The sequence below is a fragment of the Pan paniscus genome, chromosome 3 (genome assembly GCF_029289425.2).
Source record: "Pan paniscus chromosome 3, NHGRI_mPanPan1-v2.0_pri, whole genome shotgun sequence".
Classification (NCBI taxonomy): domain Eukaryota; kingdom Metazoa; phylum Chordata; class Mammalia; order Primates; family Hominidae; genus Pan; species Pan paniscus.
Genome location: NC_073252.2, coordinates 53,959,796 through 54,080,235, shown reverse-complemented (window position 1 = coordinate 54,080,235; position 120,440 = coordinate 53,959,796). Strand labels below are relative to the sequence as shown.

Sequence of the window (120,440 nt, the reverse complement as noted above, 5' to 3'; positions counted from 1 at the left end):
AGTTTGGTGTGACTAAAGGCTGGGAAGGCAGGGTGCAGCAGGGAAAGAGCCGAGAAGGTTATATTGTCCTGATATGAAAGGCTTTAATTGCTATTCTAAGGAGGGCATATAGGTCAGTTCATTTTACCTCCAGCAGCATGGAAGGCAGGATTTGTTTTTGATAAATGAGAACTCTAAGACTAAGAGTGGCTAACTGAATATATATTTTTCAGATGTTAAATAATTTGGGTATCTAAGGCCAACATCTCTGCTTTCATGTGAAATTCCATCCTTTATTTTTAAAGTTATAATGTATTTATTTTATAGCTTTATTAAGATATAATTGAGGTACAGCAAACTACCCAGTGAACAATTTGATGAGTTTTGACATATGTATGTACCCATAAAACCATCATCACAATCAAAATAGTGACTATATCCATCATCCCCAAAGGTTCCTTGTGCCTCACCATCCCCAGACAAACACACATCTGCTTTCTGTCACCAAAGATATGTCTGTGTTTGCTGGAATTGTATACAAATGGAATCATACGGTACCTATTATTTGAGGTCAAGGTTCTTTCACTTAGCATAATTATTTTGAAATGTATCCATGGTGTTGTATGTATCAATAGTTCACTCCTTTTATTCCTGAGTAGTATTCCATCATATAGACATATTGCAATTTGTTTGTCCATTCACTAGTTGCTGGATATTTGGGTTGTTTCCAGTTTTGGCTGTGAACATTCATGTTCAAGTCTCTTTTTAAGAGATAGGGTGTTGCTCTGTCACCAAGGTTGGAGTGCAGTGGCATGATCATAGCTCACTGCAGCCTTGAACTCCTAAACTCAGCCTCCCTAGTAGCTGGGACTACAGGTGGTGTGCCACCATGCCCAGCTAATTTAAAAAAATATATTTTTGGCTGGGCTCAGTGGCTCACGCCTGTAATCCCAGCACTTTGGGAGGCCGAGGCAGGCGGGTCACGAGGTCAGGAGATCGAGATCATCCTGGCCAACATGGTGAAACTCCGTCTCTGCTAAAAAATACAAAAAATTAGCCGGGCGTGGTGGCGCACACCTGTAGTCCCAGCTACTCAGGAGGCTGAGGCAGGGGAGTCGCTTGAACCCAGGAGGTGGAGGTTGCAGTGAGCCGAGATCGCGCCACTGCACTCCAACCTTGGTGACAGAGTAAGACTCCGTCTCAAAAAAAAAAAAATATATATATATGTATAAAAGACAGGGTCTCACTATGTTGTCCAGGCTGGTCTTGAATTCCTGGCCTCAAGTGATCCTCCCCCCTTGGCCTCTCAAAGTGTTGGGATTACAGGCTTAAGCCACCATGTCGTGCCATCAAGTCTCTATGTGGACATAAATATCTTGGTAAATGTCTAGGAATAGAATGACTGGACCAATATGGTAGGTTTACGTGTAACTTTTAAGAAACTGCCGGTCAATCTTTTGCTTCTACCATTCCACTGAAACTGTTTTTTATCAAGATCACCAATCACATCAATTTTCATTATTTAACTTAACCTGCAGCATTGGACACAGTTGGTCTCTCCCTTCTCCTGGAAACACACTTGGTAATTGACCTTTAACTGGTCTCTCTGCATTTTCCCCTACCCTCTTACACTGTATTTCCGTGTAGTGGTCAGAGAGAGCCTTAAATGGATCAGGTTATTCTTCCAACTTCCCTTCTCACTCAGAGTAAAAGCTGAAGTTCTTCAATGGCATAGAAGGCTGTTATGAACTGCATGATTGTGTCCTGCCAAATTCATATGTTGAAACCCTAACCCCCAATGGGATGGTATTAGGAGGTAATTAGTTCATGAAGGTGGGGTCCTCATGATGAGATTATCATCCTTATAAGAAGAGACACAAGAAAGCGTACCTCCTTTCTCTCTGATCTCTGCCATGTGAGGATACGAGAAAACATCTGTTTGCAAATCAAGAAGAGTGCCTCATCAAATACAAAGATACTAGATCTGCTGGCACCTAGATTTTGGACTTGCCAGCCTCCAGAACTGTGAGGAATAAATGTTTGTTGTTGAAGTCATCGAGTCTGTGGTAATTTGTTATAGCAGCCCATAACCTTATATGATCTGACCTCACACTATCTCACTGGGCTCCTCTCCCATCACTCTCCCCTTTGCTTACTCTGCACCCCTTCAACCCTGCAATGATCCCCTAGCTGCCTTAAATGCGTCAAGCTTCAGGCCTTCACACTTGCTGTTTCCTCTGATTCAAGTGCCACAAGCCTTGCTCTCTCATTGTCTTCAAGTCTCTGCTCAAATGACAACTTATTAGAGATGTCTTCCCTGACCTCACAGCCCTCTGCTCACCCCACACTCCCTTCCCCTGCTTCATTTTCTCCATAACCCTTATCCGTCTCTGATATATCGTATACTTACTAGTTTAGTTGTTTATTGCCTGTCTTTATGCACTAGAATATGAGCTTAATGATGACTGTTTTGTTCATTGTCTATCCTGTACACTTGGAGCAATGCATGCATATAATAGGTAATCAGTTAATATTTGTTGAATGAATGAATGAATGAATGCATGGATAATCTCTAATGACTCTTCCAATTCTTCAACTGTGTGATTTATTAAAGCAGGAACTTAAAATATGTTGGACACACGCAGATAAAATTTACCTGAAAATCAGTAAGTGACTAACGTGTGAATCCTTGTTATTACCTTTCTCATTAGAAACCAGTGATATTGACTGTGTTCGGAAAAGCCAGTCATGTCTTCATCCTTTTCTGATTAAAATATATTGTTTTATTATTATTATTATTTGAGACAGGGTCTTGCTGTGTCACTCAGGCTGGAAGTTCAGTGGCACAATCATGGCTTACTGTAACCTCAACCTCCGGGTTCAAACTATCCTCCTGCTTCAGCCTCCCAAGTGGCTGGGACTATAGGTGTGCACCACCATGCCTGGTTAATTTTTAAATTTTTTTGTAGAAATGAGGGACCGGGTGGGTGGGTCTGGCTATGTTGCCCGGGCTGGTCTCAAACTTCTGGGCTCAAGTGATCCTCCCGCCTCAGCCTCTCAAAATGTTGGGATTACAGGTGTGAGCTGCGATGTTTGGCCTATTGTTTAAAAAAACTGTTAGATTAGCCACTAGAGGGAGCTCATGCTTTTCTTGTTAACGGGAAAGTTACATGATTTGACATGCCCACAAACTCAACAGAAATCTCATAGAGAATTATAGTCCTTAAAGCTAATTTAATTTTTGATTGCATTTTCTTTCTTTCTTTCTTTCTTTTTTTAGACGGAGTCTCACTCTGTTGCCACGCTGGAGTGCAGTGGCACGATCTCGGCTCACTGCAACCTCCGACTCTCTGGTTCAAGCAGTTCTCCTGCCTCAGCCTCCTGAATAGCTAGGATTACAGGCATGCGCCACCACGCCCAGCTAATTTTTCTAGTTTTAGTAAAGACGGGGTTTCACCATGTTGGCCAGGATGGTCTCGATCTCCTGACCTCGTGATCCGTCCGCCTTGGCCTCCCCAAGTGCTGAGATTACAGGCGTGAGCCACCGCACCCGGCCTTTTATTGTACTTTGTTCCTCCTCTCTCTCTTTTACAGCTTTGTTATGAGTTTTCCCCACAAGCCCATGTATTTCTTTGCTCCTGTGGGCAGTGAAAACTTTTGGCCTTGCCTCTGGACAAATCTATCAGGGCTGATAGATTTTGTCATTGGTACAGGCCCTCGCTTCTCATCCACCTCCACTGCCTCTCTTTTTGCAGATCCAAGGTCCCCAACATTCTCCCTAGCTGCCAGAGATCATTCCTGTTTCCCCATTATTCAGAGAAATTTAGCTTAGTTTTGCTTTAACTTCCATACCATCAAAAGTCCTAGGCCCATCTCTCCCTAATCAAAGGCTCCATACAAAAGAGACATCTGCCCTGAGGTAAATTCTGAGGCTTTCGGTATTGCAGAAGTGATTGCTGGCATTTCTTTTTCTAAGCAACACATTTTTTCCCTCTCTGTTATATAGTTTATTTTGACATGTATCCTCTTACCTAATAGATTGTGATTTTTAGTTCTTCATTCCAGAGGAAATGCAGGTTGTCTACTCCAATGGTTAAAGAAAGCTGGTGGTAGATGGCTGTACCTACTTGGTCCTATACTCTACCAGAAGGCAGAGGCCAAGATTTAGTTTTCTGGAGATGGAGATACCAGCAAGTCCTTCCTTCTTTTTTTCTTTGAGCAAAACAAATTCTTTATTAAAACAGTTGACTTGAAACAGTATATTATATCTAAAGGAAGAGTTTTTTTTTAAATCTGTATAGCAGACTTTTAAAGAAAGCAACTAGTTATGTATAACTTGATACCTTTCCCTCTAATCTTTTGTCAGTTTGCCCCAGTTCATAATCTTATTAATGGACTTAGATTAGACTGTTCCTTTGTGATTTATTCATCTCCTTAAAATGTAGGGTCCAAAGTTGAAAGTTCCCTCCTGAGAACTTTAAACCAATGTGGGTATCAAAATGCCTCAAGTGACTTCTTGGCTTCTGATGACTTGGGAGCTAATTCCACTCCCTATTAAGAAGTGTTGCCTGTTTTTCTTTCTCATTTAATTTCATCTCCTCTCTATATAGGCCAAAAACGAGACAGTACCTAAAGTATCTGTGATTGTAGTCTCTCTTTATCTTCCTTTCCAATAAGAAGGCAACTTTCCAGTTTCCCAGTAAGGATAAAACAACTACAGATAGCTTCCTCCCAGTTAACTGACCTAGAGATCGCTAGCATTTATTTATTTATTTATTTAATTTATTTTGAGACAGAGTCTCACTCTGTTGCCCAGGCTGGAGAGCAGTGGCATGATCTCAGCTCACTGCAACCTCCGCCTCCTGGGTTCAAACGATTCTTGTGCCTCAGCCTCTCAAGTAGTGGAGATTACTGGCGTGTGCCACCACGCCCAGCTAATTTTTGTATTTTGAGTAGAGACAGGGTTTCACCATGTTGGCCGGGCTGGTCTCAAACTCCTGACCCCAAGTGATCCAGCCACCTTGGCTGGGATTACAGGCGTGAGCCATGGTACCTGGCCACTAGCATTTAAATTCATAAGAATAGTTTACAGATTAAATACGTCTGAGTCTTTTATCCATTGCTCTAATGTATAAAATTTGTTCAGGCACAGACTGCTTTCTAGTATAGCAAAATAACTGAAGATTTTAATCATAGAACAATCCTTACTAGTTAAAGTCATTTTATGACAGGGCATGGAGGTGGATATCAGTGTGGCCAGGAGGATTCTGGGATGGAGTCATGGGAAAAGTGGGACTTGAATCATGTGTAGGTGGGAGTCAGATGAGTTGGAAAGTAGGACAGGGCGAATAAAAGAATGAGCAATGCTGAGGGGCAGAAATGAGCATGAGATGAACATGACAAGAGTAGTTGAAATTGATTTGGAAAAGGCCTAAAATGAAAATTTAGGGTGAAGTATATGTCAATCAACTAAAAAATACATATTAGGAGCTTCCTAAGTGCCAGGCACTGCTCTAGGCATGCAGTAGTGGGGAAGACAAAGTTTCCATGGTCGAGGAACCTAAATTTGTACATGTGGTAGGGTAGGAGGGAAGATATAAGTACACACATTATTTTAAAAGGTAATTTTAGATTGTGATGGTTTGATCATTATATCTAATCATGATAAAAGAAAATGAAACAGACTCTAGCCACCGGATTTTTAAAATTGTGTACCCTTCTAGTTAAAATTAGAACAGCCATCCCATCTATGTATGTTTTGTTCTCTTGTTAGTTTATATTAGCATTATTAATATGATCTTCCACAGGAATTTCTTAGCAGGAGTCTTTTAGAGCCACTTGCCCATTTTGTGAAGGCTGGCTTAGTGAGCACTCTGTCTTGTAATCCTTAAATCCCCTTAACTACATGCACATAAATGGAAACTCATGTTGCAATCTGCAGAAGGTGAATGACTGAGTGAGGGCACATGCCAGCCCCTCAGTTGTGGCGATCTCACCTTTTCCTCAGGAAATTAGCACATGACAAATGATTTACAGTCAATTTTCAGTTTTTTCTTGTTTTTTAGACAAAAATGTAAGTTCTAAATATTTTCATCAACTCCATAAGGTACACACACTGGAACCACTACCACTACCAGAGAGAGAGTCTGGGGAAAGAGTGGTTATTTTACTAAGGGTCATAAGAGAAGGGGACTCTGTGAAGTGACATTTAAACTGAGACTTAAGTGATGAGGCAAGAACCGCCATGCAAAGAAGTGTGTGTAGGCCCAGGTGTTTCAGGGAAGCAGAGCCACTATGAGTATTATGAGGATAAAAATTTACTATAGGATTCAGATCTCACAGATGAGGAAGGATCTCAGGGAGTGAACATCTAGAAGGGAGAGTCAGGGGATCAGAGGAAGAATCAGTGACTGGTCAGAAGCACTGGGACAGTTGGACAAATAGAGCTTGTGTGAAAAATCCAAGAAGTTAAGCCTGTTCAGCACCAAATTGGGGCTGCTAGGGTCTATGGGAGCTGTTGCTTCTGTGTAACTACCGCCTCTGTGGGTCCACTGCCAAATATCTGGGTGGGGGGCCTGGGACCATCACTGATCATGAGGCCAGCAGTCCTGAGCATAAGCTGAACGTGGAGGAAAAGAGCAAGGACAAGCTGGGATCCACTGGCTACCAGTGTGTCTGTCAATATGTCTAATCAAGATTAAGGGTCACTCCTTCACTTTTGATTCCCAAATCTCACATGAGTTCTTCTTTGGCTAACTATAACCTAGAACCACACAGGGAAGGAGATTCTGGGAAATGTAGTTGTAAGACTAACCAAGTTGATATAGTACAACCCAGAACCACAGGGAACAAAAACCCCAGAAGGCAATGAATTCAGTATGCTCAAGAGACATACAGAAAAAAGGTGATGCTGAGGCTCAACAAAGGAGGAGAGGGTAGAGGGAGCATGATCAGAGAAGCAGGCAGATCCCAGCTTATGTTAGGCCAGCTCATGGTATGTTTTGACTTAATGCTAAGCTGCAGGATTTTAAGCAAGGTGGCAGCATTCTGTAAGTTATTTTTTAAAAAGATTATTCTGGTTGTCATAGAAGTTAGGGAAGCAAGAGAAATGTTGAGAAGAAGAGCCAACAGGGAAAACAGCAGGCTACTGAGGTAGCTCAGGAAAGAGACGATGGCCTGGACTAGGATTATAAAATACAGATATTGAGAACTGGTCAGGAAGCCTTTTAGTCTCATTTCTCCAACATGTTTTTTCAGTGCTGGAAACATTTCTCTCTCTATGAGATGTAGGATCCATCTGCTGCAAGGAAGATGCAGCAGAGGTAAGTGGTTAGGGAGGATCTGGGACAAACATTGAGGACTTTCTCTGCACCAAGACCTATGCTGAACCTGCTCCTCACAACAATCTGGAATGAGGAAAATGATGCACTGGGAGGTTAAATATTATACTTTAACCAGGGTCACACAGTTAATAAGTAGTGGGCCCCTGATTCTAACCAGGATATCTCAGAATCCAGGATCTTAGCTCCTTCCAGAGTCCTGTTGCCTCTCAGGTGAAGGCCCTTGTGAGGATTCATGTCTACCATTAGCAGCTGTTATCTGCCCGAATATTACACCCGTCTGGCCTCTAAAGTGTACATCAAGTGTACAGGCTGATGCTCTTCGTCTCACTCTCAACCTTCTTAGAGACTCCACGCTGCGTAATGCCTCCAGCCCAAGTTTCCTGGACCCTTAAATAATTCCTTCAGTGTTTAGGTCTCCATCATAACTACTTGAGGCTTTACAATATTTAAACATATACAATTTTAGGGATAGAAAAGACGACGTGTTGGCTTCCTGGGTACACACCTCATTGGAATAGTGTTACTCTTGAGGATTAGGAAATACATTGAATTCTACATAATGCTTTTTTTTTTTTTTTTTTTTTTTGACAAGAGTCTCACTCTGTCACCCAGGCTGGAGTGCAGTGGCATGATCTTGCCTCACTGCAACCTCCACCTCCCGAGTTCAAGTGATTCTCCTGCCTCAGCCTCCCAAGTAACTGGGACTATAGGCGCATGCCACCATGCCCAGCTAATTTTTGTAATTTTAGTAGAGATGGGCTCTCACCATATTGGCCAGGCTGGTCTCGAATTCCTGACCTCAAGTGATCCGCCCACTTCGGCCTCCCAAAGTGCTGGGATTATAGGCGTGAGCCACTGCGCCCAGCCTCACATAACTCTTAAATCAATGTTGTTGTAAGGCAGTGTTGTCATATCTTCCATAGGTTGTTTTTTTCTCCTGTTCCCAATCGACCCTTTAAAGAGCTTTCATGTGTTATCTCAACTAGTGTTACACTTTATTTGAGAGAAAGCTGAAAAGTAAATAAGGACATATGAGATTTACTATTAAACATTCAATAGTTGAAGGGTACATTCAAGACAAAAAAAATCAAGATCTGTTTTCTGATTAATGGTCTATTTATTGATACCATTCTATTTTAACAAAGATAATATTTCGAATTACAAGGTATACAAGTCAATACTGTTTTGAAGTGAAAAATCATTTGCTTTGAGAATGTGTGTATGTATATATATGATAAATGATTATAACGTGTGTGTCAGTGACAATAGTCTTTGGTTGTTAGTTATATACTGTCTACCTGTGAGATGCAAGGTAAGTGGGTCACAGACTCTCAAATTTATGAAACACTTAGATTTTTCAGGGAAGTTACATGAAGGAACTAGGGAGTTTCATGATTAGATAAGACGTTCGGGTGGGATCTCCACCGGACAGCACTCTAAATCATCAGCAGTGTGAGCGGTGATTCAATTTGGGAAAGTGAGTATAGGTTTAAATTCTGGCCACAGACAACCTCTCCTACACAATTCACTGAACCTCCCCTGGAAGGAGGTTTCCACGTCCTGCAGAGGCTAACTGGGCACCAATCATGCTTCCACTAACCGACTTGACTGCTTCCTCTAGCGCTTAGTACTTCACCGCTCCCTTTCTTCATGGGAGATGGTGTGGTAACTGATAATCACAATACAAACTCTGAAACAAGTAAACGGACAATAAAACTCATATTTGCCTAAAATAAGTTTTGATAAGGATCTCGGTGGCTATCTTGTTAGATCTTAGAAAGCTGAGGCTTATTGAGAAAGCCCTTTTCCTTCGGGAAAAGGAATTTTTGTGTGGTTGGGAAAAGGTTGGTCACTGGCTGATCTATAAAGTCCTTTTCATTGTAAGATTATATGATTTTTGGTAAACTGTATATTTTTTAAAAACAGTCCAGAATATCCACAAGTGTTTTACCACATGCTTCTTATTGTTGGAGAAGCTGAGCAAACATCCTGTCATAAAAAGACAAGGATGTTGCATCATCCCTGGTCCCTGTAGTGAGTGTCCTGAAGATAATAAGTAAGAGGTTACCAGAGGCTAGCCAACATGGAGTAGCCAGGAAAGAGCCAGCACCTGCTCTGAGACAACGGTCTGGTTGCCATCCTGCCCATAACAACATCAATTAAAAAATTATTAAAACCTAGTTCCACAGTATTATTAGGCACTGTGGAAGAAACAGGGAAATATACTGTGGCTCTTGCCCTCAAGGAGCTGACAATCTGGTTGGAGAGATAGGATAAACACCCAAGAATTAGTTAACCATTGAGTGTTCACCCATGTGGTACTGAACCAAGTGAAACAGGAGTTTTAAGATAATTTGTGTGTCCAAAAAGGTTTATTTAAGAGGCAGGACTTGAACTAAGCTGGACTGAGTGAGGATGAATTGGGAGAAGAAAGCATTTCTGTGGGGTGTTGGGGACAAGATGAGAAAGGAGTTGACTCAGATAAATCAGAGCATATGACAGGTGCACTGGAGAGGAGAAAGGCACTGAATTGTGGTAGGATGGAGAAGAGCTGACTTGAATGAAGCAAAGGGGAACAAAAAGAAATAAAGTGGTCAGCCTGAGCGGGCAAGATGGAATCACATGGCTTCCAAAGCCAGAAAGGAGGCTCTGAAAGCCACACACTGGTGATCTCCAGTGGTGATACCCAATAACAATCAGCATGAATCTCTCAGACACATTGTGTGTGAGGCCTGTAGGCTGATTCAAATACAGAGGTTGATGGCCACAGCAGCTTGGTGAGGTCCAGCTCAATTTCAAACTGCTTGGCTCACCAGCATGCTAACAGGCTTAGGACTTGCTGACATGTGCCTCAGATACTCTCTGGAGGCTGCAGTACGTGGAAGCCTAGGGCTGCTCTTCCAGGCAGCTGTTGTGAGTGGGATGTGGTTGGGTGAACATCTGTGTAGACATGGGTATTACTAAAATCACGGCCTTAAGCATGATGAAATTCAACTGGTGGGTGGTAGAAGAACAAAGACAATCATAGCCTTTAACAATTCTTAACGTTTGGATTCTTAAAATCAACTTTCTAACTTTAGTTACAATTTCAGAGTAATGTTTTAAATTTTCTAGTCAAATTAATAAGCCTTTGTATTATATGCCATCCTCCTTTGGAATGATAGCGGTATAATTAAAATAGAACATTTTTAACACAGAATACTTATTGGTGAAGTGGTCTCTTATGTAGTCTTCTTTTGACGAGAACGTTGAGATTTTCGAACTTTCAGAACTTTCTTTTTTTGATGTTTTTTCCCATTCTTTTGCTTTTTCTTTTGGCTGACCTGTGAGAAGAAGGGGAAAAAGGGCAATGTTTCTGAATCTTACCATTTTTACTTCCTTTTATTTGGACTCTCCTGATCATCGTCTCATACCCACATAGTCTCAAAACCACATTAAAGTCACTTCACTCTCAGAGGGGCTCCCTTAGATTCTCTCTACTTTGCTCACTTTGAGGAGGAGGCAACAGCCTTCAAACTGGCTGTCTTTTGTCTATTCTTCTGGCTTATTACATTCTCCTGGCAACCTTGCTTACCACTCACCTGCCCCAGCTACAACCCTCTGAAGTTGGCACTATTATCATCCACGTTTTACATAGGAGGAGGCTGAGTTCTGGAGAGGGTGACTTTCCCAAATCTAGACAGCTAGTATGTGGCAGAACCTCCAGTCTGTGAGACTCCAGAACCCAATCTCCCACCCACATATTCTGTGGCTCTCTTCAAATCCAACTCCTTAGTATGCCATGCAGGATTCCTCCCGCTTTGTCCTGATCTACTTTTCTGCCTCAGTCCCTTCACTCTCTTCACACAAACTCCAGCCACATTAATGGAGGCTCCCTGAACACAGCAGGTTCTCTCATGATTCTACTCTTCTGCTCATGCCGTCCTTACCTTCCTGGCAAATTATTTATCCTTCAAGACCCAAATCAAATATCACCTGACATGAGAAATCTTCCTTAACACTTTCTCCTGCCCCATTCCCCCAGCAAAGTTAAGTACTCCCTCCTCTATGTCATCAAGATTCTTGTGCATACTTTTATATTTCTCACATTGTACCATAATTATTAGCATATGCGCTACAACAGGAAGGGACTATACCTTATTATCTTTGTATCCTGTGTCTACCATTCAATTCATTACATATTTATTGTATTAAATAAGGACAAGCTCTGTACCCCCAAGGAACACACATTCTTCCAGTGGGAGACAGAGAGGGGATACTATATGTAGGAACCTAATTTTGTCCTAGGAACAAAGTAGAAGCACCATAATATGAATGAAAAATGTATTCTTAAAAGTTATGTATTCTTATAGTGTTAATGAAAAAGCAGATTCTTTGTCTTCTAAAGTTAATTTCTAAAAGAAAGAAAATTTTGATCTTCCTTTTCACCAACCTGTTTCTCCCACTTTTTAATCAGTTCCTTCACATCTGCTGAATCTGGGTTTAGACATGTTTGAACTCCATTCTTCAGTGTAGCACTGCCAAAGAAATAGCAATGAGATAGTTTTTTCTCAATAATTTAAATGCTTCTTCTCAGAAATAATGAAAATCGGTATGAATTGTGCTGAATTTTCTAATGAAACTACTTAAAATTATTTCCTAGGACAAGATGAGTCACTGGTTGAATTTTTTTTTTTTTTTTCTTTTTTTGAGACAGAATTTCGCTCTGTTGCCAGGCTGGAGTACAGTGGTGCGATCTCAGCTTGCTGCAACTTCCAACTCCTGGATTCAAGCGATTCTCCTGCCTCAGCCTCCCGAATAGCTGGGACTACAGGCATGCGCCACCACGCGCAGCTAATTTTTGTATTTTTAGTAGAGACGGGGTTTTACCACATTGGCCAGGATGGTCTCAATCTCTTGACCTCATGATCTGCCCACCTCAGCCTCCCAAAGTGCTGGGATTACAGGTATGAGCCACTGCACCCAGCCCTGGTTAAATTTTAAAAATTACTTACAGTAGACTGTCTGGAAATAATTTAAATATTCCTTTAATTTTTCTGTATAGTCTGAGAATAAGAGTAGTCAAGGATGACTTATAAAGACAAAATATGCACACATCCTTCAACCTAGCAATCCTAATCTCCAGAAAGGAAAGAATTACAGGCACAATACTGCCACAGTAAGTTTTATTTCAGCAGTAAAAATTTGGAAATAATCTATATTTCCAACAATAATCCTGGTCATATAAATTATGGTTTATCCATATGATGAAATACACTTTGGCCATTAAAAATGACATTAAGTAAAAATGACATTATTAGAGATTTACTGACACGAGAAAATGTTCATGATATAGTGTTAATGAAAAAGTAGATTACAAAACAGTGTATAGTATATGATTTAATTTTTGCGCTTATATATGTGTATGTAAAAACATATCTATGTTATGTGCACACGAAGCAAGTAAGGAAGATTTAGAAAACTGTATACTAAGGGGTTAACAGTATTTGTCACTCAAGGGTAGAATTATGAGTGATTTTTATTTTCTTCTATTGTGTTACCTGCATTAAACATTTTGTACAATAAACATGTGTCATTCTTGGGGCCTAATCTACCAGAAATTCCTTGCATTTTTAAGGAGAAGAAAAGAAAGGAGCTGCCCAAATTTATGAAGGGGGTAACCATCTGATTTTTAAGTGTTTGTATGGGCAAGCACTCCAAGGGTAAAACTCATGCTAAATTTAATGTTCTTGCCAATATGGTGCATGCATGTTAGCTGGGTTGTTACTTACATGATTTCAATTTTCTCGCAGGAAGGGCTTGGGGCAAATTGTTTAAGGTCTTTCAAGGATTGTAGGTGGATAGTCCCTTGGTTGGTGCTGATGCAGGAACAGCGACCCTTTCTCACTACTGGGGTTCCTGAGGGAAAGAAAAAGATAGAACACATCAGTATAGGCCAATGTTTCAGTTTAGATGATCTATCAAAATGATACACTTGACTGAGTCATGATTATTGCTATCATTTACCGAGTGCCTAAAAATAATCACCACAAACCTTTGAAGGAGGTATCATCTCTATTTTATACATAAGGAAACTAAGGTTCAGAAAGATTAAGAACAAAGTCATACAGCTTTTAGGGAGCAGGGGCAGGGTTTTAGCCCAGATCTCTCTGAGTCCAAAGGCGTTGCTCTTAACTACCACACCGTAAGTCCGTGGGAGAAAAAGAGACTTTCACAATATTTAATAAATGCCTATCACAAGACAAACAGATAACTAATTCATGTATGCTATGCTGATCACAGTTTCTTAAGCAACTCCTAAACCATCTATTATTTATTATCTGACCTTAAGGAATGGAACTGGTGTTGGTGTTGAATAGAAAGCACTCCTTTGTAACCAATCACCACTTTCATCCTCATCCTCTCTCCTCCCCACTGCCTTGCTTTTCAATAGTGTTTTAAATTTTTGAAAACCCCTTAAAATACATTATCTTAATTCTTAAATTCATATATTTACTTGGTACTTATTGTACTATATGCCATACATTGTGTAGCAGTCAGAAAAGGTATAACTACAAAGTTCTGTTTTACAGATGATGAGGAAACTGAGGTCTAGAAAGATTAAGTAATTTGTCCAAGGTAACAAAGATAGTAAATAGATTAGGGACAAATTCTCTGATTATTGGTTGGATCCTTAATTGGTTAGCCACAGATATACTTAGCAAAAAACAGTATCAGGGAGAAGAAAATAATTTAGGAGGTAGAGTTCTCATTATTACCCAGTTCAATGAACATTTATTGAACACTTACTAGGAATTCATACACCTAGACTACAAAGGCTTGTGTTTGACTTGGCAGATCGAAGTTATGAACTTTGGATAACTGGTCATGTCACTGAGAAGCTTTTATGACTGACCAAATATTACTCTTCAATGCAGGCAGAACATTCACCTTTATCTGGCTAATCAAGATTCTTTTACAGTGAATCACTTCTCTTACTTTACAACCTAACTCAGAACCCCTTACCTTGCACTCCAATCAGAACCAGCAAGATGATGCCCAAGAGGAAAAGAACACCACTTTTCTTCATAGTGATAGAATGGAGTTCCAAGTCACTCCTGTATTGGATTTTGAGCCTGAGAAATTCTTTAGAGAACACATTTTGGGGATCATATTTATTTAGGATATTCATTTCTCTCCTAAACTCTGATTGGCTAGTATCTTTAGCTGAGCTAACTAAATTAACCACAAACTTGATTGTGCTGGGGGAAACCCTAGTCTCAGATCCAAGGGAATTTCTGCATGTTTTTATTTCCATTTCACATAAATGGGTGGTTTATAGTAAGGGATGTGAAACTAGCAACACTGATAGCCTTTGGCACATTCACAGCTGCTCACCTGTGTGAAGAATAGGTTATATAATGAATATACTAATGTTATACAACAAAGGTTGGAGATGTGGTTTCCAGATGGGAAATATTAAAGTCCAGATAAATAATATACTTTTCAAATTCCCTTACTATTTATGGCATATCCTTCTGTATAATAGATGGCTACATTGATATTTTCTTATATTGCCCACTTAACTTAAAGCACCTTAATTTCCTCTGGGACCAGGTCATTTTCTACTAGTGGTAAGCTCATTCTGTATCATTCCTGCTACAGTATTATTTTTTAAATTAATAGATTGGTTAGAATAAGGGGTCAGTTGCATGTAAGAGACCCGAATTAACAGTGGCTAAGAAATGCAATAAAAATGAAGATAAATAGCTGGGACCTAATTAAATTAAAGAGCTTTTGCACAGCAAAAGGAACAGTCAGCGAGTAAACAGACAACCCACAGAGTAGGAGAAAATCTTCACAATCTATATACCTGACAAAGGACTAATATCCAGAATCTAGAATGAATTCAAACAAATCATTAAGTAAAAAACAAACAATCCCATTAAAAAGTGGGCTAAGGACATCAATATACAATTCTCAAAAGAAGATACATGAATAGCCAACAAACATATGAAAAAATGCTCATCACTAATGATCAGGGAAATGCAAATCAAAACCATGGCGTGATACCACCTTACACCTGCAAGAATGGCCATAATCAAAAAATCAAAAAACAGCAGATGTTGGTGTGGACTTGGTGATCAAGGAACACTTCTACACTGCTGGTGGGAATGTAAACTAGCACAGCCGCTATGGAAAACAGTGTGGAGATTCCTTAAAGAACTAAAAAGCAGAACTACCATTTGATCCAGCAATCCCACTACTGGGTATCTACCCAGAGGAAAAGAAGTCATTATTTGAAAAATGTACTTGCACATGCATGTTTATAGCAGCACAATTCACAATTGCAAAATCATGGAACCAACCCAAATGCCCATCAATCAATGAGTGAATAAAGAAACTGTGGTTTATATATACACGATCGAATACTACTTAGCCACAAAAAGGAATGAATTAACGGCATTAGCAGTGACCTGGATGAGATTGGAGACTATTATTCTAAGTGAAGTAACTCAGGAATGGAAAACCAATCATCATCTGTTCTCACTGGTATGTGGGAGTTAAGCTATGAGGACACAAAGGCATAAGAATGATACAATGGAGTTTGGGGACTTGTGGAGAAGAGTGGGAGCGGGGTGAGGGATAAAAGACTACAAATAGGGTGCAGTGTATACTGCTTGGGTGATGGGTGAACCGAAATCTCACAAATCACCACTAAGGAACTTATTCGTGTAACCAAATACCACCTGTACCCCAATAACTTATGGAAAAATAAAAAAAAAAACCAGAAAACAGTGGCTAAGATAGAAGCTTATTTCTCCCTGAGAGATGTAGGTGGATTAGCACTTGGATAGTGGCTCTTTCCCATGAGGTCTTCCAGGCTTCTCCTTTCTTGTGTTGTCACCATCTCTAGATTGCTGCCCTCATGCACATGGCCAAAGGTGGCTTGCCACCATGTCCAATTTCCAGGTATAGGATGATGAGAAGGCAGAAAAAGGGCATGTCCCTCCTTTTTAGACATCCTAGAAGTTGCACCCATCATTTTCTATCACCTCCCATGGAGGCAGGCCTTAATCACATGGCTACACCTAGTTGTAGGGGAAGTTAAGAAACATGATCTTTATTTTGGTTGACTAGCTAAAGATTGGAGATTTCCTTATTGTAAAACAATGTTTCTCAACGTTTTTTTTCATTATGGACTCAGCACTGCATGCGTGTGTGCGCGCATGTGCACCCACACACACACACACATTTCACCTTGCTCTGAGAAAAAATAAAATGAACTGAAAACTAAATTTAATTTCTTCCTAAAGAGAGAAATCAAATGCTAAGAAATAAGATTTTGTTGGGTAGGGTTGAACCTTGGTAGGCCACTAGTCATTGCAATATCTAAAACTTTTTAGCTCTCCAAGAACCAATTTTTGTCCCCCTTGGGAGCAATTTACCCCTCTTCCCATTGACAATGCATGCTGTAGAATTGGAAGAAAATGGATATTAGCATTTCATGTCACATGGTGCACATTTTTTGACTGACTTCTATACAGATTATTAATACTTAAATGGAATTACAGAATTCTTTTTGAAGAAAACACGTGGTGACCATTGATACAGCTTATCCATTTGCTCATGCTTAATTTTGGTACTGACTGTGGCAATGCATAGAGTGTAAATAGGTTCACGTTCCTGCTTTACCACTTAATGACTGTGTGCAAAATACTTAATTTTTGTGAGCTTCATCTCCCTCATTTAAGAAAATTATTAGACCTCACAGGGTGTTAAGATTAATGCCAAGGACGGATTGTCAACTGCAAAGCATCACAGGGCTAGTGGCTGTTCTTTCCAGCAAAGAAAGGAGGATGGAAATTTCTTAGGATAAGAACTAAGGCCCAGCACTGTTGGTGCTACCCACCTTTCTAGCCTCTTCTTGCACAGCTCTCTGCTCCCATCACTTTGTCTTCTTTCAGTTTTCTTTTCTTTTCTCCTTCTCCTTCCCCTCCCCTCTTCTTTTCTTTTCTTTTCTTTCTTTTTGAGACCGAGTTTTGTTTTTTTTTTTTTGCCCAGGCTAGAGTGCAATGGTGCAATCTCAGCTCACGGCAACTTTCGTCTCCCAGGCTCAAGCGATTCTCCCGCCTCAGCCTCCCAAGTAGCTGGGATTACAGGCATCCACCACCATGCTGGGCTAATTTCTGTACTTTTAGTAGAGACCAGGTTTCACCACGTTGCCCAGGCCGGTCTCGAACTCCTGACCTCAAGTGATCTGCCCGCCCTCCCAAAGTGCTGCAATTGCAGGCGTGAGCCACTGCACCCGGCCCTTCTCTCAGTTTTCAAAGGGGACAATGCTCCTTCCCATGGCACTGTTTTTGCTCATGCCATTCTTCTGCCTGGAGTGACTGTGCATGCTCCTCATTCCTGCCCTCCTGCATAGTAGTTACTCACCATAGTTACCCAGGCCAGCATCATTTCCCTGGGAAGACTTCCCTGAACCCCAGAGGGGCTCTCACCGCACACTTGCAGAGGCCTTGCTGAGCCCGTGTCCGCGGCAACGCTACGTTTCCCTGCAACCCTATGATTAACATTTCCTTCCACCACTAGGCAAGGAAGGCCTGCGACGCTCCCCGTCTGAGCATGGTGCTGAACACAGTGCCTAGCACCCAGTAAGCGCACACGCATGAGGGAAGGAGCTGGGAGCTGGCTCGGCAGGTCTGGAAGTTGGACAGGGTCTGCAAAGGGCTGCCTGGCTCCAGGGGCCTCCCACGCAGCGACCTCAGCCGGGCCCAAGGTGCGTGTACTGCGCATGCCCAGCCAACTGGTCTTCCAGAACCTTCTTCAGTGAGGAGGTTATACCCGGAGGTCTCAACGCTCGCTCGTGCTGCTTGTGTTGCCGCTGGGTACCTTTGCTGCCAGTGCTGATCCAGCCGGAGGCGAAGAGAAGCACTTTGGGGGCAAAAGGTAGTGGTTGTGCCTTCAGGATCTCTCCTCTCTTGTCCCCTGAGCGGCCCGCAGCCTCCCCAGCCGAGATGGCCGTGCTTTTGGGGATGGGTGGGAAGGTTCTCAGCGGCGGTGGCCATGAGCGAAGAGGCCCGTTTTGCAGGTTTCACACGAGGCTTGGGTGAGGCCAGCAGGGAACGACGGCCCCAGAAGGGCCAGGGTACTGGGCTTAGGGGTAACCCTGGGCCGTGGGCTTCAGTGACTGGGAAAGAGGCCCTTCGGATAAGAGAAAGGCGGTATTGGGGTCAGTTGGGAGTCACTGAGGCCAGATCGTATTTGTTACCCAAAAAGGGGCTAATTTTCTGAGATAGCAAGCGGAATGGGAGGGCTTCTCTCGCCTGACCCTGCTTCGCGGTGAAACTGTTCTGCCATGGTAGGGTAGGGCCCCGCCCCTCTGAGCAGGCTGGGGCCGCTGCGCCCAGCTCAGGCCTGTCCAGACACTGGTTTCCTGGGCTTCGTTTAGGAACTTGTCATGCAAAGTCTGAGAGCAACCACATTCTCTCAGGAAGCAGGCAGCGGGAAGGAGAAAATCCCATTGATCGTTGCATTTATGGCTAGACAAGGCTTTTAGGAGAAACAGAAACCTGATGAGAGGATGTTGCAGGCGTTTCTCACAGCCCTGGGAATGGAGCCAAGGATGATCTAGAGTTGAAATCAACAGTTACCAATTCCTTTTTGGACAAGAATTTTAACTTCCTGTGCCTTGAAAAATTCCAGTTCTGTGTCCGTAGGGGATCCAAATGCTAATGTAACCCCAAAGAACTTTACAAAGCGGAATTCTTAGTTTTCACAAGTGTGGCCCAGCCTCCCTCTTGAATCTTTTTGGTTGTGGAATCGAGGTGTTCTGTTTAATTATCCAGTGTGACTGACTCTGTGGCAGGGACGGTAAGAGCCTTCCCTTTTTACTTGTGAGAGGAGAAGTTTCTCTCATAAAGAAACCTCCAGGCCTGTTTGAATTTCTCACAGTGTGGACTTCCCCTCCTCTCGGCAGCTGTTGTTACTATTAAACTGACTAGAAAGGGGTTTATTTCTTGAAAGTCTTAGAAGCCCCAAGAGAATATTCTGATTTTTCTTTTTCCCTCTCCTCTCCCCACGCAGGGAGTCATTCCTTCCTTCCTAAATACAACATGGTGAGTTACATGCAGGCAAATCCTAGCTGTGGGAGGTTTTATATCCTGTCTGCATCTAAGTCACTAAGAGAAAGGATCAAGTTCTTCCTTTGCTAATCTTATTATCTGGCTTCTTGGTTTATATTTCTCATGTAAAAGTTAAGGACTGGGTTAGGTTTGTGAATAAACAGTTTTGAGAGAGCATGTTAAGGACATGATGTAAAGGACAACTTTTGCAAAATGTTGACAATAGCAACATTTTTGTTTGGTGACTTTAGGCAAGTCAGCTTGTAGTCTGATGATATGTAACAATAGCTATTAAGAAGCTGCTGACTAACCTGAAGAAAAATTATCCTGAAAAGAAAACATGTTTATACTTAAAATATCCATATTTATTTAAAATGTCACTTTAAAATTGCCTATGTAAGTAATTTTACAAGAAAAAAATCCACATTCTTAAAAATCTTCATTTACTGTTTATCATTCATTTCATCCACCAAACTTTTATTCTTATGGTTCTAGACTCTGAGGTCACATATGTGAACAATGATTTCCTCAGAGAGTTCACAGTTCAGTGGGGGAAAACAGCATGTACATTAACACTTATTATAGAAGAAGTGGTATGATAAAGGATTGTACAGAATAATTGGAGGTACAGAGAAGTGCACAACCCTGGCTGATGGGTTCAGACGCAGCTGTCTGAGTTAGGTCTGAAAAGGAGAATTGGCTGGAATTTGTTACAAGAAGAAGTTGGGGGAATATTCTAAGCAAGAGGCGGGAGAAGGTATGCCAAATTTGAGAAGCTGCAAGTACTTTAGCAAGGGTGGACGGTAGAGTGAATAATGGAGTGGTGAGAAATTGGTCTAGAAATGTGGCAGGAACAAGACGATGAAGTGCCTTGTGAATCTCTATGTGGGGAGGAGACACTGCAGAATTTTAACTAAGGGAATAACATGAGATTTATACACACACACACACACACACACACCTTTATATACATCTGCCCCTTGTCACCAGTCTTTAATCTTATTTTACTTGAACATTTCCTTGTGTCTACATAGTTCATATATTTGTAAAATGTTCTCATATTTCTAGCCTCTTCATTCTCAGTTCTGCGTATTTGAGTTGTTTCCAATAATGTCTCAGTAATACAACAGTGATCTTACTATTTTAAAAAAGATTTTACTCTCTTGGGGTATTTCCCATCTTTGGAACTGTAGGGACAAAGGTTAAAAAACGTTTCTGTATCTTCTGTAACATTTTGACAGATTGCTTGCCAGAAAGATTGGGCTATCAGTATGTAGATGTATCTGTTTCACAATCCTCTTGTCGTTTTATTTACTTTTGTTCATTTAGCATGCGAAAATTGGCACTAGAGACTAGTGTTAATTCCATTTTCTTTACAAATTGATATTTTACTTTGTATTGGTTTAACATCTGCATTTCCTACCTTTTTAAGACCACTTGTCAAGTAGAGTCAGAGTTTTGACCTTGTAAATATCTATCAATTCTTTACATATTTTGATTAGGAAGCTCTAATGCATTTTTAGTGAAAATATTTGCTTCTTCCATTTTGTTAAATTCATTTCCTTCATAATTAAAAAAAAGAAAACACAAGTTAGGGGCTGAATTGTGTTCCCCCACCAAATGCTTATGTTGAAAACCTAATTGCCAGTACCTCAGAAGGTGACTGTATTTAGAGATAGGGTTTTCACAGAGGTAATTAAGTTAAGGTGAGGTCCCTGAGGAAGCACAGTCTTTGGACTTACTAGACCAAGATATTAAATCAGCTGTCTTAAATATACTCAAAGAACTAAAGGAAATCATGTACAAAAAAACAAAAGGAAACCAGACAAAATGAGAATATTAATAAAGGGATAGAAATTATAAAAAAGGAAACAAATAGAAATGATGGAGTGGAAAAGTGCAAAACTGAAGTGAAAAAATTTAGTAGATGGGTTCAACAGCAGTTTTGAGCCAGCAGAAGAAAGAATCTGCAAATCTGAAGACAGGACAATTGAAATTTTCAAGGCTGAGAAGTAGAAAGAAAAAAGAATGAAGAAAAGTGAACAAAGCCTAAGAGACCTATGAGACACCATCAAGTGGACCAATATATGCTTAATATGAGTTTCGGAAGGAGAAGAGAGAGAAAGGGACAGAAGACTATTCGCAGAAATAATGACTGAAAACTAACGAAATCCAATGAAACGTATGAATCTGCGTGAATCCAAGAAGCTCAGTGAACTCCAAGCAAGTTAAACTCAAAAAGATCCACACTGAGATACATAATAGTCAAACTGCTAAAACTCAAGAGATAGAGAATCTTGAAAGCAACAAGTGAAGTGATTCATCATATACATCCAAGGGATCCTAGATAACATTAACAGCTGATTTCTTATCAGAAACCAAGGAAGCAAGAGAACAGTGAAACAACATGTTTAAAGTGCTGAAAGAAAAAAAAAAATCTGTCAATGAAGAATTCCATATCTGGCAAAACTACCCTTCAAGAATGAAAAAGAAATGAAGACATTTTTAAATAGACTGAAGCTAGGGAGAGTTTATTACTAGTAGACTTGCTCTACACAACATATTGAAGGCAGTCCTGCAGGCTGAAATGAAAGGATACTAACTCCAAGCCATATAAAGGAATAATACTGGTAAAGGTAACTATGTAGGTAATATAAAAACCAGTATTATTGCACTTTTGGTTTGTACCTTCTCATTTTTCCTATGTGAATTAAAAAATGCATAAAACCATAATTATAAATATGTATTAATGAGCACACAGTGCTGTAATCTGTGACAATAACAATTGTCAAAGGGGAGGGATGCAGATGTATAGGAGCAGAGTGTGTTTGTTTACTGTTGAAACTAAGGTGGTATTCAAACTAGGATGTTACAAGTTTAGGATGTTAATTATAATCCCCAAAGTAACCAGTAAGAGAATAACTAAAAATATACAGAAAAGAAAAGAGGGGACTCAAAATAGTACACTCTAAAAATTCAACTACTTACCAAAAAAGGAAGTAATGGAGAAATTGAGGAACCAAAAGATAAGACACTTAAAAAATTCGATAGCTGAAAGGCAAAGTAAAACCTTCCTTATCAGTAATAACTTTTAATGTAAATGAATTAAGCTCTGGCCTAATGAGCTTATATGTATAAAAGGTTTGATTTGCTTTGGTTTGTTGAGACAGGGCCTCACTCTGTTGCCTAGGCTTGAGTGCAATGGCATGATTGTGGTTCACTACAGCCTCAACCTGGCTCAAACAATCCTCCCACCTCAGCCTCTCGAGTAGCTGGGACCATAGGCATGCGCCACCATGCCCAGCTAATTTTTGTATTTTTTGTAGAGATGGGTTTTTGCCATGTTGGTCAGTCTAGTCTGGAACTCCTGGGCTCAAGCGATCCTCTGGCCTTGGCCCCGTAGAGTGCTGGGACTATAGGCACAAGCCTGGCCTGGGATTATAGGCACAATGCCTGGCCTAGGTTTGTTAGTATTTTATTGAGGATTTTTGCATCAATATTCATGAGAGATATTGGCCTGTTGTTTTCTTTTTTGATGTGTCTTTGATTTTGGTATCAGGGTAATACTGGCCTTATAGAATGAGTTTGGAAAGTCTTTATTTCTCCTTCATGTTTAAAGGATATTTTCACTGGATATTCTATTCTAGGTTAAACATGTTTTTTCTTCAGCACTTTAAATGTGTTATGCCATTCTATCCTGGCCTGTAAGGTTTCCACTGAAAAGTTTGCTGCTAGACATATTTCCAGGTATTTGAAGATATTTGAGTGTTGCTATCTAAGCCATATTTGCGTTAGGAATACCCCAAGCCCAGTAATACTGTAGTTTTTGCAGACTCAAAGAGATACCGCCTTGGTGGTCTTAGATAAGATTTGGAAGAATTCTCTGGATTACCAGGCTGACTCTTGTTCTCTTCCCTTAGTTTCTCATAAACAAATGAAGTCTCTCTCTCTGTGCTGAGCTGCTTGGGGTTGGGGGTGGGGTGACACCAAGCACACCTGTGGCCACCACCACTGACGTTGTGCTGAGTCAGACCTGAAGCCAGCACAGCACTGGGTCTCACCCAAGGCATGTCACTGTAACCACTACCTGGCTACCATCTGTGTTTGCTCAAGGCCCTACAGCTCTACCATCAGCATGTGGAAAAGTCAGCCAGGCTTATATCCTTCCCTGCAAGCAGCAAGTTTTCCCAGGTACCAGATGGGCCCAGAGATGCTGTCTGGGAGCCAGGGACTGGAGTCAAAAACCTTAGATATCTCCCTGGTGCTCTGTTCTGTTGCGGCTAAGCTGGCACTCAAACTATGAGACAAAGTCTTTCCCATTCCTCCCTCCCCTTTCCAGAGGCAGAGGAGCCTTTTACTCATGCCCATCACCACAGACCCATGGGATGCACAGACAGGCTACCTAACACCAATGTTCACTTAAGGCCCAAGGGCTCTTCAGTCTGCTTATGGTGAATGCTGCCCAGCCTGGGACTCACGTTTCAGGGCAGTGGGCTCCCCTCTGGGCCAGGGCAGGTCCAGAAATGCCATCTAAGCCCAGGCTGGAATTGGGGACCCAAGAGCCCACTTGGTGCTCTACCTCACTGTGGCCGAGCTGATACCTGTGGTTCAAGAAAAAGTCTCCTTTACTTTTCCTTCTGCTTTTCTCAAGCCGAAGGAATCTCTCACTATGACCACCACAGTAGGGAATGTGCTGGGTCTCACCTAAAGCCAGCATATCTGAGTCTCACCCAAGGCCCACTGTGTACTACCTGGGTATTGGCTGCTGGTTATTCAGTGCCCAAGGGCTCTTCAGTCAGCAGGTGCTGAATCCTACGAGCAGTGGGTCCTTCCCTTCAAGGCAGCAGGTTCCCTTCTGGCCCAGGGCATGTCTAGAAATGTCATCCAGGATCTAGGGCCTGGAATAGGGGCCTCATGACTCTCTGCCCAGCACTCTATCCTACTGTGGCTGAACTGGTATCCAAGTTGCAAGACAAAGTCCTCTTTATTCTTCCCTCTCCTCAAGCAGAAGGAAGGAGTTGCTTTTATTGCTGTGAACTGTGTTGCCTGGGGTTGAGAAGAGTGGTGCAAGCACTCTCTTTGCTGCCCTGGTTGGTGTCTCATTAGGTCATGTTCCCCCAACTAGGTTGTGCACTCCCCAAGTCCACTGGCTCTTCAGCACAGCACTAAGACTGCCTAGGACTTGCAATCCTTGTGGCCTAGACTGCCTTTCAGATTTATTTAGGACCCCAGAGCACTTTAGCCAGCAGAGGCAAGACTTGCCAAAACTCAACTTCTAACCACTAGGATGGGTGATTCCCCTTTGCCTGGGGATGGTCTAAATGCTCCCTCCGTGGGCATCCACTGAGTTCAGCCCAATTTTGCTTTCCACTGTGACAGAGCATTACTGGGTTCCCCCAAGTGCACAGATTATCTTTCTATGCCACAAGGCCACTGCCAGGGGAAGGGAGAGGGGTGGCATTGGCCATTCAAGACCATCTTTCCTACCTGGTTTTAACTTTGTATCACTGAAAGAGGTACTGATTAGTTCAGCCACTGTGAGAAGCAGCTTGGAGATTTCTCAAAGAACTTCAAATAGAACTGCCATTCAACCCAGCAATCCCATAACTGGGTATATACCCAAACAAGTGTAAATCATTCTACCATAAAGACACGTGCACATGTATGTCATCACAGCCCTATTCACTATAGCAAAGACATGGAACCAACCTAGATGCCCATCAACGGTGGACTTCATAAAGAAAATGTGGTACATATACACCATGGAATACTAAAAAAGAACAAAATCATGTCCTTTGCAGCAACACAGATGAAGCTGGAGGCCATTATCCTAAACAAATTAACACAGGAACAGAAAACCAAATACTGCATGTTCTCACTTATAAGTGGGAACTAAACATTGAGTACCCATGGACACAAAGAAGGCAACAATAGATACTGGGACCTACTCGGCAGTGGGGGTAGGGAGGAAGATGAAGATTCAAAAACTACCTATCTGGTACTATGCTCATTACCTGGGTGATGAAATAATCTATACACCATACCCCCACAACACACGATTTACCCATGTAACAAACCTGCATGTGTACTCCCTAAACCTAAAATAAAAGTTGGAAAGAAAAAAAATTCAAGAAATATTAAATACAAAGTAATATGCCCTGAAAAGTCTCCCTGTGCTATGAATGGAATACCAAGTTTACTGTATTTTACATTGCCATATAAAAGTGAATCTAAACAAAGCAAATGAAGAACATATGCCAGAGCTGAGCATGGTGGCTCATGCCTATAACCCCAGCATTTTGAGAGGCCGAGGTGGGTGGATAGCCTGAGCTCAGAAGTTTGAGACCAGCCTGGGCAACATGGTGAAGCCTCATATTTGTATTATCTACCAAAAATACCCAAAAAAATTTAGCTGGCATGGTGGCACATGCCTGTGGTCCTAGCTACATGGGAGGCAGAGGTGGGAGGATTGCTTGAGCCTGGGAGGTGGGGGTTGGAGTGAGCCGAGATCACACCATTTGCACTCCAGCCTGGGTGACAGAGTGAGACCCCATCTCAAGGAAAAAAAAAAAAAAAAAGAACATATGCCAGAAAGGAAGTAATCCAATGAAGTCATGGGAATTGGGAATTTGAACATAATAAGATTCTTTGTGAAAAAAATGGCCCCACCAAAAGATGAAAAATATCAAAAAGATTAGAACTAAGTGTGTTTTTGCAATACTCAGGAAAGGAGTAAAAAAGAAAAGTAGAATAATTACAGAGAATAAAAGCAGTACTATTCTGGTGATGGCTTGTATTGGCTAGGGAGAGCTAATGGTTAGATTTTCATGAATTATGTGAGTTTTAAAATACAGTCATTATTAAAAAATAAACTGCGTATTTGCAATTGAATGAACTATGTTAAAATTATACTACAACAGATTTTATTGTTTCTTTCTAGGAAGATCAGTGTACTGCACACTGAAGCTTGTTAAATAAAAAAAATTCAATCTGATAAAAAAGCAATTCTTGGCTGGGCACCCTGTAATCCCAGTTGAGATCGCGCCACTCCACTCCAGCATGGGCAACAGAGCGAGACCCTGTCTCAAAAAAAAAAAAAAAAAGCAATGCTGCTATCACTTTATTATTATTATTATTATTATTATTATTATTATTATTATTTTTGAGACGGAGTCTTGCTGTGTCGCTCAGGCAGGAGTGCAGTGACGCAATCGCAGCTCACTGCAAGCTCTGCCTCCTGGGTTCACCCCATTCTCCTGCTTCAGCCTCCCGAGTAGCTGGGACTACAGGCGCCCGCCACTACGCCTGGCTAATTTTTTTGTATTTTTAGTAGAGACGGGGTTTCACCGTGTTAGCCAGGATGGTCTCAATCTCCTGACCTCGTGATCCACCCGTCTCGGCCTCCCAAAGTGCTGGGATTACAGGTGTGAGCCACCGCACCCGGCCATATCACATTCTGATGTATGTCCTATGCAAGAATATCTGTGGTATATACATAGTAGTAGAATTGCTGGAACATGGGGTATGCCAGTGTTTAGCTTTGTGAGATAATGCCAAACTGTTTTCCAGAGTAGTCATAGCTATTTTTTCTTTCATCAGCAGTGGAAGAGCGTTCCTCATTGCCTTGCATCCTTGGCAATGGTTGATGTTATCAAACTTTAAAAGTTTTGCCAGTTTAGTGGTGTGAAATGTTATTTCACAATGATTTGAATGTACATTTCCTTGATTACAAATGAGGTTGAACATCTTTGTATGTTAGGGGCTTATGCTTCTTCTGTGAAATTCTTACTTCTGTTTCCTTTTTTTTTTTTCTTCTTTTTTTTTCTTTTAGAGATGAGGTCTCACTCTGTTGCCCAAGCTGGAGTGCAGTGGTGCAGTCATAGCTCACTGTAACCCCAGACTCCTGGGCTCAGGTGATCCTCCTGCCTCAGCCTCCTGAGTAGCTAAAAAAAATTTTTTTTTTTGGTAGAGACAGGGTCTCACTGTGTTTCCAGGCTGGTCTCAAACTCCTGAGCTGAAGAAATCCTCCTGCCTTGGCTTCCCAAAGTGCTGAGATTACAGGCATGAACCACCACACCCAGCCTTGTCTTTTCCTTTTTGATCTATGGGAATTCTTTACATATTCTAGATGCTAATAATTTGCCAACTAAACGTATTGTGAAGATCTTCTTAGTAAGTAATTGGATGTGGGAGGAAAGGAAGAAGTAGTATAGAATTACTCCCAGGTTTCTGGTTTGGGAAACTGATTGGATGATGGTGCAATTAAACGTCCTCAGATCTCAGGGTGAGGAGAATTAGTTTATTTTGGAGTTTAAACTAAAGTTCCTATGGGATATTCAAGTGGATATGTCTTAGAGAAATTTGGCCATAGGGCTGGATGTGGTGGCTTGCACCTGTAATCCCAGCTTCTCTGGAGGCTGAGGTCAAAGGATTACTTGAGCCCAGGAGTTTGAGGCTGCAGTGAGCTATGATTGCACCACTGCACTCCGGCTTGGGTGACAGAGGAAGACCCTGTGTCTAAAAAAATAAGAGATTAAAAAAAAAAAAGAAATTTGGCTATAGGGATTTGGAGATTAGGCCAAGCTCTGTTATGCTACATTAGTTCTGTAGGATCTTATATGATGGGCCTTTCAGGAGATTACAGTTGGAAGGAGAGAGAGTGGTAATTCTCTAACTCATTTGTCTTCTGCCCGTGCCACCTTCTTCTCCAGGCCATAGATTCTCCAATCTAAGTTTCTTATGAAATAAATATCCCAACCAAGTGACACACAAGACATTTCATCTTAGTTATAATTACTTTATTAACATTTTTGTCTTTCAACATTTAGATAGTCTTTCTTAATATTTCCAGGAGAGTACCTCATTTTTATTTTGAAAACCATTCAGCACATTTATCTTATGTAACATGCAGAGCATATATCTATCTGTATTTTTAAAATTTTCCTGTTACTCGTTGATGCATAGTACTTAATTACATGTTATTCCATGTACACTGAAAACAATATAGGAAATATGTACATCTAAGACTTCTACTTTGTACAGTCTTTCATTAAATAAGAATACTTTCACATACATTTTCAGATATTTCTACCTTCCTGTATGTGTTTGGAATTGTATGTAGGTAGCCACTGAAAGAATTTGGGCCCCTTGGGAGGATGGCAGTGGAAGTCCATGAAGTAAAGAGCATTCTTTAAAAAGCAGATTTGATTGCATACCTTTTAGTTATTTGAGATTCTGAGAATTCTGATAAACCCCAAAGCAGAAAGATTCCTTAGTACCCTTGGAAGATGGGAAAGGTGAGGGAAATACTGGAAGCAGGGTCAGAACATCCACTAAGAACATAGCACCTCAGTAGAGCTTACATTATAGTGCCAGGGTAGAGTTATTACTGAATAGCTTAGGATGATGAACATTAACCTTCCTACAGGAGTAGTAGCAGCTGATTTGGTGACCATGATTGGTCACCTTTTAGTGTAACTGCAAACTAAGAACAATTATGGCTTGACATATACTCCATGTAGGGAAGTGATGGGAGAGGCAGCCTCTGTGTGGTCCATCCTTGGAAGCACTGCATCGATTTTGCTCCCCTCTGGTTTTAAGGAGATCTTTTAGACCTGTAAGAAGAGAAAGGGGATATAAAAGTGTGATACTCTGACTCTGGCTTCAGATTGGGTTCTGTTTGGAAAGTACTGAGTTCATAGATAACTGAGCTTTCCTGCTGCTATGCATTCATTATGGATTACAGGGGTTGCTTTTTTCAACCATGGAAGACTTGGGGAAAATGTTGTCAGTTTTGCTTAGATAGTTATAGCTGTACTTCAAGGTTGACAGGTAATCAGGGTAACTTCTGATACTTATCACACAAGATGGTGCCTCAGCATTTAAATAAATGGAGGTAGGGGAGGGCGTGGTGGTAACATATTTTTAAACCAGTGATTGCACAGCAAACCACAATGCAAGTATTTCTGACTCCCAAGATTGCCGTTTCCTAAAGAGCAATTCTGCAAGCAACGGCAAACCTACCTTTCCTTGCTAACTGCTTTCAGTAAATTCTTGATGGCCTTCGATTCTGGATTCAGACATCTCTTCTCACCCTTCTTTTTCATTGTAGCACTGTAGAAATAAATAGGGATGAAAATATTTAAAACTGTGTTGGGTCAATAAAACAGATGGCATATGCAGTTCTGAAGTCAGACATTTAAGTTTCACTCTGCATGTTTTTGTTTGCTGTACATTAGTTTTAGAATCATCACAAACCCTTTACTGATCCTTTTTTATTATCATTACATATTTAATACAGTATATAATTACAACCAGGGAAGTGATAATCAGATGGGATTTCACTCACATGATCTCAACACGTGGACAAAATTGACTTGCAGGAATAATTTCAAGTTTTTCTAAAGACCTTGGATTAACAGGTTGATTACTAATGCTGATGCAGGTACAGCGTACAGTTCTAGAGAGAGGTACTCCTGTAGGAAAAGAGGAACAGCAGAGAAGGTTAGCACAGTGTTCATTTTAGGCATTTAATGTAGACTGGTGGTATTTAGCAGAACCTATATCCCCATATCAGCAAATAGTCACTTAATCTGAGGAGGAATGGATCACATCATAACACAACTGTAAATGATTAAATAGTTGATTATCTGGAAGAAAAGAATTGCAGCTTGTTGATTATAAAGTCAAACCCTTAAGCACAGTTCATGTGGTTCATTGAGCTTAGTTAGGTAAGAAAGTATCTGTATCTCATCTCTGTCCGCATTCCCTCACATTTTCTCTCTCTATCCTCCCTCTTCCCCATCTCTTCTGTCCTCCTTTCCTTTTTCCTTCTCTTTCTCTTACTCTATTTGTTTCTCTCACTTCAATTCATATAAGTTTTATGATCTGAGGGAATCTCTATTTCCCTCTTATTTATAAGCATGCAGTGAAACTTTTACAAATACATTATTTCTGTATTTTTAGAATTTATACCTATTCCTATTTCTCGTTTTACAAATTAAGTATCCTTTGATGTTCCTTACCTTGAATGCCACTTAGAAAGATAAGGCAGCAAATCAGAATGGCAGTTTGATTCATGGTGCTGAGACTGGAGGTTCCTCTGCTGTAGGCTCAGAATATGTCTAAGCAATTGAGGAATGTCTCAGAAAACGTGGGGCTAGTGTGCCATATTTATCTGCAAAGCCATTTTCCCTCCCTAATTCTGATTGGATAAGGGCATTACAGTTGACTTAGCAAAACCTGCTGGCTGTTCCTGGGGAAGTCCCATGTTGCAGACTCGAAGGTATTATTTATTGTAGCCTCCAAGTTACGGAATTTCCCTCTGCTCCTCTTTTTTTGGTAATAGTGAATTAGGTTTCACTTTCCAAAACATGAACTGTTTCTTGAAAAAAAGAACTTCATTGCATATAGAAAAAAACAAAGGTTGCAATCCATTCTAACTATAATGCTTTTTCTCAACACAAACTTTTACAGTTACTTTCAGAGGTTATTTTTCAAAATATCCCCAGTAATAGAAATTTTTCATCCTTTATAGGTAAACCTAATTTTTTGGTAACAGCAAGTTGTGCCTGATTATTAGAACAGTGATTTACCTGGACAGTGCTCCTTGATCAAATACTATAAAGTAATAGGACTGGCCTGCTTTGACAGGGTCAAAGATCTGGAACTGGCAAGTTTTAAATAATTCAATAAATGCTTTGATCATTCATAACACCATTAGATTAAGTAAATAGCCTCCAACATAACTATTTTGAGGGAAAACACTGCTCATTTGGGTATCTGATTTGTGGTGTGTTAAAACAAGTTTCACGTCTTATAGCAGTCCCTGAATGAAAACATCATAAGATGGTATCTAGAATGGTGTGAGAAAAGGATTCATAGCTATCCTAGGGTTATTGTAAAAAACAAAGGGTGCTTTTTGAGGAAATGAATTTAAAAGCGGGGGGGGCATGCATAGAGACAGACCTTGGGAAAGTAGCTTGAGACAGAAGGGAAACAGGTTGATTTACGATGGGGTTCAGCTCCAAGACACTGTTAAATGCAAAGAAAAAGAAAAAAAAAGTGTCGGCCATTGAGCTAGTAACAGTGATTACTGAAATTGGCACAATTTTAACTGGATGATGAATCGTGGCAAAACTTAATTTCACAGCATTCAATAGTACTTGACTGATCATTCATAGTAGCTAGCAGTAGAAAGCACATGATACTCACATAATGGAACACATGTTGAACCTGAGAGTGGAAATTTAGCAGTATCCATGGATATAGTGGTCCTTGGTTGTGTTCTTTGCAAATGATTAGTAACAGGGAATCCAAGATGAAATACTGTTTCAAAAGCAGGCACCACCCTGCAATGAGAGATCTGAGGCAAGTGATATTTAGAACCTAGGAAAATATATGGGAGTTCTTTTCATAGTCAGCTGGGCTGCAACAATGCAGGGATTGGTCAGGGAATGGAAAAGCTTCCATCCTAGGATCAGGCTACTGTACCAGGCAGATACTGTCTCAGAACCTGGTATCAGGGGCCAAGAATAAAGCCTGTATCTGCAAACTGGGTGCACATAAAACTTGGATCCTCAAATGTAGGAACTCCATCATTAAAGCAGAGAGTGAGTTGCTTGGGGTAAATGGAATTTGCTAGAGAGCTGAATCCCATGTTAATCTGTTCTAGGAACTGGAATAGAGCTAAGCTTTCAAGTGAATAAGTCAGTGGAATTAGCTGTGGGAAACCGGGAAGGCAAAAGAGAGGGAGGTGAGGTAGAGACTGACAGAACCCAAAAGACTTTCACCTAACAAAGAGGCGTTCGTTCTGATGAGGGAAAGTCTTATGAGAAATAGTGACATGGAGGGATCCTTCCATACCTATTTGTGCAGAACAAACATTTTACTGTGAATAGAATGCCAACAAATTTCAGAGAAATGTCTGACATCATGAATGGAAGAGGCCTAGAAAAGTTCAACATTAAACAATCAAAATGAGAGATGGTGACAGTTTTATTTTAGTTGGTATCTAAGTTGTCAGCTAAAATGTCTCTATATAGAAGACAATGTAAAAAGGAGATACTTGATAAATGGACTAAAAATCTGTTATTAGGGATAAAATATTTGATTTTTACTAAACATTGTATTACATTAACTGTGTGCCAGGCATTGTTTGAACTGCTTTGTGAATATTGACCATATTGACTCATTTTATTCTTATAATAACTTCTACCTCTGACCCAGCCACTCTTCTATTTTTTTCACCATAGATTATTTTTGCCTGTTCTAGAACTTCATATAAATGGAACCACTTGAGTATATACTCTTTTGTGCAAGACATCTTTTGCTCAGTATAATGTTTCTTAGATTCATCGATGTAGTTGCATGAATTAGTAATTTGTTTCTCTTTATTGATGGGTAGTAATCCATTGCACAAACATATCAGTTTGTTTCTTGTTGATGGACACCTTGACTGTGTTCAGATTTTAGTTATTACATATAAAGCTGCTACGAAGATTTTTTTATAATTTTTTTTCTGGGCATATGCTTTCATTTTGTGGGGTACATATGTAGCAGTGGAACATGATCGCTTACTTTTTTTATTTTAAAAATGTAAGTGATCATGTCACTCTTCTGCTTAAGACCTCAAACAACTTCCAGTTAGAATAAAATCCAAATTTCTAATTAAGCTGCTTTACTAAATCCTCTATGATCTGGCTGCTACCTATTTGTCCAACCTCATATCATTCCTTCTCAACCACTACAATCCAGTCAGTGGCCCATACACTGGCAGTTTTCTCCATCTGGTATGCTTTTTCTCCTGTTCGTCACATAGAGTTCCTTCTGGACATTTAAATTTTAGCTGGCTTGTACCTTCTCTTGTCACACAATCTGAAGCAGACATGACTTTAATTCTCTACATGGCATTTCATACTATCTGATATTCAGTTCATTCATTTTTTTAAATTAGTGTAATGTCTGTTTCTCCATGCTAAAATGTATGCCCCAGGAGAACAGGGAACTAAAATGCATATGAGAGGCATTTGGTAAATATTGGATAGAAGGATGGTTGAATGAATCTTTAAAGACTTTAAGTAACAGCATACCAGGATTGTATTTCAAGAAGTATTTCCATTTGTTCATCAGATTTCTGAATCTGGACATGAGTATTATTGTTTTCCTTAGCTTTAAGAACCAAGTTTAATTTAAGAAGACTATAATTTCCCCAGAAGTTAGTTTAGATTTAAGTAGGTCAAATCAATACAGATATTCTCAGCTAGCTATAGCTGAGATTCCGGAACTCTGGTAAATGTAGAGTGGTACCCCTAAAAGCTTCTTAGTTATTTGCTGTTTTTTATCTGTAATTAAGCATTGAATGAATGAATGCAGGAATGCAAATATCCTCAGTGCATATCATGTATATGGCCATGGATGGTGTTAGAAGAAGGAGAAGTAGGCTCGTTCTCATTATTTTCTGTGCACTTTGTGTAGAGAACTAAGCTAATCTCAGGGAGTACTAGAAGGGATAAGATCCAATATTTATCCTTGATGGGTTTACATTCTAATTGGGAAGACCAGAAACTATGAAACAATAAATATCCATAAGAGAAACTTTATGGGCCGGGCAAGGTGGCTCATGCCTGTAATCCCAGCACTTTGGGAGGCCGAGGCGGGTGGATCACCTTAGGTCAGGAGTTCTAGAACAGCCTGGCCAACATCGTGAAACCCTGTCTCTACTAAAAATACAAAAAATTAGCTGGGCGTGGTGTTGGGCGACTGTAATCCCAGCTACACGGGAGGCTGAGGCAGGAGAATCACTTGAACCCTGGAGACGGAGGTTGCAGTGAGCTGAGATCACGCCATTGCACTCTAGCCTGGGCAACAAGAGCGAAACTCCGTTTCAAAAAAAAGAAAAGAATAAAAGAAACTTTATGATCAGTACCAAATGAGTGGTATAGAAAATAAATAATGTGGAGGTTCACAGGAGACTGTACTCATTAAGGTCAGAAGTTTTCAGAAGATCCTTCAGAAAAAAAGACCTCAGATGAGCCATAAAGTGTGAATGTTACTTAAATAAGTGGCCAGGAGAGGAAAGCTTGTGCAATTACAGATAAATGTCATCAAAAAATGGTAAAGGGGGAAGCCAACCAACCAGTGAGGAAGATTGGTAGACTCATAGAGGTGATAATGCCGTGTTAGGATTCTATAAAATCTGGTCCTCAGTTTTTCCAGTCCAGAAATTCTCATTTTTTCCTAATCATCCACGGTAAGCATATTCTCAGAGAGTTAACTCTGCTAACCAAATCTAAAACAGACTAAGATGAAAATTAAAAGACAGTGTATCCATTTTCAATGAGAACCTTTTCAGTGACTAGGATGATTGGTTTTGGTATCCAAGTCACCCCTTTCCCGGGATCAGATTGCCTAGGAAATTGAATTAGTATCAGAACAGTACCTGGTGAGCAGAGTCAAACGAAGGACCCTTCTCTTCTTGTTTTAAATGAGGGGTCTGCTCAGGGTAGAAACCTGACAAATGTGGTCAACATGGAAAATCATTTAGGAAAAAAAAATCAAACTTTTAGAGACAGTAGCAAGCCCACTATTACTTATTTCACCCAAAGCCAAGACTGCATGTGTCATTTGAATAAAAATCTAAATGATAACTCTTTTTATATATTTCTCTCAATTTTTGCAACGTTTATGGTATAATCACTTTCCTAGAATTCACTGATCTGAGGATAATTTTGAAAGAAAATCAAAGTTAAGGAAGTATCCTGCTTTAGTTTCCGTTTCAGTTGCTATTGATTTATCTTTAAGCCTGTGATTATGGCATCAGGCCAAAAAAGACAACAATGAAAAAAGGAACAGTCTGCCCTGACAGACTAATGAGCACAGACGAAGGCAAAAATGCTTTCCCGGAAACTGTTATGCTTAGAAGAAATTTTCTAAAAAGTGAGCAGGAGGACATCAGTGATTTCTGTGGACTGGGAATCCCCTCAGCTGGTGCAGAATATGCCTTGGAAAGTATGGGAGAGCAGGGCAAAGCTTCCCCTTCACAGTTTTCACTCTGAGCTCTCAAAAGATTCCCTGAGCTCACAGTGTTTGGTAATACTGGTTACATACTTTTCAATTACCCATGTGTCTCATCCTTCATAGCCAGCCTAAGCAGAGGGCAAACTGAGTGCTGGCAAAGTGGGTGGTAGACCCTAACAATCATCATGGCATTGGAGGAGGCAGAGGCTCAGAATAGCTTCTGTTTGGATACATTTTAGGCTATGCAGTGTTTCTGAACTCGTGCACTTGAGAGGACTTTTACAAATATGGCAGATTTCATCATTTGGAGGAAGAGACAAAATTGAGGACATTATAATAAAGTAAATGTGTTTGGGGGAAGTATGGTGCATTTCTTTCTCCTTCCCATAAATAAGATATTTCAACAAAATAAATTAGAATTTTGTGATACTTTGTTCCATTTTTAATCAAAATCTTTAGAAAGTGTCTAGTTTTAATTTTAATTGATTCATCATTGGTTGTCTTTTCTTTTGAGAAGAGGAATCTTGAGATATGATATAGTTCAGTAGTGCCTGTTATTCCATATTTTAGATTATCATTCAGTTTTCTTCAACTTCTTATTGACAGTTTGTCTTTGTGAACAATTTGAAGAAGAATGCTAAGTCAGGATTTATTATATGGAGTCTATAATTCACGTTAGGGCATTTCCAATTTAGTAGCAGTTTATTGAGCAGCACTAAGGAACTATGAATACATCTGTACTTATGGTGCCAGGATTTTTAGGACGTATTCTTCTTAGGTACTTAAGTGAAACTATGGTTTCAGTGTTATGTGATAATCTTAGACTTGCTCAATTTCATTACCAGTGTCTGGTTAATAAAATTTGCAGACAAGGCAAGAAGAAGCAACTAAAATTGCCTCATTCACCCCTTCTCCAAAAAAAACCCTAACAGTTTTTTTTGTGTGTGTACTACTTATAATCCACAGAATGTGCTGACCATATCATAAAGATTTATAATTGTTGGCTATGAAAATCTTTTCGGAAACAGATACAAAGAGGTATATTAATTCCATGTGGGCATATTAGGTCCTGTACTCAGTAGCCAAAAATAATTAAGTATAATCTTTCCTTTTCTAATAGCATTATCCAAAACTACTCCATTTGTTTGAAAGCTCTTCTTGGCTAATTAGAGGAAACAGTCCTGAAATTTTAAGTCACTGTGAGTGTTTGGCATCTTAAGTTCCATGTATTTAAAATCGAATCTGCAGTTTTTTCTGCTAAACTACATCTTCCCCGTCATATCCCTATTTCTGTTAGTGACAGAACTATTCTTTCAGACCTCAGAAGTTCAACCTTTTTTCCTTGTCTCTTCTCTGCTTTAAATTTAGATTCAAATCCTTAACATGTTCTTTGTTTCTTTTTTGCATCTTCAACTTTCTTTTTCTGAGATGGAGTCTCGCTCTATGTAGCCCAGGCTGGAGTGCAATGACGCGATCTCGGCTCACTGCAACCTCCACCTCCCGGGTTCAAGCGATTCTCCTGCCTCAGCCTCCCAAGTAGCTGGGATTACAGGCATGCACCACCACGCCCAGCTAATTTTTTGTATCTTTAGTAGAGACGAGGTTTCACCATGTTGGCCAGGCTGGTCTCGAACTGCTGACCTCGTGATCCACCCGCCTCGGCCTCCCAAAGTGCTGGGATTACAGGCGTGAGCCACCGTGTCTGGCCTCAGCTTCAACTTTCACATCCAATCTATCACTGTCTTGATTCTTTTTGTACGGTGTACTTGTCATTATATTTCTACTCTTACCAATACCACCTTAGTGTAGCCCTTCTTCTTTTTATGATAGTAAAATACAAATAACATAAAATTTACCATTTTAACCATTTAAAAGAGTACAATTCAGTGGAGTTAAGTACTTTCACAGTGCTGTGAAGCCATCACCATAATTTAGTTCCAGAACATTTTCATCACCCAGAAACCCCATACTCATTAAGTAGTTACTCCTCATTAACACCTCCTCCAAACCCCAGTCAGCTAATTTGCTTTTTGTTTTTATGGTTTTGCCTACTCTAGATGTTTCCTATAAAATGGAATCATACAATATGTGGTCCCTTGTGTCTGGCTTTTTTTACTTAGCATATTTTCAAGGTTCATCCATGTTGTAGCATGTATCAGTACTTCATTCCTTTTTATGGCCGAATAATCTATTGTGTGTGTATACCACATTTTATCCATTCACTTGTTGATGGATATTTGGGTTGTTTCTGCTTTCTGGCTGTTGTGTATAATGCTGCTATGAACATTTGTGTACCAGTTTTTGTTTAAAGAGCTGGTTCAGTTCTTTTGGGTATATACCTAGGAATGGAATTGCTGGATTATATAGTAATATATAATTACTATAATTATGTTTAACTTATTGCAGAGCCAGCCCCATTACTTTTCACACCAGTGTTTCCCAAAGTGTGGGACACTACCATGTACATTGATAATAACGTTTAGTATCAGTGAATTATTCTCTTCTTAACTTCAATCCCTCTGATTAATTAAATCAGGGGGAATATTAGTATTTTTTCATTGTATTTTGTTTTATCATTACATTTTATTTCCATGGCATGTATTACCGATTTTACATGTACAGTAGTGAAAGTTTACTTTTCATGTAAATGTACGTAAAATAAAGTGGTATACAGAGTTTCTAAAAATATAATGAAGATCAAACAGAGAAATGTTAAAAAAAATTGTAAAGATGATATGAGAATGCCTTGAAGTTTTGGAAATACAGACCTGAGATATTGCAGCTATTGCAGCAAATCCCAACTGATTTTCCTCCTCCACTCTTTCCCACTTTCAATCAACCATTCATGCAATTCCCAGAATATTTTCCAATGACTTTGATAGGGTCACTCTCTTCTTCACAAACATTTATTGAATCCCCATTTTGTACAGAGTAAAATTCAAGGTTGTTTATTTACAGTTTCATGTCCTTCATCCTTCCAACCAAACGAATCTAATTATGATTCCTAAAAATCACTTTATACTTCCTACTACTGTACATTCCCTTGTGTCATTCCTCTGCTGTAAATTCCTTTTCCCTTAGTTTATATTGCCATTCAATAGGGTCTGATATGCACCAGAAACTGTACTGTTGGCCTGGGCTACAGCGGCTTTCTTTTACACTTATGAGAGAGCAGGTATTAGGCACAGGAATCATTCATTAATTACAATTGCAGTAAGTAGTATGATGGAAAAATAGAGAGTGTTATGGAAATAAATAAATAGGACACCTAATCTAGTTGAAGCTGAAGTGGTGGTTTCAAAGGCTTCTTGGAGAAAAAGTCATTTAAGCTGAGACCTAAGCAATTAGTAGGCATTAGCTTAGTGAAGAAATGGGCAGAGAGAATAGTATGTGCAAAGGTACCAAGGTGGGGAGGATCTTGGCTCAAATATGTTAATTATTAATATTTCATATATTTATTTTGCTGTGAAGAACTTTAGGTATGTGTTTTCTTCTCAATAATAATGTACTGGCCTATAATATTTAATATACTTCTTACAAATACCAATTTATCATGCAGCCTTAACTCTGTGATTTTTTTTTTTTGAGGCAGGCTTTTGCCCAGGCTGGAGTGCAGTGGTGTGATCACAGCTGACTGCAGCCTCAACCTCCCAGACCCAAGTGATCCGTCCACCTCAGCTTCCCAAGTAGCTGAGGTTACAGGCATGTGCCACCATACCCAGCTAATTTTCATATTTTTTATAGAGATGAATTTTCGCTATGTTGCCCAAGCTGGTCTTGAACTCCTGGGCTTAAGCCATTCACCTATGTCGGTCTCCCAAAGTGCTCAGATTATAGGTGTGAGCCACCATGCCCAGCTGACTATGTGAATTTTTATTTTTAAAGAGACTTAAAAAAAAAATCACTGTAAGTAGTCAAAGATTAGATTCAAGTCTTTTTTTTTTTTTTGAGGTGGAGTTTCACTCTTGTTGCCCAAGCTGGAATGCAATGGCATGATCTCAGCTCACTGCAACCTCTGCCTCCCGGGTTCAAGCGATTCTCCTGCCTCAGCTTCCTGAGTAGCTGGGATTACAGGCACATGCCAGCACACTCGGCTAATTTTTTGCATTTTAAGTAGAAATGGGGTTTCACCATGTTAGCCATGCTGGTCTTGAACTCCTGACCTCAGGTGATCCGCCCGCTTCGGCCTCCCAAAGTGCTGGGATTACAGATGTGAGCCATCGCACCCAGCCAGATTCAGGTCTTAAAACTATCCAGGGAATTTATATGGAAGTCGCATCTCTATATAGATATTTATATAGATTTATATAACAATTTATTATAAATCTATATTGTATCTATAACCTATATAATAATGCAATATAGATATATCTGATTATAATCCTATAATAAATATTTTTATTTTTCAAATGTATGGGTGCCTATATAGAGAGTACTGCTATCAGTCAAGGCTTTTCGTTACATGCAGAGAAACCAACTCTGGCTATCTTAAGGAGAAAAAGAATTTAGTTGGAGGTTGAAGAATCCACAGGACAATGGAGAATAAGTCTTGGAAAATGGACAAAGACCTAAGGGAACTAGGTGATAGGAAGGACTAGCCGGAGTCATGCTACAGGAACACACATTGGGAAGACACTACTGTAAGACTTTCATTGTTTCTCCTGCTGCTGCCAGGCTTGAAATAATTTTCTTACTAATAGTATCTTTGTGATGCCAGCTGGAGTTCAAAGTCTAGGGTAGAAACAGCATGGCTGAGTCCTTGTTGTGGCTACAGGAGAGGATCTCCTGTCTTTGGCTTCTCTCTTTTGGCCTCCCACCAACACTCACATAAGGGATTTTCTCCAAGTAAGAAGGGGGTTTGGACTATCAAGACCCCCCAACGCCGACAAAAGAAACAACTGTCTTTCCCACCTACCCATTAAAATATATTTCTAAACAGTTTTTCATGATGACGGATAGGTGTATGTTTCTGAAATATAAGGCAAAATTGTTAAAGGCATCTCAAATGACCTGGAAAGTATATAGATCTTTTTTTAAAAAAGAAAGGTTGTGAGGTTGTGGTAGTTTATTAGAGAAAAAAATGACTTTGATTCTTTAAACTAGTCTTGAGTATACCTAAATTTTATAGTATATAGGCATGAACAAAGAAATTGATTAGATTATGTATTTTTCTAAGAGACAGAATTACAAAAAGTAAAAGTGATTGCTAGATACACATTTGCTTATTTTTCAACATTTTTCTTTGGTAGACAAAAACATTTTGTATTTCAAATGTGTCCAAGATATTGCTATCATTTATAGAAACGGATAAAAACAAAAAGTACAGTAAACACACATATCCTAATTGCTTCAAAACATCTCAATGAATAAAAGTTGAAAAACATCAAATTAAGACGGGTGCTACTAATTTGGTTATGAAATATGTGCACTTTTGCCAGTATCCCATAGCGTATAATTTTTTTCATAGTACATTTTATGAATTACATTTAATGAATTGGTTATAAAACAAACCAAATGATGCATAAGAATGTTTCCCTACATATTGATGTGCTACATGATATTTGGGGAAAGAAGTGTGTATTTGCATGAAAAAATGTTTGAGGAATGTTTTACTACACATAGATGCTTTTGACTTATAAGGGCTTGACTCCAGTAATAATGTCAATGTCTCCACTGTAACCACAGATAGTAATATAGCATAAAGATCAATACAGACAGATGACTTCTAGAGACAGAAATGTTCTCATAGTCACAACAGAATAGTTGTAAGCATCAAATCTAGAAGGTTCTCTAGCCTAGAAATGCATGAATGTATAATGCAACAAGTAAGAATGTGAAAGCACTTTGTAAACTCCGATGGTAACCAGCCTTTCTTAAGGTAGCTTTTCCTAGAAATCCATTTAATTGTTGGACTCCTTTGGGCAGTGGAATTCTGATTGTCATTCATTCAGGAAGACTGTGTTTCTGTTTTTGGTCCTTTCACCCACCTTTCATCCTTCACATAACTGTACAAAAGTTGAAAGTCACAAAACCATAGAAAAGTCTCAGTTTCCTACTGTAGAATTCTTGTCATTTCAGTAGTCACAGTTAAACTTGTTCTAGGTTTTTCAGATGCTCTTTTCCAGGACTTCATATGTTTTGATATTTTTAAAAATTCTTTCTTTCAACTTTCTGGAATAAGAAAACAAGAGTTTTATTTACTTGGGCTGTTCTTGTTTCCCCCAGGACATCTAAAAACATGTAGTAAGAAGGGGAAGCTGTTACAACCAAGGACCCCTTAACAGAATATTTCACACAGGATCATAGCAGAATCTTTCTGTAGTTGTCCACATTATTTTCTTTTTCAAAAGATCTGTCTTGGATAAAACAGATTATAACATGGGAGTACTCTGGTAACTTACTTTGATTATAAGCCTTGCTTGCTTCGATTTGGGATTTAGGCATCGTTGTCCTTTATTTTCTTTCAGGGTAATACTGTTAAAAGAACATACATAAGAGTCTTAAAGTTTAGATGCAAATACATAAACAAAAAAGCCTGCACCATTGTCATCTTCAGCAAGTTCATTACTTACATCACTTCTATTTTGTCACAGTTGTTACTTGGGTACATTATGGAGGCTTTCTCAATATCTGCCACTTTCACTGCTTTTACCCCAGGGCCTATGCAAAGACAGCGTCCTCTTTTGAACATGGGGAAGCCTAGAATAGATCATAGCATTAGTTAGTAATGCATCTGATTGCAACAGATGGCTGTGGTTTATAGCTGGTGGTGAACGTGAGCAGAATTTTCATTAAGGGTAAAGATAGTAATTTGTCAAATAGCACTTAACACAACTGTTACTGGGAAAAGTTAAGTAAGATGTTGATTATTTTCTCATTAAATTAGTAAGCAAATCGCTAACAAATGGGAAGCATGAAGGAAGTTTATTGGAGGTGAAGCTTGTTTTGCCCCCTTGATTTTATCCTCAAATATTTTCCCAGGAAGCTTGTTAACATGATCGCTATATAAAATCTTCTTAACAGACATTTAAAACTGTTGCTAAAGGCTTTTGCCAGATATTCTAGCCAAATCAAAAATTCCATGAAGTTCATAATTTCTAGTTTCAATAATCATCTCTAGTATCTTAAACATGTCCACCATTTCTGTGCTAAAGCTGTAGTAACTTCTAATCTGTGAGATTAAATAAAACTTTATCATGTCTTTTAGGATAAAAGTGGAAGAAAAGACATTTGAAACATTAGAAAAGGAACTTATAGGTTGAGAAATAAAAAGTACTGCATACCTTGAACAACTGTAGCACACAATATCACAGCCAAGGCTATAGCCATGCCCTTCACACTCATGTTTGTTTTTTGCTGTTGCTGCTGGTGCTGCTGCTGCTACTTCAGCTTTGCTGCTCTTCTTGGAAGGAGTAGAAATGCTGAACATGAAAGGAAATTGATAATTGGCATATATAGAGCATTTTATACACCAGCAATCCTTTTATGGCACAGGAATTTCCCTCTTTGAGTCATGCACCTTTCCTGCTTCCAAGAGTTTCTGTTTTGTTCTCTTCTAAATGTTACTGTCCCTTCCTATTTGCAGTAGTGTTGAAAGTGATAAGAATGTGAAAGCACTGTGAAAACCCAGATGGTAACCAGCCTTCTTAAGGTAGCTTTTCCTAGAAATCCATTTAATTGTCGGACTACTTTGGGCAGCGGAATTCTGATTGTCATTCATTCAGGAAGACTGTGTTTCTGTTTTTGGTCCTTTCACCCACCCTTCATCCTTCACATATCTATACAAAATAATATTCTGAAAAGCTTTTTTTTATTATCTCACTTTTGCTTTTCAGTCCAAACTCTTATAATAGGTAAGGCCTATATTATTTGACACCAGATGACCTTTATTCAATTTCATATTTTTACCTGTAAATGAGTGCCTAAAGAAGTTTCCCTGTATTTCTGTATTTATGTCCATATTGTTTTGCATTTTCAACAATTTTTACTTTATATATTTTATTTTGTTTTGCTTTATTTTATTTTTAAATTTAATTTAATTTTATTACTTTATTTTATATTTATTTTATTCTGCAAAGCTTTCATTATAGGCAGATGGCAGGGGGCTCAGTCCTTCTTGGCAGCTACTTTCCTCATGGCAGCCAGGACGTTGCTCAGCTCCTCCTGCCTTCTCTTGGCGCAGATGTTTGTCCCTACCCTTTTCTTGATGAATTTGAGGGCCTGTTTGACCTTGGAGACCTTCAGTAACTCCATGCCACACCACTCATTAGGGGTGAAGCCACACACCTCTGGGATCATGTCCCACACAAATTTAGTGAGTTTGGTCAGGCGCCCACAGTGGCTGTGCCTGGGCTTGCTCACATTCTTGGTCACCTTGTGGCCCTTGTTGAGGCCCACAGCTATAGGGTAGTGCAGTGTCATGGCTGCTGCCCTCCAATGGTGGCCATGGTGGAAAGCTACTTTATATATATTTTAGCACTGTTACTTAGTACATGAAGTTGTATGAGTTGTATTAGGGATCATAAAAAAAAGTGATCCTCTTTGCTCATGTGATAGTTTTACCTCTGAGATTCTACTTTGATGTAATTCCTATTTTTTTGTCTTTATCTTTTCCTCTTAAGCTTCCTAAATCTTTGTTTTAAGTGTGTCACTTGTAGATGTTTAAGAAAATCATATCAAAGGAGCTTTCTAATGGGTAAGCTTAATAAAATATATTTACTGTATTTTATATTTTATAACTGGTAATCTGTAATTTTTAAATATATATAAAATATATAAAATATATTTTATATTTTATAACTGGTAATCTGTAATTTTTAAAATGCTTCCTTGCTGATTCTTTATGTTTTCTTTGATTTCTTTCTAACTTTAAATATATTTTATTTAACTTTTTGAAGCCATTTTTGTTTTTTTTAATGAGATGGGTCTCACTTTGTCACCATTCTGGAGTCGAGTGGCACAATCATAGCTCACTGCAGCCATGAACTCCAGGCCTCAAGCAATCCTCCTGCCTTGGTCTCCCAAAGTGCTAGGATTACTGGGATGAGCCACGGTGCTTGGCCTTCCTTAAGTAATTTGAAAGGAATACATTGTTTTACATTTTGATATTAATTCTTAAAATTCTTTAAAAAGATTTTTACCTGAATTTTTCTAATTATTTACATCAACCGTCAATAATATTTTTTTAGCTCCTGTCTTTGTAACATGAGAAAATCACTGTAACTTTCTTTCAAGAATTTTCTCCTATTTCCTAGTTTTACCAATAAAAGTTGGTATAATTGGGGAATTTATAGCCAGTTTATTACTTTTAGATTATTATTTCATCTTATTCAACTTCTTTTTTTGAGAATTATCATTTGCATTTTATCTTGAAATTATATATTTATTTAGATATAATCCTGCATTTAAATTCTTTAACAACCATGACTAGTCTTTAAAACCTTTGAAAGTTTTTACAGTAGTCCCCCATTAAATGAGAAATTCTAGAAATAATTCATAAGTTTTAAATTGTGCACTTTTCTGAGTAGCATGATGAAATCTCACATCATCTTGCTCCATCACTTCATCCCATCACATAGACATTTTATCATTTCACAGCATCACTAGAAAAGTGAGTATAGTACAATAAGATATTTGAAGAGAGAGAGACTACACAGTCACTTAACTTTTATTACAGAATATTGTTGTAATTGTTCTATATATTAATGTTGATGCTCTTACTGTGGCTAATTTATAAATCAAACTTTTTTATAGGTATATATGTACAGAAAAAAATACAATATATACAGGGCTCAGTACTATCTGCAGTTTCAGGCACTCATTGGGGGTCTTGGAACATATCCCCCAAGGATAAGGTGAGGGGGCTACTGTATTTTAATTAATTTCCAAGTAGCTGGAATATTCTTTCCTTCTTTTCCATTAATTCATTTAACATATGTAAAGAAAGACTAATTTTCCCTCAGGAATATGGGTAAAGTAAAAGGAATGTGTTCTTGGAGCTCGTAAATCCTTATCTGTTATTATTTTTTAATGTTGCTTTTCATTTTCTCAGCATTAGAAACACAGTAGAGCATAGTTGTTAATAGGGAAGGCTCTAGAGTCAGCCTGTGTTCAAATCCACCCTTGATTATTTATTTATTTATTTATTTATTTATTTATTTATTTATTTATCTTTGAGATGGATTCTTGCTCTGTAGCCCAGGCTGGAGTGCAGTGGTGTGATCTCGACTCACCACAGCCTCTGCCTCCTGGATTCAAGCGATTTGCCTGCCTCAGCCTCCCAAGTAGCTGGGATTACAGGTGCGCACCTACATGCCTGGGTAATTTTTATAGTTTTAGTAGAGATGGTGTTTAGCCATGTTGGCCAAGCTGGTCTTGAACTCCTAACCTCAGGTGATCCTGCCGCCTTGGCCTTCCAAAGTGCTGGGATTACAGGCGTGAGCCACTGTGCCCAGCCCACATTCAGTTATTTATGAACAAGTTATCTCAACTTTTTTAGGCTGTTTTCTCATCTATAGACTGAGGATAATAATAGTACTTTTTTTTTTTTTGAGATGGAGTCTCTCTGTGTCACCCAGGCTGGAGTGCAGTGGCATGATCTCGGCTTACTGCAACCTCCGCCTCCTGGGTTCAAGCGATTTTCTTGCCTCAGCCTCCCAAGTAGCTGGGATTACAGGCATGTGTTACCACGCCCAGCCAATTTTTGTATTTTTAGTAGAGATGGGGTTTCACCATGTTGGCCAGGCTGGTCTCAAACCCCTTTTTCATAGGGCTGTTATAAACTAGGTATTAAAAGAGGTAATGCATATTAATCATTTAGAAAAATATGTAGCACTCAAAATGTATTAACTGCTATTATTATTATCAGTGTCCTTTCCTGAATTGGCATACCACATCTAGCTTGTTTTCAGCTGTTTTTCAGCATTAACACAAACACAACCACTTAATAAAAGATTAGTTGACATTGTTATAGCATATAAAAATATTTTAAATTATAATAACCATGAATATAAAAATAGCATACTAATCATAAAAATCACTTACAGAAAGTGCATGAATGCAACAGCATAGTTCAAATAATATAGACAAACAATAGTGAATATTTCTGCTTACTAGCTAAAGTGTTGTCATATAGCTTTGGTGTAAGACAATTTCTTAAATAGGGATTCTTAATTTTTTAAAAAAGACCCTGGAAATTGATATTATTAAACATATTTTTACATTATACTATTTTAAATAGAAAATAGACATAATTCAAATTTACATAAAACAAGACTAAACTCTTCCTTTTGCCTTCATGTGTGAATTACTACTTAGCTGTGTAGAAAAACTGTGGATCACAATTTTCTCCTTCAGTACTCTGCTGGGAGTCTTGGAATGTATCCCCCAAGGATAACAAGGGGACTACTGTATTTTATTTTCTATTGTTTTATTTTCTTCCTTACTGCAAAAGTAATATCTGATATTTTAAAAAAACATTAGAGCTGGGCATGGTGGCTCATGCCTGTAATCCCAGCAGTTTGGGAGACCGAGGCAGGCAGATCACTTGAGGTCAGGAGTTCGAGACCAGCCTGGCCAACATGGTGAAACTCTGTCTCTACTAAAGATACAAAAATTAGCCGGGTATGGTGGCTCATGCCTGTAATTCCAGCTACTTGCGAGGTTGAGGCTGGAGAATCACTTGAACCCAGGAGGCGGAAGTTGCAGCGAGCCAAGATCACGTCACTGCACTCCAGCCTGGGTGACCCAGAGAGACTCCGTCTCAAAAAAACAAAAAACCAAACATTAGAAAATGTGTAATAAGAACCTTACCACCAGAGATGACCACTGCTTTAGTTTTCTTCCCTCTGGATGGATACGCACATACACTGGATACACACACACACACACACGCACACACACACACACACATTTCGCCTAACAAGTTCTATATCAGACTATATCAGGTTCTCCCCCCCGCCCCCACCATGTGTCAGGGACTATGTAGATACTTCAGAAGGAGACAGAGGAGAAGACAGGGAGAAAAAAAAATTCTTCCTTTTTCTCTGTGAAGAAGACTACTGCATAATCTTCCTCACGGAGGCTGCTGCTTGTGTATGACCCTAGAGGAGGGGGCTATCCCTCCCCCGTGTAGACACATCTTTGTCTGCTTTTCCTCAGAGCTAAATCACAGTTTGAAAACTGAGGGAGGTTTATTTAGTTCTTCACTTCTTCAGGTGATAGATCCAAAATTATGCAGAGTAAGGAGAGGGATTGGTTTTGTGCTGTAACCTTTTCACTTCATCTCCTTGAACCACAAAATAAGCCTAATTAGGCTTTAGCAGGTGCTAATATGGATGCTCTCTCCTTCTATAACACTCTCTCCCTCTTTACTGCTCTTCCTCCCAGTGTTCCTGCCTTAGAGTGTCCTGGAAAGCACTACCCTTTTCTATAGTAGTTCATTTATTCATTTACTCATTCATTCAGCAAATGTTTATTTTAGATGTCTGTCACATGTCTGGCACTCTTTTGGGTATTAGAGATAGAACAGTGAACAAAACTCACCAAGTCCTTTCCGTGTGTTCCAAATTTCAAACTTTCTGCCTTATTGTAGAAGTTAGTCTGCCTGATTTCTGCTGGCTTTGTAGATGTGTGGGGTCAGACGTGTCTTCAGGATTGTGACTTGTTCTGGCTCTATACTCTCTGACATTACATGAGGAAGATTACCTTCTTTCACAGCATCCCCTCATCTGGTGAGCCTGAGAGATCCCTATTTTTTATATTTGTATAATATGGTTTTTCTAGCATGAAAATGCACTTTCCTCTCCTCTTTTGAATCCTTTCCTTCCTTTAAGTCTTGATGTCTTCATGAAGCCTTTTTCATTATATCGTGGTATCTTCTTGTCCTTTATACTTTGTAGAACTTACTGTCTTTTCTAACTTTATCCAGTAGAAATACAGTGCAAGGCATGGACATAATTTTAAATATTCCAATAGCCACATTTAGAAAGTAAAAAGAAACAGATGAAATTAATTTAAATATATTTTCTTTAATTAAGCATGAAAATATATTATCATTTCAATGTGTAATCAATGTGGATATAAAAATGTTAAATGAAATATTTTACCTTTTATTACTAAGTCTTCAAATTGAACTAGCTACATTTCAAATGCTTGATAATAACATGTGTTTAGTGGCTACCATATTGGACAGTGAAGGTCTAGTTATTCATTTGGCATGTATTATATACTGACTCCATACTTATTTTAAACTAAAGCTGAGGTTGGAGAGGCAGAAAGATAACTGTCAAACTCCTGTAAATTTCCCTAGTTGTTTTCTTCTTTCTCTAAGTCATTATATCTCATTGCTCTTTTTCTTTGATTAAATGCAAAAAAGATCAGATACATTCTCTGTGTTCTTAGCAGTGTTGGCCTTTTTTATTGTTTCCAGAATTGGACTACTTTATTTTATTTTCCCAGGTTCACCCACTTAAATAAGTTTTGCTTTTAATTTAAAGACATAGGAGCATCCCAGGAAATGATGGAATCTAGTTTCCATAAGTAATCACCCTTTCAGCTTAAAAAATCTGTAATCTGTGCTTCATCTGAAATTTTATTAATGCTGCTAAGTTAGCCAATTAATGTAGAATTTTAAAATGTTTCCAAGTTAAAAGAGATTAATGTAAGCTATTTAAAAATAATTTCCAACTCAGCATTCACCAGGTCTCTGAATAATATATTGCCTGACAAAAGAAAAAAGGTAGTATCAAGGATATTTTATTCAGTTAAGTTAGTGAAAAGTGGGTTAGAAATGGAAACTAATGTTTCCATTTATTATAAATAAGTATGACTTAAAAGAATCCTGTTTTGAGTGTTAGAAGACAGATGACTCACTCCTAGGGAAGAGGTTGCCAGGCATGTAATAGACACCTGAAATAATATAGATAGACAGAACAGATTAATGTAGAATCCTAAACTCTTAAAAGTGTGTCCGGAATTGGTGGGTTCTTGGTCTCGCTGACTTCAAGAATGAAGCCACGGACCCTCGCGGTGAGTGTTACAGCTCTTAAGGTGGCGCCTCTGGAGTTTGTTCCTTCTGATGTTTGGATGTGTTCGGAGTTTGTTCCTTCTGGTGGGTTCGTGGTCTCGCTGGCTGAGGAGTGAAGCTGCAGACTTTCGCGGTGAGTGTTACAGCTCATAAAAGCAGTGTGGACCCAAAGAGTGAGCAGCAGCAAGATTTATTGCAAAGAGTGAAAGAACAAAGCTTCCACAGTGTGAAAGGGGACCTGAGCGGGTTGCCACTGCTGGCTCGGGCAGCCTGCTTTTATTCTCTTATCTGGCCCCACCCACGTCCTGCTGATTGGTAGAGCCGAGTGGTCTGTTTTGACAGGGCGTGATTGGTGCGTTTACAATCCCTGAGCTAGACACAAAGGTTCTCCACATCCCCACCAGATTAGCTAGATACAGAGTGTCGACACAGAGGTTCTCCAGGGCCCCACCAGAATAGCTAGATACAGAGTGTCGATTGGTGCATTCACAAACCCTGAGCTAGACACAGGGTGCTGACTGGTGTATTTACAAACCTTGAGCTAGATACAGAGGGCCGATTGGTGTATTTACAATCCCTGAGCTAGACATAAAGGTTCTCCACGTCCCCACCAGACTCAGGAGCCCAGCTGGCTTCACGCAGTGGATCCCGCACCAGGGCTGCAGGTGGAGCTGCCTGCCAGTCCTGGTGCCGTGTGCCCACACTCCTCAGCCCTTGGGTGGTCGATGGGACTGGGCACCGTGGAGCAGGGGGTGGCACTCGTCAGGGAGGCTTGGGCCACACAGGAGCCCATGGAGGGGGTGGGAGGCTCAGGCATGGCGGGCTGCAGGTCCCGAGCCCTGCCCTGTAGGAAGGCAGCTAAGGCCCGATGAGAAATCGAGTGCAGTGCCAGCCCACTGGGGGACCCAGTACACCCTCCGCAGCTGCTGGCCTGGGTGCTAAGCCCCTCATTGCCCGGGGCCGGCAGGGCTGGCCGGCTGTTCCGAGTGTGGGGCCCACCAAGCCCACGCCCACCCAGAACCCCAGCTGGCCCCCAAGCGCCGTGTGCAGCCCTGGTTCCCACTGGCGCCTGTCCCTCCACACCTCCCTGCAAGCTGAGGGAGCCGGTTCCGGCCTTGGCCAGCCCAGAAAGGGGCTCCCACAGTGCAGCGGTGGGCTGAAGGGCTCCTCAAGTGCCACCAAAGTGGGAGCCCAGGCAGAGGAGGTGCCGAGAGCAAGCGAGGGCTGTGAGGACTGCCAGCACACTGTCACCTCTCAATCCCCCCTCTAAACAGGACACCCCAACTGCTGTTGGGAATTTGGCCGATGACCACTCTAGCTACTTCCTGCTGGATAGGGGTGAAGAAGGGGCCCTGCAGTTGTAGTGTCCTTCAGAGGGGAACTCTCTAGGCCAGGGGTAGTGCCAGCGGGTCGGTCCAGGGGTCCTTGGTAGAAGTTGTTAGTTGAACTCATTTGGGATTCCATTTGTAAGACCATCTGTAGCTTGATGGCCTCGATTCTAGAGGAAACAAATTTGACAGGAAGGTTAAAAATACAGGGCCCAAAAGCGAGTAACAGCAAGATGGCTGCCATGGGACCTAGAAAGGGGAGAAGCCATGTTGCCCAATTCCAGAGATTGGTATAAGAATTTGAAAGGTGTTGTCTGATTTCAGAAGCCTTTTCCTGTAAATGCTGGGCGGCATCTCATACTATCCCCGACTGGTTAGTGTGAAAACAACATTCTTCCCCTAAGAAGGTGCAGAGTCCTCCTTTCTCAGCAGTGAGGAGGTCTAGGCCTTGGCGTTTTTGGAGAGTCACTGCTGCCAAAGAGTCTATTTGGGATTGTAAAGTAAGAATAGATTTCGTTATTTCTTGCAAACTGTCTGAGAGGCAGATATGGGTTGAAGATCCACATAAGTAGAATATGCCTTGGCTAGGAAGACAGAAATTTACCCTGGCTTTTAAAGGAAAAGGGTACACTGTTTTTTCTTTACTACTTCCATCTCTCTCTTTCTCTCTTCGACTTCTTTGTCTCTTCCTCTCTTTTTAACTCTCTCTTTGACTTTCTGTGTCTGTCCCTCTTTCTGACTCGTTTTCTTTGTCTCTGTTTCTGACACCCTCTTTAACGTTCTGTCTCTCTGTCTCTTCCTCTCTCTGTCTCTTTCTCTGACTTTCTCTTTCTTTCCTCCTTGCTGGTCTTTCCCTACCTCTGCCAGCCGCTTATGCTGCTGTTCTCCCCTCTCCTTCCCATTTTGATGGCTTTGGTAGTGTAAGACTCCCACCTCTTTGGGTTCCTGCACCATGTGCAATAACTCCATAACTTCCCTGTGGCATCCAGCGGGGGTTCCCAGAGGTTAGGAACTCCCATTCTTTCCATATTGCAGCATGGGCATGTAGGATTAGATAAGCATACTTGTTATCTGTATACACATTTATTCTTCTTCCCTTTCCCAGTTCTAAGGCTCGGGTAAGTGCCACTAGTTCTGCTAACTGGGCACTGGTCCCTGGGGGAAGAGGCTTGCTTTCAAGTGTGGTTACATCACTATGGCGTAACCTGCCCTTCGTATCCCATTCTCCACAAATGAACTTCCATCGGTATATAGGTTAAGGTCAGGATTAGTTAAGGGGACTTCTAAGAGATCATCTCGGGCGGCATAAGTCTGGACTATAATTTGTTGGCAGTCATGCTCAATTGGTTCCCCATCCTCTGGGAGAAAAGTGGCAGGGTTGAGGGCCACGCACGTGCGTATTTTAAGCACCAGTCCCTCAAGGAGTAGTGCCTGGCATCTAAGAGGCGGTTGTCTGATAGCCATAAACTTCCTTTGGCACCTAGTATGCCATTTACATCATGAGTAGTCCAGACAGTGAGATCCTTTCCTTGTATTATTTTGATAGCCTCTGACGCTAAGACGGCCGCTGCTGCAACTACCCTTAAACAGTGAGGCCAGCCTTTTGCTACTACATCAATTTCCTTACTTAGGTATGCCACTGGTTGTGGGGTTGTCCCACGAGTCTAAGGACTCCAAGAGCTATCTTGGCTCCCTCTGTGACGTATAAAGAGAAGTTCTGTCCTGTGGGAAGGCTTAAAGCTGGAGCTTGTACTAGAGCCTGCTTTAAGCTTTTGAAGGCTGTTTCTGCCTCTGGTTCCCTTTCAACTAGATGAGTATTTGCCCTCTGGGTTTCCTTGATTAGAGTATAGAGGGGCCTGGCTATCTCGCTGTATCTGGAGATCCATAGTCAGCAAAAGCCAGTAATTCCAAGGAATCCCCGCAACTGTTTTAATGTCTTAGGGTGAGGATAAGCCAGTATAGGCTGTATTCATTCCTTGCTGAGGGCCCTGGTCCCTTTGGCTAAGATTAGGCTTAGATATTTAACCTGCTGTAGGCAAAGCTGGGCCTTCGACCTAGACACCTTGTACCCTTGATTAGCCAGAAAGTTCAAGAGATCCAGAGTAGCCTGCTGGCACGAGGCTTCCAAACTGGCAGCCAAAAGTAAATCATCCACATATTGAAGGACCAGAGTGCCTGGACTTGAGAAGTGGCCTAGATCTTGGGCCAGTGCCTGACCAAACAGATGAGGGCTATCCCTAAACCCTTGGGGCAAGACCATCCATGTAAGTTGGGACATGTGGTCTGTGGGATCCTCAAAAGCAAAGAGAAACTGGGAGTCAGAGTGCAGGGGAATAAAGAAGAAGGCATCCTTGAGGTCCAGAACCGTGAACCATTCTGCTTCCCCTGGTATTTGAGAGAGCAGGGTATAGGGGTTGGGTACAACTGGATATAGAGGAATTACTGCCTCATTAATGAGTCTAAGATCTTGCACTAGTCTCCACTGACTGTTCGGTTTTTGTACTCCTAGAACTGGGGTGTTGCAGGGACTGCTGCATTTCCTCACTAAGCCTTGAGCTTTTAAATGTTTAACAATATTCTGTAATCCTTTATGAGCTTCAGGCCTTAAGGGATATTGCCTTTGATACGGAAAAGTGGTGGGATCTTTTAACCTGATTTGGACTGGGCAGGCATTTTTTGCCCTTCCAAATTGTCCTTCCAATGCCCAGACTTCAGGGTTGATTCCCTCCTCAAGTAGGGGACAGCAAATGGGTAACTTTTTCCCCATATTCATGTAGATAATAGCTCCAGCTTTGGCTAATATATCCCTCCTTAATAAGGGTGTGGGACTTTCAGGAATAACAAAAAAGGCATGTGAAAAGAGCAAAGTCTCTCAATTACAACTGAGGATGTGGGAGAAATACCTGGTTACAGGCTGTCCCAGGATTCCTCGGGTGGTAACGGACCTTGAGGATAGTCATCCAGGACAGGAGATTAACCCTGAGAAGGCCGCGCCAGTGTCCAGGAGGAAGGCAATTTCCTGGCCCTCAATAGTTAAACATACCCGGGGCTCAGTGAGGGTGATGACATGAGCTGGCACTTGCCCCGGGCACCCTCAGTCCTGTTGTTGCATCATCTGGTTGAGGGCTTCTGACCCAGGGAACCTTCATCCTCTGGGGCAGTGCACCTTCCAGTGATTGCCTCAGCATAGTGGACATGGACGAGGGGGCAGCTTGTTTCTCATTGGACAATCTTTTTTAAAGTGTCCTAGTAAACCACACTGATAACAAGCCCTACCAGGTGATTGGCCTGCTCCATTTTCTGTCCTCTCTGAACCACCAAGGCTTGTTTGTCCGAGGGCCATGACTAAGGCTCTGGCCTTTCTCTGATCTTGCTTTTCCTTTTGGGCCTGTTCCTCTTGGTCCCTATTATAGGACACCGAGGTTGCCAGGTTTAATAATGCCTCTTGATTTTGTTCAGGGCCCAGGGCTTGCTTTTGGAGCTTTCTCCTGATATCTGCGGCTGATTGGGTAATAAACTTATCTTTTAGAATCAATTGACCCCTGAGTGATTCAGGTGACAGGGGAGTATATTTTCTTAAGGCCTCTCATAGCCGCTCGGGGAAGGCAGAGGGATTTTCTTCCTTTCCCTGAGTTATGGCGGATATCATTGAATAATTCATGGGCTTTTTTCTAATTCTCCTTAGTCCTTCTAGAACACAGGTCAACAGATGTTTATGACTCCAGTCCCCATGATCTGAGTCAAGGTCCCAGTGGGGATCCATACTGGGGATGGCTTGCTGACTGGTAGGGAATTTGTCCCTTTCTTCAGCTGTCATTCTATCATTTACTTGACTAAGATACCGGGTATCTCCAAACTCTCGGGCTGCAGCTAAAGCCACATTCTTTTCATTAAAGGCCAGGGTTTGATCTAACAGTGGCATGACATCTCTCCAAGCGAGGTCAAAGGTTTGCCCTAGACCCTGTAGGACATCTATGTAGGTACATCTGTGTACCTATCAGGATCATCTGAAAACTTCCCCAGGTCTGCCTTGATCTGTTTTGAATCAGAGAGGGAGAAGGGGACAGGTACCCGGGTTGGGCCAAATTCCCCTCCCCCTACAGCTTGAAGGGGACATAACCTATAGCCCGGGCGTTTTTATGGTCGTTTGGAGATTTCTTTGCTTATTTCCTTCTGGGCAGGGGAGATTAGAGGAGGATTATCACTAATAGGAAGGGGAGCTATAGGGAGGCTAGGATATGGGGGTAAGCTGAGAGGTCCTCCTGTAGGATGTAAATTGTAAGCTTTGCATAGTTGTGTATTCTCCCTCAATGAAAAGAAAGCTTGGACATAAGGTATTTCACTCCATTTCCCTTCCCTCTTACAGAAAAGATCAAGCTGCAGGATAGTATTATAATTTGTACTTCCCTCAGGTGGCCATTTTTCCCCATCAGAGAGAGAATATTGGGGCCAAGCCATAGTGTAGAAAAAAATGAGCCACCTCTTTTTCAGGGTTAGTGGGTCAAATTGGTCCCAATGGCTTAGGATGCATTTCAGGGGTGAGCCTGTTGATGCATGAGTGTTTCCCATCTGAAAGACAAAACCACCCGTGGTTTTGGTTTATTTTGTTTCTCCCCCTGCCCAAGAACCCACAACGGTCCCTGGACCCTGCTGATTGGAATAGTTGCGCTCACCGATGCAGCAGCAGAAACAACCCCTGCCCAAGAACCCGCAACAGTCTCTGGACCCTGCTGATCAGAACAGTTGTGCTCACTGACGCAGCAGCGGAAACACTAGTTTTCCTCCCAGACCACATGGAGGACTGAGGAAGGTCGGATTTAGTGGTCCTTACCAATGCATTCTCGAAAACCTGCACCCTTGCCTGTCTTCCTAGACCACAAGGAGGACCGACCACGAAAAATCAGATTTAGTGGCCCTTACTGATGCATTCTCAAAAACCTGTTAGAGTCCTAAGCATTCTCCTGTTAGTATTGGGACTTTACCCCTGCCCTATAAAGATGTTATGCCCCAAAAATGAAGTGGAGGGCCATACCCTGAGGGAGGGAAGGGATCTTCAGGGTTGGAAGAGTGACACCTTTTTCCTCACTTATATGAATAGGAAGGATACAATTTCTGAGGCTCCCCATATCCTAGCTTCAGGAATAGCTTTTGTTAGGCCTGTTAGTCTCAGGAGGGATCCTAAAATTCCAGGTAGTCCCCACTATGACGGGGCTTTGGGCAAAAATCATGTCTTTCTGATTGGTGAGCCTGGGTGCCTAAAGAAGGTAACAGAGTCCTGGAGTTTATACTATAAATCATTCTTATAGGAGAAACTAGAAAAGCACCAGGGACAGGTAGCAATTTTTAGAAGTGGGTCTAACCTCAGAGAAGACAGGCGAGAGGAAGTTTGTCTGGCAGGCATTAGGACCCAGGTGGCAAGGGTGAGGATAGATAGGATAGATGGGTGAGTCTTGCTTGGGCGACATGCTTTTGAGAGTGCCGCTCATGGCCGCAGGGTCAGCCAACATGTTTTCGGGACCCTGGAGCTGCATGGCTTTCCTCTCTGTCGACCCTCGGCTCAGCCCAGAAGTACAGGAAAAGCGGAAGCTGGTTCTAGGCAAACCAACGGTCCCAACTCCAAAGAGTCAGGGGTTGTTAGAGAGCCCTTTCCCAGACAGCCTGACACCCGTGTCTTTAGTCCGGCAGCCACACTAGTCTCTTTTAACTGGCCAACAGGTGCCCGGTATTTAGCCCCCGAATTCTAAGGAAAAATAGGACAGAATAGCAAGCGAAAGGGGTCTGATGGTACTCACTGCTTGGCGATAGGCGATTGTCTCACCGCTCGGCGATAGGCAATGGTCTTACCGCTCGGCGATAGGCGAAAGTCCCTTCGTGGTTGCCAAGATGTGTCCGGAATTGGTGGGTTCTTGGTCTCGCTGACTTCAAGAATGAAGCCGCGGACCCTCACGGTGAGTGTTACAGCTCTTAAGGTGGCGCGTCTGGAGTTTGTTCCTTCTGATGTTTGGATGTGTTTGGAGTTTGTTCCTTCTGGTGGGTTCGTGGTCTCACTGGCTCAGGAGTGAAGCTGCAGACCTTCGCGGTGAGTGTTACAGCTCTTAAGGCGGCACGTCTGGAGTTGTTCGTTCCTCCCAATGGCCTTATGGTCTCACTGGCTCAGGAGTGAAGCTGCAGACTTTTGCGGTGAGTGTTACAGCTCATAAAAGCAGTGTGGACCCAAAGAGTGAGCAGCAGCAAGATTTATTGCAAAGAGTGAAAGAACAAAGCTTCCACAGTGTGGAAGGGGACCTGAGCGGGTTGCCATTGCTGGCTCGGGCAGCCTGCTTTTATTCTCTTATCTGGCCCCACCAACGTCCTGCTAATTGGTAGAGCTGAGTGGTCTGTTTTGACAGGGCGCTGATTGGTGGGTTTACAATCCCTGAGCTAGACACAAAGGTTCTCCACATCCCCACCAGATTAGCTAGATCCAGAGTGTCGACACAAAGGTTCTCCATGGCCCCACCAGAATAGCTAGATACGGAGTGTCAATTGGTGCATTCACAAACCCTGAGCTAGACACAGGGTGCTGACTGGTGTATTTACAAACCTTGAGCTAGATACAGAGGGCCGATTGGTGTATTTGCAATCCCTGAGATAGACATAAAAGTTCTCCATGTCCCCACCAGACTCAGGAGCCCAGCTGGCTTCACGCAGTGGATCCCGCACCAGGGCTGCAGGTAGAGCTGCCTGCCAGTCCCGGTGCTGTGTGCCCGCACTCCTCAGCCCTTGGGTGGTCGATGGGACTGGGCGCCGTGGAGCAGGGGGTGGCACTTGTCGTGGAGGCTCGGGCCGCACAGGAGCCCATGGAGGGGGTGGGAGGCTCAGGCATGGCGGGCTGCAGGTCCTGAGCCCTGCCCCGCAGGAAGGCAGCTAAGGCCCGATGAGAAATGGAGCGCAGTGCCAGTGGGCTGGCACTGCTGGGGGACCCAGTACACCCTCCACAGCTGCTAGCCCGGGTGCTAAGCCCCTCATTGCCTGGGGCCGGCAGGGCTGGCGGGCTGCTCCAAGTGCGGGGCCCGCCAAGCCCACGCCCACCCGGAACTCCAGCTGGCATGCAAGCCCACGCGCAGCCCTGGTTCCCACTGGCGCCTGTCCCTCCACACCTCCCTGCAAGCTGAGGGAGCCAGCTCCGGCCTTGGCCAGCCCAGAAAGGGGCTCCCACAGTGCAGCGGTGGGCTGAAGGGCTCCTCAAGTGCCGCCAAAGTGGGAGCCCAGGCAGAGGAGGTGCCGAGAGCAAGTGAGGGCTGTGAGGACTGCCAGCACACTGTCACCTCTCAAAAGTACAGTAGTATAGTACCTGATGCTCTTTTATAAAGGGATTTAGGCATGCCAATGACTTTAAGGAGCTGCCAGTGGATTTTTTTTAAGAGCTCTTAGTAGAATACTACTGTGAGTTTCTTATAATATTATTAAAATACCCGTCCCAGAAATGAGACAGATTCTGCAGGCTATATTCAAGGTAGCCATTAGGCACTGGGTAAGGCTCTTTTTCCTCAAAACTTGGAGTAAATTGTATAAATAACATTAAAATCATTAAGACGTTGAGGAATAGTGCATGTTTTAATGCCATTGAAAAGAGTTCCAAAGTGATGATGAATTTTTTGTTTGTTTTAGACCTGCTCTATCACTCAGGCTGGAGTGCAATGGCGCGATCTCGGCTGACCGCAGTATCTGCCTCCCGGGCACAAACCATCTTCCCACCTCAGCCTCCTGAGTAGCTGGGACTATGGGCACACACGTCCACAGCCAGCTAATGTTTTTGTATTTTTGGTAGAGTTGGGGTTTTGCCATGTTGCCCAGGCTGGTCTTGAATTCCTGGGCCCAAGTGGTCTTCCCACCTCAGCCTCTCAAAGTGCTGGGATTACTGGCATAAGCCACTGTACCTGGCTGACAATGAATTTTAAATAAGGATGTTTCTGAGTTTAGGTTGTATCTCTCTCTTTTTTTTTTTTTTTTTTGAGACAGAGTTTCGCTCTTGCTGCCCAGGCTGGAGTGGAGTGCAATGGCGCAATCTCAGCTCACTGCAACCTCTGCCCCTGAGTTCAAGCCTTTCTCCAGCCTCAGCCTGCTGAGTAGCCTGGATTACGGTCGCCTGCCACCACGCCCAGCTAATTTTTTTTGTATTTTTATTAGAGACGGGGTTTCGCCATGCTCACGCCTGTAATCCCAGCACTTTGGGAGGCTGAGGTGGGCAGATCACCTGAAGTCAGGATTTTGAGACCTGCCTGGTCAATATGCTTTATCTCTTTCTGGGACTTTGACATAAGAAGAGATTTCCAAAGGTTGTATTCTGCTAATGCAGTCTGGTATTTGAGAATGAGATATACCAGTGCTCACATTTTATAAGGATGACTTCATCCTTGATATGTGCTACCCCAAACATTGCAGTCGCAAGTGCATGCACAAAATAAGGGCCAGTTTTCAGTGACTACCCTATCACCATACGGACCTTCTCATGCTTGAGAGAGCCACTGGTAGCCATCTACCTTTCCTTTCCTTGTCAGTATAAATTTGGGGGATACAAATATAATTTTGTTACATGGATATATTGCATAGTGGTGAAATTAGGGCTTTTAGTGTATCCATCACCAGAATAATGTACATGGTACCCATTAAGTAGTTTCTCATCATCCACCGCCCCCAACCCTTCCAAGTCTCCACTGTCTATCCTTCCATACTCTATGTCTATGTGTACACATTATTTAGCTCCCACTTGTAAGTGAGAACATGCGTGTACCCAATTTCTTTTTTCTTTTTTTTTTTTTTTTTTTAAGACAGAGTCTCGCTCTGTCACCCAGGCTGGAGTGCACGGGCACGATCTCGGCTTGCTGCAACCCCTGCCTCCCAGATTCAAGCAAACAGATTCAAGCAATTCTCGTGCCTCAGCCTCCCAAGTTGCTAGGATTACAGGCCTGTGCCACCGCACCAGGCTAATTTTTGTATTTTTAGTAGAGACGGGGTTTCACCATGTTGGCAAGGCTGGTCTCAAACTCCTGGTCTTAAGCCATCCACCTGCCTCAGCCTCCCAAAATGCTGGGATTATAAGCATGAGCCCCTGCACCCAGCTGGTGTGTACCAAATTTCTGACTTTAAAGGAAGGGCAGTTATTTGTTCCCTGAAAGTTGAGCACAAAAAGAAGAAATAAGCTTTAGTTTCCAGTGATTAGGGATTTGAAAAATAGTTACTGGTAGTTCAATTTACTTTGTTTTTTAACTATGCCTGTTCATGCTGATCACATACAGGTTATCTCTATCTTGTTACTGGAATTGGATTGTTTCTCATTGGCTTAATTAAATTTATTGCACAGGAAGAATCTTCCTGGAACATTTAAGCTATACCTGATTTATTAACTACAGCTCTGTCATTTTCTTATAAATTAATTAAGAGTTTGATCTACCATTCCTCTTCTGAAAAGAAAACAGTGTTTCTCTACCTTTTTGGTAGAAGAGTTACTAAAAAAAACCAGCTATTATTTGTCTCTTTTTTCAACCTGGCAAAGCACAGTATATAAATATTGTTTGTTTTATCTATAACCAAATTTAATTACCTTGGAATATTACTTTTTGCCAAGTCTACTGCCAAGTTAATTTTATTAGGGTATAATTAACAGTCGTCAAAGAAAAGCTACTTAATTTATTTCCACAGGAATTCAGAAGAAAAAAAGAATATGGGTTTAAAACCAATTACTTTCCTTTAAAATTGTAGGTAAAATTCAAAGTCGCATATGTTAAAATTTAGAACACAGAAGTAGAAATGATCAAGTTCTGCCAGCTCATTGAATAGACTAACCCTCTTTTCCATGTCCTCTGTACCTCTGTCAGAATGTTTGCTGTCATTTGTATGTATTTGAGCCAGGAACAGTGGGTTGTACAAAACAACTTCAGCATCACCATAAACTTCAGAGAAATCATGTTTCTCACAACAAAGCAGCTCTGTGCATGGCCTTTAGTTGGCTGCCTGGAAAATGACTGCACTCGACAACTGCCAGGTCAATGTAGACGTTCATGTTAATTTTTCCAGTTGGGAAACAACATGCCTATTGTTAGGGGATAGAAACGTGAGAGATTAAGCAATGAGCAACTTTACAAGCAACTAACTGAAGGAAGCTTGATTCAGTAAGAAGGGAGAAATAGTAGCTTCACTTACCATTATTAGTTTATTGCTTCTGCTACTCAGAGAAGCTGGAGGAGAGGAGAAAATAGATCTGGTCAATATTATTTCAGGGCTAGTTGGAAAGAGAATAAATGCACAAAGGAGCTTGCTTGGAGAGATGACCCCTGCATGTGAATGTTAGAAGAGCTATGTCTGCAAGGTATGAAGCTTCATTGGATTTATTTGTATTTTTAAAAAATAGAATATAGTAAAATGACCATTTATAAGGAGTATTTCAGGACACATCATTTGCCAGTTTGAACTAAGTGTTATTAAACTTAATGTTTTAAATAGATATAGTTGAGAGTGCAAATATAAAAAAAAATAAGACAGGAAAGATGTTTTTTGTTCTAGCTATTTTATTTCTTATATAATCTTGATACTTAAATTACTTTCTTTTGGATTCAAAACAAAAATAATACTTTTAAAATATTTAGGCTGGGCTTAGTTGCTCATGCCTGCAATCCCAACACTTTGGGAAGCTGAAACAGGAGGATCACTTGAGCTTGGAAGTTTGAGACCAGCCTAAGCAACATAGTGAGACCCCATCTCTACTAAAAATTTAAAAAATTAGCTGATTGTGCTGGTGTGCACCTGTAATCCCACCTATTTGGGAGGCTGAGGCTGGAGGATCACTTGAGCCCAGGAGATCAAGGCTGCAATGAGCTATGATCATCCACTGCACTCCAGGCTAGGCTACAGAGTGAAACCCTGTCTCAAAATAAATAAATAAATATTTAGGCTATGTTTTCTAAAATTTTATACATTGTGCTGAATGCTATTTTCCTTGTAATGAAAAGCCAATAAAACATTTCTGTCAATTTTCTTGTTTTCTTTCTTTTTTTAGAGACAGTCTTGTTATGTTGCTCAGGCTGGACTCAAACTCCTGGCCTCAAGCAAGTCTCCTGCTTTGGCCTCCCAAAATGCTGAGATTACAGGCGTGAGCCACAATGCCTGGCCTCTTGTCATTTTTCTAAGACTTTTCTAACATCCTGGTTTCACCTTTGAATCTACAACCTAGCTTACTTTCTGTGTTTCTTACTTCCCTGTTCTTACTTTCAGTATGAGCAGTAAAAGGTGTAGTCAGAGAAATGTGGCTCACTCTTCAGCTCTGAGTGTCTACCTCTCACCTTGTATTTGTGCAGTTGGTGGCTGGGTATGTGGTGGTAACTGGATGAGTGATGGAGTCCAGAATAATTGCCATCATTTGTTAAATGTCTCCCATGTGGCACGTAATGTACATAGTGTCTCACTAGTCCTCACAATAATTCTATAAGAAGGGGCACTGTAAAAAGGACATTAGTGGCAATTTAGAGAAGAAGAAAGTGGGCCTTTAAGAGTTTATATAACTCCCCCAAATCACTTAACACATTTAGTTAAGAAGCGGGGTCAGGGGACAGCAGCAATGAAAAACACAAGAATTCCTTTCTGAGATGAAACGGGAGTGAAAGGCATCTCAAAGGTCTGACAATGTAATTCCCAGACCCAAGCCTCCCTGGAAAATAGAAAATGCAAAAGAAGATTAGAGCAGAAGACTAAATGTGGAACAATTTGGGATAAATAAAATCTGAGGGTCCTGGTGAGAAAGGAATTAAGAAAGCTGGCGAAGGTGTCTAGAGCCCATTTAATTTACATTTCATTGAATAACAGAAGAATGATTATGTGAGACTTGTTAAAACTTGCATTTTGTTGGTAAAGTTTATCCTCTACTTCCCCATTGTGATTTGTAGTAGTAACCCTTAGAAAATTTCAGAACAGCCAATGTTTATTCCAGGGACTGGGTAAAAAGAGAGAAGCCTGTGTTCTTTTCTGCATTTAGCTGTGAGGAACAGAATCTCTGATCTGAGGCAGTAACTGATGTCAGTGCAATAGGTAGCCAGCAGGTCAACTCCTGTCCCTAAGGATTTATACCAGATGAAGGTCTTGTGACCTTCCAGAGGAAACAGAAAGGACAGAGAAGGAGGCAACGAAACTACTTTAAGACTTCGGTGACAGTGCTGCTCCCTCAGTGCCATCCCTCTACCCCACTACCTTTCTCCTTCTTTAGCTTTTGTTCTAAATTATTTCTCAGAGTCCCAGTAACCCTAGGTGTTATCTCTCTGCTCATTCTAGGTCCCTTTCCTTCCAGAACCCTTGCAGTTTGAGTTTACATTTTTGGAAGGGTGCCAGGGATTAGCCCAGTTAGTAGATCAAGCTTCTAAGGGTTAAACTAGTGGAGGGAGACTTTTTACCTCTACTTGTGGGGTCTTCCCAAAATCTGATGAATATGCAGAGCCCGAAACTGAGTCTGGAAAGCCAGAGAGGCCTTTGAACATATTCTAAAACTAAGGACTCTAAAAATAGGTCTTAAAAGCCAGGAATCAAGGGTTAGGGGAAGAGAAAAAGAGTTGCAGGTTTAGAGTAAGGGGGCAGCGGGCCTGGAAATTGCCAAGAACCGGCATTATAGTTTAATAGCACCAGAGTAATGGGAGGATGGGTTGGGGGTGGACAGTGTGTGTGAAGAGACCAGGAAAGGCGCAAAGTTCCTGTTGCCCATCAGGCTGAGGAGGAGAAAGAAATGTATTCCTGGCATCTCACATTGAGATTTAGAATACCTTTCTCCCTAGGAAAAAAAATACATACTAGATTAGATTTCTAGGCTAGCCTGCTAAAATAGTTTCCTCATAATGAACTTGAAATACAGATTCTAAGTATCATGAGAAAAATCTTGGTAGAAAACAGTGGGTTATCAAATGAACTTTTGAATTAGGTTCCACTAATAAGAGGGGAATCACCTGTAAATTAGAATTAAAGAAGAGTTAGCCATACTTTAGTAGTTTATCATGGCTTACACATATTCATTAAGATTATTTACTATTAATTCTTTAAAAAGTTTAAAAAATAATAGTGACACTTTTGAAGAGTATTGATTAGTTGTTTTATCAAATATCCCTCAGTTTGTCTTATCTGATATTTTCTCATAATTGGAATGAGGTTTTGTATTTTTGGCATGAAAACTACAAAATTATGTTTTCTTTTCAGTATGTTGTATCAGGGTTCATAATATTGATATGTGTTATTATTAGTGATGTTTACCTTGATTATTTTATTACATTTGCCATCTACTAGGAAATACCTTACAGGTTGGAGGAGACTTAAGAGAAATAACTAAATGCAATGTGGGTTCTGACAGGAACCTAGGAAAAGGATATTAGTGGCAAAATTGGTGAAATTAAAAGAAGGTCTGAAGTTCAGTTAACAATATTCCAATGTTCCAATTGGTTCCAAGTACCAACGCTCATTTCCTGTTCTAGATAATTGTACTATGGTCATAAAAGATGTTAATATTAGGGGAAGAGGAGTGAAGGAAATAAGGGTACTCTCTGTACTATCTTCTGTAAATCTAATATTAACTCAAAATAAAAAGTTAAAAAATAATGCTATCTAACACTTATATAGTGCTTCCTATTTGCCACATGTACTCTGCATCTATTAACTCTGGCTCTTTTCAACAACCCTGTGAGGGGAACTGCTATTATCCCTATTTGACATATGAGGAGACCTAGATACAGAGAGGTTAGAAGCATGTCCAGTGTCACATGGCTGTGAATTGGTCACATAGCTAGAAAGTGGCTGAGTTGGAATTTGAACTGAGGCACTTTGGATCCAGAAATCAATTACAGCATACTGGCTTTCAATGTGCTATATATGCACATAGTTTAAAAAGATTCAGTTATACTCTTCTGTGAAGCAATCTCTGTTACAAGTTTTTTGGCTTTTCTTTTAATCCTTCAAAGAATAATTTACTTTCGAACATTGATAGGAAAGCAACTCACTTTGGTTTTTATTTGTAATATTCAAAGCTATGCTATGACCATGTTTTAGTCTCTCTTCAGAATCTTCTGATGGCATGCTAACAATTGTAGATGGCAACTGTGTTGGAAACTAGGGGATCCCATCTGAGTTGGTCAAAGTCTGTGAGTAAAGTGCTAATTGCTCATAATTACTATGTTATGATTAAGTACCATATGATTAAGTAGACTCAAACTTCATTCAGAATTTAACCAAATTCTGCAGTTGCTCTCATGAGTACTTTGGTTAGTATGAATGCCTTTTTCATTTTACTATTGAAATTACATTTTTTAAACTCAAAAACTGTCAGCTATTGTAACAATGACTTTGTTTGTAGTCTTTAAAATTGAAGAAAGAGTACAACATGAATTACTATACATTAGACCTTTGACAGTCTGAATGAATTGCTTGAGTTTGGTCTGATTAGTGTACCTAATGTAGAGACTGAGCTTCCTTAAATTGCCAGAGGTGTAAAGTTTCACAAGGTACTGGTTGCTGTAAAGGAAGAATGACTTTGAGTTAAATAGAGAGTTGATTAAATGCATATATTGACAGTTACTGACTCAGTAAGCTTCATAATTCTAGGAATCAATCACTGCTGATTCATATGTTTAGATATATTCATTTCTATCTTTCTGTTTCTTAGGCCAAAAAGAAAAAGAAAACCAATATTTAAGAGGTGAGAAAAGTATTTAAGAGGTGTGAAAAGTAACAGGAATTTCCTATCTATTTATACACATACACACAAACACAACAAGCCTGTAGTCTTTGCTGCAGAAGCAGCTTGTTTTTCATTCCATAGGGTATTTATTTTTTCTGTGCATTGAATTAAAATTTGTAAACAGCAGGAATTGTGGCTTGTTAAAAGAAAAACCTTAGACAAATTAAATTTAGCAGAGCTTAATTGAGCAAAGAATGATTTGTGAATTGGGTAGCCCCTCAACCAGAATAGAGAGGTTCCAGAGCTCTGTGTGGTGAAAGAAGATTATGGATAGAAAAAGGAAAGTGATGTAGAGAAAATGGAAGTGAGGTACGGAAACAGCTGGATTGATTACAGCTTGAAGTTTGCCTTATCTGAGCATAGTTTGAAGAGCTGGCTTCCCTTGATTGGCTGAAACTTGGTGATTGGCACAAGAGTAGATTACAGTCTGTTTACACATCCAGTTAGGTTACAGTTCACTGTGTATGGAGAAACCTTTAGGTTATAGTTCACAATGTATGGAGAAACCTTTAGACTGAACTTAAAATATGTAAAGAGACAGCTTTAGGCTAAACTTAATTTAACAGACTTTTTGGTTGCCTTTGGATTGGTGGGGCAGGGGAAGAATCTAATAGCAGATATTTGCTTTGCAAGGTCCAAAGATCAATTTTGTTTTCTTGCTGTCTTCTCGTTATTTTCTCTTGTTTTTTTTTCCTTTTTTTTTTCCTAAGCTATATTTGCATCTCCAGTCCTTTTCTCTATCCTTACTTTTTAATTGACTATAATATGGAATTGAATTTTTAAAAAAAATCTGTTAAATTTATTTTTAAAAGTTTATTTCTTGGTCTTGCATTTAAAAGGCTGTGAATTGAACCTTTCTTCTTTCTTTAACTAAAAAAACTGTAATTAAGTGGCTCTTTGCTTAAATATGTTCTCAACTAATTTTTCTCCTTGTAGGTAGCTTAAAGGAAAAAGAAATGTCCTTTCAGTACTCTCATTACATATTCAGGCAATCCCAATTTGTATGGACACCTAAATTAAAGTAACGAGTGACTCTGACAATTTAGAGAAATGAATTAGTAAAGTTTAGTAGCATTAAGCACAGGAGGATTTACTTAAGAGAAAAAGCAGGCAAACTTTATAAACACAAGTTGGAGAACTATCAAGTTTGTACATGTCTGACAGAGATGAAGACTACAGAATAAACCACTGGCCAAATATAAGTTAGATATGTAACACTAACACATAGAATTAGCAAAGAAGATGTGGTGGGTTTATATGGAAGAAATCTGTTTGTGAGTCACTGGCTAGGAAATCAGAACCTACTTTCCTATAGATGTCAAATGGTGAGGGTGATTGTTCAGCCTGAGAGGTCCCTCCAGGGCAAGGAACCTTGTCTGATTTATCTTCCATCTCATCCTGTTGCCTTGCATGGAGTCAGGTCTTAAAAAACTCATTTCCGTAGTTCCTGGTTTATAAAGTCTAATTAACATATAAGATACCCCAAATTCAAGCCTTTGTCCTATTTTCTTCTTAACCTACTGATGTTAGATGTTTTTCTATTTTGGAACATAATACTGTTGTAGAATATTGTGGAATCATAAGTTACTGATATCATAAGTACATTGGTAATATATAACCAAGCCCAAAGAACCCTTTTTATTTCATATCAGTTTGATTTATTTTGGCCTGTGACAATCAACTGTTTTCTCTCTCATGAAAATCTCTTTTCTTGAGGCTTCTTATTCTCCTTCTCAATCTCCTTCTTGAAATCTTGTCTCTCTCTGCACCTAAATGCTAGTGTTCTCTAGGGTATTATGCTCTCTATCTGCAAGCCTACACACCTATTGGCTAACATGGTAGGCAGAATAATTATTCCCCAAAGATTTCCATGCCCTAATTCCTGGAATCTGTGAATATGTTATATTACATGGCAAAAGGAACACTGGACTTATAGTTATGGACCTCAAAATACATATATACATTGGGTGGACCCACTGTAATAACATGGGCACTTAAAAGTGGAAGAGGAAGACAGAGCAGTCAGTTAGAGAGATGCAGTGGAAGAGGCAGGAGGTATTTGATTATGAGAGAGATTCCACTTGCTGTTATTGGCTTTGAAGATGGAGAAAGTGGACCACAAACCAAGGAATGTGGGTGGCCTCTGGAGTCTGTGAATAGCCCTCAGCTGACAGTCAACAAGGAAACACAGGTCTCAATCTTAAGTCTTCAAGGAACTGCATTCTGCTAACAACCTGAATGAGCAAAGAAATTGATTCTCTTTTAGACTCTCAGAAAGTAACTTAGCCCTGCCAACACTTTGATTTTAGCCTACAGAGATCTATGTTAGGCTTCTGATCTAGGAACTTTAAGATAAGAAATGTGTATTATTTTAAGCCACTAAGTCATGATAGTTTGCACAGCAACAGTAACAAACTACTGCAGCTAATGACTCTCAAATTTAAATGACTATCTCAGATCTTTCTCTGAACTAGTCAGTTGCCTATTGGATAGCTTCTCTACAGTATCTGGCTGGAACCTCAAACTCATTACATTGAGATAAAACTCTTTTCCCTAAAACCTGCTCATATTTTTTATCTTGATGTTGCTCCTAACCATTCAGACTCCTTAGCCAGAAATCTGGGGGTCAGTTTAAACTCCTTTTCTCAAAATACACTATTTCTCTACACATCCCTACGCTATATAATTGATACCAAATCATTTTGATTTGGGGTTTATTACCACTGATTTAGGTCAAGCTCCCACCACTTCTCACTTGGATTTCTCAGGTAATCTCCCAACACATCTTCCTGCCTCTCGTTAAAATGTCTTGGTAATTTATTCTTCTGTTCTATGAAAGTGACCTTTTCAATCAGATTATGTTTCTCCTCTACTTCATGGTTTCCCATTGCCATTTCAGTAAAGTTCCAATTTCTAAGCATTACACACAAGGCTCTTTATGATCTGATTCCTCTTTCCTCCCCAACTTTTTAACTCTTTGTGTTCCATAAAACATATCATGCTGTCCAGCTGTATTAAATGGCTTGCATTTTCTTGAACATGTGCTATGTATGCCATCAGTGCCTTGTACATACTTTTTTATCTGACTGGAAGGCCCTCCTTTCTTTGTTTCCCTAACTCCTACTTCTTTAGTCTTCAACTGAATTGTCACTTTAGTTAGGGGCTCAGTAAATGTTGGTTTAAAGAGTAAATGAGAAGAATGCCAAAGAATAAGGATTCTGAACCACTGAAGTGGATTTTTACACGAATTTCTAGAGTCTCTTTCCCTAAAGGACAATTTTAGATGGCAATGTTTCTGGAACAGTTTGAAGGTAGCCTTTTGTTAGTTTTATGTAAATGCTAAGAAGAGAGCATTTGAGTTTGGTATTTGGAGTAGGAATAGACAGGAACTCACTAAAGAGTTACTTCAGAAGAGAAAGTCATTATGGATGATGGTCTCATGTAAGAAAGCTACCAGACCTACTCATGTAATCATCCACTGTTCTTATCTGCAAGAGGGATTACCCCTTTTAGTTTTGCTTCCTATTTTTTAAAAGCTAAGATATCCTGTTCCAGAGAGAGTAAGCTTACATTAAAAAGCATTAAGTATCTTTAGTTTTCTTTTAAATTTGACTTATGTTCTAATGATAGTTACTTCATGGGGGTTTCCAACCTTGGGAAAAAAGTTAATAACTATTTTTTTAGGTTTATTATGAGAACTATACAGTTTAGTCAATATAAAATATACAGTGCCTTGTGTGTAATTAAGTAGTTAATAAAGCCTAGCTATTGTTATAAATTATCATTATTGCTAAGCATTTAAAAATGATCCACCATTTTGCAGAGATTTAAGCATCTCAGAGCATCTCATCCTTATGTGAAAGAAAAATAAATCTTTTTTTTTTTTTTTTTTTGAGACAGAGTCTCGCTCTGTTGCCCAGACTGGAGTGCAGTGGTGCGATCTCGGCTCTCGGCAAGCTCCGCCTCTCGGGTTCACGCCATTCTTCTGCCTCAGCCTCCCGAGTAGCTGGGACTACAGGTGCCTGCCACCATGCCTGGCTAATTTTTTGTATTTTTAGTAGAGATGGGGTTTCATTGTGTTAGCCAGGATGGTCTTGATCTCCTGACCTCGTGATCCGCCCACCTCAGCCTCCCAAAGTGCTGGGATTACAGGCGTGAGCCACCGAGCCCGGCCCCAAGTCACATTCAAATGCTCAGTAGCTACATGTGGTGGCTAGTGGCCATTGAACAATACACTTCTAGCTATTCTCTCTGTAAGGAATGCTTTCCTACAGCTAATCACTTATTTAAGTCCCTTACCTCCTTCAGGTCTTTGCTAAATTTCACTCTCTCAGTGAGGCCTACCTTGACCACTCTATTTAATACTATAGTGTGCCCCAACTCCCCACACTTCACACTTCTTCATTCTTTATCTCTTTCACTGCGTAATTACTAATTTCTGATTTTCATTGTTTATTGCCTTCCTTCTTTTTCTCTACTACTTCATGGACGGAAGCTTCCTGGAGGCAGGGATTTTTATTTTGTTCACTGACAACATCCCAACACCTAGAATAGTGCTTAGCCTATAGTAGGTGCTCAGTAAACATTTGTAGATTAAATGTAATGAAGGAATGAGTCATTGCAAAAACTTGTTACAATTATAAATAAGCATATACTAGATTCAAGACATAATTCAGAAAGAGTTAAAAGCATCACTGACCAAATCTCTCTTAACTAGGTCTTGAATATATTCTCTGTACCTTATACCATTTTAAGCTGGGAGTAATGGGGAGAGAAATGAGGAGTTTAAAATGAGATTAAAAGAAGCTTATAATCTGTAGTTAGGAAGACAAGATTCACAAAAAGAAACTAGGAAAAAATCCTGAATTTTGTTGAAAAAATTAGAAAACGGACTTACAATAAGGTCTCTCCGGTTGTGCCATATATATTCCTTTGATGAGAATTTCCCAATAGGTATTTAAGTAGTCATGTATTTATATATCATTATTTGACAGAGACTCGGAGAACATAAAAACAAGAAAGCTAAAAGTAATATAAAGCCTGCACTTGAAAATTAGTTTAAAACAATGATAGTGAAAAATAGAATAATTTTGGCATTAAACATTGAATTTATACAAATCTTTTAGAGTTTCATGTATTATACAAAGTTCTGAGGAAAAATTATTTTGAACCTAGAATTATATACTAGCCAACTGTTCATCAGATTCACATTTCAAAAATGAAAGCACTGAAAATGTTTATCTTCCATGCATCTTTTTTAAGGAAATAATTTCAGAATATATTCCTACAAAACAAAGATAAATATGAAGCAAAAAGCTGTAGATGCAGTAGCATGAGACAAAAAATAAATTAAAAAAATAAGACCACTGTAGAGTACAAGAAATGGAAAAAGTACCCAGGGATTCAATTGAAAGATTTTCTAGTCTCCTAGTTGTTGGCCTGGAGAGCAGTTTGTCCAGGTTAGAACTGGTCTTCAAGAATAAGAACAAAATGGATTCCAAGCAATAGAATTGGAAATAGAAGCACATTAGGTACACGATGGAGACAAATACTACTTTTCCCAACAACCACCACGATCACCACTACCATCACCACCAAAAAAGGCACTCAGAAACTAAAGGAAAAATAAAAAATTTTAGTGATCTAAATACGAAAGAGACAAAAGTGGGGCATGATTTTAAGGGATTAGTGGAGTATGGGAAAGGAATATTCATTTGATCTTGACATAAAAATGTTTTGTTTTGAGTGTGAATAGTGATCATGACATTGAAACAGCAGAGATGGAAATAAAATCCTAACTTGTGTCTTGTCTTTATACTAAAGAGTATATAGCTGGTTGCAATAAACTTGCAGTAAACTATACTTTTGATTTTTAATTTTAGAATAGACCTTTACTTAAAGCATGGCTACAGAACAAAAAGCAAATGTTATTACATTTTGACAACATAAAGATAAAAGAACTACTGATGGAAGCTGGGAGGTGAAAGGCAGAAAGGAGGTGAAGGGAAGGGTAACAGTGCTAACGTCCTCTTATTACAAAATGAGTACCAAAAAGAGAATATTGAAAGTGGATGCTTTAAAATATACTAACAATATTGCTTCAATTATCAGTGTTGGTAGAAAGATGGGAGTTGGAATACTGAGTAAATTTTTTTTTTTTTTTGAGACAGGGTCTCACTCTGTCACCCAGGCTGGAGTGCAGTGGCAAGATCATGGGTCACAGCAACCTCCACCTTCCAGGTTCAAGCGATTCTCCTGCCTCAGCGTCCTGAGTAGCTGGGATTACAGGCACCTGCCACCATGCCTGGCTAATTTTTGTATTTTTAGTAGAGACGGGGTTTCACCATGTTGGCCAGGCTGGTCTCGAACTCCTGAGCTCAAGTGATCTGCCCACCTTGGCCTCCCAAAGTGCTGGGATTACAGGCGTGAGTAATGGTAGCCATAGTGGTGGTGAGTTCAATCAAGGAGGAAGTGTTTGCAAAGCAAAAATTGTGAGGCACACCGCTTACCACCACAAAGTTCAAAAACAAACAATTACAAATATGGCGAGCTCACTGAGTGCTTTTGTACTGAATCATTTAATCTTGTGCATTTGTATTATTATTGTATACTTTTGGAATTTTTATTTTACAATAATTGGTGTTCATTCATTCATTTCCAAACCTGTTCACTTAACATGACGATCTTTGGGATGTGGGAGGAAACCAGAGTCCCTGGAGAAACCCACACAGACATGGGGAGAATGTACAAACTCCACACAGACAGTGGTCCTGGCTGAGAATCAGTTTTTTTTCTCATTAATGGTATAATGAAATGGCCTTATTCAAGGACCTCCTGAACCTCCCACACTCTGATATAACCCTCCAACACACACACACACACACACACACACACACACACACACACACTCGTTGAAATCATTACCATAGAGGCTCCTTGTCCTTGATAAGAATGTGTCTCTCTCACTGAAATAGGGGGAAAGAAAGTTGAGAATTAAAGCCTAGAGGCCTAAAATCTACCAATAGGATGTGTCCACAAATATAATATTACATTATAATAATATATACATATATGAATATGTTGTATTATATAACATCAATATATTAAATATAATAAAGCAATCTAATCATTATATATTGAATGGTGTAGGGATAATACGCATTATTTTGAAAATACTAAATAGATATGTGTTTCATTCCCTTTATAAAGTCTGTCTGTACTCCGTAACCTTTAAGATTATCCTTAGTAGTCTGAAGGAAGGAAAAGGTTGATAATGCCAGAATAAGAAGTACATAGGATAAAGGTGAAAGAAATAGCACATAGGAAGTATGCCTAACAGGAATTGGGAGTGGAAGACCTGATTCTAGAACAGAGAAAAGGAGAAAAGAGAATTCAGACTCCTGTGGCTCCTCTGGACTGAAACCCTAGAAAGCATTGATGTAGGGGTTTAGAAACACCCTAGTAATTTTCAGGGAATCTTTTAGCAGCAGAGATTTTTTCTTTTCATACTTCTCCTTGTGTTATAGGATCTTTGGGGTGTTGATTTTCTTCCCCTGTAAACCTCTGTTGCCAGTGGGGCCTTTGCCCCATTTCTTGTCCTGCGTCCAGGAAGAATGAGGTATGCAGACAAATGAAGGGTGAGGAAGAAGAAGAGGAGATTTATTTAGTGCTATAACTGCTCAGAAGGAGACCCACAGTGGGTAGCTCCCCTCTGTGGGCAGGCAGGTCGTCTGTCAAGTGTTCAGCTCTCAACAGAGAGGAGGCCCTGGAGATGGCAGCTCCTCTCTGCTCGCTGGTCATCCTGAGGTCTGCTTTTCTCTGCAGGCAGGTCATTCGGCAGTCTCTGCAGATCTCTGAAGCTATTAGCAGAGAGCGTAATTAGCAGAGAGGGTAGCTCCTCTCTGCTGCTGGTCATCCCATCGTCTGCTCAGCTCTGGCTGAGCCCGGCTATTTATGGGCCTCAGAAGGGAGGAAGTGCACACTGGTTGGCCCATGGGTGGTCATGGGCAGGCCTGGAAAAGGCACCAGTGTCCACTCCAGTCAGTGGAACTGGCAGCCTGGGCCCCAGCCTTCAGGCCCTCCCTGACCTGACAGAAGGACCTTACTGGAGACCCACCCCCTTCCACCTGGGACTCTGCCTCCCACTGCTCATGACACCCAGGCTCAGCCTGACTTTGCTCCAAGATTGGAGCAGGAGCCAACAGCAGGGAGAAGCCAAGCAGTGGGAGCAGGCACTTTTAAGCTTGTGAGGGCAGGGGGGCCTTCCCAGGCCCCCAAGAGTGCAGGGATACCTGAGTCTGCTGCCATAGTTTGGGCGGTTGCACCCCTGCCCAGGAGGGCAGGGCTCCTGCCTGCTCTGTGGAACAGGCAGCCCTGGCCACACCTTCCTGCCACAGCTGGGATGATGGCAGGCCAACTGGAGTGGCTGCCACCATCACTTGGGCAAACTGGAGAATTTTTAGGGTCTCTTAGAAAAAGCATTATATTTAACAAGTTGAACATAACAAAGTAGCAGAATGAGTTGGGAAAGGACAAAAGATTCCAGTTTTCTAAAATCAAAGTTGTCATGATAGAATTCCTAGGTTTCCCTTTGGGCTTAGGGAAGGTAACTGGGGTACAAACCAGTTTATGATCTTCTTTAAGAAGATGCCCGCCAAGGGCAAAGGAGTGCATCTTGAGTTTGTGGGAGGCCCACCGAACAGGGTGAAAGGACATAGAAATTGTTTGTCTTTAGAATGCCCAATGCCAGGAGGCTATGATGGGGGAATTTAGCAAACAGTTTCCCAAAATCTATAAAAAAACACTAAATTACTGAGCTAGCAATTAAATGTCACCATTGCTGGAGACCAGACTAACAGCTAGAACTAACAGAGAACAGAGAACAAACTACAATTTTTCCCAGTGTCAGTATGTCATAGTGTGAAGAATCATGTGCAAAAAGGAATATGTATTTCTCTTTATTGGAAATCAATGTAGTTCACAAACCCCCATGTAAAACACTAATCTTGTCAGTTAAAATTTGGTAACAGTAAAAACACTTAACCTTGTCAATTAAAATTTAGTCACTTCAAAGTTGAAAGTTTTCTTTGAATAAATATTGAAATTCAGAGTTCTTTTTCTTCCTAAGAGCAGTGGCCTGCCATTGAAGAAATATCTTGTTCTGGTGCTGACCTCTAGCGGTCATTGGCCTTCCCCGAGGTATCTGATCCTGCTTGGTCTTTGGCTGATAGAAATTTGCACTCACCACTGCAATGTCCTGCCTTGGCATCCAGTCTCTAAGATATAAATACCTCGTATTTATCTTACCACAACCCTAGGCTCCTTTGACTCACCTAGTTCTCTTTCCTCATCTTTCATGGGCCATTGCATTACAGATACTTTACTGTGGTAGTTTTCAAATTGGGATACATATATATCTGGGGGTACACAAATTTCAGGGAGTATGTAGGCAAGATAGTTTTTGTTGTTGTTTGTTAAAATTTGCCTTATTTAGGTATGATTTATGTAAATAAAATTCACAAATTTGAAGTGTACAGTTCTGTGACTTTTGACAAATGTATATCATCATGTAACATTACTACAATCATGATATAAAACATTTCATCACCCAAAAAATGTGTTCCCTCATGCCCATATTGTGGCATGTATTAATAGTTTATTCTTTTTCAAAGCATGTTTGTTGAGATATAATTCACATACAATACCATTCATTAAGGAAGACTGGATAAAGAAAATGTGGTACATATACACCATGTAATACTATGCAGCCATAAAAAAGAATGAGATTATGTCCTCTACAGGAACATGGATGAAGCTAGAGGCCATTATCCTTAGCAAACTAATGCGGGAACAGAAAACCAAATATCACATGTTCTCACTTGTAAGTGGAAGCCAAATCATGAGAACACATGGACACAAAGCGGGGACCAACAGGCAGTGGGGCCTACTTGAGGGTGGAGGGTGGGAAGGGGAAGAGGATAGAGGATCAAAAAAAAATAACTGTTGTGTACTAGGCTTAGTACTTGGGTGATGAAGTAATCGGTACAACAAACCCCTCTGACACGAGTTTACCTATATAACAAACCTACACATGTACCCTTGAGCCTAAAATAAAAGTTTAAAAGAAAAAAAATTCATTCATGTAAAGTATTCACTTGTATGGGTTTTGTTTTTGTTTTTGTTTTTAAGAAATGAGGTCTCACTGTGTTGCCCCAGTGGCATTGAACTCCTAGGCTCAAGTGATCCTCCTTTAGCTACTCCAACCACTGTGCATGGCTTAAATAGTTTTTATTGTGTGTACAGATTTGTGCAACCATCACTGCAATCATTTTTAGAACTACTGATACATGCAACAACATTGATAGATTTCATAGTGTTATGCTAAGAAGTTAGTCATAAAAAATTACATACTGACTGTATGATAATAGTTAACATGTCATGCTGGGAAAGGCAAAACTGGTGACAGGAAGAAGATCAGTGACTTCCAGAGCCTTGGGTGAAGGGAGGAGATTGACTACAAAGGACATGTGGTGACTTTTTTGGGGAGATGAAATGTTTTCATTACTCTAAAAAGAAGCCTAGCACGCATTAACAGTCTTCCTCATTTCCCCATTATACGTCCAGCCCTAAAAAAATCATTAATCTACTTTCTGTCTGTATAGATCTGTCTACTCTGGACATTTCATGTAAATGTATCAGTACTTAATTCCTTTTTTTTTTGAGACAGAGTCTGTCTCTGTCACCCAGGCTGGAGTGCGGTGGCACTATCTCAGCTCACTGCAACCTTCACCTTCCGGGTTCAAGCGATTTTCCTGCCTCAGACTCCCTAATGGCTGGGATTACAGGCACGCGCCACCACACTTGGCTAATTTTTGTATTTTTAGTAGATACAGGGTTTCACCATGTTAGCCAGGCCAGTCTCGAACTCCTGATCTCAAGTGATCCGCCTGCCTCGGCCTCCCAAAGTCCTGGGATTACAGGCATGAGCCACTGCATCCGGCCTTAATTCCTTTTTATTGTGGAATAATATTCCAGTGTGTGGGTATATCACAGTTTGTATATCCATTTACTAGTTGGTGGACATTTGGATTGAAATCTAGACCACATTTGACTATTATATTTATAGATATATTTATATTTATATTATATTATAGATAATACTGCTATGAACATTTGTGCACAAGTGATTGTGTGCACATATAACATACCTAAGATGTAGGCCTCAGAGTGGAATTTCTGGATCTTGGGCATATACCCAAGATATATGCCTAGGAGTGGAATTTCTGGATCATGTAGTAACCCTATGTTTTAACATTTTGAGGACATTTGTTCCTTTTTATTGCTGAGTGTTATTTCATTTGTTTATCCATTTACCAGTTGATGACATTTGGGTTGTTTCTACCTTTTGACTGTTATGAATCAACCTGCTGTGAACATTTGACAGGTGTGAACATACACTTTAATAATTTCTTTTAAGTATAATGAATTCCTGTAAGTAGAATTACTGGGTCATATGGTAAATATATAAGTTTAACTTTATGAAAACTGCCAAATTGTTTAAAAAATAGCTGTATCATCTTGCATTCCCATCAGTAATGTATGAAAGTTTCAGTAGCTCCATATTCTCATCAACATTTTATGTTGTTAGTCTTTAATTTTAGCCATTCTAGTGGATGTATAGTGGTTTTAATTTGCATTTACCTGATGCTAATAATGTTGAACATTGTTTTCTACTTGTTTGTCATTTATATATCTTCCTTTGTGAAGTGTCAGTTCAGATCTTTTGCCCATAATCATTCAATAAAATAATCATTTTATCCTTGCTTGAAAAAGCTACAGTCTTTATTCAATCCAATTTAGCTTAGTCTGCATCTACCATGGAACTGAATGTAGCTGGAGAAAAATACAACCATCTTAAGTGATTTCATTTTAAATTCAAGTAGTCCCTTAATGCAGCCCAGCAATCATAAGGCATTCACTCTTCTCCTTTTCTAGATGACTATTTCATTCTTTCTCCAATTTCTTCAAATCTCTGTCACTTAAACCATCATCTTTTGTTACTACTTTTTTGAGAAAATTGAAGCAAGTAGAAAAGAATTTTTATTGCAACCCACTTCTTTCCAGCATCTGCCAATATACTGTGCCTTTCCTCCTGTTCATATTAGATGAACCTCTCCTGCTCTTATCTAAGGCCACCTCATCTGCTTGTATGCTATGTCTCATCCCCTTTTGCCTACTCAAGAAGATTGACCCAATCATTCTACCATCTCTTTGCTATATTATTAGTTTTTTCCTCTATCTACTAGATCATATCCAACATGCTGGTTTTTTTCTGTCTTTAAAAATATTTCTGACCAAGCACAGTGGCTCATGCCTATAATCTCAGCACTTTGGAAGGCCAAGGCAGGCGGATCATTTGAGGCCAAGAATTCAAGACCAGCCTGGCCAACATGGTGAAACCCCGTCTCTACTAAAAATACAAAAATTAACCAGGCTTGGTAGTGGGCAGCTACTCTGGAGTCTGAGGCAGGAGAATCGCTTGAACTGGGGAGGCAGAGGCTGCAGTGAGCCGAGATAGGGAGGCGGAGGCTGCAGTGAGCTGAGATCGTGCCACTGCACTCCAGCCTGTGTGACAGAGCGAGACTCCATCTCAAAAAAAAAAAAAAAAATTCTTGGACTCTCTTCTTTACCTTTTCCCTGGTCCCATCATCAAGCTATACTGCCTCATTCCTTTTATGTCCTTTATAGAAAAACTCCTTGAAAGAGTTGAAGCTATTAACCATCTCCAATTCCTCTTTTCATTCTTTCTTAGGCCATTCTAACCAGGCTTTCATCTCCACTGTTCTATCAGACCTGCTCTTAATCAAAACTTTCAATATCCTCCACATTGCTAAATCCAATGGTCAGTTCTCAGTCCTCATCTTACTTGACCTATCAGAAGCTTTTAACACATTTGATCTTTCCTTTCTTTTGTAAATATTTTCTTCACTTGAGTTCCAGGATACTTTTTCCACACATGATCTTCTCCATGTCAATCAATGACAACTCCATCCTTCCAGCTATTCAAGCTAAAAATCTTGGAACTATTCTTTACTCCCCTCTTTTTCTTGCAGCCCACATCTAGTTTGTCAGTACATCCTGTTGCCTCAATCTTCAAATTATATCCTGCATTTAAGTCTAAACATTTTTTTTTGTTTTTGTTTTTGAGACAGGGTCTTACTCTGTTGACCAGGCTGGGGTGCAGTGGCACCATCATAGGTCACTGTAATCTGGAACTCCTGGGCTCAAGAGATCTTCCTGTCTTAGCCTCCCAAGTAGCTAGGACTACCGACATGTGCCACTGCACCTGGCTAATTTTTAAAATTTTTTTGTAGAGACAAGGTCTCCCTGTGTTGCCCAGGCCAGGACTCCTGGCTTCAAGCCATCCTCCTGCCCTGGCTTCCAAATCTCTGAGATTACAAGCACTTTAACTGTATAATAAATTGATGTCTTTATAGATCATTTCCATTTACTTTTTTGTGAGTTATTACATTTTTGAAAATACAGTAGACTTTTAGAACCCACAAATGCTTTTTCTTATCGTATCAGGAAATACTGTGTCTAATCTACAAAAGTCGGATTTTTAACAGGCTCAAATAAAAATGCCCTGTTTCTAACAACCAAAGAAACAACAAAGCAACAACATAAACATACACTCAGACATCCACTTCATACCACCTCAGCAACAGCAACAACACACATACACACACATCTACTTCTCATTACGTTTAATGCTGCCTTCCTGATTCAAGCCACCATAATCTCTGCTTGCATTATTATAATAACCTGTCATTTAGTCTTCTTACATTCACGCTACAGACCATTCTCAGCATAACAGCCAGAGTGATCCTCTTAAAAAATAAATCAGATCATCTTATACCTCTTTTTAAAACCTGTGATTTGCTCCTTTTCTCTTAGAGTGAAAGCCAGTGTTCTTACAGTGGCCTACAAAGATTGACATGGTCTTCCCACCACCCCCTTACATCTCTGACCTTATCTTGTATGTTCCAACCATATTGGCCTGCTTACTATTCCTCAAACAAAAGTAGGCATTCTCTTGTCTCAGGGCTTTAGTAGGTGCTATTCACTGTGTTTGACTGCCACAGTCTTCATGGCTGATCTCTTTCAAGTCTTTGCTCAAATACCACCTTTCAGTGAGTCTTCCCTAACAATCCAATTTAAATTGCAAACACTCCATGCGCTCCTAGTCTCCTTTGTGCTACTTATAAACAAAAGCCAAAACCATAGCACTCACTACATTCTAACATACTTGCATAATTTACGTACTTATTTTAGTTATTTGACTACCTTCTCTCACAAGAATATAAACTTCACAAAGGCAAGATATTTATCCATTTTGTTCACTGGTATACCTCTAGTACCTAAAACAGTTCCTAGCACATTGTAAGGACTCAAATATTTGTTCAATGAATGAATGAAAGAAATTTAGTTAAAAACTGGAACAAAACAGGAATGGAGGCCAGCGACAGGAGAACTTCTCTACCTCATTTCCTGTAGGCCTACATGCTTGGAACTTAAAAGCAGGTTGTTGTGAGCCTAAGGCTTGAAAACATGCAAACTTTCTCTTTTCTTTCTAACCAAACTCCTGCTTTTTAAAAATCATATTATTTCTGGGAGTGAGTCTGTGCTGTGTATTTAATCTTGGATTGCCAAGCCAGTGAGGTGGGAAAAGGTTGGAACGTATCTCGATTCTAAAGAGTAGAGTTGGATTTTGTAAATATAGGTGTATTTCATGATAATTTAAAATGTTTTCTTGAAGTAATATATGTGTGTACAAAAAAATACACATATCATAAGTATATAGCTCACTGAATTTTCACAAACTGAATTTGTCAATGTAATTGGCATCCATAGCAAAAAGCAGAACCCAGCTAACATCTGAGATGCTCCTCTGTGCCCTTTCCAGTTACTAGCTACTACCCAGGGTGACCACTATTCTGACTTCTCATGCCTTGGAAGTGTTTTGCCTAATTTTGTTCTTGATATAAATTAAATCATACAGTATAAACATGCTTGCATCTCTTTTTTTACTCAAAATTTTGTTTGTGAGATTTATCCACATTGTTATATATGGTCAGAGTTTGTTCGTTTTCATTGCTATATAAAATTTCACTTACAGTTTAACCATTCTACTGTTGATGGACATTTGGTTTCCAGTTTGGGGGTTATGATGAATAGTGCTACTATCAACATTCTATTAATGTATTTTGGTGTATGTATGTGTGAATTTCCTTGGACATTTTTGTGTTTTTTAAATCCACAGTCAGTGAACCCTAAGTGTTCCTCAGCATTGCAGTCAGTATATTTACCATGTATGCGTTACTCAAATGACAGCTGTAGTGGCAGGCATTACCAAATCCTTCCCTCCTTAATGTTATCACTGGACTTTGTCTATACTTGGGATTCTTAACATATTGTATTTTGGTTAAGTATGCGTATTCATGTTTTTTATTAGATTTTGAGTGCTTTTTAGTACTTTGTTTTACTTGCTTATGTATCCCGACTCCTGACAAGGTACCTGAAATATAGTAAGCTAGTTGAGCGAATGGTGATAGCTGTCACCATTGCCAGTGATTAACAAAGCAAGTTTCCCTAGTTATGTGAATCACTTAGCCTAGAGTAAAATCCATGCTTTAGTTTGATATCTCAGTGTCAAAGGATTAGGAATGGGAAGTCATTTCTCTCTGAGAGAAGCCCAGAACTGTGGGCTCAGAACTGAATGTGCTGTGTGGCTAAAGGGAATTGCTATGGCTTTACAAGCCTCTTGGAGATTTAAAGTGTTAACAGCAGTGATTCCAAGGCATAGTGTGGGGGGGCCAGATATAAATAGCAGAACACAAGTAGCGTAATGTGCCACTGCCAAGCTACTGCTGGGGGTGTTTATAAAAAGAAAAGCATTCCTGTCTCAGCTCTCACTGTCAACAACATCCCATCCTGAAGACTCGCTTACCACAACTGAGAGTGGGGAGTCAGTTTGAGGCCTAGCATCACTTAAACTTCCTCCAAAGGCACAAAAGCCAGGTAAACCTTTTGACTTATTTACACTCAGACTAAAGAAATGAACAATTTTTAGGAAAATCCTGATCAAAGCTTGCTTAAAACATATTGCCTTGTGACAGATATCTATCATCTTATATTCAAATCTTTTTTGGAAAGAGAAGTTTAACACAAAGTAGCATGTTGGTACTATATTTTAGTATTTTTAGTGAAAACAAAACAAAACTGCTTCTGAAGAAATATGGGAAATTGAGGCCAAAATGATCTATAAAAGGGAAGACTTTCTCCCTTCCCCTGTGCTGTTCATTCTCATTTTTAGAATCCAGAATATGGTGATTGGTAGGATAAAATAGAAGCTTCATTTGAGTTACATTATCATAAATACTGGGATGAATATTAGGCATTCGGCCAATAGTTGTATAATCTTAGAATTGCTGCCTACCCAGTTCCTACTTATTCTTGTTCCCGCCTTCAGAAAGTTATGTAAGACACTTATTTTACCCTCGGGCTTCTCTTGATTGTATTTGGGGGAAGGGGGCCATCTCTGACAATCCACTGCTTTGTACCACTACTGACCTCATCATCTCCTCTGTCCCACTCAAAAGGGCATGACAATGTGCAAAGAGGATAGAAGAATGGATAATGTGCATGGACATATTCCTGGGGAATTCTTAGAAACTGGGAGCTAGGGGACCAATTTGAGACTGCTGTTTTTTAGTCTGATTGTGTTATTTCCTGTGCATGCTGAGGGGAGATTTAGAGATGGGAAGAAAATATGACTCCCAGTGACTGTGGTGGGAGAGATGACATGTCTGGAGGAGTATGGAAATGCACAGATTTAATCTTGAGCAAATCACTGAAATTCTAAGGCGTTTTTGATTCCTCGTCTGTAGAATGAGAGCATTAGACCACTAGATAAAGCCTAATGGCTCTTGTAGCCCGTTAGGAATTTATTGATAATCACTTCCTGACCATCATGCTATCCACTCACATTCTAAATGAAAAAATACACAGTGTCATCCTATTCTACTTCCCTACACCTCTTTTTTGAGTCTACTGAATTGAAATTTCTTTATTTTAATTTAGAAAAATGAAGACGGGACATTTTGAAATAGTCACCATGCTGCTGGCAACCATGATTCTAGTGGACATTTTCCAGGTAATGTTGGGAATGGGAAGCATGTGGTCATTGGAATGGAAATTCGTTTTTTTTTTTTTTTTTGAGACGGAGTCTCTCTCTGTCGCCCAGGCTGGAGTGCAGTGGCGCGATCTCGGCTCACTGCAAGCTGCGCCTCCCAGGTTCACGCCATTTTCCTGCCTCAGCCTCCCCAGTAGCTGGGACTACAGGCGCCTGCCACCACGCCCGGCTAATTTTTTGTATTTTTGGTAGAGACGAGTTTTCACCATGTTAGCCAGGATGGTCTCGATACCCTGACCTCGTGATCCGCCCACCTCGGCCTCCCAAAGTGCTGGGATTACAGGCGTGAGCCACCGCGCCTGGCCTGGAATGGAAATTCTTGATATAACATTACCTGAGGCATCTGTGTGTCTTGATGGTGGAAATGAAAGTAGGTAGGATAGGTAAATTAATTTATTATAAGTAGCTCTTTTCATTTTAAATATGTGACAGATTAACTGTAAAAAGTTGAAAAAATTAAAATTAAGCAAAAAGAGGAAAGTAAAGATTATTCATAATTCCTCCACTCAGAGGGAATGGTTCCCAACCTGTTGGTGTATACAGGCTTCTTGGCTTTTTTCTATGTGTATACTGTTTTTAATTTACAAAAATGGGTTCACACTGTACATAGAATTTTTTCTTTGCATTTTAAGTTAATACTATGCTGCATGTCACGCATGTCATCAGATATTCTGAATATATGTTTTTCTCCAAATAAGATAATGCTGCATTGTTTGATTACATGTTTTTTAATTAATGACCATTTTCCCACATTTTTTTTTCTGGCAGAACTTTTATGATTTTATTTGCAAATGACTCTTTAAGTATCCTGTAACATATTTTTATGTAAAATATAATATTTCACTTGATTTTTTTTCCCCACGTTGTTAGCTGCCACATTACTTGTGGGTATTTGTGCACCATTTTAGATGCCTTTTTAAAAATACCTTAAATTCTTAAACTGTTATCCTTTTTTGAATTTAATATTCTAATCCATTTTCTATAGAATCATTGTGTATCCTGTTGCCTGTGTTGCAGTATGTTTTTTATTGAAATATAATTTACATACCATAAAAATTCACCATTTTTAGCTGTATACCTCAGTGGTTTCAGTATATTCATTATGTTCTGCAACCATCACCACTATCTGATTGCAAAACATTTCCGTCAGCCCAAAAAGAAACCCTGTACTTATTAGCAGTCAGCCCCAATTTTCTCCATCCCTCATTCCCTGGCAACCACTGTCTACTTTCTGTGTCTATGGTTTTGCCTATTCTGGATATTTCGCCTAAATGGAATCATACAATATGTGACCTTTTGTGTCTGGCTTCTTTCACTTAGCATAATGTTCTCAGGAGTCCTATCAGTACTTCATTCTTTCTTATAGCCGAGTAATATTCTATTTCATGGCCGTACCGCATCTTGTTTATCCATTTATCAGCTGATGGACATTTGGGTTGTTTCCACTTTATGGCTATTACGAATAGTGGTGTTGTGAACATTTATGTACAAGTTTTTATGTGAACATGTGTTTTATTTTTCTTTTTAAAACATTTTCTAATCATATAGTCTTGACATATTGAGATACTACAAACACTATTTGGTTATTTGGTAGCATTACAGAGTAAAGTTTACTTATATATAGGAAATATATATGTAAGAATGAATTTGGGGGTTATGATTTATGATTCATAGCAAAATTGCCTATTGTTGTGAACATGTTTCACTTCTCTTGGATGTACACCTAGTAGTGGAATTGCTAGGTTGTATGGTAATTTTATGTTAACTTTTTTAGGAACTGCCAAACTTTTTCACACTAGCTGCATGGTATTACAATCCCACCAGCAGTATATTAGGGTTCTAATATCTCTGCATCCTTGTGTTACATGTTACTTGGTTTTTCATCATTTATAGCCATCATAGAGGATATGAAGTGGTATTTCATTGTGGTTTTGATTTGGTTTTCAATATACTCTTGCAACATAATTTAAGTGTATTTGTTCTGTAATTGTTTCATGATTTGCTTAGCCAATTTCTCTCCTTGACCTTTAGGTCATTTCCATATTTTTGTAAGAAATTTTTGGTAATTGAATTTCATCAGTATGGGCTTTTTTTCTCAGTGGTTATATCAGAGAAATATAATCACCTTGTTCACCTAGCCTTTTGTACCTGTTTTTTAGTACCTGTTCAGTTGTCCCTGAATAGTGGTGGCATTTATGAACTTTGTCACTGCTCAAGGCACGCACCATACAAAATACACAATCAGCTATGGTGTCTGGCCAGAAAGACTTGATGTCTAAAATTAGACATTTGGAGACTGGTTAGAGGCATAGGGAAAAGACAGGAACATAGTAGATCAACTCTGATATAATGTAAGGAATGTGGGAGGTGTTTTCAGGGTCTGGTGTCTTATACGGTGTTGAAGTCTTGAAGATAAATCAGGCATTGGCACCCAAGCTGCACTCTGGTACATTCTGTGCTGTGGAGGAAAGTGCATTTCTTGGCTATGAGATGGCAGTGATTTGATCTCCTGAAGCTCAAATTCCCATGTCAGGAAACTGACCTACAAACCCAGGACTACGGGGGTCTTAATGACTTCCATGGCAGAATTCTCTGTGGCTAGTAATCAAGATAGTTTCTGAAGCTGGCACAATTCCCTCGTTTGTAAAATGGTGTTAATTATTTTTTGTTTAACCTTTTATAAATGTTGTAATGAAGACAGAATTACACTGTTTTTCAAGTGCTACATAAATGTCCATGGTCTTCATAATTGGAAACATTCTGATTCTTTAGAGGCAACAGAACAGTTTGGTTAAGAGGACAAGACGGCCGGGCACGGTGGCTTACGCCTGTAATCCCAGCACTTTGGGAGGCCGAGAAAGGCAGATCACGAGGTCGGGAGATCGAGACCATCCTGGCTAACATAGTGAAACCCCGTCTCTACTAAAAATACAGAAAAATTAGCCGGGCGTGGTGGCGGGCGTCTGTAGTCCCAGCTACTGGGGAGGCTGAGGCGGGAGAATAGCGTGAACCCGGGAGGCGGAGCTTGCAGTGAGCCGAAATAGTGCCACTGCACTCCAGCCTGGGCGGCAGAGCGAGACTCCGTCTAAAAAAAAAGAACAAGACTCTGGAATTAGACTGCCTGAGTTCAAATTCCAATTCCATGTAAGTCTCAATCTCTTAGTTTCCTCATCTTTGTTAAAAAAAAAAAAAAAAAAGGCGGGGGGCTAATAATAGTACCTACCTCACAAGGTTGCCGAACACTTAGTGCCTGGCATATAGAAAGAACTCTGGAGATGTTTGTTAAACTTAGTGATAGAGTGTCCACACAGTGTGTCTGAGAAGGAAATATGTAGGAAAAGTTCGCAGATGAAAAATGGTTTTAAATAAGAACCAGGTCGTTGTGGCTGTACGATTGTAAGTTTCGTCTTAGACATGTTAACGTTTGAAGGGTCTTTGAACATTCAGGTGGAGGTGTTAAGTAGGCAGATAAATTTGATATATAGGACTGGCACTTACAGGATAGATCAGATATATTTAGATCATAATTGAAACTGTAAGCATGTATATAACTGCCTGGGGAGCGTAGAGTTGAGAGTTAGAAAATATGTAGCCTTGAGGAGCGCCAACATTTAATGGCTAACTGGAATATGTTGGGTCTGCAAAAGAGTCTAAGAAGAAATGCCCCCTTAAGTGAGAGCTGTTTGGGTGGAGAAATGGGTGGGAAGCCATAATGGTGAGGGTTGAGCTATACGTGGGAAATGAAGTGGAGATGGCAAGGACAGACATCTCTTTCAAGATGTTTGTTCGTGAGGGAGAGAAGAGAGATGGGAAAGGAGATACCTAGAGCAGGATATGGAAGCAAGTTTTGTTTTGCTTTTACAAGTTAGTATCTCTGTCTCTCTGTCTCTCTCTCTTTCACTCTCTCTCTCTCACACACACACACAGAGAGAGAGAGAGAGAGTTTTTAAGTATCATTCACATGGAACCTGTAACTTTTTTTTTTGAATCTGTAACAGCTTCTGGCTAAATATGTCTATAAAGTCTCCAACTGAGGTCCCTAAGCAGATTTATGCAACTGTGCACCATACAAGTATAGAATAATGGAAGAGGCATTATCCTTTTATTTGTAGAAACTCATAAATGGTATTCCTGGGGAGATTTGATCATCTTATTTTTTGATCCATAAGCCAGAGTACAGGGTTCTAATGTAGTTCACTTGAATATTTTGCCAGGTTCTGTGCTAGGTGTGTAGGATTCAAAGATAAAAATGATACAGATCCTACCCTTAAGGAACTAACAGTATAATACATATATTCCTAGCATGAAATAATACAAAAAAAACACATCACACTGGAGAAAGACCTTATGAAAAAATAATAATAACCACGGCATGTTAAAGACTTGATATGTGCCAGGCATGGGGCAGAGGGCTTTGCATATGTTCATCACGTAATTTAATTCTCACAGCCATCCCACAGTTAAATACTATTTCCTCCACTTTATCTTCATTTTTTAATTTATTTTTTATTTTTTGAGATGGAGTTTTGCTCTTTTGCCCAGGCTGGAGTGCCGTGGTGCAGTCTCCGCTCCCTGCAACCTCCGCCTTCTGGTTTCAAGCGATTCTCCTGCCTCAGCTTCCTAAGTAGCTGGGATTACAGGTGCCTGCCACTACGCTCAGCTAATTTTTGTATTTTTAGTAGAGATGGGGTTTCATCATGTTAGCCAGGCTGGTCTTGAACTCCTGACCTCATGATCTGCCCGCCTCGGCCTCCCAGAGTGCTGGGATTACAGACATGAGCCACTGCACCCGGCCTTTTATCCTCATTTTTTTTAAAATTGAAAACTTGAGGATTAGAAATGTCAAGTAACTTTCCCATACCTAGTTAGTAACAAATGGGATTTGAACTCGGATCTGCCTGGCTTCAAAGTGGTGTTAATTACATTACACCACCCTGCTTCTTATGGTATGTGAACATATGTATATGTATAATTTAGTTGTATGTGGTATTATGCCTCTTCAGTTGTATGTGACTGAAATACAGTTCAAACTAGCTGAAGCAAACAGGGAATTTATTGATTCTTACAACTGGTGAAGAGTACAGTTAGGCCCAGTGTCTAAAGTATGTTTTCGGGGCCTCATCTCTACCTCTCAGCTCAGCAAGCCTTATTTGTTGCTTTATTTTAAGACAGAATTCTCCATGGGACTAAAGAATAACTGTTGGAAGCCCTAGGTCAATATTATCCTTAGAGCTTACAGCTTTAGAGGAAGAAAGATCCATTTTTTTCCTCTGGGAGCTCTGATTGCTAGACTTTAGATCACCTGCTTATCCAGGAGGTGCAAAATCATTTCTACCCAGGCCATATGGACAAGGGAGGGGGCAACTCCAAAGGAAAAGGGTAATGTTTGTCATTATGTGTTATAGATCATGAATAATATTTTGCATATGATACTTCAAATTCCCAACAGCCTTGAAGGGTCGAAGAAATCTAGCTAAGATGTTCAAAGCCAGGACTGCCACCCATTTCTTTAGCTTCACATCCATTGTTCTTTGCTCTGTGCCATAATGTCCAGATAAATGAGCTACAGGCACAATCTCACCCATACCTCTCACCCACTGACATTTACTCTTTCACACAAATATGTCACAGCTGAGAAAAGTTATCAATAGCGACGGAATATACTTCCTGCATAAAAACCTACCCAAAATTGGTTATAAGTCAGGCGAGAATTTTGGCAAGGGATGAGAAGGTGGGGGTAATAATGTGAGAGAAAATGATATTCACTAAATTTCTTATTTCAAGAGTATTAATTTCTTTTTCCTTTGAAGGTGAAGGCTGAAGTGTTAGACATGGCAGATAATGCATTTGATGATGAATACCTGAAATGTACGGACAGGATGGAAATTAAATACGTTCCCCAACTGCTAAAGGAGGAAAAAGCAAGCCACCAGCAATTAGATACTGTGTGGGAAAATGGAAAAGCCAAATGGGCAGCCCGAAAGACTCAAATCTTTCTCCCTATGAATTTTAAGGATAACCATGGAATAGCCCTGATGGCATATATTTCTGAAGCTCAAGAGCAAACTCCCTTTTACCATCTGTTCAGTGAAGCCGTGAAGATGGCTGGCCAATCTCGAGAAGATTATATCTATGGCTTCCAGTTCAAAGCTTTCCACTTTTACCTCACAAGAGCCCTGCAGTTGCTGAGAAGACCTTGTGAGGCCAGTTCCAAAAATGTGGTATATAGAACAAGCCAGGGCACTTCATTTACATTTGGAGGGCTAAACCAAGCCAGGTTTGGCCATTTTACCTTGGCATATTCAGCCAAACCTCAGGCTGCTAATGATGAGCTCACTGTGTTATCCATCTACACATGCCTTGGAGTTGACATTGAAAATTTTCTTGATAAAGAAAGTGAAAGAATTACTTTAATACCTCTGAATGAGGTTTTTCAAGTGTCACAGGAAGGGGCTGGCAATAACCTTATCCTTCAAAGCTTAAACAAGACCTGCAGCCATTATGAGTGTGCATTTCTAGGTGGTAAGTGTCTGCTCTGTCTGTGCTTGGCTGGGAGGGAAGGAGTGGGATTCTTAGGCTTAGGGAAAGGTCAGTGAAAGGAGAGTGAGAGGTGTTTGAAAGGTGAAATGACATTCCGTCTAGCTTCTTTCATACTATCTCTTTACCCATAGTTAATTTTATGAAAATTGTACATTTACAGTATTATTAAAAGTTAAAAAAAAATTAGCACTATAAGGCAGTGGTTCTTAACCAAAGGCAGTTTTGCCCTGCAGGGTCATTTGGCAATGGTCAGAAACATTTTTGGTTGTCACAGTTGGGGAAAAGGGGGATTGCTACTGACATCTAATGGGTAGAGGCCAGAAACACTGATAGACAATGCATAGGACAGCCCCACACAACAAAGAATTATATGGCCCAAAATGTTGGTAGTGCTGATGTTGAGAGACCCTACTATAAGGCTTACAATAAATAAATAGTGCAGCCTGGGCAACATAGGGAGACCACCATTTCTACTAAAATAAAAATAAATTAAAAATTAGCCAGGCATGGTGGCACATGCCTGTGGTCCCAGCTGCATGGGAGGCTGAAGTGGGAGGATTGCTTGAGCCCAAGAGGTCCAGGCTGTAGTGAGCTGTAATCACACCACTGCACTGCAGTCTTGCAGCAGAGCAAGACCCTGTCTCAAAAAAGAAGAAAAAGAAAAATAGCAGTCGCCAGCCCCACCTTTCCTCAATTTCCACTCCTCAGTGGCATCCAGTTTTCATTCTTTTAGCTATTTCTTCAGGTGCTTACTGTCATGTTTCCAAGTAAATAACATGCTTCAACATGTTATTTCTTGGTTTTTAAATCTTTAGACATCATGTATTGACTTCCTACTACAGAGAATGAGTATGTAACCCTCATCTACGTGTATTAGTTAAGAATTTTTTATGTGTTCCGCTGTAAATAACAGAAAACCTGACTGAGCTTTCATTTAATAAGTCTTAGAGGCAGGCTGTTCAGAGTCAGCGCAGTGGCTCATCCATGTCATGTCACTCATGCTCTTTCTTTCTGTTCCACCATCCTTACCATGTTTTGTTTGTTGATTCATGTTTGCACTTGTGACTGTTGCAGCTCTAGGCATCAATCCATGTCCAAGACAAAAAGAAAGGAAAGGGGATGACAGCCAAATCTACTTGTTCAGTAAGGAAAGTAAAAGCTTTCCCAGAAACCCTTACTAAACTCCTGATTACAGGTCATTGACTTGAACAGTTTCTTGGTCACCCATAGCTACCAGAGAAGCTTGGGAAGGGGGTAATTAGCCTTTCTCCAGCCAAGGGAATATAGTGTGTGGGGGAGACAAAGGAAAAGGGAATTAGAAATGGCTGTTAGATCAGTAAACCAAAAGTTTCTGAAAGCCAACACCCTCCTTCCCAATGTACGTCCATTTCCCCCTTCCCATTCTCCCAGCATAGTAAAGACAAGTCATAGCTGAGTTAGAGTGGTTTTTCTGTGCTTAAATCCCTCTTTTACCCCAGGGTTGTTCTATGATTTTTTTGTTTGTTTCCTTAGTTTTTTTAATATCCAATCAGTAATTCACCTCCAAATCCTTTGACAGAAATATAAATTTCTTCTTTCCCCTGGATAATTCCCTCATCATACTGCTCTATGATAAGCTCTTTAGGCCTGCTGAACATCCTGAAATCTCTCATTACCATTCTGAGATATTGCTTCTTCCCTATGAGAGATCTCCTATTTCTTGGATTTGCAACTCTTTCTTGGATTACTACTTTGTTTGGTGTGGTGGGGATGGGGGTTCTGCAGAAGTTTCGGAGAAATGGTCCACTAAAGAAAATTTTCTAAGTCTCTGCATCTCTGAGAGATCTGCCTTTAAGCTTGATTAATAGTTTATGTAGATTTGCATTTCTATTTTAGAAACTATTTTTCCTTGGAATTTTGAAGATATTCCTCCAGTGACTTCTAGGTTCTGTAGCTGTTGTTGAAAGGTATGAAGCCATTCTAATTACTAAAACTTTGAATAAGACTTTTTAAAAACAAAAATCTGGAAGGTTTTAGGTTGTTTTCTTTATTCCCAACATTCTGAAATTTTATGGTGTTGTGCCTTAGTGTGTGTGAGCAAAGGGTTAGTAAACTCCTTCTCCTGTCTTCTGTGAAAATGGCCTCCTGGTGATCTTCCAGCACTCTTTCTCTGCAATCTATGAAAGGTGGAATGACAGCTGTGTGACCTTACAGCATTGCTTGTGGTAAACATAACCCTTGATTGGTAAAGTGCATCTGAGCTGGGAGGATTGTGAATGAACTATAAATACTTGAGGAGAAGCCATAGCTTTGGGCTTTCCTGAATGTGGTGTGACATACCCAGGTGTTCTTCTTGTTGAGTCCTGGAAGGACAGCAGTACTCTCGTACCAATCCTGCATAGGTTCAAAATATATTGTATTTTATATGTGGCATGAGGCTACTAAACTAGAGAGGCTCCTACACCCACCTGTGTAATCTTGTTTCCTTGAACCTGAGCTGTAATTTGGAGGCAAAAGAACAGCCCTGGACTCCTGTGAAGACTTGCATTAAAGGAACACATCTGATGCTGCTCTGCTGCTAGACAGTATGCTTTATTCACTGCTGTATATTCTTCTGCAAAACTGAGTAAACTGGTGAGGGGTTGGCCTTTTTGGGTCTTGAAGGTGTGATTGCCTAACTGAACCAAAAACCATCGCTGCTGGGTCAAGTAAAGTGTGCAGTAGGCCTCAAAGTGGGATAGACTTTTAGATCTTGACTAAATGTAGCCAAGGTACTATGAGATAAAAAAGGCTGGGTGGTAGAGAAGTGCTAATGAGACATTGATGTCTGGGTAGGGACAGATCCACTTATGATTGGATGGCAGAAGCTGTGTGGCTATTGAGGTGCCTAGGGTGAAAATTTTAAGGAAGTCCTCACTCTTAGGGCTGTACCTGCACTTGTATATTCCTGAGAGTGCCTCCTTAAATTTTCTCTAGGCACCTTATTTGCCTCACCCTAGTCCTGCATCTGAGTTGCACCTGAGAAGAACGATTCTAGTTAGAGCAGATGAAAGCTGAAATGAGTAAATTTGGTTGAAAGAAAAAGTGTTTATCAAAAAGATAGGGGAAAAAAGACAAAAGACGAGATGAGAAATGCTGGCTAGGGTTTGGAGAAGAGGGAACCCTGGAACACTGTTGGTAGGAAGGTAGATTGGTGCAGCCATTATGGAAAACAGTATGGAGGTTTCTATCTTTAAATAGAAATTAAAAATAGAACTACTGGTCAGGCACAGTGGCTCACGCCTGTAATCCCAGCGCTTTGGGAGGCCGAGGCGGGCAGATCACCTGAGGTCAGGAGTTCGAGACCAGATTGGCCAACATGGTGAAATACCATCTCTACTAAAAATACAAAAATTAGCCAGGCGTGGTGCCACGTGCCTGTAATCACAGCTACTTAGGAGGCTGAGACAGGAGAATTGCTTGAACCCAGGAAGAGGAGGTTGCAGTGAGCTGAGACTGCACAACTACACTCCAGCCTGGTCAACAAGAGTCCCCCCTCCGCTCCCTCCCCCCAGAAAAACAGAACTACCATATGACCCAGTAATCCCTTTCTTGGGTATACACCCCAAAGAGTTGAAATCACTGCCTCATAAAGATATCTGCACTCTCATGTTCACTGCAGCATTATTCACGGTAACCAAGATATAGAAACAACCTAAATGTCCACCAGCAGACAAGGGGGTAAGGAAAATGAGGTATATATACAATAGGATATTATTCAGTCTTAAAAAAAGAGAGAGATTCTGCCATTTGCCACAACATGGATGGACCTGGAGGACATTAGGCTAAGTGAAATAAGCCAGACACGGAAAGCTATTGCATCATCTCAGTTATATGTGGAATATATATGAGATCAAAAACGAGAGAGAATGAAACAGTAGTTACCACAGGTGTGGGGAGAGGAACTGAAGAGATGTAGATCAAAGGATACCAAATAGCAGACAGGTAGGATGAACAGATTTGGAGATCTAATGTGTAACATGAGGACTAAAGTCAGTAAAATTGTATTTTACTTAAATAAGGATTTTAGCTCTCTTGCTACATATACAAAAATATGTGAGATGATAGCTATGTTAATTTGCTTCACTATAGTAACCATTTTACTATCCATATGTATTTCATGGTATCATGTAAACCTTAAATATACACAATAAAATTCAGTTTTTAAAAAAGGAAAAGTGCTCATTCTCACCAACCATACATTGGACCTGACCCAAAACCAAGCCAGCTGGGGCCAGTTTAGACAAGCTCATGGGAACTGATCGTGGGTATGCATGTCTTCTTTCCTGCTCCCCCTACGTGACAGTAGCCTGAAGTTGGGCATAGTTTAGAGTTATACCATGGAAATCAGAAAACACTACAAACCAGGGTCTCCCTCCCTCCCTACACCAATCTTGTGAAACTTTATCAGCATAGCACAGCCAAAACCCGGCTGCAGCTGGGCTGACAGAAATGGTACCGCTTTTGGTGTTTTTGATGCCTTTGGCCAGATGCCGTTTGTGGAACCGTTAGTTATATCAAAGCCCTGGCTGCAGTGGCTACAAGCTAAATGTAGCACAGGGGTCTGGTTGATGGGCTGAGGTGGGCAATGGAGCCCACAGACTCCATGTTTGTGAGTGGGATTATGAAAGAACCAAAGAGGTTCTATTGGATTGATTCTGAAAATGCCAGAGTTCAGACCCGCGTGGAGAAGTGCAGGTCATTGTGGAGGCGCACGTGTACCATGTGTTTAGGGAGCTATGACAGTCAGCCATTGTACTCGAGTGTGTTGATTTAACCCTGGGCTGGAGTCCTCTGCCGCCATCTAGAGATGGAAAGTCAGGATCAAAAACTCCCTGGAGTAACCTTTAAAGACAGGCAGTTTGAAACAGTGTGAAGAACAATGGCCAAGTGTTTTAAGAGCCCTAGCTAAGGAGGATGTAGTGAGAATCTTGTTCCATTGTGACTGGATATAACTGAGCCTTTGGATTAAAAAAAGACAATGTTTCTAAAAGGGGTAAAAAAAATTTTTACTGCATTACGTTTAGTGTGCTAAACACAGTCCCACAATGTTTTAAACTTGCCTGTGATTTCCAAGATAAAAATATATTGTGAGTTTTTCAAAAACTAGTTAGCTGAAAACTTTGTTCGTTAGGAAGCAGAGAGAATATCAACATCTCTTTAGATAATATAGTTCCTGGTGGTCATAGGCATTAATCTTGGTATTAATCCAAGCTGATGTGAGTGAAAAGGAGTTACAGAAACCCTTCTCCTTCCTCAATAGAAAATTAGCCCAGGTTAACTAACTTTTATGCTATTTTTCTAGAAAATGCGATAAAGTTGAAATGTTAGCTGTATAATCAAGCTACATCCATTATCATTTAAAATTACTCCATTGGGGCTGGGTGCAGTGGTGTGTGCCTGTAGACCCAACTACTGGGGAGGCTGAGGCAAGAGGATCCCTTGACCCGAGGAATTCAAGTGCAGCCTGGGCAACATAATGAGACACCCATCTCTTAAAAAAATTACTCCATTGGAAAATTATACCTCAATTGGGAGGACGGTGAATGAATTATAAATACCTGGTGGGAAGCCATGGCTTTGGGGCTCCCTGCACCCTGCAGGGCAAATATACCAGGTTTATAGGAAGAAAATTTATATGCAGAGAAATAGTAGAGCACATATCATCCCCTGAACTCTCTCTTTTTTTTTTTTTACTGAACAGAGTAGGCAGAGATTATCTGGCATTTTGGTCAATGTTTCCATAGAGAGAAGCGTGCCTGTATAATGCTCTACATAATTTATAGAGTAAGAGGGCCAGGGAATATTGTTCCCTGGCTGGAAAGTAGCCTTGATAGAAAGGAGGAGCCTGTAGACTCCAGTGGCTAGTAGTATTATTTTGTAGAATTTACTGAGACCTGTTGAGCCAGCTCTCTGCTAAGCCATCAAAAGGGGGAAAGAAGGTGAGCCTACAGGACTATCCAGATTTATTTGTTATAAATCTACCCCAGCCCTTGTGTGCTTATTAAATGTTAAGTATCTCCATTGGTTCTGATTGGCACCTTTCTTTAGCATTTCCTGGGAGTAGCAAAGTTTCTGTACTGTTGTCTGGGATTGTCTAGGATTGAGACATCAATAAGATCCATGTCTCTAGGCCTAATAGGAAGTGACATATCCAACACCATAAGAAATTCGTACTTCTAAACAGTGGCTGAAATGTCCCTGAATGCTATAGCAAATTCACCAGGCTACCAAGGAATATTTTTAAATTTCAAAACAGACACCGCCATACTTGATATTTGTCAGACACTGGGTGAACTACTAGCTTGAGGTGGAACTCAGTTTCAAAGTTACATGTTATATCATAGTACATTCTGTTTGATGACATCATAAATTTGCAAAGCTGGATCTTTTTAGCAATTGTTGTAATGAAACCAAGTATATGTGAAAATCAATGTGGCATTTATCAATACCCCAAATTAATAAATATTTATATCTTAACACCTTAGTAAACATTTGAAAAAATAGCCCATACTTTTTAAAAGTACTATTATTTTATTCTTAACAATAATTACTTGCTAATGGGATGTGTTTGCTTTTTGGACATTCACAGCTTCTCAGACCCTGGAATCAGATTGTGTACTATCTCATTTCCTGTTCCACACTGATTTTCACATATACTTGCTTTTTGCGACAACAATTGCTAAAAAGACCTACCTTGCAAATGATATGGTTTGGATCTGTGTTCCTACTCAAATCTCATGTTCAATTGTAATCTCCAGTGTTGGAGGTGGGGCCTGGAAGGAGGTGATTGGATCATGGGGGCTGTTTCTAATTATTTAGCACCATCCCCTTTGTGCTGTTATCATGATAGAGTTCTCACAACATCTGGTTGTTTAAAAGTGTGTAGCATCTTCCCCCTCTCCCTCTTCCTCTTGCTCTGGCCATGTAAGACGAGCCTGCTTCCCCTTCACCTTATGCCATGAGTGTAAGTTTCCTGAGGCCTCCCCTGCCATGCTTCCTGTACAGCCTGCCGAATCATGAGCCAATCAAAACTCCTTTCTTTATAAATTACCCAGTCTCAGATATTTCTTTATAGCAGTGAGAGAACAGATATATGTCATCAAACAGTTTGTAACATGATATAACGTGTAGCTTTAAAACTGAGTTCTACCTCAAGCTAATAGTTCACACGGTGTCTGACAGATATCAAGCCTGGCTGTGTTTTTCTTGAAATTTAAAATATTCTTTGGAGGCTGGGCGCGGTGGCTCACGTCTGTAATCCCAGCACTTTGGGAGGCCGAGGCGGGCAGATCACGGGGTCAGGTGTTCGAGACCAGCCTGGCCAACATGGTGAAACCCCGTCTCTACTAAAAATACAAAAATTAGCCAGGCATGGTGGTGGGTACCTGTAGTCCCAGCTACTCGGGAGGCTGAGGCAGGAGAATCACTTGAACCTGGGAGGCAGAGGTTGCAGTGAGCTGAGTTTGCGCCATTGCACTCCAGCCTGGGCGGCAGGAGTGAAACTCCATCTTAAAATAAATAAATAAATAAAAATATTCTTTGGTAGCCCTGTGAACACCTCAGCCACTGTTTAGAAAAACCACAGATCTAATGGCAGGTCAGCCACATGTTTGTGAAAGTGGATTAGGTTTTAGGAGCCAGGTTTGGCCCTTTATTGGAGGTAAGATTTCCATATGACAGTGGAGCTTTCGAGAGTTCGTCCAGCCTTATGGGAATTTAGTTCAGAGAGAACGTATTGCATAATAAGATACTGGTTTAGTGAATCATGACTTTTCTTTCGATAAGACAGTCTGTCTCGATTAGGCCCAGTTAACAGGCTAGCAGTAGCAGCCCTGCAGAAAGAGGAAGTCCTCGTGACCTACAAATTCTGACGTAGCCTTGTTGCCAGAGATTCTAATCAGCTGTGAGTATAGTCATTGACATTTGTAATTTCTTTGGATCTGAAAGAGATAGGGAACTTGTGGGAGGGCTTTATTTACTCTTGTCCAGACTGCGTCTAATGTTTCTAACTGTAGACTTCTCTGCTAACATGACAGCCATGTAATCTCCAGTATTTAACAAGTCAGGGATGTGGAGGGCTTCTTTTGGTAGGGAACTAGAGACCAGATCCAAAACCTAGTCCTGTCCTGTTCATCCCATCCTCATAATTAAGAAAAAAAAATTAAATAGCTTTACTGAGTTATAATTGATATGCAATAAACTGCACATAAAGTAAAATTTAGTAAGTTTTGATATATGTATATGCCAATGAAATCATCACTACAATCAAGACAATGAGCATTTTACATTTGTTGCTTACAAAAGTTTCATTCCTCTTTGCAATTCCTTTCTCCTCCCTTTCCCTGTTTCCCAGTCCCCCCAGGCATCTACTAATGTACTTTCTGTCACTACAGATTAGTTGGCACTGTCTAGAGTTTCATTCAAATCTTATCATACAGTATGTTCTCTTTTTTGCCTGGCTTCTTTCACTCGGCATAATTGTTTTGAGATTCATCTGTGTTGTTGCATGTATCAATAGTTTATTTATGCTGTTGTAGAATAGTGGATATAACACAGTTTACTTGTCTATTCACCTGTTGATGAGTACGTGGGTTGTTTCCAGTCCTTGGCTATTACAAATAAAACTTCTGTGAACATGTATATACAAGTCTTTGTATGGACATATGCTTTCATTACACTTGAGTAAATGCCTAGGAATGCATTGGCTGGATTATATGATAGGTATATGTGTAACTTTGAAAGAAGCTGCCAAATGGTTTTCCAGAGTACCTGTACCATTTTACATTCTCACCAGGAGTGTATAAGAGTTCTAGCTATACCACATTCTTGCCGACACTTGATAGATGTCTTTTTAACAGTTCTAAATAGATATGTGGTGGTATTTTATTGTAGTTTTAATTTGCATGTTCCTAATGAGTAATAATGTTGAGCATCTTTTCACATACTTATTTGCCATTTGTATATATCTACTGAAACACCTGCTCAAAGATTTTTGTCCATTTTTAATGAGGTTGTTTTCTTATCTTTTGAGAATTATTTATGTATTGTAGGTACAAGGTTTTTGTCTGATATGTGATTTGCAAATATTTTCTCTGAATTTGTAGCTTATCTTGTTTTTTGTTTTTTTTTTTTTTTTTTGAGACAGAGTCTCGCTCTGTCACCCAGGCTAGAGTACAGTGGCACAATTTTGGCTCACTGCAACCTCTGCTTCCTGGGTTCAAGCAATTCTCCTGCCTCAGTCTCCCAAGTACCTGGGACTACAGGCATGTGCCATCACGCCTGGCTAATTTTTTGTATTTTTAGTAGAGACAGGGTTTCACCATGTTGGCCAGGCTGGCCTTGAACTCCTGACCTGAAGTGATCCACCTGCCTCAGCCTCCCAAAGTGCTGGGATTATAGGTGTGAGCCACTGTGCCTGGTGATTTATCTTTATTCCAGTATCATATATTGATCACTATAGCTATATAATAAACCTCAAAACCAGGTAGTGTTCATTGTATTCTTTTCTTGCAAAGTTGTTTTGGTGATTATATGTTCTTTATGCTTCCATATGAATTTTAGAATCACCTTGTCAATTTCTACAATTTCTGCTTGGATTTTGATTAAGCTTGCCTTGCATTTATAGATCAATATGAGAAGAGTTTAAAAAAATATACTTTTCCAACTCATGAACACAGCATAAAATCTCCATTTATTTAGGTCTTAATTTCTGTCAGCTGTATCCAAATAGTGTTCAGTGTGTAAGGCTTTTCCATCTTTCGTCAGATTTACCTTTAAGTGTTGTATGTATGAAAAGTTTATTTCACCTTCAGTTTTGAAAGCTGTTTTCACTGGGTATAGAATTCTAGATTGATCTTTTTTTTGTCTTTTAGTAGTTTACAAATTTACTGTTCCTCTGTTGTTTTACTTAAATTGCTTCTGACAAAAAAATCTGCTGTGCTCCTCATTTCTGCTCCTCTTTATTTAGCTCCCCTGCTCCCCACTGGCTGCTTTTAAGACTTTGTATTTATCATACTTATTTGGACCAATTTGATTATGATGTAACTTAGTGTCATTTTTTTTTCATGTATCTTGTGCTTGGAGTTCATTGAACTTATGGATTTGTAGGTTCATAGTTTTCATCATATTTGGAAAGTTGTGACTACTGTTTGTGCAAATATTTTTTCACCCCTCTCTTCTTCCTTTAGGGATTCTGTTTATATGTATATTAAACTGCTTGAGGTTGTCCCCAGCTCAATGAAACTCTAATGTTTCTTGTTATTAGTATTTTTCTCGGTTTCATTTTTAGATGTTTTCTATTGTTTTGTATATTTCAGTACTTCATTGCTGCCATAACAAATTACCACAAATTTAATGGTTTAAAACAACACATCTAGATTTATTATCATAAAATTCTGTATTTCAGAAGCCTGACATAAGTCTTGCTGAGCTGAAATTAAGGTGTTGGTAGGGCTGCATTCCTTCCCAGGAGCTTAGGCAAGAATCTGTTTTCTTGCTTTTTCCAGCTTCCAGAGGTTACCTGCATTCCTTGGTTTGTGGCCTCCTTCATCCATCTTCAGTCAGAAACAGCATGTTGATGGCCAGGTGTGGTGGCTCATGCCTGTAATCTCAGCACTTTGGGAGGCCGAGGCAGGAGGATCACTTGAGCTCAGGAGTTTGAGACCAGCCTGGGCAACATAGCGAGACCCTGTCTCTACAAAAAATAAAATAAAAAAAGTATCCAGGCATGGTGGCATGCATCTGTAGTTCCAGCTGCCTGTGATGGGCTGAGATGGGAGGATTGCTTGAGCCCAAGAGTTGATGTTGCAGTGAGCCACGACCGCGCCACTGTGCACTCCAGCCTAAGTGACAGAGGGAGACCCTGAGACCCCATCTCAAAAAAGAAAGAAACAGCATGTTGAGTCCTCCGCACCTCGCATCTCTCTGATCATCTCTTCTACTTCTTGTTTTTTCCACTTTTAAGAATTTATGTTATTAGATTGAGCTCACCTGGAAAATCCAAGATAATTGCCCCACCTGAAGGCCAGCTAATTAGCAACATTATTTGCATCTTCAACCATTGTTCTCTTTTGCCATGTAAAATAACATATTCACAGGTTCTGGGGATAGGATGTAGACCTCTTTAAGAAGGGTATTATTCTGCATACCACAATATGTCAAGTTTGCTAATCTTTTTTCTTCAGTGTCTAGTTTGTCAGTAATTCTATCTGGTGTATTTTTCATCTCAGAATTTTTATCTCTAGAAATTCAATTTGGGTCTTTTTATATTTTCCACGTCTCTACTTAACACCTGTTAGTAGTAATGACATACACTACTGAATGTATCCCCCTCAAAATTCATATGTTGAAGCCCTAATCCTCACTGTGATGGTATTTGGAGGTAGGGCCTTTAAGAAGTAATTAGGTTTAGATTAGGTTTTGATTAGGTCATGAGGGCTGGGAGTACCCATGATGGGGCTAATGTCCTTATAAGAAGAGGAAAGGAGACCATAGCTTTGTTCTTTCTCTGACATATGAGGATATAGTGAGAAGGTGGCTATCTGCAAGCCAAGAAGAAAGGCTTTACCAGAAATTGAACCTGCCATTACCTTGATCTTGAATTTCCCAGCTCTGGAATTATGAGAAATAAAAATCTGTTGTTTAAGCCATCCAGTCAGGGTATTTTGTGTGGCAGCTGGAGGTAAGACAACACCTTTAACTATTTTTTGGACACATGGAATACAGTTGTAATGACTACTTTAATTTACTTTTCTGATAACACTAACATTTGTGTCAGCTCTGGGTTAGTTTCATTAGATTGAGTTCTCTTGTCATGATGAATTGTATTTTCCTGCTTCTTTGCTGGTAGTTTTTGATTGGGTGCCAGATGCTGTGAATTTTACCTTGTTGTGTGCATGGTAATTTTATATTTCTAAAAATATTCTTGAGCTTTGTTCTGGTACATAGTTAATTTACTTTAGAATAGTTTGATTGTTTTAGGGCTTATTCTTCAGATTTTCTAGGCAGAACCAGAGACACTTTAATCCAGGCCTCATTATTTCTCACTGCTGAGGCTGTACCCTTCTCAGTACTCTACCTAATGCCTGTGAATTATAAGGTTTTCCAGCCTGGTTGATGGGAATAGACACTATTCTTGACCTTGTGGGTTTTTTCTCTGGCCTTGGGTAGTTTTCTAACACATATAATCTGATCAGCACTCCACTGAATACTTGAGGGAAACCCTTTGCAGATCTCTGGAGTTCTCTGTTTGTGCCACTCCCTTCTCTCTGGTACTCTGTCTATAAAAATTGAATTGATCTTGGTATATTCTTTCTGGAAAAATTTTAAACTACTTAAGGGTTGGTAAGTTAAATTTTTCTGGGAATTTGTCCATTTGCCTTTGTATTTCAAATTAGTAGGCATAAAGCTGTTCATAATATTCTCATATCTTTTTACATCTGCTGAATCTGTTGTTAGGTTTCCTTTTTCATTCCTTATATATTTATGCCTCTTCTTTTATTTCTGGACCAATTCTCTTATCCATTTTTAACCCTGCTATTTCTTTAGAAACTCAAAATAGTTTGATTACTGCTATTGAAAATGCTAAACAGAAGATTAAATCCAGAGTTTAAATAGGGAGGAGAAATGCAATCTTAACAAAATGACTCTGTGTTAAACATTAAAGAGGCCAGTACAGTGGCTCATGCTTGTAATCTCAGCACTTTAGGAGGATGAGGCAGGTGGATCATCCGAGGTCAGGAGTTCAAGACCAGCCTCGCCAACATGGTGAAACCCTGCCTCTATTAAAAATACAAAAATTAGCTGGGTGTGGTGGTGGGTGCCTGTAATTTCAGCTACTTAGGAGGCTGAGGCAGGAGAATTGCTTGAACCCAGGAGGCGGAGGTTGCAGTGAGCCGAGATCGTGCCACTGCACTCCAGCCTGGGTGACAGAGTGAGACTCCATCTCAAAAAGAAAAAATAATAATAAATAAAGATACCCATTCTTTTCTATTCAGGAGGCCTTCAAAAATTTTGTGCATAAAAATCACTTGGAGTGCTTATTTAAAATGCAGATCACAAGGCATCCCCCTCTAGAAAGTATGTAGCAATAATAGTCCTGGCTATGGTCCTGGAATTTGCCTTTTTAATAAGCACCCAGGTGATTCTGAAGTATGTGGCTGGAAAACTACACTTTGAGAAACATGCTCTAACTTGTGCTACAGACAAAAGGCTTTTAAAATCCCCCTGGTGCCTGGTCCCCAGGCTGCACCTTTCAACTTACATCTGTAGCCTTCTTATCCACAATTCCCCTCACCTTCACCTTACCCTCAAATAAGCCCTCTGGATGAGGCTTGTACTCACTCATCTCCTGCTGAGACAACATTTTTTTTTTTTCTTTTGAGACAGAGTTTTGCTCTTGTCACCCAGGCTGGAGTGCAGTGGCGCAATCTTGGCTCACTGCAAACTCTGCCTCCCATGTTCAAGTGATTCTCCAGCCTCAGCCTCCCGACTAGCTGGGATTATAGGCACGCACCATCACGCTGGACTAATTTTTGTATTTTTAGTGGAGACGGGGTTTCACCATGTTGGCCAGGCTGGTGTCTAACTCCTGACCTCAGGTGATCTACCCGCCCTTGGTCTCCCAAAGTGCTGAGATTACAGGTGTGAGCCACCACACCCTGAGACAACATTTTGTAATAATCTCTAGAACCAATTTTTAAATTTCTAGTTTAGTCAAATGCCTGAGTTTAGCCTCAGGGCACTGTCCAGATTCTAACACATCTGTTATTTTCTGGACCAGTAGAAAGTGGACCAAATCACCTGGGTTTTTGGTTCAGACACTCACAACAAATGGAGCAGGACTTGAGAGCAGATTATAGAAGTATATATCTTTTTTAGGAGCCAGGCCTCTCTAGGGATTCTCCTATTGTAGGTAAAGAGGCTCCTCCTCAGGTAGCTGAACTTCCAGATTAGATTAGTGTGTTCATCAGGTATGAAGTAGAGACCACGAGGCATCTGGACCTTTGTTATGCATTCTGGTAGGCCTTCCGTATGGCTCATACTGCACCAAATCGTATACTGTCTCACTAACCTTCTTACCTTAGTGCTGTTGGCTGGTAGATTCCCCTTTCTGTCAAGTCTCAGGGGAATCACTGCAGTGCTGACAACTTTTTCTAGGGCATCACCAGTGAGAGCATCTAGGGCCTTTCAAAAAGTACTGTCAGATGCCACGTTCTGTTCTCCAAATATTGTGGATTTCCTCATATACAAATGAATATTCTGGGGCATGCCAACCCGTTTTCTTTATATGAATGTGAAGGATCTTTGTTCAAATGTTAAAGGATGTTGAAGGTCTGATTGAGATTCTTCTTCTTCAAAGGATAGGAATTGTTGTAGTAGAGGGATAGGTTTGCTGTTGAGGACGTTTAGTATCTGAAGAGAGGATTAATTGGACAGGTAAATTTTCTCCTAAATTTTGCCGACTAAGTATAGAATAGAATGATAAAGTATTAGCCCTGGATGGGCCCTTGAAAGTCATTTGAAGCAGTCTCCTAGTAAAAGATACAGATAAGAAAACTGAATTCCGGAAAGCTTAGGTGTTTTGTCAGAGGTCATATGGCTGTTTGGTGGCTGTACTATAAATACTAAAATATAATTGTTCTGCAATTTTTTTAAATAATTGAGATAGGGTCTCACTCTGTCACCCAGGCTGGAGTGTAGTAGCATGATCACAGCTCACTGCAGCTTCAACCTCCTGGGCTCAAGCGATCCTCCCACCTGACCCTCCTGAGTAGCTGGGACTACAGGTGTGTGCCACCATGCCTGGCTAATTTTAAAAAAAAAATTGTAGAAATGGGGTCTCCCTATGTTGCCCAGGCTGGTCTCGAACTCCTGGGCTGAAGAGATCCTCCTGTGTCAGCCTTTCGAAATGCTGGGGTTACAGGCATGAGCCAACATGCCCAGCCTGATATTTGCATCTTACTAATTATGAGTCTGATAAACCAGGAGCTGACAGATTAGGTTACCAATAGCCATAGATTAATTGAAATATTTACTAGGGTAGATTATGTCTAACTAATAAAGCTTTATCTTTGTGTTTCAGGACTAAAAACCGAAAACTGTATTGAGAACCTAGGTAAGATACGCTTTAAAGTCTTATCCCTATAATAGGAATTTTATCAGTTACTTCTCATAGCTATGGGTCAGAGCCACCCCACCACTGTACTGTCGTTCTGTCAAACATCATTTTCTCAAGGCTAAATTGTGCTACTACTGCTAGTACCTTTTCAGGTGGAGAGCCTAGGAGCCTTTGCTGCCAGTCCCCACTGCCACCCTCATCCCCACCCCAAGACTTGCCTGTGGCTCTTCTCTCAGACACTGCATTGGCCTGGGCATGAAGGGAACACGCCACTGTCATCTGAGCCTGACCTTATAGGAGTTTAAGGACTCCTTAATTCCCCTACATCTTCAGCCATTTCCCACTTGACTCCTATGCAAAGAGCTAGCTCCTGTTCCTATATTTTGTTATCTTAGGAAATAACATTTGGGAGACCAATGAAGGAATGGCATGAATATAGGTCAAGGAAGGAGGAGAATGGGATGACAGAAGGGTAATGCGGTAGATTTTAACTTCCTCGGGGAAAAATAAGAGGATGTGACCAAAAAAAAAAAATCTTTCTTAGAGGACTATGGGAAAGATTTGGGAAGGCAGACAGAAAATTCTAAGAGTATTAAGGAACAGCATTATCAAAGAGGCCTAATAAATTTGAATTAAAGATACCAAAAATGCCTTTGGATTAAGACATGCTCTGGGTGGATCCTTTTGAAGATTTCCTCATTAAAAAGTTTAAAAACATACCAAAGGTATCAGAAGAGAGAGAAAAAAAGTTCAAAAGCAAGGTTCTGTTTCTAGCTGTTTTTCTGGCTAGCTTTCCTGTGAATTTTTTTTTCGTGTAACTTAAATGAATCCACATCCAGAGGCTGAGGCGGGTAGATTGCTTAAGGTCAGGAGTTTGAGGCCAGCCTGGGCAACATGTGAAACTGGCTCTACTAAAAATACAAAAATTAGCCAGGTGTGGTGGCAGGCGCCTGTAATCCTAGCTACTTGGGCGGCTGAAGCAAGAGAATTGCTTGAAACCCGGGAGGCAGAGGTTGCAGTGAGCCGGGATTGTGCCACTGCACTCCAGCCTGGGCGACAAAGCAAGACTCTTGTCTCAAAAAAATAAAAGTGAATTCACATCCATTTGTCTTTGAATTGAAATTTTATATCTCTTATAGTAACTGTATTTTTATGTTTCTTAAATATAAGCCAACACAATCTTTATTTTTAATGAACATTTAAAAATAGACTGATCCTGACATTCACATCTGAGCATAGTACCGTGTAATGAAAACATGTCTGTATTTCAGAATATTTTCAACCCATCTATGTCTACAACCCTGGTGAGTATGTTCTAATTTTTAAAAATAATCTTGGTTGGGCATGGTGGCTCACGTCTGTAATCCCAGCACTTTGGAAGGCCGAGGTGAGTGGATCACTTGAGCCCAGGAGTTTGAGACCAGCCTGGGCAACATGGCGGAACCCCATCTCTACAAAAAATACAAAACTTAGCCAGGCATGGTGGTGTGCACCTGTAGTCCCAGCTACTTGGGAGGCTGAGGCAGGAGGATCACTTGAGTCTGGGAGGCAGAGGTTGCAGTGAGCCAAGATTGCACCCACTGCACTCCAGCCTGGGTGACAGGGTGAAACTCTGTCTCCAAAGTTAATAATAATAGTCCTTACCTGGATGTTTAATAGCTCTTTCTTGTTTAGCAAATGTATTTCTTAGCTGAAGAAAATTTGCAGATATAAAGCAGTGACTTGGCCTATATGAGAGGAAAAAAATAAATAACCTATTCTAGGGAAATATACCTTCCTCAAATAAGAGAATTGGCTTCGTGGAGATCTGAACAATATGGAAATTTTCTGGGGAATACGGGTGGTGAGAATGAAGAGCTAGAGTCATTCTTGACCAGTTATGAGGGCTTCTTAGGTATAGCTCTGTATTCAGTCATTGAAATGAACCTGTGTGACTCCAAATACTCAGACAAAAATACAAAACTCAGCATGTTTGCATCTCTCAAATATGCAGACGCTTGATGTTTACTATGATTTAACTAAAATATGTAGGTGATTAGATGCTCTTAAAGTTTCCACTGAAGGATATATGGCCCAAATCATTTCTTTGCACATAAGTTCCTTATCATGTGTTTGGCTCATGTGGCTACAATAAATTTTTCTTTGTTGAAAAGAGAAGAGGTTCCAGCCTTTTTAAAACATGCAATTTATTTCATGTTTGGGGAAATACTTCCTGTCCTGATAGAAGTGAAACACTTTATGCCTTGAAGACTTGCTTAGCAGCCCTTCTTTTTATTGTTCCGTTGCAGTCACAGGTTCTACTGATCACTTCTCAGGGACTTTAGCTGACTCTTCAACAAAGACATTTTCTCGGCTCCTTGAGATCCCTGGTAGACAAGCTATTTGTAATGACTTTTCTTAATAGTGGGGGCAGAGAATGTTCCAGCTCATTAGCCAAGGTACATTTAGACTCTGACCGACAACTTAACTTTAGTAGGGTAGTTTCCTGGACATATCAAATGGTTCTTTATAGTCATATTTCCTGAAAATAATTTTGCTGTAGCAATAGTAACTGCCAGTTCTTTTGTTCCATTGTTAAAACTGATGAACTTCTTTTTTGTGACTCAGGTGAGAAAAACCAGAAGCTTGAAGACCATAGTAAGACATTTTTATAAATTCTGGGGGCTTGGCCAGGCATGGTGGCTTATGCCTGTAATCCCAGCACTTTGGGAGGCCGAGGCGGGAGGATCATGAGGTCAGGAGATTGAGACCATCCTGGCCAACATAGTAAAACCCCATCTTTACTAAAAATACAAAACTTAGCTGGGCGTGGTGGCACATGCCTGTAGTCCCAGCTACTCGGGAGGCTGAGGCAGGAGAATCCCTTGAACCAGGGAGCTGGAGGTTGCAGTGAGCTGAGATCGTGCCACAGCACTGTAGCCTGGAAACAGAGCGAGGCTCCGTCGCAAAAAAAAAAAAAAAAAATTCTGGGGGCTTGCATTTTGCAAGATACCTCCCTTTACAGGTGGGAATATTTTCATATTTCTTGCAAATAATTTTGCTGTAGCTGTAGTAACTGCCAATTCTTTTGTTCCTTCGTTAAAACTGATGAGCTTCTTTTTGTGACTCAGGTGAGAAAAACTGGAAGCTTGAAGACCATGGTAAGACATTTTTTATAAATTCTGGGGGCTTACATTTTACAAGATACCTCCCTTTACAGGTGGGAATATTTTCATATTTACTGAAAATAATTTTGCTGTAGCTATAGTAACTGCCAATTCTTTTGTTCCATTGTTAAAACTGATAAGCTTCTTTTTGTAACTCAGGTGAGAAAAACCAGAAGCTTGAAGACCATGGTAAGACATTTATGTAAATTCTGGGGGCTTACATTTTACAATATATCTCCCTTTACATGTGGGAACAGGGAAGAATGTCGTGGTAAGAAAAGTGGGAGGAAGGCAGAGCTCACCTTAGCTTACTAGTTTGGTATATTAGAGACTCTCCTGGGTTTCAGGTAGAATTCTTTAGAAAAATGACATAGCAGCTCTGTTTCTCCTGTCTAACAATCTTTAGGTCATCCCACCAAATAGAGGAAGGTGTGACTAATTATTCCCCACATTCTTGTGACCTCTAGGATATTGGGCAGGGCATAACAAATAGTGTTGTTTTTTCTAAATTAAAATGACTATTCTTTGTATTTATTTCTGTCACCAGCAATCTGATTAATATATGCCATTAGCTATATCCATTTGATTATTTAGTACATTCCAAGTGTAACTTATCCTCAAGTATTTGTTTTTGTTTTATTTTTAATATTACTCAAATGGCCGGGCGGGGTGGCTCACGCCTATAATCTCAGCACTTTGGGAGGCCAAAGTGGGCGGATCACGAGATCAGCCTGGCCAACATAGTGAAACCCCATCTCCACTAAAAATACAAAAATTAGCCGGGCATGGTGGCACACGCCTATAGTCCCAGCTACTCAGGAGGCTGAGTCAGGAGAATCACTTGAACCTGGGAGGTGGAGGTTGCAGTGAGCCGAGATCACGCCACTGCACTCTAGCCTGGGTGACAGAGTGAGACTCCATCTTGGAAAAAAAAAAAATTACTCAGATGTCCTCAAGGATACCGGGACAGGAACAGTCTTATAAATTACTGGTGAGATTATAAATTGGAACTTTTTTGGAGAGCAATTTAGTAGTATGTATTACTAGTCTTAAAAATGTTTGTACCTTTTGACTCGGTTATAACACTTTTGGATATTTGTCCCAAGGAAATTAGAGATGAATACAAAGATTTGTGTACAAAAATGCCTATCACAGTGTTATGGTAGTGTCAAAAGACAAAATTACAACAAATTTAAAGAGATCAATTGGCTTTATTTGAGATTCTAGAATTGGGCAACACTTTGTTCCATAGAATAAGCGTTCATTGAGCTGAGCACAGAAGTTTGGCTTTAAAGACAGAGAAGAGCCAAAGAAAGTGGAAGCAAAGAACAGAGTATATTAATTACTTTTAGACAGAACAGTAGAAAAATAACTGATTAGTTAACATCAGTTTATTTCAGGCTACCTTTTTTGTGTGTAAGGATTGAAGCATCGGGAACTTCATTTATCAAGCTGATTGAAGATTTTAAAATGGCCAATTTGGGAAATTCTGTTATTTCTTTCTCCTGATTTCTTAGAAGGTCAGACAACTTAGTTTAGGTGATGTGGAACTTTAGCATGGGTGACTCCGTTTCGATTTTTAGTCTGGTCTGTTGGGGCCTACTGCAGAAACTTAGTCTGAAGCAATGGCCTCCTATAATTTTTATTTGACAGTAGCAAAAATTTAGAAACAACCTGTGTCCAACCATTGGGTATTGTTAAATAAAATACTATCTATATTATGAAACACTAAGCAACTTAAAAATCATGTTTTCAAAACCATCTAAAGATAGAAGAAAGTACTCTTTATACAATGGTAAATAATTGGATATAAAACTGCATATAGAGTATAATATTAACTTTTAAAAATGTATATGTATATATATATATGCATAGCAAAATGATTGAAATACACCAAAAATGTTAAGAATGAATAGAGTATTTCCGAGATCTGCAGTTTTAAGAGAACTTTAATTTTTAATAATTTTCTGTATTTTTCCAAATTATCTATAACGTATTATATAGTTAGGAAGTATATTTTATATATTACATATAATGCCAATTTTGGGTCAAGGTCTTTGGGTTGAATTTTTAAAAAACGAACAAGAGGTGCTTAACCTAGGAGAGATTCTGGGTCACTAGCCTTAGTTCTTATCATCAGTTAGGCTCCAGTGGGTTAAATCTCTTCTTTTTGTTACCTTGTCCTCTGCCATTTCTCAAAGCGTTCTGAGTTTTCTACTACGGAAGTCAAGTATAAGGTCAAATTAATTTTCAAGCTGATTGCATTTTTTTACTAAATAGTTCTTATTCTCATCCTTAGGAATAAAAAGCCAGAGGCTCACTGTTTCACCTGGTAAATAATCTATTTACTGAGACTAGCTACATGGTTAGGAGACAATAAGGATTCCTAGGATTAAGAACATTGTGAAAAGCCAGCACAGTGGTTCACACCTATAATCCCAGCTCTTTGGGAGGCATAGGCAGGAGAATCATAGTGAGTTATGATCGTGTCATTGTACCCCACCACAGCCTGAGCGACACAGCGAGACCCTGTCTCTCAAAAAAGAAAAAAAAATATTACTGAGCCTGGAGAGTTTGAGGAATGAGTTAGACAAGAACAAAGGGACTTCATTTATTGAGTACCTTTTTTCGCTCCGTGCAGTGTACCAAGCACTTTTATGCAGTCTTTCCTTCAATCTTCACTAACTACAAACCTAAGAGGTAAATATTTCTCTTGCAAAGTGAGAAACTGAAGTTAGGAGGGATTAAGTAGTCTGCCCAAAGTCACAGAGCTAATAACTATAATTACGATAGAGCTAAACCAAGCAGAAATGTAAAACCAGTAGTGTTTCATCCAAAAACTGATATATTGGGACTGCCTTCTGAAGATAAAGTTGGAGAGACGGGTTAGATTGTGGAAGTTCTTGAAGTCCAGGCTAAGGAGTTTGGACTCTGTCACATGGAGAATGAAGAGCCATTGAAAGGTGTTTTTGTTGTTGCTGTTTCTTTTTTCTTTCCCCCTGCCTTTTTTTTTTTTTTTTGAAAGTTGGAAATGGAGGAAATATAGACAAAAGAAGAGTATTAACAGTATAAGATAACTGATTAATACAAACCAATATTTATTTCTGCCTTTAGGTGTGAAAATCCTTGAACCCACCCAAATACCTGGTAAGACAGCTTTCTATTTACTCCCTGAGCCCAAGAATGAGTTGAGCAGGATTCCCAGGCATTTAAGAGAATACTGTCATGAGACTATTATTCATGAATATTTCCCTTATACCTACCTGCCAGTCATCTACAAATATTTAGCTGGGGAAGCGTAGAGAAGTCTCTTTCCTCCTGTGCATTCATGTGCTCCTGGAGCATTGTCTCTGGGGCAGGAAAGTTAGTTCTGCTCTGGATGTGGCTGAGGGAAAGGGTCCTGGGATCTGGATGCATCAGTCCAACACCTTCCAGGTTCTACAGCTAAAGTTATTCAATAGAAACCTACCTTTACGCACAAGTTGACTGTTAGTCTTGGCTAACATCTCATTGCCTATATCTCCAGGTAACAAAACACGATATTCTCCTGGCATAAACATGCTCAGTGAAGTGCTATGGCAGAAGACTCCTCTAATCTTGGTGTGGATTTGTATAATAAGGGTTTACATAAGCAGAACTTTTAAATAAAAAGCTAGAAACTATAGTGCATTGGGGCCTTGGGTGCTTGCATCTCTTAAGCTCAACAGACAAGAGTTTGAAAATTATACTCAGTGGAGCAAACTGTAAGTCATTGAAAACTTCCTTCTCATTTAGGAATGAAAATTCCAGAACCTTTTCCACTACCTGGTAAGCAACTGATAGGCATGCCAGAGGGGAACATGCCAGTTTGGGGAGTACAGTCACCATTAGATATGCATGGGACTTTCTATGCCTCATAATTGTCATCTATCAAATGTAGCCATCAGTAGTCACATGTACATGACAGGAATATTTGTAAGGACTATAAAACCATGGAATCTCAGGGTGCAAGCCACTGTCCAGTGCATAAATCCCTTTCTCCTGAGTTCATGTAGTACTTTGAAATATTTTTTTGCAGGTTATGTTATTATGGAAATGATGATCTGTTAAGGAAATTAGATATTTGGCATCTTAAAAACTATATCCAGCCACACAGTGCTGAACTTCACGTAACGCTGCTGTCAATGGAAGCTGCGTGCTGTATAAAGAAACAACGTTTTCCATTAGTTAAATAAAGGCTCAGAGAACATAGGCTCAGAGAAAACGGTCCAGGACCTCTTTTATATTGACCCAAATTTGCACTGTTGGATTTATTTGGCCACAACTTTGAAGTGAACCTCTAGTGACACTGATGACACACCTTGTGCGTCTACATCTCTTCAGCTCGCTAGTCCTGAGTTTGCACAGTGCCATCATTGGGGTCTTGCTCATCTGGCTATCTGAAAGGCAGCCACCGAGCATGGTGGGAGATGAACATGAGCTGTGTAGACAGATAGACCTGGCTTCAGGAAGTCTCTGCCACTTTCCTCTGAGTAGCTTTATATAAGTTACTTCACTTTCTATGCCCCTGCTTTCACATCTGTAAAATGAGGAAAGCTTCTGTCTTGCAGGACTGATGAGATAAAGTACCTAGCAAAGTACCTAGCAAAATGAATGGTGGTAACATAGTAGTAAATGGTAGCTGCCTTTGTTATTATCTGAAAACCTCTTTCTTGTTTAGGAATAAAAATGATACAACTGAATGAAAAACCTGGTAATATATTCTTTATTGGGGGTGGAGGCACCATGGATTCTAAGTCCTTTACCATAATCATTCAGTTAGTTCAGTCTTATGGGGTATGGGGAAGACATCTGGGCTGTACACTTTCTGATATCCCAGTCTGCAAGCCAGACAGAGAAAGTGTTGAGAATTTCTTTCAGTGTGAGCAGCAGGCTGCTATTACGGTTCTCTGGGCCAAACATCAAAAAAGGCACTTGATCTTAAACTGGAACAGTTGGCTTCCAGCTGGGCCTGTCTATTCCAGAATGAGGCAGGCTTCTCAGGGTGAAGGAATCTGTAGACATAGAAATAGCATCATCCAAGAACTGTGAATGAGGACTGTGCAGCATGCCAATACTGGGACCAGCCATTCTGTGCTCCTCACCACACTCTATATCGTCCAATAGGCCACTAGATTTTGTTGGGACTACAGTGTATTGTGCCCTCTCCCGGAAAGCTATGTGTAGCTTTTTAAAAGGTGATGTGAAAACAGTACACAGGAGCTCATTTGATCCAATAAGATAAATATTATTGACACTTCAGAGATGGGAACATGGAACATAAGAAGGCTAACAAATTTATAATAGGCTAGAGACAACCAGGACTCAAACTTTTCAAGCTTTGTTCACTTTTTGCTACACTTGTCTTCCAAACAGATTTAGTTATCCACTTCTATCCTGGGCACCTAGAATTGGTATTTGGCTTCAAAGCTGTTAAAATATGGTAATATCATAATATTTCTATGCTAGGCACACACTTGGTAGTACAGATGGTCTCCAAGTTACAATGGTCAGTCTGTAAGAAACACGAAAAGGTGGCTTGCCAGTTAGGACAGATTTATTTTAGAGAAAACAAACTTGAGAGGCGCCTTCTGGCCGAGTTAGGTTAGAAGCCCACTTTTTTACAGACTAAGAGTTTTTAAGGATTTAGGGTGGGAGAGTTTATCAGAGGCTTGGACTGCTTCTGTGTCTCTTTGTTGTGCTTATCTGGGAGGGAGCGTTGTGTGTCTGTTCCCATACATCATTCTGCAGCTGCAGGCATATTCCCCAAGTCTGCTTTTAGCTTCCCTAACTTAGTGCACCTGAAGAGAAAGGAATGTGCTTATTAAGGCCCACTGTTTTACTGGGGCCCACTGTATGAGGGCGAAGTTTGGGAGTTACTCAAGAGACTTTCCCCCCACCTCCCTTTGTGCCCGAGCTGTTTTATCTGTGTTTTACTGTTTGCTCCTTCTGGCTGCTTGTAGTTAGAAGAGGTGATTTCCTTGAAATGCATGAGGCTAGAAAGGGAGCTCGGATTTAAAGTGGTGATGTTTGTCCAAGATGACGGTGCTCCTGCTCTGTCAGGTTCAACTTGGGATTTTTTGATTTTGCAATGGTCTGAAAGCCATACACATTCAGTAAAAACCATACTTCAAGTACCCATACCATTCTCTTTTTCACTTTCTGTACAATATTCAGTAGATTACATGAGACATTCAATATTTTATTATAAAATAAGCTTTATCTTAGCTGATTTCGCCCAACTGCAGGCTCACGTAAGTGTTCTGAGCACGTTTAAGGTAGGCTAGGTTAAGCCATGATGTTCTGTAGGTTGGGTGAGTTAAATACATTTTGGACTTATGGTATTTTCAGCTTACATTGGATTTATTGAGACACAACCCCACCATAAGTCGAGAAGCATCTGTATAGCATAGTAATTCAGAGCAAATTTGAAATTAGATATTTCTAGCACCAATTACCCCCGTGATTTTATGCATGGCATTCCTCAAAACATTTCATAAATGTTTTAAGGAATATCTGTGAAATATGGATAATTATACCTGGCTAATAAGACTAAGAAGTAAAGGTGACAGTGTACATAAAGCATTTGCACAATGCATGGCACATAGTGAACACTCAATAGTAGGTATTAATGTACTTGGGAATCTAAGTTCAATATGTAGAAAATACTTTTTGTGAATAAAATTTTAACTTTTATTTTTATGTAAACACATATTGATGGGAAAAAAAATTCAAAGAGCACAGATGAGAACAAATTAAACCCTTCCCCTAACCCCACACATACCCGTAAACCTATTACCCTGCCCCTCAGACCCACTCACAGAGATAACCAAGTTTGCTTAATTTTTAATCAGATCTTTCTTTTCTGGATAAACAGATATACAATATAACTAACTCAAAATCTCTTTATATTTTAGAAGATAAAAGTCAAGGAAATATCAACAATCCTAGTAAGAAATATCTCATTTCCTCAGTTGATAAATGCCTGCTTCTGTAATATAGAAAAAGTGAGAAATTTATTTTTCCTCAATAAAGGGAACAAAGTTGCAAGGGTTTAAGGCATCTTAATAACAGAGTATAATGTCATATCCAAAAGCTTGTGTGTGCATGTGTGTGTTGGGGACAATATAGCTTTGTTTTTTCGATAATCGTTTTCCATTGTATCTAGAGTTTCTACTCTTAGAACAGTGGTTCTTACCAGTCTGAAGACTGGGAGCAAAATATAAAAATAAAAAAGAAAATATATATTAAAAAAAAAAGAACAGTGGTTCTCAACCCAATTCTCCCTTTATAACAAGTATTTTATAAAGTCCTTATATTATCCAGAAAGAAGATCCATAGATGAGATGCATTTGTACCCATAAAAATCAACATCATGTCTAAAGTAGACAGATGTTTACATTTATGCAAATAAATTTGGGTTGAAGAGAAGATTGAAAGCTATTCTATACAGGAAGTATAAGAAAATGGAGTGAAGAAACAGAGTAGATACTAAATAAAAACTGATGTTTAATGTTTATCAAAACTATTAAAAATATACATAAAACTGCTTTAGGTTCTGAGTTTGATTATTTTAAATAGGTTTTAACTTACATGTATGTCTAGCAGTACATTTGAAAGTTGTGCAGGAAGTTGGTCAGTTTTTCATGGTCCAGAACTAGAGCACTGCAGGATATCTAGCCCTCTACCTCCACTCCACTGTTAGCAATGATAAAAAAAAAACAAAACAAAAAACTCTTGACAATCATCCAAACTGCCTCTTGGGGCAGTAATGCCCCCCTGAGAACCACTGGTCTGTGGTAACATACAGTCATGCATTGCTTAACGATGGGGATATGTTCTGATTAATGTGTTAAGTGATTTTGTCGTTGTGCAAACATCATAGTGTGTACTTACCCAACCCTAGATGGTATACCCTGCTACACATGTAGGCTACATGGTATAGCCTACTGCTCCTAGGCTGTAAACCTTTACAGCATGTTATTGTGTTGAGTACTGTAGGCAGCGGTAACACAATGGTAAGTATTTGTGTATCTAAACATAGAAAAGTTATGGTAAAAATATAAAAGATAAAAAATGGTACAGGTGTATAGGGCACTTAACATGAATGGAGCTTGTAGGCCCAGAAGTTGCTCTGGGTGGTGTTGAGCGAATGTGAAGGCCTGGGACACTACTGTACACTCCTGTAGACTTTATACATACTATACAGAGGCTACACTAAATTCATAACAAATTTTCCTTCTTCAATAGTAAATTAACCGTAGCTTAATGTAACTGTTTTACTTTATAAACTTAATTTTAATCTGACTCTTTTGTAATAACACTTAGCTTAAAACACACATTGTACAGTAGTACAAAAATATTTTTTCTTTATATCCTATTCTATAAAGCTTTTTTATCACCTTTTTTTTAACTTTTTAAACTTTTGTTAACAACTAAGACACAAACATTTACATTAGCCTAGGCCTATACAGGGTCAGGATCATCAATATCACTGTCTTGCACCTCCACATCTTGTTCCACTGGAAGGTCTTCAGGGGCAGTAACGTGCATGGAACTGTCACCTCCTATGATAATGCCTTCTGGAGTAGCTCCTGAAGGACCTGCCTCAGGCTGTTTTATAGTTAACGTTTTTTAATAAGTTGAAGGAGTACAGTCTAAAATAATGATTAAAAGTATAGTAAGTACATAAAACAGTAACATAGTTGTTTATTATCAAATGTTATGTATTATATATAATTGTATGTGCTATACAGTTATACAACTGGCAGTGCAGTAGGTTTATTTACACCATCATCACCCCAAACACGTAATATGTTACAACGGCTACGATGTTGCTAGGCAGTAGGAAATTTTCAGCTCTATTATAATTATAATCTTATGGGATCTCTGTCATACATGTGGTCTGTCATTGATGGAAACATCATTATGCGTTGCACGACTGTACTAATGCATGTGTGCATCTGCCTATCCATTTCTCTGTGTGTATACATCTAACTGCATGTTTATAACTATGGCAAGTACATTGATAATATGAGGGCTTTTACAAATCTGACTGGCTATTTTTCTTGGTTTTATTTATGAAATCTGAGTGGTGATCCCATTTGGATACTTCCAGTCAACGCTTCCCCGTAGTTCAAACAAAAAGAGTTTAGGTCAGCATGAAACAGTTTATCCTGTGGATGGACTCCACTGCTCCTCTCCACTAGTTCAAATGAAAGGGAAAGAGTTTCTCCAGCAGTGTATATATGGAGGGAAAAACATTTATTTTTTTTTATCATCTTGCAGAGATTAGTGTTTAAAAAACAATGCAGCTATAGTTAGCCCTCTGTATCCTCTGGGATTCAACCAACTGTGGATCGAAAATATTTGTGGGAAAAAATAACACAAATTTAAAAACCCATACAGTACAACAACTATTTGCATATCATTTACATTGTATTAGGTATTATAAGAAATCTAGAGATAGTATAAGGTATACAGGAGGATGTGTGTAGGTGTATGCAAATACTGTGTATGCTATTTTATTTATTTATGTATGCTATTTTATATAAGGGACTTGAGCATCTGTGGATTTTGGTATCCTCAGGGGTTCTAGAACCAGTCCCCAAAGGATACTGAGGGATGACTGTATATCCAGTTGTATGTTGGTGGTTATCTTGTTTGAAATAGAAGACACACAGAGTTAAACTTTACCTTGCATGTATATACAGAAAATGGAAATAGAAAAATTGCTAAAAAAAATGCTAGAGAACTTGAACAACAGAAAATCATTATATTGGCTATATAGAAATGTAAAAGCATGTGAAATCCTACATAAAACCTAGCGTAGCAGATCTTGATGATATATAGTCGACCCTTGAACAACACAGGTTTGAACTGCATGGGTCCACTTATACATGGATTTTTTTTAAATAAATATATTGGAAATCTTTTTGGACATTTGCATCAATTTGAAGAAACGTGCAGACAAACTGCATGACCTAGAAATATATATATATATAAAAAGAAAGTATGTCATGAATGCATAAAATGTATGTAGATGCTAGTCTATTTTTATCATTTACTACCATAAAACATACACAAATCTATTGTAAAACGTTAGTATTTATCCAAATTTGTGCACACAGACCATATGTGGCACCATTCAAAATCAAAAGAAACGTAAATGTAAAGATGCGGTATTAAAACTTAACTGCATAAAATTAACTATAATACATACTGTATCATTGTAATCATTTCATGGCCACCTCCTGTTGCTATTGCAGTGAGTTCAAGTGTTTCGAGTATCCTCTTAAAACACCATGTGTTGCTAAACATCTCTGAGGAGTTCATCTCCAGTAAATTGCACATCACAGCAAAAAGTGATCTCTCACAGTTCTCCTGTATTTTTTGTCATGTTTGGTGCAATACCAAAAACCTTGAATAACACCATAGGACTCAAAGGAAGTGCTACTAGCGAGGCCGGAAGTCTCACAAGCAGAGAGAAGCCATGACATTACAAGAAAAAGTTGAATTGCTTGATATATAGATTCAGGTCTGCAGCTGCAGTTGCCAGCCATTTCAGACAGATAATTCATCTTATAAACAGATGATGTAAACTTTGGGTATTAGTAAATACAGTACAGTACTGTAAATGTGTTTTCTCTTCCTTATGATTTTAATATTTTTTCTCTATTTTATTGTAAAAATACAGTTTATTTATTTATTTATTTGAGCTGGAGTCTCGCGCTATCACCCAGGATGGAGTGCAGTGGTGCAATCTCTGCTCACTGCAAGCTCTGCCTCCCAGGTTCACACCATTCTCCTGCCTCAGCCTCCTGAGTAGCTGGGACTACAGGCGCCCGCCACCACGCCCGGCTAATTTTGTATATTTAGTAGAGACGGGGTTTTGCCATGTTAGCCAGGATGGTCTCAATCTCCTGACCTCATGATGTGCCTGCCTCCGCCTCCCACAGTGCTGGGATTACAGGTGTGAGCCACCACGCCCAGCCAAAATACAGTATATAATACATTTACAAAATGTGCTAATCAATTATTTTTATCTTTTTAAAAATAGAGATGGGGTCTCGCTATGTTGCCCAGGCTCAAACTCCTGGTCTCAAGTGGTCCTCCTGCCTTGGCCTCCTAAAATGCTGGTATTCCAGGTGTGAGCCACCATGCCCCAACCAGAATACAGTATATAATACATATAACATATAAAATATGTTAATCAACAATTTCTATTATCAGTAAGGCTTCCAGTTAATGGTAGGCTATTAGTAGTTAAGTTTTTGGGAATCAGGTTACATGTAGGTTTTCATTGTGTGGGGGTTGGCACCCCAACGCCCATATTAAGGGTCAACTGTATATGGAAATATAGCCTGAAATCTGTAATGAATTACACTTATTTGAAAATTGCTTTTGGCTGGAAGTATTTCAGGTAAGTTTCTACTTCAACTTTAGTGTCATTGTTTACATATTCAGGATATATTTTATAGGTGGATGATACTTGACATAAAAAATGATGTGTCAGTGACTGTGTATTCTTGTTAACAGCTCCAGGTCCAGTTCCTGTTCCAGGTCCCAAAAGCCATCCTTCTGCATCCTCGGGCAAACTGCTGCTTCCACAGTTTGGGATGGTCATCATTTTAATCAGTGTTTCTGCTATAAATCTTTGTTGCTCTGTAGTTTGATGCATTGTTTATCTTTCTTATTCTTTACTTGAAATAACTATAGGGATCCACAGGAGATCAAAAGGAATGATGTATTTTTTACGTGTTGGCCAAAGTCACTGGATAAAATGAGAATTGTATATTTGTTATTCATTTTGCAAATTCAGAAAGTTGGTCCAGATATATGTCACAGAACTTTTCACTTGTATACTACTCTTACAATGGAAAAAAATCCCGAAAACTGTATACTTCTGATTAAATTCAATAAAAGATTTTGATTAGATATTTCAGAATTGCCAGTATGCTCAATACTGTTAGTGTTTAACATCAATTTAATATCTGAATTAGAACTTTAAGGATAGTCTACTCATCTCTTTGTCTTAGTCTGTTTGGGTTGCTGTAACAGACCACTGTAGACTAGGTAACTTGTAAGCAACAGACATTTATTTCTCACAGTTCCAGAGGCTGGGAAGTCCAAGATCAAGGTGCCAGCAGACTTAGTTTCTGGTGAGTGCCCTCTTCCTTGTACTTTCCTCACCATCTCACATGGCAGAAGGGACAAGAGAGAGCACTAATCCCATTCATGAAGGCTCCACCCTCATCATGACCTCCCAAAAGCCATACCTCCTAAAATCACCATATTGAGTGTTACGATTTCAAGATGAATTTTTTGAGGACACAAACTACTCAGTCTATAACACTTGCTTCGATAACTGAGTCTAGTTATCTAACCAGTTATATGCTCAAGGACCACAGGCCTGCCTTATATATGCAGTCACCAGTGGGACAGAAACCCAACAGGATGACTGGGCCTGCCTTTTTAAAAGGCTGACCTTAGGCCCTGTCTGGTATATTTATCTGGTTGAACTAGCAACCAGCAATATTAGAACATGAAAAATCAAAGGCTAGAGAAGCGACCATGGTATGCATGATGAGTGATCCATCCGCTAGATTATATAGCTCAGTGAGTAACAATTCTCATCAATTAGACCAACAACTCTTCCTACTATAAGGGGGTGTGCAGAGGGACAAAAACTCCTATACTTGGCTACATGGGTAAGAATGATGGACATGCAGATCTTCTGGGCCACGGAGAAAATGTGGACAAGGCGAGAAATTCCTGTCCCAACACTGTTGGTATTGCAATAT

The 120,440-nt window shown here is 40.0% G+C and overlaps 5 protein-coding genes across 16 annotated transcripts; 1 reads left to right on the top strand and 4 right to left on the bottom strand.

Annotated features, from left to right (window-relative positions):
- Positions 1–8,415: 8,415 nt before the first annotated feature.
- On the bottom strand, positions 8,416–14,451 carry CXCL9 (C-X-C motif chemokine ligand 9). Its single transcript, XM_003832307.4, has 4 exons — positions 14,328–14,451; positions 13,094–13,220; positions 11,755–11,839; positions 8,416–10,645 (listed from the first exon to the last, which is right to left on the bottom strand). Exons 1-4 carry the CDS (start codon positions 14,389–14,391, stop codon positions 10,544–10,546), a joined length of 378 nt encoding a protein of 125 aa, XP_003832355.1. The 5' UTR covers positions 14,392–14,451; the 3' UTR covers positions 8,416–10,543.
- A 3,453-nt stretch (positions 14,452–17,904) lies between these two features.
- On the top strand, positions 17,905–119,574 carry ART3 (ADP-ribosyltransferase 3 (inactive)). 11 transcript variants are annotated; one of them, XM_034958630.3, is made up of 13 exons: positions 18,101–18,254; positions 82,683–82,755; positions 88,605–89,316; positions 104,438–104,470; positions 105,745–105,777; positions 107,081–107,110; positions 107,584–107,613; positions 107,779–107,808; positions 110,734–110,766; positions 111,394–111,426; positions 112,319–112,351; positions 114,555–114,587; positions 119,176–119,574. In XM_034958630.3, the coding sequence occupies exons 2-13, from the start codon at positions 82,687–82,689 to the stop codon at positions 119,310–119,312; spliced, it is 1,206 nt and encodes a 401-aa protein (XP_034814521.2). In that variant the 5' UTR covers positions 18,101–18,254; positions 82,683–82,686; the 3' UTR covers positions 119,313–119,574. The 11 variants fall into 11 exon arrangements, with proteins under 11 accessions (XP_054967381.2, XP_054967382.2, XP_054967380.2 ...); XM_034958629.3 differs by lacking the exon at positions 18,101–18,254 and adding an exon at positions 81,468–81,620; XM_055111405.2 differs by lacking the exon at positions 112,319–112,351 and having other exon boundaries at positions 18,100–18,254.
- Positions 28,203–30,593, bottom strand: CXCL10 (C-X-C motif chemokine ligand 10). The gene is made up of 4 exons (XM_003832298.4): positions 30,454–30,593; positions 29,778–29,904; positions 29,453–29,542; positions 28,203–29,043 (listed from the first exon to the last, which is right to left on the bottom strand). The coding sequence occupies exons 1-4, from the start codon at positions 30,506–30,508 to the stop codon at positions 29,025–29,027; spliced, it is 291 nt and encodes a 96-aa protein (XP_003832346.1). The 5' UTR covers positions 30,509–30,593; the 3' UTR covers positions 28,203–29,024.
- Positions 40,597–42,926, bottom strand: CXCL11 (C-X-C motif chemokine ligand 11). Of its 2 annotated transcripts, none has more exons than XM_003832299.3 (4): positions 42,730–42,926; positions 42,019–42,145; positions 41,848–41,920; positions 40,597–41,617 (listed from the first exon to the last, which is right to left on the bottom strand). In XM_003832299.3, exons 1-4 carry the CDS (start codon positions 42,788–42,790, stop codon positions 41,594–41,596), a joined length of 285 nt encoding a protein of 94 aa, XP_003832347.1. In that variant the 5' UTR covers positions 42,791–42,926; the 3' UTR covers positions 40,597–41,593. The 2 variants fall into 2 exon arrangements, with proteins under 2 accessions (XP_003832347.1, XP_014200131.1); XM_014344645.3 differs by having other exon boundaries at positions 40,597–41,613.
- LOC117979973 (large ribosomal subunit protein eL36-like) lies at positions 43,082–44,061 on the bottom strand. The gene has a single exon (XM_034958642.3). It carries the CDS (start codon positions 43,865–43,867, stop codon positions 43,553–43,555), a length of 315 nt encoding a protein of 104 aa, XP_034814533.1. The 5' UTR covers positions 43,868–44,061; the 3' UTR covers positions 43,082–43,552.
- Positions 119,575–120,440: the final 866 nt, after the last annotated feature.

Excerpts from the sequence above, each read along its gene's own strand:
- ART3 (XM_034958630.3), top strand. The coding sequence starts at position 82,687 with ATGAAGACGGGACATTTTGAAATAGTCACCATGCTGCTGGCAACCATG. Across the intron at positions 105,778-107,080 it reads CATCTATGTCTACAACCCTG|GTGAGAAAAACCAGAAGCTT; the intron begins GTGAGTATGTTC and ends TTTGTGACTCAG. Across the intron at positions 107,614-107,778 it reads CTGGAAGCTTGAAGACCATG|GTGAGAAAAACCAGAAGCTT; the intron begins GTAAGACATTTT and ends TTTGTAACTCAG.
- LOC117979973 (XM_034958642.3), bottom strand. The coding sequence starts at position 43,867 with ATGACACTGCACTACCCTATAGCTGTGGGCCTCAACAAGGGCCACAAG.
- CXCL9 (XM_003832307.4), bottom strand. The coding sequence starts at position 14,391 with ATGAAGAAAAGTGGTGTTCTTTTCCTCTTGGGCATCATCTTGCTGGTT. Across the intron at positions 11,840-13,093 it reads TGCGAGAAAATTGAAATCAT|TGCTACACTGAAGAATGGAG; the intron begins GTAAGTAACAAC and ends TTTCTTTGGCAG. Across the intron at positions 10,646-11,754 it reads TTAAAAAGTGGGAGAAACAG|GTCAGCCAAAAGAAAAAGCA; the intron begins GTTGGTGAAAAG and ends TTCTTCTCACAG.
- CXCL11 (XM_014344645.3), bottom strand. The coding sequence starts at position 42,790 with ATGAGTGTGAAGGGCATGGCTATAGCCTTGGCTGTGATATTGTGTGCT. Across the intron at positions 41,921-42,018 it reads TGTGACAAAATAGAAGTGAT|TATTACCCTGAAAGAAAATA; the intron begins GTAAGTAATGAA and ends TTCTTTTAACAG. Across the intron at positions 41,614-41,847 it reads AAGCAAGGCTTATAATCAAA|TTGAAAGAAAGAATTTTTAA; the intron begins GTAAGTTACCAG and ends TATTCCAGAAAG.
- CXCL10 (XM_003832298.4), bottom strand. The coding sequence starts at position 30,508 with ATGAATCAAACTGCCATTCTGATTTGCTGCCTTATCTTTCTAAGTGGC. Across the intron at positions 29,905-30,453 it reads CTTTCTAAGTGGCATTCAAG|GAGTACCTCTCTCTAGAACT; the intron begins GTAAGGAACATC and ends CTTTTCCTACAG. Across the intron at positions 29,543-29,777 it reads TGTCCACGTGTTGAGATCAT|TGCTACAATGAAAAAGAAGG; the intron begins GTGAGTGAAATC and ends TTATTTCTACAG.